The sequence below is a fragment of the Epinephelus lanceolatus genome, chromosome 23 (genome assembly GCF_041903045.1).
Source record: "Epinephelus lanceolatus isolate andai-2023 chromosome 23, ASM4190304v1, whole genome shotgun sequence".
In the NCBI taxonomy this organism is placed as follows: domain Eukaryota; kingdom Metazoa; phylum Chordata; class Actinopteri; order Perciformes; family Serranidae; genus Epinephelus; species Epinephelus lanceolatus.
In genome coordinates, this window is record NC_135756.1 from 31152810 (window position 1) to 31296988 (window position 144179).

At 41.5% G+C, this 144179-nt stretch overlaps 5 protein-coding genes and 2 non-coding genes across 16 annotated transcripts in view; 1 reads left to right on the forward strand and 6 right to left on the reverse strand.

The window, feature by feature from the left end:
• Window positions 1-8218, reverse strand: part of ldhba (lactate dehydrogenase Ba) — a 13024-nt gene extending 4806 nt beyond the window's left edge. Inside the window, exons 1-4 of the mRNA XM_033614991.2 lie at window positions 7976-8218; window positions 418-554; window positions 138-255; window positions 1-17 (exon numbers count right to left, since the gene is read on the reverse strand). The exon at window positions 1-17 is cut by the window's left edge and continues 157 nt beyond it. Coding sequence (XP_033470882.1) covers window positions 1-17; window positions 138-255; window positions 418-546 — 264 coding nt within the window. The 5' untranslated portion in view covers window positions 547-554; window positions 7976-8218. The remainder of the gene's footprint in view (window positions 18-137; window positions 256-417; window positions 555-7975) is intronic.
• A 22293-nt stretch (window positions 8219-30511) lies between these two features.
• slc25a3a (solute carrier family 25 member 3a) lies at window positions 30512-41141 on the reverse strand. Of its 4 annotated transcripts, none has more exons than XM_033614760.2 (8): window positions 41004-41141; window positions 40298-40469; window positions 37641-37762; window positions 36729-36908; window positions 35107-35288; window positions 33911-34083; window positions 33521-33631; window positions 30512-30990 (listed from the first exon to the last, which is right to left on the reverse strand). In XM_033614760.2, exons 2-8 carry the CDS (start codon window positions 40437-40439, stop codon window positions 30830-30832), a joined length of 1071 nt encoding a protein of 356 aa, XP_033470651.1. In that variant the 5' UTR covers window positions 40440-40469; window positions 41004-41141; the 3' UTR covers window positions 30512-30829. The 4 variants fall into 4 exon arrangements, with proteins under 4 accessions (XP_033470651.1, XP_033470652.1, XP_033470653.1 ...); XM_033614761.2 differs by lacking the exon at window positions 37641-37762 and adding an exon at window positions 38985-39106; XM_033614762.2 differs by having other exon boundaries at window positions 40298-40464; window positions 41004-41128.
• LOC117249657 (small nucleolar RNA SNORA53) lies at window positions 33255-33456 on the reverse strand. The gene has a single exon (XR_004501000.2). It is a non-coding gene; the product is annotated as a small nucleolar RNA SNORA53 (small nucleolar RNA).
• Window positions 34750-34951, reverse strand: LOC117249658 (small nucleolar RNA SNORA53). The gene has a single exon (XR_004501001.1). It is a non-coding gene; the product is annotated as a small nucleolar RNA SNORA53 (small nucleolar RNA).
• Window positions 41142-44753: 3612 nt separating the features above from the next.
• On the reverse strand, window positions 44754-78193 carry tmpoa (thymopoietin a). 2 transcript variants are annotated; one of them, XM_078165434.1, is made up of 12 exons: window positions 77600-78192; window positions 60760-60877; window positions 58358-58513; window positions 57615-57757; window positions 51766-51849; window positions 51213-51341; window positions 49374-49466; window positions 49036-49077; window positions 48692-48862; window positions 48268-48402; window positions 47912-48012; window positions 44754-45884 (listed from the first exon to the last, which is right to left on the reverse strand). In XM_078165434.1, the coding sequence occupies exons 1-12, from the start codon at window positions 77840-77842 to the stop codon at window positions 45464-45466; spliced, it is 1836 nt and encodes a 611-aa protein (XP_078021560.1). In that variant the 5' UTR covers window positions 77843-78192; the 3' UTR covers window positions 44754-45463. The 2 variants fall into 2 exon arrangements, with proteins under 2 accessions (XP_078021560.1, XP_033471274.1); XM_033615383.2 differs by lacking the exons at window positions 48268-48402; window positions 48692-48862; window positions 49036-49077; ... (1 more) ...; window positions 51213-51341; window positions 51766-51849 and having other exon boundaries at window positions 77600-78193.
• A 712-nt stretch (window positions 78194-78905) lies between these two features.
• strap (serine/threonine kinase receptor associated protein) lies at window positions 78906-96309 on the reverse strand. Of its 2 annotated transcripts, none has more exons than XM_078165436.1 (9): window positions 95830-96309; window positions 90452-90587; window positions 89251-89332; window positions 89068-89140; window positions 88711-88810; window positions 87015-87152; window positions 84360-84496; window positions 83885-84020; window positions 78906-79666 (listed from the first exon to the last, which is right to left on the reverse strand). In XM_078165436.1, the coding sequence occupies exons 1-9, from the start codon at window positions 95939-95941 to the stop codon at window positions 79642-79644; spliced, it is 939 nt and encodes a 312-aa protein (XP_078021562.1). In that variant the 5' UTR covers window positions 95942-96309; the 3' UTR covers window positions 78906-79641. The 2 variants fall into 2 exon arrangements, with proteins under 2 accessions (XP_078021562.1, XP_078021561.1); XM_078165435.1 differs by having other exon boundaries at window positions 83871-84020.
• Window positions 96310-98776: 2467 nt separating this feature from the next.
• The window catches only part of LOC117249323 (protein bicaudal D homolog 1-like), a 68025-nt gene continuing 22622 nt past the window's right edge, over window positions 98777-144179 (forward strand). The window contains exons 1-8 of one of the 5 annotated variants that reach the window (XM_033614899.2): window positions 98777-99450; window positions 133497-133709; window positions 133925-134080; window positions 136307-136611; window positions 137493-137667; window positions 141852-142367; window positions 142452-142630; window positions 144166-144179. The exon at window positions 144166-144179 is cut by the window's right edge and continues 377 nt beyond it. In XM_033614899.2, coding sequence (XP_033470790.2) covers window positions 99232-99450; window positions 133497-133709; window positions 133925-134080; window positions 136307-136611; window positions 137493-137667; window positions 141852-142367; window positions 142452-142630; window positions 144166-144179 — 1777 coding nt within the window. In that variant the 5' untranslated portion in view covers window positions 98777-99231. Of the gene's footprint in view, window positions 99466-133496; window positions 133710-133924; window positions 134081-136306; window positions 136612-137492; window positions 137668-141851; window positions 142368-142451; window positions 142631-144165 lie in introns of all 5 variants that reach the window. The other 4 variants (XM_033614900.2, XM_078165054.1, XM_078165052.1 and 1 more) reach the window with 4 other exon arrangements.

Here is a 144179-nt window from a genome sequence, read left to right on the forward strand (position 1 = left end):
GGCTGTCACTGCGTAGTCTAGAGGAAGAGGAGAGGAAGTGAAACAAGATCTGATGAGTGATGTCTGCTTTCTCGTTAGGGGAAGATGGGAAATCTCCCGCGCAGTGCAGCTGCAGCATGTGAACAGCAGATACAGACCTTTGTCGGCGACTATCTTGGAGGTCTTGAGGAAGAGGCTGCCGTGCTGCAGGTCCATCATCTCTCCCTTGAGGCGATCCTCCATCACATCTACCAGAGCCAGCTCATCGCACAGGTCCTGTAGAGGAGGAGGAGGAAGACAAGGAGAGGGTGTGACTTGACAAAATCAAAAAGGTTTTGACTCTTCTTGGACTTAACCACCAATGCTATTTCTATTGGTTCATTTCTATTTTGTATTTCTTGTGAGACGGCTCATTCTGAATGTGTTGCTGTGTCTTACCCGCAGCAGGATGCTGATGGCACAGGCCATGCCCACCTGGCCCACCCCGACCACTGTCACCTTGTTCCTGGGAGGCTCAGCGGGACTGCTGGCCAGAGGGCTGATCAGTTTCTGCAGCACTGAGGACATGATCACAGCTGCAAGGAGACACAGAGGAGACATGTCCTGGTGAGCAGCTCTCAGACAGGAAGCAAGAAAAAAAATCTGGGCTTCAATCCGTCTCAACTAGTCCGATCCGAAAAGCAGCCTGCAGACTACAGCAGCGGTTTGCCTAAATGGTTTAGTGTAGCAACACACAGGTCAGAGGTCACAGAGTCTCTCAGGGGGTTGCAATAAATAAGGAAGTGAGTCAGAATTCTGTTTTGATAAAGGGTAAACAGAAGGCTTGAGCGGTGTGAAGGTATACCAGGGTTTTCAGAAATCCTGATGCTATAATTTGTAACCCTTTTAATATAAAACTTGTCTTTCTAATAAACTGATACGGTGATACTGTATTGAGATGATGTATCGTAGTGCACTGCATACACCACCAGAGGTCAGTCTCTACAGGTGGCACAGGCACCTGAGCTGAGAAAGATGGTGACTGCCAGGGGTGGGGATAATGTTACAGGACTTGCAGTCCTGTAACATTATCCCCACCCCTGGCAGTCACCAAATGGCTACCAACAGCAGAGAGAGAGACTGCAGGAAAAACAGCATATTTTCACACCTAACTCTGTGAGTTAGGGTTTATTTCAACCAAACCAGAGCTGTTGATTGTTAGAACAGTGGAAAGACTAACTGAGATGATTTTGATGAGTTTCATTTTGATTTGTCTCATTTGAATGAAATGTTGAAATGAATTCAGAGGATGTAAGATTGTTGTTGGGTTTTTTTTGTCTGTTTAATAAAGAAAATAAATTTAAGAATATTACCTCTCGTGACATTTTGTGAGTTCATTTTAGTTTTTATTGGACTAAAAAAGCTGAGAGAGCTTGTGGAACATAGCAAACTCGTTACTTTAAAACTTTTCCCAGCCAAAGCAATGGGGAAGACAGATATCGTCAACAAATTGTCTAAAACTAAAAAGATCTAAATCTAAAATCTGGGAGATGTAAAACTAAAATGTATTGTTCTGTCTAATCTACAGTTCACAACCTAAAGATATTCATTTTACAGTGATATCACACAGAGATAAGCCTCATCAAATCATCCCCATGGAAATGCTGGAACCAGACAATGTTTGCTTGATAAATGTCTAAAGTAGCTCATCGGGTTTGTGTTGATTCATTTCCTGTCAACTAATCGATGAATTGATGAATCACTTTAGTGCTCAGTTTCTCCAAACAAATAGTTGGAGACTGCATACACAAACATGAATCAAAATGAACAAGCAGTAGCTTCAGTGATTATTTTCATCACCCATTAATCTACTGTTCATTTTTTCCCTTAATGTATTTGATTTACAACAGTATATAAAAGGAAAGCAAATACTCAGATTGGTAGATGTCACCACCATGTGTGGCAGTTCTGTTCAATGAATGACTTAAATATTAACTGATTATTAAAGTGTCATTGATTAATAGTTTGAAAACTAATGAACAGCAGTGGATTTTAAAAACAAAGTAGCTCCACAAATAAGGGAATTAGTCTCAACAGAGACTAGATAATGGCAAATAAAGTCTCCAACACAACCAATCCTGGTTTGTACGCTGCAGAATAACAAAACACAAGCAGTTATAACACGTAAAACCCACATGAAGGGTACGGTAACACTTACAGGAGGATTTGCGGATGGGCATCAGAAAGCGAGACATCGTGGCGAGTGCAGGAACCAAACCCAGAAATCAACAACTGATGACTGACTAAAAGCCAGTGTCCATTTTAAATAGTAAAGTCTTATCAGGATTGTCACTGTCATAATTTTCTTCACTTTCACTGACAGCATCATCACTGTACGGACATGAACACAAAGTTGTTCGAGCAACATGCTAATCTGAACATACATGATGTGTTTGTTACTGTGGCTGTTTTCATATCCATCTTGCACCACTGTATGTATGTATGACACTGACAGCAGTTATCATTTCTGATGCTGTCATCCTCTGATACACAACAGTTGACTCAGAGCTTGACACTTATCACAAGAAGATGGTGTCCTTCATGGATGCCTGATGTTCCAAGAGTGGCTCAACTGGGAACTGAAAAATGCTACCACTGTTTTTATTTGTGATCGTTGTAGAATGTCAGTATCTTATACTGATGAGTCATGTTTTCCTCTTGTTTGTTATTATGGGGAAATCTACTACATCTACCTGAAAAAGCAGGAGTGTATCTGACACCAAGAATTGTAAGGTCTGTCAAGTCAATGCCACATTCCTCTCACCAGCCCAGTCGCCAGAGGAAAACCCTGGCAGTGACACTTCTGACCTCCACACCCCTCACTGTTAATATTAAGCTCATCTTTACTTTGGTCAGATTTGGTCAAATTTGGATTGAAAAAAATTCTTTTGTCAAACATTGCCTTGGTGTGTTTCTGTTTTGTTGTGCCCATTTGAGCTGGGTCATAAAACCAACAAACAGCAAAACCAGTTGTGTTTTAGTGAATCATCGCTGTGTTTCCAGCTGCTTTTTAGACACCAAAGATGGCTGTTTTGTAGTGACCCATTACTGTTTTTCCTAGCGGGGATAGAGCCAAAAAAATGGTTGTTTTTTTACTGAGAAATCGCTGCGTTTCCAGCCAGGATTGTCACCCCCAAAACCAGGTATTTCAATCCAAAACATGATCTTTTCCAAACCATAACAGAGTGGTTTTTGTGCTTAAACAGAACCACGTGCAAACTACAGCGTTGTTGAAACATAAAGTTTCAATGTGTTCAATACATAATAATGTACATATGTAATATATTTGTGGTTTGCAGGGCCGACTGGGTTGTGTTCATGGTCCTCTCAGTTCTTAGTCCTGAGTCAGGTCAGGTACAAATGAGTACAGTTGGATCCTGTTGTATCAGCACATGTCTGAGATCTCTGTGTCAATATGTGTGATACCTACCTGAGTGGATTTAGTGGACTCTGTGCAGGAAAAATAATTCTTTCTCACTACATTTGGATATATTGGAGAAAAGTGAGTCATGCTAATGACTAGTTGCTGTGTGAGGACTGGGTGTAGCACTGTTCTGTAATACGGGCACCAGGAACAGTACTGAGATGTCCTGTTAGATAGACATGTTAGCTATCTGCATGAGCTAGCAGCTTCTAAGAGGGCCGTGAAACCCACACTTTTCTCATTTTTACAAGATTTAACTTGTATTTATGACATATTACAGCATGATTACAAGCAAGTTCACAGCCACAGTTTTGTTCACATTGTGGCATTTTTATTACTTTATCAAATTGTTAAATATATTGCAAAATAATACAGAAAAGGGTCTTGATACATGCTATGATTATGAGCAAGTTCTTAAATGTGTACAGCTGGCTGCAGCTGTAACAGCTGATTTGTGACGGTCTGGAAAAAAATGGTGTTGGTGTTTCCATGTGCCCCAGTATTTTCATGGCTTCATGCCGTTATTGCAAAAACACATGTAGTGTCTTTTCCTAACTTGTCTCTCTTTCATTTGTAGATGTCATTGAAGCTTCATCTAATGTTGATATTTGTGTGTTTGAAGTACTATTCATATTACTTTCTTAGTTAAAATGAATTATTCAAAGTGTTGATCACAGCATTTTGAGAACTCCTCCCTGGGGACTATGTTGACACATGTGCCCTAATCATTTCAACTGAAAAATACTTGAGTCAAATATGGCTGTCCTGACAAACAAACAAACAAACAAACAAAAAATAGAATAAAATAAGATGCAATGGGGCTCTCTGAAAGCCAACAATCCACTTCAGGGTCCCCCAGACTGACAAAGCACCACAGAGGTCTCTCAGTCCTCTATTCACCAACCTTACAACGACACTCAGGACAATGAATCAAATCTGGGTTACAGAATATCTTTGAATTCAGTGTATTCAAACTTAACAACAGAACAGCAGGTTTACGTCTGTGTGTTCCTGCACAGAAACATTTTCAACTTGAGTCACAAGTTCATTTTGTCCTTCAGTGTTGTACTTCCTCCTAGACAGCATTGCTCATGTGCTTTCTGTTGACAAGTTACAGTATCAACAGGGAAATGACCTCTCATAGTAACGGTCAAATAGACATTTCAATTACAAATTATAGGAAGCTCAGAGACTGAAAATGATTCCAGGAAAAGCACTAAAACAACCGATCAATTGAGTTGATCTTATTGTGCCTAACTCAGCAGCACTGTTCATTTATATATTATCATGCCATATATTATCAAGGTCAAATCAGCACTTCAAATGGCAGGATGAAAGTAGGTGCTGTTCACCAAAAGTGGGACACAGTGTACAACTGAAACCAGAGGCCGAATTATGTCTGTCATGAAATGGATGGTCATGCTGATCTGTTCTGTATGACATCAGTTGCACGTCTGTCCGTCCTGGAAGAGGGATCCCTCCTCAGTTGCTCTTCCTGAGGTTTCTACTGTTTTTTCCCCCGTTAAAGGGTTTTTTTTGGGGACTTTTTCCTTATCCGCTGTGAGGGTCCTAAGGAGAGAGGGATGTCGTATGCTGTACAGCCCTGTGAGGCAAATTGTGATTTGTGATATTGGGCTTTATAAATAAAATTGAATTGAAAATTGAATTGAATTGAATAAGAACAATATTTTATACAGCAGCAAACAGTGCCACAGTCTTTTTTCACCTACTTAGGTCAAATTTGCCCTCATGTCTGCCCTACATGAATATCAAAATATGTCATAAAACTAGTTCATAGAGGCCTTTAAATACAAAGCAGTCAGAAATTTCACACAGACACCTTTTTAAAAGAAGGTTACTTTGACATAAGGTGATATATGATGGTATGTTGGCACAGTTTGCACAAAAACAATGATGGTGCAATAAAGCAAAATGTGTCAAGTGAGGAGTGAAATTTATTTTTCTAAGTTAATATTTAACAAAGTATGCAACAATAAACTGTTATTTCTTTCTTAGAAAATAAAATATTAACCCCATTAAACCCTTTGGAGCTCAAGATTTAAAAATGTATCCCCTCTAGCAAGGTTTAAAATAGACACATCGAGCTTCACTCTAATAGATACTGTAAGTACTTTAAAGATTTTACACAGATTTTTGAAATTCTTTTTAGTTTTTAAGTTATTTTAAGGTTATTCTCATTTCCATACTCTCCCTTCATTCTTTTTGTAATTTGCTACAATGTAGGAGTGGGAATCACCAGAGGATCCACGATATGATATTATCACGATACTTAAGTGAAGATGCAATATTATTGCTATTTTAATTATGTTGCGATATGCTGTGTATTGTGATAAAATATACTGCAATTTATTTCCTTTTTTCCAATGGTAAATGATGTCCCCAAAGAGAAACTTTGTCAACATCTGTTATCTAATAAAATTCATCTCACTTCAGCCATTTTTTTTGCACTAGCAAAATGTATCTAGTGGACTGATAAAGCAATTGATTCTATTATTCTAGTAGGCTACCTAAAGTTTAATTTGTATTTGTCATAGTAATCATTTCTACAAAAACAAAATAAATACTTGGCACTGCGTGGTGATACGGTATTGCCACACAAAAATATCACAATATAATGCTGTATTGACACATTCCAACTTCCATGCCGTTTTATTTTTGTATAGCATTTTTGGAAACAACGAAAGGCCTTCTGAAAAAGAAAAAGTGCAGGCGACATAACTTTTTTTTGGTTGACCTGTTACGTCACAGACCAAACAATCGACAAGCAAGTTAGCTACACTTAGCTAGCGGCAAACTGGTACCATGGTGGACGACTTTACAGCTCTGTATATTTCGTCCGTCCAAAAATGCACAGCTCTGGATGTAGATTTTGTCATGTTGTCACTGACTTCTTCTATTTTGCATTTAATGCATTCAACTTCTGGTCAAAGCCTGGGGTGGAAACTGTGGAGCATGTGCAGAGCACCTCGGCCAGTTTGGGTCCGACTGACTGTATACATGTAGGAGTAATTCAGCTCCCAATGGCATTATCAGAGTGTTAGTCTGACTTTGAGAAATTCGATTTAGTACAATGTCAGTCAGACTAACATGTTTAAATGTATTTTAAAAGGTGGGTTTTAGTCTGACTAACACAATAAATTGATTTTCTCTAATGTCATGTAAACGTACTGACTGATCAGGACTTTCCCCTCTTTCAGTCACCTCTAGAAATATAATAGACTGAAGTCTTATTAATAAAATTGTGTTGAGAGGAAAATCATACTAGTTACTAAATATAACACATCACAATATACAATTAACTTAAGATGGAAAAATGGCACCCTTATATAAAGTAATATATTATGACAAAGAAAACTGAATAAACCACATGTTCAGGACACCCAGTGATCCCAGCAGACACCCCTGCAGGTCCCAGGGCCTCACTTTGGGAACTGATGACCTTATCTATCAGCATGCATGAAGAACAATGCCCTGAGCTCGTGCTGTCCTGTAATATTTAGCCTGCTGGCACACGCTGCCAACAAGTTATGATATCAGCTCATACCAAGGTCATATGGCTACTTGAAATAGGAGGTTGGGGAGGTGGTTTGTTTCCAGAAAGGGATGCGCCTCGTGGCTGTGTGTGGGGCTGTGCAGATATCTGCCACTTGTTCAGGAGACAATGGAGTTGCTGAAGCACACAATGCCTCATTTTAGCCTCCAAAAATCAACTCTGTAATGGGTTCAGTAGCCTCATGGCTTACAGGGCAGGTGTCCTACTAACACAGCCTGATGGAGATTTACTTTAATGAGGCGACAGGCTGCTTTTGTTCCTCTTTTTTTTTTATAGTGATTTCAATGGAATTGGGGTTATGTAACAGCCCGGCCTCGGCCCTGCCTGCCGTCGACCTCGATTTTGGTGACCATGAAGACAGACTGCGCAGGCAGAAAGATTTAGATGTGCAGTTAATATAAATACAGCGCTTAATGGCATCCGAACTCCGAGAAGCGTTCAAGTTCACTGCGAGTTCATTGGCGTGTGGTTTCCTGTCTGTGCGACAACAAGGCATGTCAGTACAAATATATAAGCGCTCTCACAGTCAAGTGCACCTCCGGAATAACGTTACAATCAAACATGATCGTAAATATAAATATGTCGATATTTATGTGATAGAATGTAAAATAATGGCCCGACATTTTTCTATTAACGAGCTACAGTAGCTGCACTTCCAGCACTTATTAACTCTTATGAAAGGCTGAAATTAAATTCGCACGTCATTAAAAATAATAATTCATAATCTTAGCTACCCGATGGCTGTTGACTTATCCAAAGTGACGCAAAACATTCATGAAACTTTCCTTTAATATAGTTTCAAGCATTTAAATGAGATTTAGTGCAACTTCGCATAAATTGAAAATGGATTCCTGCAGCGGGCATTTCAACTGAGAGCATCCATTGCTGCTGCTGCGCTCAGCACGCCTCTGTGTGCGCCAGCACCGAGAAATATGAAATATAATAAGCAGGATACTCACGGTTTTACAGACGTTTCTACAAGCTGATATCCGTTATCTGGTCCGGTGGAGGAGACGGTGGAGTCCGGCGGCTGGCACAGAGATGGGGAGAGTGTGGAGCTGAACGGGTTGCAGGAGGAAGAGGAGGAGGTGGTGGAGGAGGAGGAGGTGGAGGATGGATTGCCAATGTGACCAGGATGGCTTCACATGTGAGGAGGAGTGCAGGGCATGATGCCAGGCTGTCTGCGAGACATTTACATGTTTGCATCGGGAAATATGGTGGATGTAAAACGCACAACTATATTTCATGATCCCCCCCCTGTCTCTTTAAGATACATTTTTATTTTTTAAGTTTCCACTCCTCAGTCAGGCAGCAGCACGGACACCCACTCTGAGTGATGTAGGTTAATATAACCACACTCCCTGCTCACGTATAATTTCCCCTTCTGACTAAAGTCAGTGAGTTCAACCACCAGGGTATCTTACTCACACTTTCCCTTTCATTTCCTGAAGTGGGTGACACATTGCATTTTATTTCTATTTAACTGTAACCCAGCAGAGATTCCTAGCTCTGAATGCATTCTTTTACATAAAAGAGAGGTCATTTTAAAGTTAAAAAGTTTAAAATATAAACATCTCTTCATGAATGTGAGAGGAGAGGATGCAAAATGTGATTAAAGATGCTCCACAGTATATAGGACTGTTAAATTAAGGACAGATCCAATAATAACCTCTCCTGGGGGTTTCGGATTTTCTGACCCACACGTTCAGTCTTAGCTGCAGCAGCAGAGTTTCAAAAAAGACTAAAATAATATAAATAAAATATGTGCATAATAACCTAACCTATGAACATAGGCTATAGTTTTTATACATAGTTTGAGGAACTACTTTGCTTGAGTAGCGTATATTTGGCTGCAATACTTCTTTGTACTTTTGTGTATTTCAGAGAAAACATATTTCTTATTTTACTACATTTATATCAGCTAAAGTTACTTAACAGATTTTTTTTTTTCATATAACCTCAACTTTTAAATTACTCTGGAAAACCTGACAAGTTAACCTTACTAAAAAATGTAGGATCTAGGAAACCAGTAAATATAACTATAAGTCTTCAGTTATGTTTATTTTACATCCACCAGTAATTATTAAGTTTACTTAAATTAAGTATAGAACTACAGAACTCACGGATATCCTAACTTCACCACATGCAAAATCCTCTTGTCATGATTAAATTAAATCAGACCAACTTGATTTATTTAAGTTGCCAACACTTGAGAACAACTTGTCATTTTTTAAGTTGCAACAATTAAAGTACATACAAATAAATTGTCAGTACACCTAACATTAGATGTAAAGTAAACATAACTTAAAACAGATTATAAAACTTAACTTTGATAAGTTGTTGCAACTTGAAAATGACAAGAGAAATAAGTTGTTCTTCCTATGTTCTATCAACTTAATTAAACCAAGTTATTTTGACTTAATTTTCTCATGACAAAGGGGATTTTGCATGTGGTGGAGTTCAGATATCTCTAAGTTCGGTACCTCTCTACTAAATTTAAAGTAAAGTTATTATTAGATAGAAAGTAAACATAACATAATAATAATAACATTTTACCCTTTTGGAGTCAGTCATTTTCTTTGATTTTTGAAAGTAGATTTTAAAGTGAGGGTTCTCTGTTGTAGTTGAAACTACCCAGCAGAATGTTAAATGGTTCAATCTTTACCAGCTACAACATCAAATATTGCAATAACAGCATTATAACATACAATAATATAACACTGAGAGGGGCTATTGTATTAGCGTAATCACTACTTTACTTTACACTACCGACATTATTCGGTACCATTACAAAAGAAACACGTTGAATGCAGAACTGTATTACGTGTAGTATCTCTGCTTTCACGGAAGTAAAGGATGTGGTTATTTCCTACTCGTGACCAGACACAGCTTCATCAGCTCTTAAACACAACCCAGTCTTTTACCTTAAGTTATCTGAACTGAGATGGCATCCAGCCAATAAGTCTCTGTAAACTCCACAGGTGTGTTTACCTTATCTGGGTGGACCCGGACACAAGTGGACCTTGACCTGTAAATAAAGCATTCATAACACTCCAGGGTGAGACTTACTGTAGCAAATAAAATATTTAACTCAACTCAGTGGTGCACTTTGTCCAGTCTGCAGAACATGTGGTTAAAACTCTCAATATAATGTGACCGACATTTCATTATATGATAACATCAGGATTCTTTTACAACTTGTGACACTTCTTCAACACCATCTGCAGTGATGTCTGCAGCTTTCTTTACTCAGTCATAATTACCTGTGATATTGCATAACAAAATATCCATCAGTCACCTTTGGGCTTTGTGCCTGCTAACGAGGTCTGGAGGTCAGATGAGATTCATCTCAAGCGTTTTATGTCTTCAACGTTCACTGGGTCACAGAGAAGAAGAGAAAGTCTGTGAACAGAGATACAATATTCAACTCCACAGAGCCTCCTCTTTTCTTCTTCACTTCCTTTCTATGGCCTTTAACATCTTTTAACATTTACCTTCATTTTTTCACAAAGTGTTAAAGGGACAGTTCAATCCCAAATCAAAAATACATATCTCTACCCTGTAGTGCTATTTATCAGTCTAGATTGTTTTGGTGTAAGTTGCAGAGTGTTGGAGATATTGGCTGTAGAGATGCCTGCCTTCTCTGCAATATAATGGAACTTGATAGCACTCAACTTGTGGTGCTCAAAGGGCCAAAACTTTCTTCAAAAAATCAACAGCAAAGTCTCTTTCCAGAAATCATGACCCTGTTATTTAAGATAATCCACAGACCTTGTTGTGAGTAGTTTCACATAGGAACTATTTTCTTTCTACCAAATTGCACCCCCCAACCATACCACTATGCAGAGGGAAGCATCCATAAACATTAGTGGCACTGAACTTGTAGTTACCGAACTACACACACCAACCAAATCATCGCACAGAAGCTGAGCTAGCTAACGCTACAGCTTAGCTGAGGAGGATGCCATTAATGTTTATGGAGGCTTCCTTCTGCGCGGTGATAAGGTTGGTGGGCGTAGTTCAGTAAAAAGAAAATAGTTCCAAAAAGGAAACTGCTCCCAACAAGCTCTGTGGGTTGTCTTGAGTAACTGGGTCATGATTTCTGGAAAGAGACATTGCTGTTGAGTTTTTCAAATGTATTTTTTGGCACTTTGAGCACTCAGTGGAGCACCACCGAGTGCCATCTAGTTCCATTATATTGGAGAAAAGGCAGATATCTCTACAGCCAGTATCTCCAACACTTGACAACTCACACCAAAACTATCTAGACTGATAAACAGCGCTACAGGGGAGAGGAAAAATATTTGTTTTTAATTTTTGGGTGAACTGTCCCTTTAAATGTTTCACTTTCACACATTAAAAGCTAATTATAGGGCATTTATTCCATTTTGCAATGTGAACACATTGCACCTTGCTTCAACAGTAGCCAGTAGTGGCCCATATATCCATGTGAACATGCTGTTCTCTGCATCCCCCTGCTGTTGCTGCACATGTCACACATGATGATGATGATGGTGGTGATACAGGCTGCCACCCAATAGGACGCTGCGGTCATGCATCTCTCTCCTCCAACGGGGTCGGGGATGTAGATCCCTTAAAGGCGCCCACCCAGCTGCCTCAGGGCCATTGTGTGTGTGTGTGTGTGTGTGTGTGTGTGTGTGTGAGTGAGAGGGCTGGTAAGGCCATTGCGTGTAAAGAGAAAGGAGAGTGATGGAGGGATTAGATTGGCCAGTGTAGGAAGGCGGGGCTAACAGGCTGTTACATAACCAAAGCTGCCTCATTCTCTCTGTCTTTATCAGTGAGCCTCACGCTCTCCTAATCTCTGACATGCAAACACACTTAACGGTTCCACATATTTCTCACAATATTCCATATAAACAGCCCTCATGTTTGTCTCAGTGATGAGCAAACAGGCTCAAGGCTGTTGAGTTAAATTTGAGAGAGATACTGAAGCAGACAAAAAGGGTTGAGGCTGCAATCAAAGTGGATGCTAATATTATTTTTAAGTTCAAGTTCACACTATTTTAGTCAAAGTCAATTTCAAGTGACTTTATCTGCCATTTGCACAGGTAAAGGGTACGAGCACATTGGCATTTCAACAAAGAAAAGAGACGAGTACCAAAAGGGAGACAGGAATTTTATCAAAAAGAAGAAACACAGAAAACACAAGGTCATACACTAAAAATACATTAAATTAAAAATAAAAATACAAAAGTACAGTGCATTTCAAGCGAACTGTTGTGGTAGTTCAACCAATATAAGAATTCATTTTCACTAAATCTTAAGATGCTAAAATCATGTCTTAAAATGTCCATGCAGATGAGCACCACACTGTTTGATACATGGTGACACAGAAAAGGTTTGGCTCAGTAAAAACGTGAAATCATGATGCTTCTGATGCTTGATGATTAATTTGATCCTTTGTTCTTATCATTGATCTAAAGTTTTAGCAGTTTTCACTTGAAATTATTTCATCACCTTATGCCTGCCCTTACACCTGGCTCAGTCCAGCTTGTTGTATAATGACCGTTACATAAATAAACCTTGCTTCTGTGCAGCACCACTGTGCAGCTGCTCATGGCCTTGCAGCTGTGCTGTAGGTTGTGTCTCTTACAATGATTGTGAGGGCACACACTGCAGATTAAGAAAACACAACACAAGCATCCTCGCTGATCTGACACATGCACAGCATTCATAAAAAACCCACTGCAAACACAGAAAGCAGAAGTGCACCAATCACAGAAAATACAACCAACTGCAGAAATGCACTGCAAACAGAGAAAACACAACCAAATACATAAGTGCATCGATTACAGAAAATGCAACCAATTGCAGAAATGCACTCCAAACAGAGAAAACACAAGCAAATTCAGAAACACACTGCAAAAACACAACCAAATAGAGAAACAAGCTGGAACTACAGGAAACACAACCAAATACAAATAGTGCTCTAGATGCAGAAAACACTGCCAAATACAGAGACATGCAACATAAATGTGCTGCAATTAGCTGACACAACAATTGTAACTGTGATGCACATTGGTGAAATTCACCTAGCATAAGTGCTTTGCTTAGTATTAACCTGCTCATTTAAATAATCTGACAAAATACACACACTTAATTGTGAAACAGGCTAACATTATGTTAGCTGGCTATAATGTTGATAGGTATTTTCAGAACCTGTAATAGGGAACAACTGAGTTAAAATACCGTAAGTTTTGCTGTCATGGTAATAAAGAGAAATCTTTCACTTTACTCAGTTTGTTTATCAGTTAACTGCTGCCTGTTGTGTCATTACAGAAAGAGTCAGTATAAATTTGAACCATTAATTAAACACCTTGCAATTTATTTTCGTCCATGAACTTGGTGACAATTCCAAAAATTACAATAGTCAGCTAACATAACCTAGCCTATTTCACAATTTGTTTTGTGTATTTTGTCAGATTATTTGAATTGGAATTAAATTTGAATTATCTGAAACAGAAAACCACAAATTTATCGTTATAGGAGGAACTATTTCTTGACAAACATCAGTTTGTTCATCCACCTAGCACTGTTCAGTGTCCTCAGCACTGTGGTCAGTTGCCAGGTGTGGTTTGTGAGTATTTAAACATCTCACTGTCAGAAAGAAAGTAAATAGCATACTGGATAATACAATGTATTGATAGTATTCAGTTTGCAGAATGCTGTATATTATGTATTATTTAAACAGTAATTTCACATCAAAGTAGAAGTGACCTGTAAAAGCTTTGTTACTCTCTGATTTAGCTTTATTAGTAATGACGTTATTAAAAATACACATCTGAATATTATTCACTTATACCATGTTGTCTTTGTTTTGTTTGTGTGGCTTTGTTTTCATGCAAACAGCCTGGTGCAATAAGCATAGCAACCACATCCTGTGACCCAGTGGCATGCACAGACCTTTTGAAGGGCAGGGGCGAAAAGAAAAAAAAAGGGCACATACAGCACATTCTCGCCACTGAAGAGGGCACTAAGTTCCGCGTGTTTTCGAGGGCACTTTAGACATGTTTATATGTTATACAAATGGCACATTATATAGCCTTAAAACAGACTAACTAGACAGACTACTCAAGTTAGTTCAACATTGGACTGTGAAGAACACACAGAGACATGGATGTATGAAGGAAATAAATCCCTGTGCATTTTGGCTCCCAAGAGGGCATTTTAGCGTGCATTTTGGCTCCCAAGAGGGCACATTAGCGTGCATTTTGGCTCCCAGGAGGGCACTTTAGCGTGCATTTTGGCTCCCAAGAGGGCACATTAGCGTGCATTTTGGCTCCCAGGAGGGCACTTTAGCGTGCATTTTTGGCTCCCACGAGGGCACTTTAGTGTGCGTTTTGGCTCCCAAGAGGGCACTTTAGCGAGCGTTTTTCAACAATTGGGCAACTGCCCCCCCCCCCCGTGCACACCGCTGCTGTGACCTCCTCTGTGCACTTTACCAGCAAGGTCACCAGCAGTGTGAATGTACAAAGTGTGACTGCTGCGTATCAAAAACAAAATCACATACAGGTCAGGATTACACAGTGAGAGGTGAGCTGCTGTGTGTGCTGAGTTGTTGATTACAACAAGCTGTACTCAGTGCAGTTATTACTGTAAATATGGAAGTGAAATGGACTGTGTGTGTCAATGTTTACACACTACCGACACTGTGCAAGGTCAGCCTGCTGACCCAGAGGGGCCTCTGGCCAATCAGGATGCACGCAGCTCTCAGACAGAGGAAGCAGAAGAAAACCAATCCTAAAGCAGCATGCAGACAAAAGCACCAATTGTGTTTTTGTCAGTCAGGGATAAAGTTTGGCAGGCCGAGGGGCCAGGTGGAACAATTCCATCACTAGTTAAACAAAGTGACTTCCACAGCTGGAGCTTAGACTGTGAATTCACCTGTGGCTGCAGTGCTCATTTAAGTCAAGCTCACAATGCCATTTCGGGTTCATCAGCAGTCCAAAAAGAATCTGTATTAGCACTTGTGTTTTCTGTTGTGTCGTGTTTTCTTCTTTTAATTTCCACCACAAGCTGTAAAGAAACTTAAACATAGCATCTGTCACATCAGCCAACCAATTCTAAAGGGACATTTATTTTGAAAATTGAGTGTTGAGTTCACTGCTCATCACTTTCTCTGTCAGTTACTGGTACCTGAAAATCCTAATTTGGGCAAAAAGGACATACAATGATACACATGGCTGGATGAACCTGTTAGGGGGTCACAGGGCAAAAATGAGCTGCTAGGCCCCTGTTAACCCCTCATTCCTCCCACTCTCTACAGAGTGAACAGTGTTTCTGGGAGACCACCTGGCCCCAGAGTTATGCTGTTCTGTTAAACACATCTTTGAGTTGCCACACATGAGCACAATTCCAACATTATGACTGTCTGAAAACTACATTTTAAAACAGGGACGCTCATCAAGATAAGACCCCAATATCAAATGGTAAGGCTTGTAATTTGATATTGTGCTTTACAGGTGCATATTCCTGCAACACATGTTTGGTACTACTTGCAGAATGAAGGCAGATGCTATTAGCATCCAGGTGCCCATAGTCAACAATGCTATTTGAACCTGGGCTGTATGTAGCCAATGTGGCTGTTTACACCAGGGTGCATATTCCTGCGTGTCATAGCAACGTCGAAATATGACGTTGACACTAATGGGTCTATTCAGCTTAAGTTTATGTAGCCTACACAGTGTACATTTAGCAGCTTTATGCGTCCTAAAAACTGACTCTTTACACTACGTCATCTGGTTTTCTAGCCGTACATTTGTGAGTTTTTTTCTTGTACATTTACAATTTTAATCTGAGATAATTTCCAAGATTGGCTAGAACTAACTTTAACCATGACCCACCGCCCCAACCCTAACTTCTTCCGACCTCAGTGCATCGACGTGCTAAGTAGTCACAGCACAGAGTAATCCATGATAATGTGTTGTAGGAATGCATGTTAATAGCTGAATAGCTGCAATTTGACACCTCTCACCTGGATGCAAATAGACACTCCAATTTATAAATCCCGATGGATGGCTTAATTAATGGTCAATAAATCACTTAGTAATGGTTTATAGATCAGTAATAAGTAAGGATGCACAGTAATATCAGCATGTCATCGGTATCAGCCAATATGGGCTTTGAAATGAAATATTAGAAGTGGCCAACATACTTTTTCTTATTTTGCACAATGAATTGATGTTACATAAGCACTGTATTTCATGTCTCCATCTGCTGGTGGGCCATCACGATAAGAGCATGAATGCATAATATGATGTTAATGCCACTACAGAAGAGACTTGATGATCACTACAGTTAGGTGGGGAAAAAAATGGATATATTGATCGGTTATCGGCCAAATTAGTTATATATCGGCACATCAGGGGGAAAAATCCAATATCATGCATCCCTAGTAATAAGCCATTAATAAGACCTTTTCAGTTGCCAGGTTGTGGGGGAAAAAATCACCACTGTTTGTTCTTTCTCTTACATAATAATGCAGTTATACATGCTATTCATTCATTAATAAATGCTTTAAAAGTTAATAAATTGATTTTGGTCCAGATCATCTGCAATCCTTTTTTAGATGATACATGGTTATATGATGCAATAAGTCAAGGGGGATTTCCACAACCTGGCAACCCAAAAGTTTTTATTCTGGGTATATAATTGACCAATAAAAATTAGTAGATTGATCATTTGTTCACTTATAATAAACCTTTAATTACAACTTACGAACCCTTTATAAATGATACCTTATTAGAAAGCTGTACCTAATTGTTTTTTAAATAACAACAAACCTGATTCAGCATTCCTGGCTTTGTCTGGTATATATTTCAACCTTGTTGATGAAGTGGTGGGAAGATGAGGAAGAAGCAGCTGAGTTTGATAGGCTAAGCATGGTAGAAAACTATGACACATGAAGGTGTGTTGTCACAGTTTGATCATTAGAGTCCTTCACACTTGGTATGTTTTCTGTGAGGAGCCTGTGGGTTTCCGAAGGTACAAGATAAGATGAAGACCTTGTGGATGCTCCTGACCTCCATGAAAATGGTTTTGGTTACAATCTTTGTTTTGCCGAGAGGCTCTTTCTGCCTCCGTCTGAGTTGGAGGCTGAATTCCACAGTTTTGCATCTGATAACATTTGCTAAGAAGCCGAAGGCTGAATACCCCAACTGTTTGTAAAAACATTTGCTGTGATGCAGCTTTTAAACACTTTAGCATGGAGTAAACAAAAAAGACTTCTTAGGCAAGTTTTTGCAAGCTCTAATGCACCGTTTGTAAATATACCTATTAAAGTGTTAATGGAATTAATGTTATTAATGCCATAGGATTTGTGTATAACCCATGTAATCACGAACTAGTAATATGCATATAACCCACATATTTTGAGAAGGGTGTGATCTTATGATCAATTCACTGACAGGAGTAAAGAAAACTGTAGTATAAAGAGTGAAAGTCTGCAAAAAGAGGCAGTGTGGAGTGTTGGATGGGTCAAACAAACACAGGCCTTACCCCCAGGAGAGTGGTCCCATGTAAATTAAGTGAACTTTGAGTTATTTCAAGGTGTGGTGTCAGGTAATCTTAACTACATAACTTTACATTAAGTATACAACATGATTCTTCTCCTGAACCTAACCTAACTGGTAGGGGCACTAATTTGTTTAATATGATACTAACCGTTGTATGAGGATATGTTGTGTCAGTATAACATGATAACAAGTGAATAAGGATTCAAACTGCCAATGCGCTGAGCATGTATAATGTTACCTTATGTTTTTGGTATGACTGTATCCCTGCATACATGCTGATCCAAGATCTTCTCTGACGTCAGATTTGTGTTGTAATATATATTCAAGTAAGGATGACTGAGGCTCATTGAGTTTGTTCTGTTATTCATAACAGTGAATATTGATGTGGAAGTTAAAGTCTTCCACATCAGTGAGAAACCTGAAACATAAATTTTAATATCTCCTCAATCCAATAATGCATAAAACAATCACCACAACAGCATTTCAAAAAGTGAAATTACAACCATAGTTTTTGGTAGAAAGGTATTGTTTTAATTTGTAAAATGAAGTTGCTGTTCTTTATAACCCCACTAATCCATATTCTTTGCATTAACAGTGCATTGTTTGCTTGCAGCGGCAAAGCAAATTTGCATCTTTGCATTGCGTTGAGGTCAACTTTGGTGAACTTTGACCACAAAAGTCGTAGCCAACTAATAGCAGAGAAGAATGTGTGAAAGAGACACTGACTGTTGCCATGTCTAACCTGCCACTATTGTATGAAAAGAAAAATGAAAAATAGGTTTTGGATAAAAACAAGGATTCGTGTACCCGGCCCGGAGGGTTACCGGGGCCCCGCCCTAGAGCCAGGCCTGGGGTTGGGGCCCGTGGGCGAGCACCTGGTGGCCGGGCCTTCGCCCATGGGGTCCGGCCGGGCCCAGCCCGAACCGGCTACATGGGCTCGTCGCCCTGCAGGCCCACCACCCGCAGAGGGATCCAGAAGGGTTCGGTGCTATGCGGATTGGGCAGCAGACCAAGGCGGGGGCCTTGGCGGTCCGATCCTCAGCTACAGAAGTTGGCTCTTGGGACATGGAATGTCACCTCTCTAGCGGGGAAGGAGCGGAAACTTGTGGAAGAGGTTGAGCGCTACCGGCTAGATATAGTCGGCCTCACCTTGACACATAGTTCCGGCTCTGGAACCCAAGTCCTTGAGAGGGGTTGGACTCTCTCCTTCGCTGGAGTTGCTCCGGGTGAGAGGCGGAGGGCCAGGGTGGGCTTTCTGATAGCCCCCAGACTCTCTGCCTGTACGTTGGGGTTTACTCCGGTAGACGAAAGGGTTTCTTCCCTGCGCCTTCGGGTTGGGGAACGGGTCCTGACTGTTGTCTGCGCCTTTGCGCCAAACAACGGTTCAGAGTACCCGCCCTTTTTGGAGTCCCTGGGACGGGTGCTGGACAGTGCCCCGACCGGGGACTCCATTGTTCTGCTGGGGGACTTCAACGCTCACGTGGGCAATGACAGCGGGACCTGGAGGGGCGTGATTGGGAGGAACGGCCTGCCCGATCTGAACCCAAGTGGTGTTCAGTTATTGGACTTCTGTGCGGGTCGCAGTTTGGCCATAACTAACACCATGTTCAAACATAAGGATGTCCATCAGTGCACGTGGCACCAGGACAGCCTAGGTTGCAGGTCAATGATTGACTTTGTAGTCGTATCATTTGACCTGCGGCCATATGTTCTGGACACTCAGGTGAAGAGAGGAGTAGAGCTGTCAACTGATCACCACCTGGTGGTGAGTTGGATCAGATGGCAGGGGAAGACGCAGCGCAGACCTGGCAGGCCCAAACGAACAGTAAGGGTCTGCTGGGAACGCCTGGCGGAAGAACCTGTCCAGATGATCTTCAACTCCCACCTCCGGGAGAGCTTCGACCGCATCCCGAGGGCAGAGGGGGACATTGAGTCCGAATGGGCCTTGTTCCGCTCTGCCATTGTCGAGGCGGCAGTTGCGAGCTGTGGCCGCAAGGCCGCTGGGGCCAGTCGCGGTGGTAATCCCCGAACCCGCTGGTGGACACCAGAGGTGAGGGAAGCCGTCAGGCTGAAGAAGGAGGCCTACAGGGCATGGTTGGCCTGTGGGTCTCCGGAAGCAGCTGATGGGTACAGGCGGGCCAAGCGGAGCGCAGCGGCGGCAGTCGTGGAGGCAAAAACTTGGGCGTGGGAGGAGTTCGGTGAGGCCATGGAGGAAGACTATCGATCGGCTCCAAAGAGGTTCTGGCAAACCGTCTGGCGCCTCAGGGGGGGAAGGCGGCAACTTGCTCACACTGTTTACAGTGGGAGCTGCTGACGTCAACTGGGGACATTGTTGGGCGGTGGAAGGAATACTTTGAGGAGCTCCTCAATCCCACCAACACGTATTCCAGTGAGGAAACAGAGACAGGGGTCTCGGGGGCGAGTCGTCCAATTTCTGGGGCAGAAGTTGCCGAGGTAGTGAAACAACTCCAAGGCGGTGGAGCCCTGGGGGTGGTTGAGATTCGTCCTGGATATCTCAAGGCTCTAGATGTTGTAGGGCTGTCCTGGCTGACACGCCTCTGCAACATTGCGTGGACATCGGGGGCAGTGCCTCTGGAGTGGCAGACTGGGGTGGTGGTCTCCATTTTCAAGAAAGGGGACCAGAGGGTGTGTTCCAACTACAGGGGGATCACACTCCTCAGCCTACCCGGTAAGGTCTACTCCAGGGTGCTGGAGAAGAGGGTCCGGTCGATAGTTGAACCTCAGATTGGGGAGGAGCAATGTGGTTTTCGTCCCGGACACGGAACCGTGGACCAGCTCTTTACCCTCGCCAGGGTGCTGGAGGGGGCATGGGAGTTTGCCCAACCAGTCCACATGTGTTTTGTGGATTTGGAGAAGGCTTACGACCGTGTCCCCAGGGGCATCCTGTGGGGGGTGCTCCGGGAGTATGGGGTTGATGGCCCCTTGCTAAGGGCCATCCAGTCCCTGTACCGAACGAGTATGAGTCTGGTTCGCGTGGCTGGCAGTAAGTCGGACCTGTTCCCGGTGAGGGTTGGACTCCACCAGGGCTGCCCTTTGTCACCGGTTCTGTTCATAACTTTTATGGACAGAATTTCTAGGTGCAGCCGAGTGGTGGAGGGTGTCAGGTTCGGTGACGGGAGGATCTCGTCCCTGCTTTTTGCAGATGACGTGGTCTTCCTAGCTCCATCGAACAGTGACCTCCAGCTCTTGCTGGGACGGTTCGCAGCCGAGTGTGAAGTGGCTGGGATGAGAATCAGCACCTCCAAGTCTGAGGCCATGGTCCTCAGCCAGAAAAGGGTGGATTGCCCACTCCAGGTCGGGGGGGAGGTCCTTCCTCAGGTGGAGGAGTTTAAGTATCTCGGGATCTTGTTCACGAGTGAGGGTAGGATGGAGCGGGAGATTGACAGGCGGATTGGGGCGGCGTCAGCAGTGGTGCAGGCGCTTAACCGGTCCGTTGTGGTGAAGAGGGAGCTTAGCCAAAAAGCGAAGCTCTCGATTTACCGGTCGATCTACATTCCAACCCTCACCTATGGTCACGAGCTCTGGCTAGTGACCGAAAGAATGAGATCGCGAGTACAAGCGGTCGAAATGAGTTTCCTCCGCAGTGTGGCTGGGCTCAGCCTTAGGGATAGGGTGAGGAGCTTGGACATCCGGGAGGGACTCGGAGTAGAGCCGCTGCTCCTCCACATCGAGAAGAGCCAGTTGAGGTGGTTCGGGCATCCGGTAAGGACGGGCGTGTCCAACCGGGAGGAGACCTCGGGGCCGCCCCAAGACACGCTGGAGGGACTACATCACCCGGCTGGCCTGGGAACACCTCGGGGTTCCCGCGGAAGAGCTGACGGAAGTGGCTGGGGAGAGGACTGTCTGGGCTTCTTTGCTGAGGCTGCTGCCCCCGCGACCCGGACCCGGATAAGCGGAGGACGACAAGTACGAGTACGAGTACGAGTACAAACCACCTCACATGAGGGTGCCACCTGGCTGGCAGTGAGTCGGGAGACAGGCATGCAACATAAGAAAATGGAAAATGTACCAATAACACAATATTTTTCGGTATTTCTTAGCAAGCTAGCTTTCCGTTTGTGTCACATTAGGGACTGCCCACATTTAGCATGAACATCGCCTTTGAAGGTGATAGTCACTAGCCTAAATAGCTAATGTGTCATCACCCTTAAGCTGCAGGTGGTTCAGCTCACACCACTCAACAAACGAGTTCATTGCATCGCTATCCATAGCATCCTTCCGCTTGCACTTCTGCAGGTGGCAGGACCTGAAGTTGTATATGACATCCAAGGTTTAAAGGGTGAAAAGAAAAGGTGATAGGACCATCCCCTATGCATACTGTACACTATCTGCTCAGCAACAAGCAGCAGACAGACACAGTCGGAGAGTAGCTGCTGAACACAGTGAAACATTCAGCAGCTCAAGAGACAGATATTTCCCTCAGGAGTTGGTGGAGACCAAAAACAGAGCTAAAAGAGAAAGAATAGTGGACTTGCATTCATCAGGTGGATACAAGGTCTGATAACTTTAATAGATTTTAATATGATTTTCTGAAACCAGTGTCTAGGGGCAATAAGAAAAATCGCCGCTTGACAACACACACATATCTGACTTACTCAAATTGTAATAATGCAAAGAGTGATTATCAGTTGCAACAGTGGGGCTTGCTTTGTTTTCACCTTGTGAGTTTGTGCATGTGTGTATCATCATGGCAAAATGTGGCCCTTGTGACGCCTATTGTAGTGGGAACTCCCACAGAAGCAGTTTTAAGCCAGGTGTTTTTATGTCTGTCTGTCTGTCTGCCGACAGATTGTCATCTTCAATAGCATCACAACCGTGCAAGATGCAGTATCAAAATTGTAGAGGTGTGTAGGATCAAAATGAAAGCCGAGCTCAAAGATGGGTGGTTCAAGCAAGAGCACCGAAATTAGAGGGGTAAGAGATAGGAGAGGGGGCATTGCCCCCCCACATTATGGCCCTGGCCCTGCATTTTGGTAGGTTTGCTTATTTTAAGTCATGTATCACTGTATCACAGCTGATGGTCTCTAGTTTTCAAGTGTTTGCGACACTTAGAATGTTGTATTTATTATTTAATAGCCATTTCCAATGGGCATCACAAGACCGGCCACCATACCAACTGTCACTGCACAGCTCAAACCTATCCCTGCGCCCTCTGCTGCCAGCTGCAGTTATGTAACCAGTTCTTGTCATGTCACAGATGGTATCACGTTACATGACCTTCACACAGTACCTGACTACTGCTATTGTTTAATATATTTATCCAGGACTTACTGAAAAGCAGTATTAGTACTAAATGGATTACTTTGGTGAAATCAGTAAAATTAAAAACTACTAATCAGCTGACAGCTGGAACAACAGATATAAAACTGTTTGTAACCCAAGAAAAACAAATCATTATTTGATAATGATGTGAGATATGTCAGGGTTTACTAAAAATAAAGAATTTGGTCTATAAAATAACCATTATTATCACCATGCAAAAAAAACTGAATTGTTGACAGCTTTTGCAGCAGTACAGTTGACTGAACCTCTCACAATCAACAAACTCAGCAGTGCAACTGTGTAACAGAAGCCTTACATTTCATCCATTTTTATTCATAATGTTTTTGAGTGTTGCTGTCACTGCGGGTCAAAGGTGAGGTCATCAGCTTTTGTTACATAATGAGGCTACAATGAAGTCCTGTGAAACTGTGAATGTAATTCAGAGCTTTACACAAATGGACACACTGGTTACAAAGGTTCACATATCTTGGCTGTGAGAGAGCAGAAGCCCAGCTGTATCCAGTGACAGATGTTGTAACATGGATGTACAAGCTTGTCCTTCTCATGACCCTGCTCAGTCTGTAGTCCAGCTAAGTCTTCCAGTAAGTTTTCTCCCTGCTTGGAGAGACTTCCCAGGCCTGCTGTGGAGTGGATTCCGCCCACTGCAAATTCCTCACAGCAAGCTAAGCCAGGCCCCCATGTTCATGTGACCAGAAACACTGGCTGCTAGTTCAGAGTGACCTCCAAAACCACGCACAGAGCTGGAAGGACAATGGCTAGATGCACGAATGCACGGATGATTACGTTTGCACATGCGCCAGTGCTGTCTCCTCAGCCCCTGGTCCTTTTCTCCGTGGAACGGTGCAGTCAGTGTTGACTCTTCCCCTCCTTCCTGCAAGAGCCAAAAGCAACAGGCTGAGCTCCTACTCTCTCTGAGGCATTACGGTCTGTGCAAACATTTCCAAGGAATGCAAAATGAATGAAGGTCTAACAAATCCAGGAGGACAGTCAAGTAAAGATGGTGAACTTACTGAATGTATACACCACAAAATCAAACAGGTATCTCAAATCATTTGTTCCATCTGCCATTAGGTTTTTAAACAAACTGTAGGCAAGCTTGTTGGGAATGATACACTGGTTAAACTGTGATGACTGCATTTACTGTATTTATTGTATTATTTATATTGTTATGTAAGATTTATTGTGTTGTTGACATGCAAGATATGCTTGATGTTACTTCTGTTGGAAACCAAATTGCCCTTCGGGGACATTAAAGATTTTCAGATTTTCAAACATTAAGACCTGTTTGCTTCCTTGACCTGGCTGGATTATTGTTCACTGCATACCAACTGGATTTGGTAATTTCATTAATTTATTACACTCAGGTCAGGCCTGCAGTCCAAAGTCAACCCAAACACCCCAAAAAATGTGTGTTTCTGCATGTTGAGCGTAAAAAAAACCCCACTTGATTATAGTTAGTAAAAAATCATTTTCTGGCTGAAAAAGCACAAAACCATTAGAACTGCAGTGTCTGGTCACTTACTTACTTAAACTGTTGCAAAAGCAGTGATAGGTTGCTGAAAAACACTTACGTTTAACTGCACAAAAGCCCCTAGAAAAGCGGAAATGAGTCACCAAAAAAATCACCCATGTTCTACAGCACAAAATCCACTGGAATGTTTGCAGAAATGTACAATGCTAAAAGTTTCCTCTGGCGACTTGGCTGCTCATGTTAGTTGAAAAAATGCCAGTTCTGAACCCAAACCATTGTAGGGAGATCCAGGGTCATGCTCCTGACATTTTACAGACTGAACAATAAATCAAAAATAATGATAAAAAAAAATCAACAATAATAAAATAAGAATCTTTAGTTGCAGGCCTATCTTTTTCTCTTTTTTGGCTGTTGACTTGTACCAGGATCTAAAGTGCTTGTTGTTGCTGCCATGATGAGCCTATTCCTGGACATTTCTTTCTTCCTTGGACACCTCTCTCTCTTTCTCTCTGCTACTCTTACAGACAGCTGGTTCCACTGACCATTCATCAACACCTGCAGCACACATCAGTCACACCACACACACAGAGGTAGTAGTGAAGGTACAGATACAACAGCTTGCATCCTACAGAAAATGGGACACATTGTGACGCACTGCATTCAGTGAGTCACTGCTGTCACTGAGCCCAAAAACCACAAATCATGTTTATCTTTTTTCTTTACAGAAAAATTGGGCTACAAAAATATTCTCAAATTTACCAACAGCCATTAACGTGTATATATGTATATATATTCAGCACTGCGTTTTTTGGTACAGCTGTCATCTCCCACACGCCTGGCTCTGCGTCATACTCATCATCAAAAAAAGATAGATAGAGAATACTTTGGAAAATAGAGATTGTTGTTTTAGAGATAAATTATTCAGCCCCAGAAGCGAACAAAAATCCTGTTGAAAAAGCATTAACGCTGAAGGTTCATGGGGGTCGTGGTGGTGTCATATCTCACTCTGCCTTGGCACGGTGTGATGGAAACATAGTTTGTATTGGACCTGGTAATAAAGGCCGAAGCCTAACTGTCCCTGATGGAGCCCACAGCTGTTTCCATCAGCAGTCAGTCAGACATGCTGGAGATGGAGCCCTAAAATAGACCACAGAGGGGAAGTTGTGTGGAAGTCAGCTGCAAGAACAATGCTAAAGGCAGAATGGATCGCAAATATGGAACAAATAACTGGACTGCACATATTTACAGGTTATCACTAAATGTGGAAATTACTACTGTGATGAGACCCAAAAAGAGGAGATGTGCAAACCACAGCTCTGGGAAACCTTTTTATCCCTCATAGTGTCGATGTTTTATTCAATGAGACAGAAATGACATTATGATCTCACAAATAGGCAGCGCATAAATGGAATCCATTTCCCATAACCCCTTGCAACCTTGCCCTGTTAGGTGCAAACACGCACCGAGATGTATCCTCTTTCCAACAGGAGACAGCACTATGTACAAACTGCTCATTTTATAAACAAACAAATGGATTCTAATGACAGCGGTACATCCGCAGACTCTGTGTGTGTGTGTGTGTGTGTGTGTGTGTGTGTGTGTGTGTGTGTGTATGTGTGTGTGTGTGCTGTGACCCAGACCAGGCTACAGCACATAAACTGATGGAGATCTCAGTGTGCAGCAGCAGGTAAACCTGCTCACTTTCCTCTTTCCACATGTGACATTCACACACACTTTAGCTGCTTCTAACCCAGTTTGAAATGTGGTGCATGATTTTCACGATGCCCCTCTCCTAACCTAACTTTGACCAGGAGCTCTGTTAGCACCAGCATCACGTGGATGTGGTGGTATAACACAAAACACACTGGCAGGTACAGTGGATGCATGCAAATCAAAAATACTGACCGAAATTCAGCCAAAGCTACAGAGACCTGAAACAGACCCTTAAATAAGGGTTTGTTGGTGGTTTGACTTTTCATCATTTTGTACCTTCTTCTCTTTTCTTTCAAGAAAGACATGATCACTTTTTAAAAATTCTACACCTTAGATTTCAAAAACAGTTGGGTTATAAAATGTTGATAAAAACAGAAGGCAATGATTTGCCCATCCTTTTTGACCTATATTCAGTTATATATCCTATATTCATATCAAGGTATTTAATGGTCAAACTGATTAACTTCGTTGTTTTTGTCAATATAAAGTCATTCTAAATTTGACGCCTTCCAAAAAGTTTAGACAGGGGCAACAAAAGACTGTGAAAGTTGTGGAATGCACCTGCAACATTTCACAGGTAAACAGGTTTATCAGTAACAGATTAAAGTATCATGATTGGGTATGAAAGGGGCATCCTCAAAACAAGGTTCAGTTGTTCACAAGCAAGGAAGGCACGAGGCTAACCAAAATTGTGAACTGCATGGCAAAGTAGTCAAAAAACATTGCTCATAAAACAACTCACCAACATCCAGAGACACTGCTGACTTCTCTGGGAATGAGCTCATTTGAGATGTACTGACACAAAGCGGAAAAGTGCGCTGTGGTCTGATGAGTCCATCATGGACGTCCTGTCCTATGGGCTAAAAAGGAAAAGGACCATCCAGACTGTTACCAACACAAAGTTCAAAGTCAGCATCTGTGATTCTACGGAGGTGTTTTAGTGCCCAAGTTGCACATCTGTGAAGGCACCATGGAAGCTGATACAGGTTTTGGAGCAACATATGCTGCCATCTATCGCTGCTTATTCCAACAAGACAATGAGACACATTCTGCACGTGTTACAACAGTGTGGCTTTGTAGCAAAAGGGAATGCAGGTACTAGACTGGCCTGCCTGTAGTTCAGACCTGTCTCCCATTGAAAGTGTGAGGCACACTATGAAGTGCAAAATACGACAATGGAGACCCTGGAGTGTTGAGCAACTAAATTTGTACATTGAGCAAGAATGGCAAAGAATTTCTCTTTCAAAACTTCAGCAGTTAGTGTCCCCAGTTCCCAAACACTTACTGAGTGTTGTTAAAAGAAAAGGTGATGTAACACAGTAGTAAACATGTCCCTGTCCCAACTTTTTTGGATCCTGTTGCAGGCATTAAATTAAGTTTATCAGTTTTAATATTAATATTAAACTAGTCCATACCCACTGGTAGCTTTGTCACCTTCTGCCAATCCTCAATGCCTATGTGCAGTTTCACATAGATTGACCACGTCAGTGAGTAGAAAAACGTGGGACAGACAGAATGACTGACTGACAGTTTCCGTGATTATGTACAGCATACCATACCATGACTTAGTCATACCAAAAATTAGGGAAAGAAAACCAACATTCGGCCACAGGAGGAGCCACAGCGATTGGTAGCATTTTGGCCATTTTTAAGCATTTTTCTGTTGTTATAGCGCCACCCAGTTGCCAGTTAGAGTTACATTTCTCCAGTCACCTTGAGGCGTCCTGTTCTACATATCTACCAAGTTTAGTAAAAATCGATATGGAGGTTAGGCCTAGATAAGAAATTAGCTCTCTAGCGCCCCCATTTTATTTGATCAGGTCAATAATGGAGGGGTCCCCTCAGATTATGTGTGGTCATATGCCTACAAAGTTGCGTGGTGATCGCTGAAACCCTTGAGATGTTACACACCTTTATGTGATGAGCCACGCCCTCCGCAATATTCATTGCCTTATAGAAGCTCAGTTTTAGTAAGTTTTCCAACTTTTGCCAAGAGGGAACTTTAGATATTGGTCCCTAGATTATCGATTTTAAGTGTTTTTCAAAAAATTCAAAATGGCGGAAAATCTATATAACCGGAAGTTATGGGTTCTTGAGGCAAATTTGTTCCTCATGAGGAGAGGCATCTCTGTGCAAAGTTTCATGTCTCTATGACATACGAGGCATGAGATATGCCTATTCAAAGTTTGCCATTTCAATCGGTTGCTATAGCGCCCCCCTTTGGCCAGTTGATGTAATATTGCTTCATTCCCATCCTCCCATGACCCTCTACCACTGTGCCAAATTTCACATGGATTGACCAAGTCAGTGAAGAGAAAAACGTGGAACAGACACACCCACAGAGTTTTCATCATTATTATTATATAGTAAGATAAGATATAGTAAGATATCTTGTCATCGCTGTGTACTGAATATATGTCAAAAAGGATTTGCAAATTATTCCATTCTTCTTTATCTGTGTTTTTAACGGACTCAGAGGCTCATTCAGTGAGCGACTCAGGATGTCTCTGTGTTCTTCTGAACGACGAGCGTCTTCTGTTCCAGCAGCTGTCAGATTTTTAACGAAAACTTTTAGCCTCAGCTTCTGATTATGCCTCAAATGGCTTTTTATGGTGTTATTTGATGTATCATGCATTTGTATTTGTTGTGTACTGTGAATGTACTGTGTACACTGTTTGTTGTCTGCAGGAGTTGATTTTGGTGGCAGATGAGTTTCCTCACTGGGGATTAATAAAGCTTTTTAATGTAATCTTTAACAGCATCCCAACTTTTTAGGGATGAAAGTAAATGCAAGTAAATATTCTTACTGTTCTGGTGGATTATTTTTTACATTTTTGCTACTTAAAGAAAGGATCTGAATCCTACTTGTATCTCTGCTCAAGTCAGCTGAATAGTGGAGTTGCATGTCCACTGAACAGTAAACAGTGAGGTACGCACACGCTCTAGTGGTAGAAAATGAGAACAGCCTGTGAGAGCAAGAGCTACACTAGGATGGAAACCAGTTTAGCCCAGTACTGAACTAAATTATCATTTTAAGGCAGTGGTGCTTCACCAGAGAAACTGCATTTAAAATATTCCCACTAAAAGAAGCACAGCCTACACAGTTGTGAAAGTTTTCACCCATAACAACAAGATATGAATACTTAAAGACATTTTTGACGACCATTTTCAAACGCACTCTTGAGTTTTAGATTTTAGATGTGTTTACCACCGTTCCTGACAACACGTTTCTGTATGGCATGAAAATCAGACAGCAGACTCCTGACACCTGCTTCAACTGGTTGTCATCAGTCCTGGAACCCAGCCTGATTTGAAGAATCTGTGCTGCATCACCTCACAGCACACGTACAACTGTGTATTTTTATGAGTAGATGCCCCTTTTGTGTGTACACACATTCCTGCCAACAGTTTCAGAATGTTCCACTGATCAACTGGTGGCGGTATCATGCCAAGATAAGCTACAATGTGCCAGCACAGATAGGGAGAAAGAAGACTGCAGGCTACCAAAATAATAATGGAGTTTCAATACAGATACTTATTTCAGCTTTGCAAATGTTTTATAAGAAAGAAAATGCACTCAACATGTTTGTTAAGGATGCACACACTTTGTTTTAGAGAGTAATACTGACTGTAAAAGCGACAGGAGTGACTGATTGTTCATTCTGCTGTATCGTACAGCTCCATCAAGTCACACTGATTTTCCCTGTAAGGTACAGAAACAGCTCTGGGTGCCAACGATACAGAAGTCAGTGACTGTTATTCACAAATATTCTGTTTTTGTTCTTATTCCAAAAAAGACACTATTCTTAGAAAGCTGTTTAAATGGCTAATGAAATGTTATATTCCACTAATATTTCTGTTTATATGCAGATTAACCTGCTCTAAACATGTCATTTATCTCATAATATGGAGAAGTGGAACAGCTTTAGCTTGTGCAATTTTGAGTTGGGTGGTGGACTTATTGGACTGTGCAAACACAGCTTTCCTCTTTCATTCCTTCAACCACCTTCTTAAAGTAATTGTGACATTAGCGCAGATCCTAAAGTGCTTGTTTCTTTTTCTGATCAGTAACGTTGGCTTTTCTTTGGACGTGTCTCCACCCTTGCACTGCAAACTGTCGGCTAGATGGTTTGTGTGACACACAGAGCTGACCGTAAACAGAAAAGAGGGCTTGTGTCACAAACTGAGGTAAAAAACCCAACTGAGAAACATATTTCGAATGTGTTGTATACATGCCCAAAGAATTCTATCAAACCCTGAATATCACCATGTCCCTCGTCTTCACTGGAAAAAGGTACATTTGGAATATCCACATTCAGAATACTGCCATGTTCAGTGTATAAGTGGACTGTTGTTAAGTACAGAACAAAGATGCATGACCAGGATTCATCCAAGGCGTGTAATCTATTAAATTGATCAAATGCAATTAAATGTATAAACCAGTTATGTTAAAGAAAAGCAAAATGCAAATGTTTTCCAGGGAATTTAAATCTTTTATTAGAATGTCAACCTTATTCTAATGACAGGAATCAATAAAACCAGAAGGGCATTTCTACAGAGGAATATTTTCTGTCTGACTCATGGAAAGCCCAGAGCATCACATCCATCTTCTTTCCTTGCTTGTTTTTTCTGTTTTTAAATATACATGAGTAGCAGCAGCCCTGCACTCTGCAGAGCAGCAGGAGCTGAGGACATAAATATAGAAAACTGCTGTGTGCGCTGTAGAAGTTGGGGTTCAGATGTGTCGGCTGGAGGCTTCGGCTCAGTGGGGGGATGGAGGGAGGGGGAGGTTACTCTGTGAGACCGAGCTTCTTCTTCAGGGACTCTGGCATCTCGGGGGGAGGGGGGCGAGGCAGGCGGAAGTAGACCTTGACGGAGTCGTAGATGAACCACTGCAGGGCGGTCAGAGTACCGATCATGATGATACGGGCAACCAGACCCTTCCACACACCTGCGCAGGACACAAACACATCAGCTTCAGACTCACTGCTTCACCACTTAAGGATAATGTTATGAGGTTAATAAAACTTCTTTGAAATTAAAGACTCTGCATGTCATTCAACTTATTAAATGGAGGACACCTGACTGTGTGTCATCAATTAATTGACTTGTGGTAACAGTTTTCAGAGTTGGAGGAAAAAAGAAACAAAAAGAACCCCCTCAAGTTTCCTCACAACAGGGGTGAGAATATGGATCAATTTACAGAAAAACTAAAAACACGTCTATCTTGGTTAATATATTGAATTTAACAAAGGACAAACCAACATACTTCATATCAATGACAAAAACATTGTGAATCCAGCATCACACAGTGGTCCTGTGCACATGGCATGAAGGCAGTGCTGCCACAGTACAGTATAATCTGACAATTTACAAATCTATACATCAAGCCAGAGGCTGACACTTTCAGGAATCCTGTTGGTCATAGGATTTCCATGGAATGGGATTCAATTTCACCACTGATCACATGGCAGGACAGGAAAACAAGTCAATGGGAGCAGGCAAGATGGGATTCATAATAATACTGAGCTAGCAATGTGAAGCTAGCAACTATTAGTTGGTTTCCACAGAGCATAGCAAGTGTGAGCCCATGTTGTTTTAAATCAGATAATACCATGAGTGAGATGCTAATGTTGTAATAATGTGGTAATTCCCATAATGTGTCAGTATCAAGTGAATAAGCTCAGTGCTATTTATTTCCTACATGGTTGTAGCCGTTAGAATCAGAATAAGGTTAATTACCAAGCAGGGTTTCACGTATAAGTAATCTCTGCATGTTTAATGTTTTCATTGTATGTTAATTGTATGCAATAAACATACAATAAGTAATTAAATTAAAAAATTACAATACAAAAAACTACTTTAAGAATATTGTGACAAATATGTACTATAAAGCTGTTTAGGCCGTTAGGTTAATAGTTACTTCAGCATTAAACTACACTGTATAGTTTATGGAATATGCTAGACCTATATTTATGCACATGCAGTTCCAATATGAATAAACACTATTTTTTTGTTATCAAAAATCACAACATGGAAACTAGCTGGGATGGGGGATATTCTCCCGGGATTAGAGACGGGGCAGGAATTTTTCTTGGGAGTGGGATGGGACAGGAGTGAAAATTAGGGTGGAGATCACCACAACTTTTATGATACTCAAGATGCAATATTATTGCGATTTTAAACATTTTGCTATATGCTGCGTATTGTGATAACATACATTTTGATATACTGCAATTTATTACAATTTTATCAACTAAATTATGTCCTTAAAAAGGAAAACTTGGGCAACATCTGTTTTATCTGATAACTTCTCAATGCTTTCATCTCACTTCAGTCATATTTACTGCGGGAAAATGTATCTAAAGGACTGAAAATGCAATTGATTTGATTCTATTAGGCTTCCAAAGTAAAATTTGTATTCAACAAACTTTTTTTTTTAATGAAAACCATCAATACCTCACATCTGTGTAGCAACATAATACTGACATGCAAAGTATCCCAATACTCTGCTCTATCAGTTTTTCCCCCACTCCTAATGAGAATCCACTCCTGTGACACCCTCTTCATCACTACACAGCCCCACCTTCTAATATAAACTAACACAAGTTCTCTTATCATGGACTCAAATAATCAATGACAGCAATATCTATTATTTCATTACATTCATCCTTAGTTCAGTTTTTATGATGTATTGTGGCTGCTCATTAGTTACAACATGCTACAGTGTTTCCATTACAGTGACATCAACACAGCATTAGTTTGTCAGCTGCTCTTAGAGGCCGTTTACACGTGGCCGGCTATTTTCATAAACAGACATTTCAGCGTCTCCGTTTTCAAAAAGATCTTCGTTTACAATTACCCGTGTATATATACACACAAGAGCATGCCAAACCTGTAGGTGGCAGTGTAACGAGAAGCTCAAGCCTTCCATGTATCCATTGTCACCATAGCAACATAGGTTGCACTTTTGACACAGGCGCAAGTTCCGGCGCATACTGTGACGTCGGCTGCCTATAACTCCGTTTATCTCAGTTTACATGCAAACACGCAACCGGAATTTTCCAAAATCTCCACTCTGGCCGGAGTTTTTAGAAAGACTTGTTTTCAGAGGAGAAATCTCCGTTTGCGTGTAAACGAAGGGCACAAACGAAGGAAGATGTCTCCATTTATCAAAATCACCGTGTACGTGTAAACGGCCTCTTAGACCAGGAGCATGTCCGTCCCCCAGGCTTGCAGCAGTGGGATCTCCCTGTCTGTAGATGACAGGGTTGCCAGTGTTGCGGTGGGCTGGGGGACAGGTAGACTGTTCTCACACGCCAATGACTCAAGCACCTCCAACTGTACAGCCAGCAAGCTGCTGAGGGGCTGTGCTCAGAGCACAGCGCCCTCCAGAGGTGGATCTAAGGAGCGTGTTGATCAAAGCCTTATGCTGCACTATGCTGCTGCTTAAGTTACAGTAAACTGGTGTTGTTACAGACCTTTGGGTCCCAGCCTCTTGAGGACCTGGACAGCAGTGCTGCCACTCTCCTTGTTCAGCACAGACACCACAGAGTCAGCAGGGTGAGACACGATGGCACAGAACACACCAGCTGCACACAGAGCAAACAAAAAACACATCAGAGAACTGGAGTCTGCAGCTGTGCAACTCCCCTGTCAGTCATATTTAACACAGGTTTAATGATACACTATTGAAACTCATAACATTGCTTATGTGCTTACACAAGAAATATTTGAATATTGCTAGAAAATGTCAAATTTGTGATGATTTCATCACATCCTCATCATTACAGCATTATTAACTGATTACTTTTCTAGCTTTAATGAGCATCATGATTTGTAGTGACCTTGTCAGATGATCTGTTACTCACCAATGTAACCGGCCACAAAGGTGACCACCAGCTGCTCAGGTTTGCTGCACTCACTGCGGGGCTTGGGAACAATATACTTATAGAGCATCTCCACAGTGCGCTCAAAGCAGGCAAACTTCATCATGGTGTAGGGGATCTGCCTCATCCACAGGGGCACCACACCCTTATAGAAACTGGAGTGAAAGGAAGGAGGAGATGTGAGCTCACAAGGAGCATCAAGTGTCACATATCTACATATTCATGCATCACCATTCTCGTACAGATGTCAGAGATGTATGTAAAAAAAAAAAAATACGGAAACCATAGGTTCACTCGGAGTCTTTATATGGGCATGAGATTTTTGTCTTCCTTGTAGCCACCTCTATGGACCAGTCTTCCCAACTTTTTTCCAAAACTGCCTTCCTTTAGGGCAGTGGTTCTCAACCGACCCCCACGGGGTCCAGATTTCTCCTTCATCATTAGTTCAAGGTCCACACAGTTTAATACATTCAGTGTTGTACTTGTTTTTGGCGATATTGTTGATCAAGTTCATTGTCTGTCAAGTCGCTGTCCCTTAGTCACTCACTTTACAGCAGGAAACGGCACTTCAAAGTAAAAACTTTGTGCCAGAAATGTACTGTTCTTAAAAATAAAGTGTGCTTTTTTTCCAAACTTCCCACATTTGAAAGCCACTTGCAGTCCATTCTGAATGGACCCACATTTAATTTCAAAAGAATACATTATGTTTGTGTAAGTTACATTTTATTAGGAGATAAATTAAAACCAAACTTTGATAACCTGAACAATACCACCCAACCACCCACATTCTTCAATGCTTTTGTTTTATAAACTATGTGAACTGTGTCCGTCCCCCAGGCTTGCAGCAGTGGGATCTCCCTGTCTGTAGATGACAGGGTTGCCAGTGTTGCGGTGGGCTGAGGGACAGGTAGACTGTTCTCACACGCCAATGACTCAAGCACCTCCAACTGTACAGCCAGCAAGCTGCCGAGGGGCTGTGCTCAGAGCAAAGCGCCCTCCAGAGGTGGATCTAAGGAGCGTGTCGTCATCAGAAATCCATTTTCTATTCATCTATTTTTCAACTACTAATTCAACCATTCCTGTATCTGAATAACCCGGCAGCCACTCAAAATAACTTACCCACAGTGACTGATAGCAAAACAGAATGTTGAGGAATTGTAAGAAGGTATTAGACTTACGCCCAGAGTCCCTCCTCTGCAAACATTTTGGGGACACACTGTCTGAGGGTGTTGGCGTAGCCTGGCTGTGTCTGAATACGAACTTTGACAGCCTCCATGGGAGCCAGGGCAATGTCTGCGAAGAACTCTGCGCTGGCTGAGGCAGCCAGGTACAGCGATGTCCTCCACAGGTAGGTGTTCTCCTGTGGGGTGAAACCACACAACAAATGGTCAGACAGGTTAGGTGACAGACATATCACTCAGGTTCTTCCCTTTGTCACCCAGCAGCAGGTAAAAACAGTTTTTTTTTTTTTTTTTTAAAAAAGCAATACTTCTGGCATAATACAGCCTCCAGACAGTGTTATGACCATAACCTACATACAGCCTTCTGGCTCCATGCAGGTTATGGCCATACTAACAACCCCTCTCATTTACTATGATGACTTTTTCAGACACTGGCCTTAGTAGGTCAGCTTGTAACTCGTGCCCAGAATAGTTACGAGTCAACGTGAACTCAGAGCAACACTTTACCTTCAGCTCTTAAATGTTCCACTGTCTCTAAACAGTTGCAGTCTAGAGCCCTTATATTTCTTATCAATATAAGGAGCTGTATCTTATTTTAGTTAAGTTTATGGCAGTAAAGAAGTAATGAAAATTTCATGTTTTTTAGAGCCAGAAGTATAAATATGTTTCTTTACTTAAAATCACCAAAAGGAACACAAGTAGAAACGGTAAATTGCTTAGAGATATCAGTGAGAGTACCGATTGGTAAGTGTTAGCACCAATTAAAAAACAAATGTACTAGGAATGGGTCACGATTTTCGAAATTTCGAATAGTTGTTTTATTTTTGAAAAATCGATTTTTTAATGCGACTATTACTATTCGCCGTCTTATTTCCCCCCCTTTATTTGACATGCAATTCAGCTCCTAACTGCACGAGGGCAGTCTAGGATTGCTACAGCGGTGTGAGATGGGCTACCAGCTAGTTCGATTATTCGAAAAATTGTCGAATAGTTGCCACGATTTTCGAATAGTGTTTTTGCTTGTGTTGCCCATCCCTAAAATGTACCCATCTCTGAAACTGCAGTCTGGTGGAAACCGAATGTGATCCAACAGTTGAGCTGCTTAATGGCAAATCTAAACAACTGTAAAGGCTCTTGATTCTAACAGTTTCAAGTCATGTCGCAGTTTTTACCCTTCTTTTCACTCAAAGGATTTTAAACATCGGATGTCTAAATCCTAAACAAGCTGTGTTAATGTTAGTGGCAGCTTGGCTTGCAGTTCAAACTGGTTTGATATTACACCCAACACTGGACTGCAGAATTTTACTGCTAGGTGTCGCACTTGACTCTGCAGCAGCTCCTGAGTGGAACATAATGACAACTTGTCCTACATTGAGTATCAAGGATCACGTCACATCATGTAATGTGGGAGCTCTCTCTCCACATTGAATCCATTAAATATGTGCTTCCGTTACGTGATGTAGAGAAACCATGTACCTATCAGCTGCGCTCAAGATAAGACTGGAGACAGAAACCACATAAAAGATGGGCGAGTAGCTATCTAGCTGTTTTTGCACTGTTGTACATTTTAAATAGAAAATATAATATTTATTGGAAATGATGATGGTATCAGGACTCACCTCTCCCAGCAAGTCACTGTAGATGACCTTGAACACTTCGTAGAAGCCAAACTTGCACAGTCCCTGCATGGAGTAGCCGATGAAGGTGGGAGCCCAGCCCTTTGCCAGGCCTCTGACACCATCTTCCCTAACTGTCACTGCAAAGCCGTTGCCAATGCTCTTGTATTTATCAGGGTTTACCTGAGGAGGAGAATTAAAGCTGATGAAGAATGTCATTGAATTATTTGCAACTCTTGGATCTGGTGTCTGGGGCAGATACGTGTAGGTTTATAGGATGGCTAGTCATGAACATGTGCCAATACTTGAAAATATAGTGATTTTCTTGTTTGTGTTGCCAAGGATGCAGTTTCCCTAACTGTTAAATGTATTTGCCCTGTAAGTACTTCTTTCTAAACAGCAATTTAGACATTTGAAACTATATTAGCTGAACAGATTTATTAAAGTCATGGTGACTCGAAATTCCACCATTAAACTGGGTGCCACGCCGACAAAAGTGTGGTGTAAGAGTGATTTTTTTTGTGTAACATTTTCTTCCAGTGATTCTGTACTACTTGTTTTTAACTCACTGGGACAAAAGTCCAAAAGTTTCCAATTCAAACCATTTTATTGTTAAATAGGAACTATCTTCTAAACAACTAGGTTACTTTGTGATTTAAAATTGAAATTTAGAAAAACTTCTTAAGTAAAATTTTAAGTATGAATTAACAGTGCCATGAGGCTAGCAACACCAAAATACTGAATAGGGTTTCTCTTGCACAACAAATAGCAAGTTCACTGTTAATTATTTAAGTCATTTCAATGTTGTGCGCAACTACCATTATAGTGATGATCTTACATGACGCCATGGGGCTGAGATGTTGGAAGAGCTGCTGGCTACACGCTGCTACTGTGTGGTTCAGCTTACATACAAACCTGCAAGCGGCACTTGACAAGGTCGAGGGGCACCACTGCTGTGTGTGTGAGGCCGCAGCTCAGGATACCCCCAAAGCCACACAGGGCATAGTACTTTTGGGAGCCAAACTCACAGCTGAAATCTGTGGTAGAAGGGAGGGGACACACAACATACATGCAACATGCAGGGTCACATGCAACACAGGACAAAAATCAACACCAAAACAGAGTCACAAATGGGAGAGCTGTCACCACTGAAAGAAAACTGCCAAACTTTTTTTGAGGCCAGTTTTCTCATGTCCTAACTGGACTGTTTGAATTCAGTGCCAGGACTCTCCCATTACAGATGACTCTGCCACTAACATGCCACCATTTATGAGGATCACACACCAACCAATTTTACAAAGTGATTTCAGTATGAAAATTTCATGGACTTAGTGGTGTTTTGCAAGTTTGGCCATTTACTAGAAAAGCAGGCCACAAGTTCCTAGACTTGTTTCCTACCTTACATGCAGCCACATATTTCATTTCACCTCAGTAAACTATGCAACTTAGTTTACTTGAAACTTCACACAAATACCTAATCTATGTTTTTTTCACATTGTTAAGGCAACAATGGCTGCCTAAAGGAAGAAATCAGCACAAGTTCAAGGGACTGGTAGTAAATGGGCTAAAAATGCAAATCACCACTATGTTCCTACAAATATGTGATTTAAAAATTTATCAAGAAATAAACCTAAGGCTGAGATAAAAGATTACCAGCAATGAATGCATATTTAATTTTTTCCACACAAATAATATAATAGAAAATAAATATAAATATGAATAAATGTATTGAAGCAAATGTACTTTTACTTTTTACCAGACAATCATCCCTGACAGTACAAGGTTAATCAGTCAGTGTGTTAATGAATAATCAATGACTGTCTGATAACATCTGCATTAATTTGCGTCATATCTCATAGGTCACTTATACATTCAGACAATCCAGAAAGACACCTTGATGCTGTCAAGTAGCACCGTCAACATACAGTACATATTCTCCCTCAGGTCTGACACTCCTGACCTTCACCTACAAAAGTCCTCTACTGTGGAGTGAGTGGGGGCAGCGAGGTGGGTGGAAATCATTGAACACATAGGAACACTGGTGCAAAATCATGCAACCATGTTAGGATCACTCCCACACATTAGATTTATGGGAATCAATACACAATGACAAAAGAAACAACCTACATCTGGGCTGATGGTATTTCTCCCATGCAAATTGGTGCGTTTTCAAAGGAACACACAAAAAAGAAAAACCATTCATGGGTGGATGGGTCACGACGTTTAAAAAAACAAAGCATCGAGCCACAGAAGACAGACCTGCATTCTGCATTTGACCAGATCGAGGGGAACCACAGCTGTGTGTGTGGTGCCACAGCTCAGAATCCCACCAAAGCCACACAGGACGAAATACTTCTGAGAGCCGAACTCACAACTGTCTCCTTTTGAAGAAACACAGGTGAAACTTTAAGAGCAGGGCATCTTTAAGTTTAGAAAGGATGACACTTTCTTTGAGTCTTGAGATGTCTACCTGGCTAGAGTTAGAAACATGCTATCTGTGCCTTCAAACCAGCTAGATGTCTGACAAGCTACAAGCTGTACTAGGGAGGTAACTTATTATTTGACTTGCCCTTGTGTGACAGGTTTAAACCTGCCTAACAGCCACTGTTTAGTCTGAAAACAAAGCCATGTAAGCTCTTTAATATGCTCTCCAGTTTTGACAAATTTCATCCACTCCCAAGATGCAAACACAATTAAGATGCATCACTCTCTCGTGAGATAGCTGTGTTGTTACAATAAAGCCAAACTTATAAATGCACTGAACAAACACTAAAGAAAGGAAATGCATTATGAAATAAGTACTCTGACTTTGTTCCACAACCTGGTGTTTTCATGTGATAAATGCTTGACTGAAAGCAAAGCCCTGTGTATTCTGGGGCAGAGCAACATAATCTCTCTCTTTAAGAAATGGTTGGGCATAGACTGCCTTAATACCAGGAGGTCAAGAAGTTGCAGACTTGTGGCTGAAGCCTGTGGAGCATTGAAAACTTAACAGAACATTTGTGGGGCTCCTTGTTGGCTTTTGATACTTGACACATAGCAGCATAACTGTTGAATAATGAATTCAAGTGTTGAGATAGCGCTTTAACAAACTGTGATAAATATTTCAAGATGGGACATTATGTTCTGGTCAACCCCTGAGCAGCCAACAGTCAGGGGTCACTGCTATTTCTCTACTAGTCTGTAGTTCTGCATATTATTTCCTAGCAGTAATAAACAGTTTCACTCATCTTGCATCCACCGTTAGCAAGAAACTACGACATGTCAAGTACAGTTTGCTGCAGTGCAAACTCAAGATACCACTTTGTCCTTCCTTGTCCTCCACAGGCAGCTTGTATGCAGCAAAGGCCTAGCGGCTAACTGCCTCAGCAATCATATCCTTAATCATTTGTAGCCATTTAAAGATTTAAGGATAACACACAACTCGTACACTGGCTATTTTACATGACAATACACGTATTTTCACTGAATTACGCAATGAAGTTGGCCGCAACCCGGCGAATCTTGTCGGCTAAGCTAATGCAGCTAACGCTAGCCCTTTAGCCAGCCTACGGACTCTGCGCCAGGGTTACCTTCTGCGGTGGCGGCTGCTGCCAGTCTGCGAGTGCTCTGTCCATGAAGGCTCTGTTGGGGCTCTTCCACTTTCTGGAGGGAGAACAGGGGAGCGCTAAACGGGTTGGCCCGGGCCAGCTGCGTCAAAGAGGTCGGGTACATGGTGGTGTCCTGCCTGCTGGCGGAGCTGCGCTGCAATGAGCAACAAGTTAGCTGAGTGTTAGCTTGAGCTAAGCTGCCGATGTGACACACACACACACACACACACACACACACACACACACACACTGAAACCTGAACCAAAGGATGCCATGTCACGTGCCTGTTAGCTTAACGTCTGAATGACCGCCGACAGGAAATACTTAGCTAACTTATTGAATGAAAACACAGCTAACGCTAAGCTACACTAATAAGCACACAACGACTATGTAAACTCCCGGGCCGTGGTTGTAACACCCAGCTGGAACACTGTGTGCCCACACATTCATGTAACCGTATTCCCCTTGTCCTTTTCTAGCATAGCGGATGCTAAAATGCTATGCTACATTACGTGCTAAGCTAACTTGACCGCTCCACAAGGAGCACGGTCTCCTCTTAACAGAAGAGGTAAAAGTCGCATGAACAAAACCGCTAACAGAAGCCACGATTAAATTAACCATTTCCTCCATTAAGACGTGGTTGTGTTATATTTCATATGTAGTGTTTTAAATGAATAAGTGCACTCACTCTCTCAGTGTCTTAAGATGGCGACTCCGCTTAGCTGCAACCGGCTGCTCGGAGAGGCCGAATGACCTCGCGGTAAACCGATTTGTCCTTTCGTGACGTCACCGAGAAGCCTGGGTGGGTCCTTCAACCTCTCTGTCCTGTAGGAAAACGCCGCAGAGCTGTCAATCAACATCTCTGGTCCAATCACACATTAGATCTATGATTAAATTAAGGCGGTGCTTGTAGGAACTTGCAATGGAATCCTTTGAACAAAGGTTAAAGTGTGCACGTGTAGCAGTCAAAAAATAGGGGAGAGAGGTGTGTGTGACGGAGAATGACACCCAGATGACAAACCATGAGAGGAACACAAATTGGATTACCTGTTAGCAGCTGTCTCTATTCTTGTCCTCAGTAATAAGGCTGAGAGTGAAGCCCCCTCTAGAGGTGATCACTTAGTGACGTCACCGCACACCTAGTTACACGTGAGGTGTGGTTAGTAGCATGAGAATGTCCAAATCCCTGGAGCATCACCTTTCGAGGGGATTTCTTTTGAGAGTGCTTGCTTTTTTTCCTATGTGATGTCCAAATCCCTGCCAAGATTTCACGTATTTCTGGTAGATTTTGATTTGTACATAAATACTTTAAAACTAACATAAAATAAGAAAAGTGACTATACGCTGCAATACCTTAGTGACTTGTCATTAATTGATCTCGAGTAAAAGGGAATTTACTGTGCCTTATACCCTTTACTTCTCTTTTCTTTGTTTTGTTTTAATTTTAATTTTGCAATAATCCTGACAAGACTTGATGTACCCTACATTATATTGATGTAATTATGTATTCTATTACGTGCCAAATGTCTGCATGTGCCATACACGTTGTTTGTATGACCTGAAATTTGAAATTAAAAAAAAAGAAAAGAAAAAAGGTGTGGTTAGTAGCCTGTGAGGTGAAGGATGGGTAAATTTAGTGTCACAGCATGAATGGAGTGGAGCTCCCTCTTCTCTTCAAAGGAAATGTCATTATGTTGTTTGTCATTCAGAAACAAATAAAATTGCTGACGGTAGACAAAAGACTACCGTCAGCAATTTTATTTGCTGACTGTAGACACAGACGAAGTCTGGAAAATTGCCAAGTTTCACCTTTTCTTAAAACAGAGGTGAGACCAAGCCATTGTTTTGCAAGTTACAAGTAGGTCTCAAGTCTTTGCAAATAAGTCCCAAGTCCAGTACCAAGTCAAGTCTGACAAGTCCTAAGTCCTGAACTTTGAATTTCGAGTGCTGAACAAGTCATAATGTGCTCTTCACCGCATGTAATGCCATTATAACAAGAGTAATAATTTAATTTACAAAAATCAATTTACAAAAGCCTGAATGCTTTTTAAAATGTATGTTTTTTGATAAGAAGGTTGTTAAAGTTACTAAACTATGTATATATTAACATCGGCTTACTATTCTTTGTGCAACTTCAAATGTTGTACGAAGTTGGACGTTGCTGTGTCTGTCTGTAATTTTTGATCCACACTTTTGCATACTGCTATTTGTTTGTTCTTGATCACCATGTAGTTTTTATACGCAAACAAAATTATCTTTGGCGGGCCTATCACTTTTCCAACTGGTGTTAATGTTCCGTTAGTTCTTCGTGGTTCTCTCCTGTAAATCGATTGGATGTTGTGAGGTTGGCTCATACAAAGTGGATCTCGGGAATTAAATGTGGACTTCTTGGGAGTGATTAATGTTAACATTAGATGACAGGAAAATAGGGAAATGAATTAATTAATGGAACATTTTAAATAGCATACTTTTTAATCTTTGGCCTCAGAAGAGGGTATCAGGTGTTTTCAAGTCAATCAGCTCAAGTCCAAGTGAAGTCACAAGACATTGGTGTTAATTCCAAGTCAGGTTGCAAGTCTCTTTCAATTTTGTTGAGTCCAAAGTCATCAAATTTGTGACTCGAGTCTGACTTGAGTCCAAGTCATGTGACCTGAGTCCACACCCTTGTCTTAGGGTGTTTTCACACTTGGTTCTTTTCAAATGAACCAAACTCAGTCCTCTTTAAGTGGACCAAAAAGTGGACCGACAGAAAAGGGACTCAGTTCTTCTTGAGTTCACATTGTCAGTTCATATGAAAGAGGACTCAGATCTCTCTTTGGTCCACTTCAGCTCTGGTGGAGTCTCAGTCCTCTTTCTCACACTATAGCCTATAATATATATTGATGTTGCTTTGTTTTTACTTTGATGTGGCACTGCAGTGCAGTTATGTACTTAAAAATGGAGGAAAACCTTACCATTTCTGTGCATTGTGGACAGTTGCCGTTTGATGTTTTCCTCGTTCCATATCTGAAGGAGTGCAGTTGTTCCATCGTCAGACCAAAGTGCTCCTTGTCCACTGGTTGTGCTGTCGTTACCTGTGGCCGTTGTTCCGTTTTGTCTATTATGCGTCCCACTGAAATAGCGTATGATCTGTCTACGGCAAGCCTGGAGGGCTACAATACAATTACAAAAAGGCAAAGCGGACCCTGAGCGTTTTGTGTTCACAATGCACAGGTTAAGTGAACTGCACTGCCGACTTGAAGCGAACCGAAACCTGAGTCACAGGTCTGAGTCCGCTTAGAGGGCTGAAAAGGACCAAGTGTGAAAACACCCTTATAGCGTCATGTGGGCCTGACGAAGCCCATCTGGAGATTCAGAATAAACTCTCCGTAGATGGACGCCTCTTGGACTGGAACACACACCTTTGTCGTGGCTGTGTGCAAACGGTGGTCTTTCAATTACAGTTAACATTGACATTAGATAACAAACACTTTTCTTGATGATGACACATTAAAATCTATTTTGTATTGTTTACAGGACTACTGGTCATTTAACATGGGGAAAAGTCGTGGGATGTAAGGGGTGTATTGATCTCTTTTTTTCCCCCTTTAAGCAGTAAATTAAAGTCTGTGTAGGGCCCCTGAGGCTGGAATGAGCTGCTGGGCCCCCATTTATACCACATTCCTCTCCCTGTCTGTACACTATGTACAGTATGTCCTTGCTGGAACAGGAGTTAAACATACATTTACTGGAATATACCGTATATAACAGTTTTTGTGTAAAAGATAAAACAAATTGCAAAAGTCTGAGCTTCTGGTGAAGTCATTGTAACATGTATGACATTGTGACATTCTTCTTCTTCACTGAAGAAGAAGAATAAATAGCCCTTCTATAGGTTCTTGCCAGAGGACCTGATGACACTGGTTACCACTAGCTGGTACCAATACCAATCTACCTCAAGCACCTTCTCCAGTTCCCCACCAAAAAGATGATGTTCCATGTCCCTAAGGCCAGTCTATTATGCCAAGGGTCATCACACCGTCGCCTACATACCCGCTTTTGTCTGCATGTAGGTTTTTCAGGCTGTGTCTGGCTTAGCCCCAAAAGTCAAGACCTGTCCACCAAACACTCACAGCGAGCTCCCCTCCCAAGTCTGGCTCCAGGAGAGGGCCCCAGTTTTTCCTTTTTTCAGCAAAATGCTGCAGGGTCAGTGAATGGCTCTTAGCCCTGTCCGACCCCTGGCACCTCTTTGCCTTGAGAGTTCGTACCAGGAGCTATTGCCCCTGCCCCTGACCTACACCTTCCAGGGTCACACAAACCCCTTCTCCAATGCTTGGAGAATTCAGTTAAAATGTATCACTAAAAATGTATTTGTTGCTTTAAAATGTTCACATTTTTGTATTTTTTTTACAGTGCACACACACACATTTTTGTGAATAAAATGCTCTTACAGGCACAGTAACAACATAATATTTTATTGAGTGGATATTCAGTATTTGTGACAGTGAATACATAATAAAGTAGAATACATAGGGACATTCTGTTTATTAGAAGAGAACATTAAGAAAATATTGGTTTTGGGTTTAAGAATATTCAGAAATATTTGGATTATAATAACAAGCCTCCCTGTCTCATTAACAAAGATGGTCAAGTAAGGTACAAAACAAAAATACAGGTTCAAACTCCATCTTCAAGGCTGTTAATGACCAACAGAGACAGACACTAAGGCAAAGTGTGAAAAAAAATCGCAACCACACGCATTCAATACAAACATACGTACACACACGCACCAAGCAAACATGACATAAAAAAACATGGCAATAAAAAGTGAGTTCACATATTTCTATGAAAGCTACTGTGTGTGGCTGGCTTTGTCGTAACCTCACAGACCGACGGCACGGGAGGCACTGTCCTTTCACAACATGTCATGGAGATCACTGAAGTGTCAATGAAACGGCTAAGTTGCGTCTCTTAAGGTATTCACTGAAAACTGATTTAGAAATTGAAAGAAAAAGACAAAATCTTGAGGAAAAAAGGGCAAAGATGTCAGATGATTTCACAGCGCCCAGGAACAAAATGGCTACAATGCAGATTCACACTTGGAAAAAAAGAAAGAAAAAATAGAAGCAGGCAGGCTTCTGTTTCTCCCTCAGATTCTTCCTGTGCTCTCTATGCTGTGCTGCCACTGCTGGCCACTTCTGTGTCTGAGGTGCCAAAAGGGTTGATGGAGTTGGTCTCCATGGCTTGGTAAACCAGGAACAGGAATGCAGCCACAATGGCCAGCAGGAACAGCTTTATCCACAGAGACATGCCACGGGGCGCTGCTTTGGTCTGACCTGCAGGGGGAGCTGCAGACAGAAGCCTGGAGGAAGGGGAGGTGGCGGTGGTAGTGAAAGAGGAGGTGGAGGTAGAAGAGGCAGAGGGGGGCAGGCTGCTGACTCTGTTGACAATGCAGCTCTCTGTGTAGGTGGAGGAGGAGCTGGTTGTCTTGGTGGTTTTTGGAGAGAAGAGGAAGTTTTCGTTGTTCCACAGGTCACTGGACTTGATTGGACGCCGGGCAGCTCCTTTAATGGGTCGTCGACAGGTGGCGCTGCAAAAGACAAGGATTTCACAGTCATTGTTTCTGAGGGTGAGATGAACTGTTTTAGTATCTTAAAGCACAGCAAACAATCTTAAAGATACATTACAGATCCATCATTGTTTCTTAGTTCTTGCTCTCACTGACTTATTACCAGAGTTGGGTATAACGTGTTACTTTGTAACGCGTTAGAGTACTTTGATTACTTTTTGCAGTAATGAGTAACCTAACAAGTTAGTTTGTTGTTTGAGTAATCAAATACTTGAGTACATTTTCAAACAAGCCATCAGTTACTTCTGTTACTTTTAGAACGCTGGTCTTTCAGCTCCGAAACAGCAACGGCTGTTGTTTGGTTCTAATAACAGAGATAACGTTAAACCTATCAGTCTGAAAGAAGCCACGGAGCTTGTGGCTCTCTACATCGTAGAAGAAATGCTGCCATTGTCTATGGTGGAGTATAAAAAAAGGTGGAGTAGGACTTGCTGACAGACAGGTCAGACTCAGGACTTGCATTATGCCTGGTACACGCTACACGACTTTTCTGCCCGTTCTGAAAGTCACTATGTCACATTACATGATTGTGTCATTAAATCGGGCCGTGACACGGCTGACAGACGTGAAGCACTACATGACAGTACTCACCAGATAAAAAGTAGACACAGAGGGATTAATAAATAACGGACCGTCTATAATGTAGCCTGTTTCAAATGAAGCTGGGAGCCTCTGCAGTTGTGGTGAGTAAAAGCCCCGCCGCTATTTGTTAATGTTATTACTTTATGTCCGACCGTGAGGATGTACAGAAGACAGAGTAGTTGTGCACACATCCAATCCTGTTTTTGGTCAGGTGCTGGATAATAGGGGTCCATGCAGAAAGAAGAAGAAAATCTGCACACTGAATTAGAGCTCCCAGTTTACTTTATTGACTAAAATGCAATGTTTCGACCCAAATGGTCTTCCTCAGGCAACTTCAAAAGGCCAGATGTAACATTGTTTGCTAGCTTGATGCTAATGACAGTAACGTTAACTCAGCGGGTTGACAAAGTGCCTCTGCTGTTTCACACCATCATTTCCCCCTTTTACTCTGTGTGGTAACATCCCTAGAGGAAATATTAAAAATGCTGGGGTGTTGTTGTCATACAGTTGTCTACGGCAGCAGATCGTTCTGTGTTTCTACTGGTCAAAGTGACGGCTGTGATGGGAGAATTGGATCTCAGTGAAGGGCAAGTGGTCCATAACTTTGGTCATTAACTGCTTGAGTTACTTTTCTCAGGGAGTAACATTGGAAGTACTTTAAAAGTACTTGAGTTACTTTACTCAAGGAATAATGCAGTAAAGTAACTGGTTACTTTTTTTAAAGTAATGCAGTAAAGTACTTTGATTACTTTTAAAGTAACCCTTACTCAACTCTGCTTATTACACAAGAACTGTGGACATGAAGTCATATGGACTGACAGGTTTGCTCAGGTTTGATGACTGCTCTAACTGCCTCTGTGTACACCAAGCTCACGTGTGCGAGCTTGTGCACGAAAGCACGTGAACACAAATGAAGGAGGTACCCATGTCTCACGGTCCCGCGCAAGCGCACACATGTGAGCGCGGTCTATAGAGAGGCAGTTAGAGCTACAGGCTACAATGAGGCTAAAAACAGAGTTTAGATTACGTTTTTCCAAACAAATTTTTATGTCGGGGCTTCAGGACACTTGGATCACTACGGATGAGCAGTATGGAGATACTTTGTGGTTTCAATTATGTGTTTTTTGGGCGTTTTAATCTGGGGTGCCATCAGCCTGCATTAGGTGGAGTTTTGTTGCTAGCCCCTCTCCCCTGGGATCTCCTAAAGGGATGTGAGGACTCTAAAACTTCACCTGAGCCTCCCTCGGCATACGGGTGAGTAGATAATGGCTGAATTTTCATTTTTGGGTGCACTGTCCCTTTAACTTGAATAGGTTAAGATATCTGACTGCTGGTTGGACACATCACATTAGGGTGACTAATTTTTTTAGACAGGAAAAAAGCATTAATGACTATCAGTTACTTACGTGATTCCTGTTGGACTATTGATGTCATTGGGGAACAGCTCCTTCAGAATGTCAGTCTCCTCCACTTTGGGGGCTTGCTCACTGGCTGCAATTTTCTCAACCTGAAAGACAAAATGAGCACAGAGAGCATGATTTAAAGAGCTAACACAGATGCAAACGGAAAATCCTCCCAATTACTTCACACTGCAACCACCTGTAGGTGCATGTTTGGACCAGCAGAGGGCGCCCTGCTTGATATTAGACACCTCTCACCATGTGACCACTTCAAACAAAAGGCTGAGCCAACCACCATGTTGACTACTGAACCACCTTGTGAATGTGACACAGAACACAGTCCCTGCAGGGTAACAGTCTACCTGTCTCACTAACACATCCTTGGACAGCGTGGACGTGCAGTTGAGCGTCTTCAAAGGGCTGCATGTGGACAGGAAGCTGGTGATTTTCTGCTGCCTCCTTTCATGCAGCAGGACATCTGGAGGGACACACTCCTCCTGCTCACAAACAACGTGTGTGACTGTGTGTCAAGGTTGTTTAACCAGCTAACAGTTCAGCTGTCACACAACCGTTACTGCAAAGAGCCTCAACAGCTGCACACACAACTGAGAGATTGATCATTAACAACCCCATACTGGTACAGACTGAGAGTTTCAACTCTTTATGTTTAACCAGAGACAATGCACCATTCAGGTCCAAGTGTCAGAGAGAAGCACGAGTGACGGACAAGAAAAAAAGGGAAAAGTATGAAAAGCAGCCACCACATATGTATGAGAAGAGCTGTACCAGTGCTGCAGAGACACCACCGGGCTTAGATCCAAACTGGTCTGACCAGTGGCTCTCTTGTCTCTTAATGGGTGAGATGTTACTCATGGGGCTAAAGGTGACTGCATCGATTTTGGCGAGTTGAACCAAAGGGGAGGAAGGGCACGATGGCTTGGCAACTGGCCTTGGACTCTGTTTAGTACAAATGAAAGAGCCTGCCTGATGAACACAGACTAGATTATTACACATACATGCTCAGAAATGTACAAAAATGAGGGAAAGAAGAGGAACTTACCATTATACTAAACACACTAGATATAAATGATTTCAGTGATTAATTCTAGTGTTAAACAAATTCTACGCACCGCAGCTGCTGGACGTAAAGGTTTGATACTTGACTCAGGTTCCTGAGACACCAACACAAATACACAAGATCAGAAAGAATGAATCAGAATTCAGGCTGAAGCCTTACACTCTGTCTACATCACACACACACACACACAAACACACAAACACACAAACACACACACACACACACACACACACACACACACACACACACAGCCATGCTCACCACCCCACTCTGAGCTATTCCCGGAAATTCATCACCACTGTGCTGACTGATTAACTGTTACTCAAGTTTGCTGATATGATGCTGTGGACATGCCAAATGTCATTTTGTGTTAAACAGACAGGTGCTAACCTCTAGCAGAGCGGTGTTGAGCAGAGCGACTGGCTTGTGAGATGAATCCTTGCTGAGTTTAGGAAGACTCAGCTGTGGCTTTTCCTCTCGGAGCTACAAGTTTAAGACAGAAGGTGAGCAAGCAGACACTTTCTTCAAGGACTCTACAAACTGGCTCTCCAACTTCAATCTCCATACACACATGCATTTTAGCACTGCTGCGGAAATAATCTCCATCCATACTAAGAGGCCTGACAACGCATATCACATGAGTATTCAGGTACACTAGGCATGTGCGTGCAGGTATAAACAGGAAGCAGGTTGTCTTCTCTGTAGTTGGTTGCTTAGTTAAGGAAATACTAGGGATATGGTGAAAAAATAAGACCAGAGTTTGCTTTGTTTAGACACGATGAGGTGGAACGGTTACTGAAAGTAATGTAACTATAGGCCGATCAAGGTGGTGGAAAACAGATTGGACGTTGTGGCAAAGCAAATACGTAACATATCAGAGCGGTGCCTGCCAGCAGCATTATCCATTACCAGAGGAAGTCATGGCGATGGGAAAGTACTGTACTGCCAACACAGGAAGGATACAATCACATAAGATATGTACCCAAGCTATAGTCTCGTGTAGCCAGACCAATCCACACAGCACTGCGTCAGCACTTGAGAAAGGTCTACAATCGGCATATAGAAAAAAACCCTTTGCCTTGTCTTTATTTCTCTAAACCAATCACAATCATCCTGGGTGGCACTAAGCCCGGGATGCAGTAATAGTGCTCTTGTAAAATAGTGTCAGGAGGAAACGAACACAGTGACAGGGCTAAATTTTTAATGGGTTTCACAAAATTGAGGCGTTTGTGTATCGATGGGATACCAGCTTAGTGCTGGACTTTAGCTCTGCTGCCGTGTCAACTAATGCTAACTGTGCAGACTCTATGGGAGGAGAGCGGCTCTGGAGAGGGTGGCAACAGAAAGTTTGCTGATCTGGCGGGGAACTGAGATGGTTCGAGATCAGACCTCTGGTGCAAAAAGGATCATACTCGGGTATTGTCTGACTCGAGATGTGTCAGACACCAAAACATTGGGCATGAGAGCCAATGTTGTCAATGCACCTCAGAAAAGCCCAGACGGAGTCTGAGGTGTGTTGACAAGTTGTTTTATTCGTTGTAGATCTTAACAACAATTCACCGAAAGAACAAAGCGGGCATGCCGCACTGAACGATCCAAATCTTCGTCAAAACCTGCCGTTTTCAATGTGTAAGTTGGAGGTTGTTATTGTTTCCTGTAGCAAAGGAGATTTTGAAAATGGTAACACGCATTTTCTTATCTGTCCAGAATAAAAAAGCAAACTGGAAGTTTTCAAACTACAATGGGGTCACTGTGTTTTACAGTGGCTGTTCTAGGGGTTCCAAGTTACTGGAGTAGTGTGCATGCTAGGCAATAACGAAGCAACAGCAATGCATTTTAAAATGAAAATGTATTAGTGTGGATGTAGCCTGAGGCAGTCGTATCAGCAAATTAAACAAACCTGAGAACTTGCAATGACTATCACCAAGGATTGATACAGGAAAATAAACTGACAAAGCACTAAAAAGCCACAGAAGTTCCTGAAGGTTGTGCTAGTCCATCACCGTGGCAAAGAAGCAAGTGAAATGTAACCCACATGTGACCAACAGCCCGGTTGATTACACACATATTTGTCAACACATGGCTACCCCTAGGTGCAGTTTGAGACAAGATGTTTAAAGAAAAGCACCCATCTCTTCAACAGATCAGTAGATGGTGGAACAGAGCCATGAGTCTGTGCAGTTATCAGTGAGTAAACAAACAGCCACAGTGGCAAAGGCCCAGAGCTACCTGAGCAGGTCTGGATGAAGTAGAGGGAGGTTCAGCCCGAGCTGGACTGTCCAGTCTGTGATGAACCCTCCCTTTGGACTCCGACGAGACCTGATCTGTCAATACAGGCCTGAGATCCTCAGGCACTATCTGCTGGGACAGAAAACCAGAACTATGGACAGAGTATGGGAAGAACGGTGGACAGGAAGTGATAACTGTAGCAAGAGAGGACAAGTGAAACAGAGAGGAGGTGCAAAGCACAGAAAGATGAATAAGTACTTTTGTTGTTTGTAACTTAAGTGAATAAGTCAGTATGAAACACATTAGCCAATGAATCCTTGTCTTTTATAGTGCCATGATGAATACCGTTATCACATCTAGGCAGCAGTTATCAGATAACTGCGGCAGTTTTGTACTTTGACTCACGGCTAGAGGAGCTAAAATGAAGCCAGGTGTGAAGGTGCACAGGTGGACAAAGATTCCTGACCAGAGAAGTGGGTGTGGAACTGTACACCAGTGGGTTTTATTGGTTACAGCGTGAAAGGAGTGGAGTAAGGGGGGTTATAGTATTCACCATTCTATGGGACAACCTCCTGGATCTGCGCTTTACGTGCAGGGCAGGCTCTTCTTCATCTTCATCATCCATCAACTGGTCTCTCTGAACACATGGTATGCACATTCCAGCAGACAATAAGAATACCACTCTTTGACTTATAGCCCATATATCACAGTTCATGTTTGCTTCTCCTTCAGTCCAGTGACTCTTCAATGCATACCCATATGTACTGCACCTGATGCTTTTAACTTCTTTTTCTTCTTTTCTTTTTGCTTAGTTAAGCACAGGTTGATCAAAGTCTATATGGCGTGCAATATTAAAGGCGCTGTATGTAAGAGTGTGGCCAAAATGGTTACTGCACTCAAATTCAAAATACTGCCCCGAGTCGTGTCCGCCCCCCCTCCCCTACAGATTCGAGGTTGCTGGACAGCGGCACGCTGGAGACTGATTTGTTTGCCCACGGGCGGCTGCTGTGGCAGGGCCGCGTTCTTGATCTTCGGTTTTCCAGCAGACCGTTCGAGCAAGTCCGGCTTCTCTGCTGCTAACGCTGCTGTCGGGATACAGCTGAGGAGGAGCCGGCTGCTAATGCTATGTACCGGGACACTGCTAACGCTGCTGCTGGAATACAGCTGAGGAGGAGCCAGCTGCTAATGTTATGTACCGGGACACTGCTAATGCTGCTGCCGGGATACAGCTGAGGAGGAGCCGGCTGCTAATGCTATGTACCAGGACACTGCTAATGCTGCTTGCCGTGCTGCTGTAGCTCAGTTGTAACTGTAACTGATGCTGAGACTCTACTGACTGTGTGACTGGTAGATGGCGGTGGGTGGCGCAACAGGCCAAAACACAAATTCAAAACATAATAATGATTTGCGGACTGTAAAAATGTTTTTTAAATGCGAATATTCTGGCTGTACTATTGTTGTCGGTGAGATCAGTATGTTATATGAACATTATTCCTTAGTCTCTGTGACATATTAGGAGGATTTTACGACTATTTGCTTTAGATTTCTTACATATAGCTCCTTTAAGTGCTAATATTAAATATTAAAGTGCTGACATAAATAATCCCTGTGATGGCTCACCCTGCTCAGTTTCAGTAATCCAAAATGTTATATTTAATCATTGTGGTTAGAAACACCGGGAAGTTGGTGATAAATGAGGCTCCAACACTCTTCATAGGGTGAAAAAAATAACAGGGGCAGCCAAACATCTGAATGCAATCCAATCTGATGGCTCGGCAGCACATGCTGCCATGTGAGACTTGTGACAGTTTTAGTTGAGACATGGAGGTGCTGCTTTAATCCTGGTAAGGTGTGAGGTTCTATATGGTGGTGTTGTAGTGGATTACACAGCACTACAAGATAAACTTACTTCACTAACTGTGTTTTTGCACTGTGATGGGCTAATTCCCAACTCAGACACAAATTCATAGAGCCTGAAGTAAAGTGCTCCGACATGAAAACAGCTTACCTGGGGCTCTGTAAAACACCACAGAGTGCTGAAACAGTTCATTAACCAATTAGCTGATCAACAGGAAAACCAACATCAAGCCTGAAAGTCATTTATCAAGATTGATGATTTTGATTAATTTCACAGGGTTGAAAAGATTCAAGTGTAATTTCTAACAAGATGCTTTAGAGTGGAGTAATTTTTGTTTTCAAATTGCTCTCTCTGATTTATAAAACATAAAAAACAAGGCCAGGTCAAAACCTAGGATATGGTTGGACCACCTTACACTAAAGGGCTTTTACTATGAAACAGGAAGTGGTGGCTTTCACTCAGTCACTAATGTTCGCGTGTATATGGCTGTCTCTGCCAAAAACCTTCTGTAAATACCTATCAAAATAAAGAACATACATTGAGACACAGTCACATTGCAAAGGGAACTCCTTTTTGCTCGTTTTATTACCACCAGCCCCACTTCAGCCTCACTGGGTTATATACATCCCCATGTAACTGGTGGAAGGTGCACAGCCATTTGCCATTATAAGAGGCACGTTACCCTGATAATGATAGTCTGCAAAACGTCCTATTGCCGCTGATTAATCAGCAACCACTACTTTGGACTGTTGCTTGGACTAAACAAGCAATGTAGAGATTCCTCCTGCAGCTCTCATTACTGGATGATTGATTAATTATTGAAAAATACACGGATTAAATTAGGGTGAAAGTTGTTGTCCAAACTAAAGTTGCTTTGATCAAACCAAACTGGGTAATTGTGTATAACATTAAGGGCAAGTCAAGTCTATTTCTACAGCAGAAAAACTTGTCTCTTTACTATTTGTGCAACATATGCCAATCCCTGTCCTAGGAGTGATAAAGAAAAGCAGAAGCAACAGAGGAGGGGATCCCTTTTCCAGGACCGATAGACATCCCATAATTGAATGTAAAGTAGACAGAAGTACCAGGAGGACAATAAGAATTTAGAGGAACAGAAATACAGATTACAGCCAGTAACAGCAATGTACTGTAGCCACAATAGAAAAAAAGAACTGCAATATACAACAAAAAAATAAAAGATAAAAGAAGTAGCATCAAAAAAAGAATATACAACAGATGGCCTGTGTATAAGATAAATGCTGTTTAGGCTATGTACAACCAAAAAGTGTACCAAAACCTTCTGAAGTAACAACACTAGTCCTGATTAAGTACACAGACACACACACACACACACACACACACACACACACAGCTCCTCCTCCGCAGCTCATATCAGTTTATTGTTGGCAGCATTCCTGGAGGCCTGAGTTCAACAGGTGCACGTTCACAGTGAGAACAGCAGGAGGAGCTGCTCACAATCACATTCACAGTAACACTGCTCTATTACACACACGGGAGATGACTTCACATTGCTATTTCCTTAAAGGGGCTATTCAAACACTGGATCTGATAACACTTTGGACTATTTTGAATATCTACAGAACAAACAAAACTGGGAGAGGGCGAAGGTTTTATGATTACGGTGACTGTATATAGACCCAGACGTCGAGTAGCAGAAGCAAAGTCAGAGAGAACAAATGATGGTACTGAAGAGAAGAGTCAGTGTGTGAAGAGGTCTGAAGCATCCCGCGTGTGCATGGCAGCAGCTAATCCACATCATGTGCTTTGAGTCTGACATGCAGCGAGCAGCGCTGATACACTGAACCTACACACTCACGCTGAGCTGGGTGTGACTGCGCTCCAATAAAATGAAAAACTGCTTCCGTTGCCAAGGTTAGAGGAAACTGTATAATCAACCCCAGCTGCTGGGTGTCCCATCCTACCTGCTTAAAGGGAAACGTTGCTAGTTTTCAACCTGGGGCCTCATTACAGAGACTTTACAAGTCTGAAATCGTATCTTATTTCAGTTTCATGTGACATTTCGGTGAAATTTGTTCATGTTATCACAGCAATATAAAACAGATAGTAAAGAGGGAATTATATATGCAGTAAAAAGGCCCTTGAAGCAGTCTTTTTTTTTTAAATGTGTTTTTACGTGTAAGGTTACGTTAAAGGTTGTTTCATAAACTTCTATCATTGAATTTGTGCTGATTTAAAGGTAATGTAATGAAAGGGTTAATGACTTTAAAACAGTTCAGTTATTTTTTAATCTTGTACATTTCTGTTTCCCTGGCACAGAAGGAGTAATAAATAACGAAACAAAGTAAACAACAATATAAAAATATCGGTATCAGCTATCGGCCAGAATTGCAAAATTGGTGATCCCTAGTTAGAATGGCATAGACCCTTTCCTAAATTTAAAGTAACTGCCAAAAATGTGTCTGCATTAGGGTTGTCAAAAGTATCGATACTCAAACGCTGTATCCGGATACAATACTAATTTACAAAAGTATCGATACTAACAGTGCACGCCACCTCAGTGCCTGTCGGGTGCGCCCGACGGGTCCGGACACGCGCTGTGTAGGCAGCGTCTGGCAGGCACAGAGCCCTCGCTGCAACCCGGCAGCTGGTGTCACCAGCATCAAACTAAAATATAACTTCTAACGTTAATGTGGGAGCTAAGCAGAAAACTTTATCAGTCATGCCTGTCTGTAACATTAATAGACAATGTTAGTTTAACAGGACAACACAATTATGTGTGTCTGAAAAGTTATGTTAACTGTAAAGTCACAGAGTGAAGCTGTAAAAACGTTTGGTTTCTCCCGTAACCCCTGGTTCTCTGATCACATAGTGAGGTAGAAACAGGAGCATCCTGAGCCTAAACTACCAACTCTATTTGATCAGCAACGAAAATATGGTGCCAATTCACCAGAAGCACAGAAAATAAACAGGGCTGTTTCTGGTTGTTATTTATTTTGGGGGGATTTTTTGTTGTTATCATTGATGTTACTGTTCTGATCTTTATTTAAAAAATGACATGCCTCTTAATTTTTTGCTGCTGTATCGAAAATGGTATCGAGTATTGAATATTTTCCTGAGTATCGATATCGAGTTTGAAATTTTAGTATCGTGACAACCCTAGTCTGCATGGTGATGATGATGAAGATGGGTAACAACAGGAACACTGAAATACAATGATTGAGAGGATACTCAAACTGTGTGATGGAGTCTTTAAATTTAAATAAATAATTTAATGAAAAACAGTTGGTTCAATCAAATAATTGATGAGAACACTTACTAACAGGTGGGGTTTCCTCTCCTCCATCGACACAATTAGTGTCTTCGACCTCTCCTTGCTAAAACTGAACACCTGTCTTTTTTCTTCTATCATAACAAGCTAGTTAGTCACAAGTGAGAGCTGTTGATATTATAGCTTGTCCATCTTCAGATGCCTAGCGGTCCATTTTAATCATAGATACAGGTATGACAGGAGGAGTGCCGACTGAAGAATCCATGATGTAGGACACACACTCAGCACATCTCAGGGTTTCCACACATTCATTTGTGGCGTCCCGCAACGATTTCAATAGCTGCCGCCACATTTTGATTTTCTATTTTTGGAGCTGGACCGTTCATTAGGTACGCTGTTGAATTATATGTGCCGTTAGGTTATTAGTTACTCCATGGAAAGAGCAGTAGTCCACCAGGTGCAGTGAAAGTGAAACTTAACCTCAAGTGCACTGGGTCTAAAGTTTGCTTTCACTCACAAACGGCTGCTCCTCTCATCCATCGATCTGATCTGTTTCAGTCTGATCAGATTAACTGATCGGTTAACCACTGCGTGTCTCAGAACTCCACAAACTGCTGCTGAGGAAGAAGAGTTCTGCCTGCACTGGCTCAACCTCCCCACCCACCCACAATTTCGTGAAGATAATATACCAGATGCCAAAACTATCGCAGCAGACTGCGAGCAGGCCACAGAGCTTTGTGGTGCTTCTGCGTCCACTGTAAAACTGGCGTTAGATTAGCAGCTTTCACAACAACCTAAACAAACCAAACCAAACAGGGAAACACATCAGAGTTCACTTGAACCAAAACACGTTAGGTGTGAGGCGCACCCTTACTGTATGTATGTAGCAGCTCCTAATGAGTAACTTTAAGTAAACATGGTTAAGGAATTAGGTATTACAGAAAACTGTCAGAAGCTGGCAAATTACAAGTGGCTCCAAATGGAAACATTACAACTTGGCTTTCAAGCATGGGTTTCCAAACCTGTAATTTCACCAGGAAATATACAGCTCCTCTATCATTGTGGTTTATTGTTGCGCTGGAATGACACACTGTCAACACCCAAACTACTGCGATCAGACAGTGCGGCAGACACATCTGTATCGACACATTTACATCACATCAGCAGATTGACGTTATGATCACTATGACAACAGACAGACGATTATTGGAGAAACCAGGAACATCTCTATCAAGTGTCCTCCATTCAAAGGCGGTGCAAGGACAGTCCAGTTTGTTGGAAAGCTGGTTCTCACCGTTTGGTGCTGGCTGCTGCGGGTGCGGGTGGTGACGGGCGTCTTCCCTCTGCTCCTCACCGGTCTCTCCACCACTGGAGCTAGTTCAGGTTCTGGTTCAGGTTCTGCCACAGGTTCTGGTTCTTCTGGTGGGGCTGCCACTTCTGACAAAACACAGCACAGTCACACACTGTTACTTGAGGGACATGCAGGTGGGTTTAGTTATGAACAACAAATTGTTATTTTACATAGTTAAGGTTTTTATTGTCAGCTCCTCCTCGCCATTAGTTTCCATTCATTTCAGCACAGTGGAAATATCGGACTTGAAACTTTGAAATGCAAGTGGGGACTCTCACACGCTGCCTTGCCTTTGCATTTCTTTTTAATGCAAAAAGTACTTTGAAAAACTCCATGTTTGCTAGGTGTTAATAAGCGTAGTGTTGTGAGTTACCTATCTGGCCCTATTTAACTTAAAGTTGGGACATGAATCTGAAAATATACCATATGCTTTGGAAAGGTTTTGTCAGTGTAAATGTTTAACAACGTTAAGACAGCTAATCTTCCTAAATAACATAACACATACAATATATCATTGTGGTTATACATTACATGTATTATAATAAAGCACTTCAAAGTAAAAGTCTTTAGAAAGTGAATACCTACTGCACACATTTAAGATAATCACATTGCTAGTATACAAACCTTAACCCTACCATAGTGTCTGGCATACATAATCAGTATGAATGGTGTAACACCGTTCTTACCATCCTCCTTGTCACTGTACAGGTCTGATTCGGAGTTGCCGTTATGGTTGTGGTTGACTTGTATCTCAGTGAGAACCAGCTTTGGCTGAGGCAGCTGTGCAGGACCGTCATCCAGGAGCCTCTGCAGCTTCTTCTCATAGACCTTACGGGTGGACGCTGTGAGGATGAGGAGAGGGGAGACGTTCAGTTAAACCTGCACAAGATGACCTGACCTGTTAATTTCTCTGAGTCATTACACCGTATCAGTAGAGTACAGAGAGACTTTTGTGATGATTCCTATAATGACTGAAGACCAGAGAGAGGCCACAGCTGCCTCCGGACAGAGGACGAGCTTATTGCTGGTGTCTTTCACTTAGGTTAATTGCAGTATGATTATCAACATTACCATGATATTTACCATTATTAATGCTTTGTTTATATTTTCTTATTAGTGTTTCTGTGCCTTACACCTCATCTGCACTGGCCTTGCAAGAAAAGCAACACGTGATCATCAGCCCAACAGCTGCAGCCACACTTCTGCTTAGCCTCCTAGCCCAATACACAATCAGGCATACATTCAAGACTAGGGATAGACCGATATGGATTTTTTAGGGCCGATGCCGATACCGATTTTTTTCCATCACCCTTAGCCGATGACTGATTATGGACTGCCGATTTTCTTGAGCTGATATTTGGGGCCGATACTGCTTTTGCTCCCTCAATTTACATCAAAAAAATGACACAATGATAACAAATATTACAGGTCTCAAGTTTAAAATAAGAAACATTTATTGAACAGTAAAAAATACTAAAACAAGATGGAAAGTTGAGGTAGAACAGGTAGAATATTATTATTATTATTATTATTATTATACATTCAAATAAAAAAAAGAGTTCAGTGCTCTTAAATCTTCCAGTAATGTCTTTATAAAATAAACAAATATTTAAGCTGAAGCATAAATAAAACAACAACTACTGTACACAGTAGGATTCACTGCATGTGCGCTGCAGGGTCTTCTGGCAACACAGAGCTGCCCTTGGATGCCTGTCTGTAAATCATGCCAGGGAAAAATAAATCCGCGAACCCACGCGCGTATCGGCCGATGCCGATACAAGCCAAAAAACTCAAATATCGGCCCGATATATCGGCTGGCCGATGTATCGGTCTATCCTTACTCAAGACTACACACAGGCTGTTACAGGGCCAGCGTGGACAGCTGTATTATTTAAAATGGATGTCTGTTGTGTCTGACAGGTGGTTGAAAGTGCAGCTGCCATTTACAAAACCTGGAGTTCTCCTGCATAATCCTACACTGTCATAAAATTTGAACTCAAAAGAAGAATATATAACCCTAACAATAGAGAATACCAGATAAAACAAATTAACTGAATCTCGTTAGATATTCTAGATTGCCATTCAACATTGAGAGCAGTCATTAGTGTCATTATTAAACTTCTCTGATAAATTACTGGTGTGCACAACATCAATTTAGCACATCATTTCGAGGAGGCTTTCACATCAGGAACCTGGGCCCAGATCCAAGTACACTTGACCCCACGGTCCAGTTTGTTTGATTAGTGTGAACACATGTTGATGCGTGCCCGGGTCCACATGAAAAGGTGGTCCCGACTATACTTAATGTGCACTCAGTTAAGGTACATATCAGGTGTGAATAGCAAGGTAACGGCAACCTTGATCTTTGACCACCAAAATCTAATCAGTTCATTGTTGAGTCCAAGTAGACATTTGTGCCAAATTTGAAGAAATTCTCTCAAGGTGTTCTTGAGACATGTGTTCATAAGAATGACAGATGCAGGGTCACAGTGACCTTGACCTTTGACCACATAAAAGTAATCATTTCATCATTACAGTCCAAGTGGACGTTTTTGCCAAATTTGAGGAAATTCCCTCACACCCTTATTGCGATATCACATTCATAAGAATGAGACGGATGCAAGGTCACAGTGACCTTGACCTCTGACCACCAAATTCTAATCAGTTTATCGCTAAATCCAACATGGATATTTGAGCTGAATTGAGGAAATTCCATCCATAGTGTTCTTGAGATTTGACACCAAAATCTACTCCATACATTGTTGAGTCCAATAAAATTGATTGATTGATTGATGCCACAAACTGATGACCAAAAACTTTTTTACAATGCCTGCCTGTTTTTCATCTGTCTTGCTATGTTAAACTAATTGACCATGACATTCCAGAGTGATCACTTACAGAAAGGGTGAAACATGCTATTATCTAACATGTCAAAGCCTCTTGTGAATTCCACCAGTGTGTACCACCAACACACCAAATCCCTGTGTGTGTTAAGTGCAGTCATGTGTCTGTGTCCCGAGGGTAGATGTCACCTCAGTGTTTCACCTCACACGACCCTGCTGCTGGTTCTGCTAATGTGAGCACTCACCCACAATGGGCCCCACGTCCACTCCGTGCTTGAGCAGTTCGTCCTTCAGGCCCTCGTCGCTCAGCAGGGTCACATCCAGCTCGTCTGGCAGAACCTTGTCTGTTTTCCTGGTGGCTTTCTGTGAGAGGAGAACAGGCAGCCTGGTTGGTAACTGTACTCTTTACTCATCAGGGTCAGGTCTGGGACGGTCATGGATTTATTTGTGACCTAAGGCAATGTAATCATCAAGTAATGACAACAGTCAGATGCCAGACTGTTTTGTTTCTGGGTCTTACATTGCTGGCCAAAATAACACAATATTCACATTTTTTAAAGCACTGATTCTCACAAAAATAACTTTTTCTCATATCCTGAGGAAGTCCTATGAAAAATTCCTGCCCTTCTCTAAAGCATTTTGCATTTTCTGTGATGTTGGAATGATTGTATTTTCACTGATTGAGAATACTGAGACTATTGTGACAGTTCACACCCCAAAGTGCAGATGGTCTGTATCCTCCCCTGCCCACCTGTTCCCCTCCAAAATCCTCCTGTGAAATCATACCTTTAGCTGAGTTCATTCACTCAGAGCAAAGCTGTGTTTGTGGAGTTATCAGTTACAGACAGTTACAGAAACCTGTTCACCAGGTTGCTAATTATACACAACACTGCTATCAGTAATCATAAAGTGACACCGATTCAAAAACGTGCAGGAAATGAATGTGAGTGGATTCAGCTTTTTTTTAATCCACAACTGATGGCTTTAATGATGATGATCTCTGAACATATTCATACACAACACATGATGTGGAAGAGAAGCTTTTACTTGAGGAGTTTCCTTCAATTTCCTCAGATGAAGTGAAGCCAGAGAGACAAAAGGGAGGGAAAAAAAGCGGCACTCTCAGCCAACGCTGCAGGCGTTTCATGATAGTAAACAACGCGCTGGGTTAAAACCGCCCCTCACACTCACAGCCTACAGGAAATTACTCTAAAGCCAGCTGCATCTGAAATGAAGCCTTGTGTCTCCCCAGCTCACAGCCGAAGGAGATCCTGCCTCGGAGTAAAAGTAGGCATGCATAAACGTTTTTGTAAGAACACAATGTGAGCATACCCATTACACATGCTGTCATACAGGGTTAGGCACTAATATTTCTAAAGGGACGGTTCACCCCAAAATCAAAAAACTGGAAAGACGTAACAGCAACGTCTCCAACAGAATCTATATTATATATATATATATATATATATATATATATATATATATATATATACACACACCTCTGTACCTGACTCAGTCATGTCTGCAATAAAACACTCCAAAACGCACTAGAAAAACAGCAGCGCACACACAGCAGTACATTACGTGCTTAGATGTGTTGCATCCTTTCCACTTAAACTCCTGTCTCCATTCACTCCTACATGTTTGCTTCATTTAATTTTCTTACAAGTTTGTCTTCTGTGTCTCTGGTTACTGAGTAAGGATGGCGTTAGTAGTTTGAGTGGGCTTAAGGCCAAAACACACCGGCAGCGTCATATGATGGCGGCGTCATTGACGCGAGTCAAGTGCTGCTCCCAACACACACAAAAAGCGTTGCGCTGCGGGGCGTCAACCGGATTTCTATTGCACACTCCAGACCGCTAGGCTGGTAAGGACAAAATAGCGCTTTTTCAAGGGCGGTGACGCTGGAAAAATAGGACAATAGCGTGGGCTGCTTTCACACCTGTAGGGTGGTTCATTTGGTCCGCAGCAGAGGGAAAAAATTATTCATTGTTGCATTTAAGTTTTGGTTTGGTTCCCGTTCATACTGACTTTTTGCAAACAAACCAAGAGGACTAACCATGAAATTCTACTGACTGACAGGTAACTTACTGATTGGACAGTTTTCCTTTTCCAGCTGTCTCAGGTGAGTTGTTTGGTCCACATCAGGGTTTGACAGACAGCTTTCACACCAGCTCAAACGAACCGTACTAACGGTGTAAACGGACCTGAGATCGTTATAACTGAACCAAACACGTTAGGTGTCAAGTAACCTTAGTATACCCATATTTAAGTAGTCCCAATATATCAGTGGGTAAGAAGCAATGAGTAGGCCTACTGATTAATTGTTTTCACACAATCTTGAACTAAAAGGCATGAATGAATCGTAATGTTTGTGGAACTGTAACATTGCACTATGGGGATTTTTAAAATTTATCTAACCTTTTTATTGTCGCCAGGTGTCAGCTTCGAGGGGATCATGCATTTGGTCGTGTGTGTGCTTGTGTATGTGTGCATGTAAGTGTGTCTATCTGTCTGTCTGTCTGCAGCTTATCTGGCAAACTACTAGGGCTGCCCCCTGAAAGTTAGAGAGTCGAATTGTTAGTCAGAGACCCCTCAGTCAACGGAGATTGCTTTAAGTTGAGTGGTCGCTTTTTTTTTTTTTTAAGTAGTGTGCTGTTCAGTGTACTTCTGGGAACATTTTGGTCCCCAGGTTCTGCTGCAGAGTGAGTGCTTGACTTTCACAATATTCTTTGGTACAGTGGCACAGAGGGGGAGAGATTTCCCCCAAGTACTCCGAAATAACATCATCTTCTCTCTTCTGCTTATTTGCGTATAATTTTTGGCTCACAGCAACTAAATACAACACCGTCTCTGCTTTTTGTTTGATATCTAGTGTCGGCAAAAAATGTTGCATATTTTTGATCCACTGTTAGCCCCATAGGCTTGTTTACTATCTTACATGAATGCGGCTGTCACACTGAAAGACCTGCTGAACCCTTTCAAACTTTTAAACTTAATATATTCATATTAAATGGCCAAAGCTGATTTGACCAACATAAAGCCTCATTTACACCGCAAGCGATACGTTTGCGTAGCGCTCGCGAAGCGGTCCACAAGCGTAGCGGCAGCACACATGTATTCACACCAAAACCGAACAAACGCGTCGTGCAGCAGCCGCTGTTGTCCGGTCAACATACAAACCACAACCGAACAGCTGGTGGCGGTAGCACACCATGTTTACAAATTTCCAATAAACCCCAGTGAAGAAGAAGTGAGTTTGGACCCAAAGCCCAGGGTGGACAAGTTCGTGTGCCAGTGATTATTCCCAACGTTTGGAGAATTAATATTTAGCACTACAAATGGGTAAGTACATGAAACATGCGCCTGTCAGGTCACATGCAAACTGGTGTTTTTTGTTGAATACTGCGACCATCCCCTCGCGACTTGTGCAAAAAAAAAGAAGAAAAAAAAAATAAAAAATCGGCGTCTCTTCTATTTTCGAGCTTGCTTGCGAAAGCAGCGGACTTGAGCAGAGCACAGAATGGATGTGGTGTGAATGCTCTAACCTGTTTACATGCTTGCCGAAATGAAAACGCGAGTAAACAGCGACCGTTCATGAGCGCCAGGCCTGGAATTTCGATAAATAAACCCAATGTGTTTTAAATATAGAACAACCAGATTCATGTATTTATAAGCAAACAATCTTAAATATTAGGCCTAAATATTTTTTGAGTGTACATGATAAACTGATTCACTGAACAAGACTGGCTTACAATTATTTTTGATGTGTTGTTAGATAGCTAACAAACAAACAAACAAACTACAGCAGGGATATTCAATTAGGCTACTATTTCAACTGGGCCACATTTCAAAACCAGATCATGTCGATGTGCCACATTTTTAGCAGCGAGCAACTGATCCACTTTTTTTTGCATACATACATACATACATACATACACACACACACACACACACACACACAGGCATGGCCCTCCTTAACATGATGCAGAAACAGACTAAAAGAGAGCTATCAATGCACAGAAGCATAATAAGTGGCATTAACAGTATCTAACAACACACACTATCTCTCTACCAGCATCTCCATCTCTCCTCTCCTCCACACACACACATGCACACACCTCACCTCCTGATGCTTTCCTTATAGGTCAGTTACACAGGATATAGTTTTATACAGTCCATGGCAGCAACAGTCATGTTTACAACAACAAAGTCACTATTCAAAACCCAATAATATCTGACTGGAATATAAATATTCCTCCTGACATCACAATACTGAGTGACGAAAGTCACGTTATCTCAGCATGAAGACAAACATCAGTATCAGTCATTCATCCTGCTCTCTGTCCCTCCTCTACTGAAAACACTCACTGTCTGCAGGTCGGCTGCCTCAGGTACATCTTCAGATAAAGTGTTAGCCTACATACAGACAGCTTTCATTTTAGTTTGTCTTTAACCCTTTGCTGTTAGCACCGCGAGCGCAATGTGCTTGTGTCGACCGCGATCATAAACCATAATAGCGATGAATGAGAGACTGTGGACAGGGCAGATTGAAATATTCTACATGCTGATCACATGTATTGATAAAGTATTGGCTTGGCTGGCAGAGGTTTTATCGCACATACTCACAGTAACAAGTGTAGCGTAGTTAACTAGAGTAATCTTGAAGTTATACTCCCTTCATCTGCACCGCGGCCTCTCTGCTGTTGAGTTTTTGTGTCTGTGTGTGTGCGCGCGCTGTGAGGGGTGACATGCAGAGAGCAGGAGAGAGGCTGCAGAATGATGATACATGAAACCGAAACTTTAAAAAGTAACGCCGATACTGGTGGAGCTTACTGTTATTACGGTGTTGATTAAACTTGCCTTGGGTTGTTTAATACCGGGTCTCGGTACTGATCCCTGCCCGGGCGTTTGATGAAGTCTCCTGGTTGGCCAGTGATAGATTGGTGTCAAACTGTCGTTGCAGCCCGCCTGAGCGGTTCATGCCAGGCTGGAATCAAACACCCCACTGGTGATGTACGCATTATCTCATTTGATGTTGCCCAATGACTCCAGAATGTCATTGCATTATTTTTTTCTCAATAGGTGTCAAAGCCGTGTGGACAGGAAAGAGGCAGAGGAGAAAACCGCAAAATCACCTGGGGCAGTGCAGGCGGGGCATCAAAGCCACTGTGGCCTTAGGGCAGATATTTTTTTCAAGGGCACAGGGCCAAATTGGCAGGGCACGAGAGCCATGGCCCTCTTGGCCCTCGTGAAATTCCTGCCCTGGTGAGCGCTACGCAAACACACCGTTTGCGGTGTAAATGAGGCCTAACACTGAGGCGGGTACAGCCCTACAAACTACTGGGACAATCAGCCTAACATTTTATGTGCACATGTAAGACTGTATGCTCAAGGATTTCTTTTGGTTGTGGTGATTCGTAATTGTTGAAAAACCTGTTTAATGGACTGTTTTATACCATCATCAACTGCTGAATCTTCACTTCTCTTAAACAGCTGGTAGGGGCCAAAGTTGTCCAGAAATCGGCTGGCAAAAAATAACACCTACAGGGGATATCTGCTGGCCACTGAGCAATTTTTTTTGCGGCCACCGTTAATGTCGAACCCTGCCATGTTTTGAACCATTATATTTCATAAATAACTGAATTGTGCAAGAGAGAAGTCTAAAAATAATAAAACACCTCCCAGTGCTGCTCACAGCTGCTCAGAGAAAGCACCTTGTACAATCTAAAGTTGAAAAAGGTTCACCTTTATAAAAATGTCCTCTGCCAAGCAGGAGCAGCAACAAAAATGCTTGTTTGAATCCCCAAAGTTGCCAACACATTTACATTAATAACATTACATGAAAACTTGATCAGGATATAAACTATATTGTCATGCAGCAGTAATATAGTGGTGACTTGAGGACATAACCCATTTAGAGCCAAGTATGTACAGTACAGGCCAAAAGTTTGGACACACCTTCTCATTCAATGCGTTTTCTTTATTTTCATGACTATTTACATTGTAGATTCTCACTGAAGGCATCAAAACTATGAATGAACACATGTGGAGTTATGTACTTAACAAAAAAAGGTGAAATAACTGAAAACATGTTTTATATTCTAGTTTCTTCAAAATAGCCACCCTTTGCTCTGATTACTGCTTTGCACACTCTTGGCATTCTCTCCATGAGCTTCAAGAGGTAGTCACCTGAAATGGTTTTCCAACAGTCTTGAAGGAGTTCCCAGAGGTGTTTAGCACTTGTTGGCCCCTTTGCCTTCACTCTGCGGTCCAGCTCACCCCAAACCATCTCGACTGGGTTCAGGTCCGGTGACTGTGGAGGCCAGGTCATCTGCCGCAGCACTCCATCACTCTCCTTCTTGGTCCAATAGCCCTTACACAGCCTGGAGGTGTGTTTGGGGTCATTGTCCTGTTGAAAAATAAATGATCGTCCAACTAAACGCAAACCGGATGGGATGGCATGTCGCTGCAGGATGCTGTGGTAGCCATGCTGGTTCAGTGTGCCTTCAATTTTGAATAAATCCCCAACAGTGTCACCAGCAAAACACCCCCACACCATCACACCTCCTCCTCCATGCTTCACAGTGGGAACCAGGCATGTGGAATCCATCCGTTCACCTTTTCTGTGTCTCACAAAGACACGGCGGTTGGAACCAAAGATCTCAAATTTGGACTCATCAGACCAAAGCACAGATTTCCACTGGTCTAATGTCCATTCCTTGTGTTTCTTGGCCCAAACAAATCTCTTCTGCTTGTTGCCTCTCCTTAGCAGTGGTTTCCTAGCAGCTATTTGACCATGAAGGCCTGATTGGCGCAGTCTCCTCTTAACAGTTGTTCTAGAGATGGGTCTGCTGCTAGAACTCTGTGTGGCATTCATCTGGTCTCTGATCTGAGCTGCTGTTAACTTGCGATTTCTGAGGCTGGTGACTCGGATGAACTTATCCTCAGAAGCAGAAGTGACTCTTGGTCTTCCTTTCCTGGGTCGGTCCTCATGTGTGCCAGTTTCGTTGTAGCGCTTGATGGTTTTTGCGACTCCACTTGGGGACACATTTAAAGTTTTTGCAATTTTCCGGACTGACTGACCTTCATTTCTTAAAGTAATGATGGCCACTCGTTTTTCTTTAGTTAGCTGATTGGTTCTTGCCATAATATGAATTTTAACAGTTGTCCAATAGGGCTGTCGGCTGTGTATTAACCTGACTTCTGCACAACACAACTGATGGTCCCAACCCCATTGATAAAGCAAGAAATTCCACTAATGAACCCTGATAAGGCACACCTGTGAAGTGGAAACCATTTCAGGTGACTACCTCTTGAAGCTCATGGAGAGAATGCCAAGAGTGTGCAAAGCAGTAATCAGAGCAAAGGGTGGCTATTTTGAAGAAACTAGAATATAAAACATGTTTTCAGTTATTTCACCTTTTTTTGTTAAGTACATAACTCCACATGTGTTCATTCATAGTTTTGATGCCTTCAGTGAGAATCTACAATGTAAATAGTCATGAAAATAAAGAAAACGCATTGAATGAGAAGGTGTGTCCAAACTTTTGGCCTGTACTGTATACTTAAGTAAACATGCCTGAAAGCTTCAGACTCATTAGAGGAGAGCGACAAGCTGCCTTTTCATATCATGTGAACACACTGCAACATGTCTCACTTCTGTAAAAACCTACGCTAAAGTAAAAGCCATAATCCAGTCTCACTGCTGGAAAGCTTTTACTTTGAAACAGCCACAGGAAGTGTTCATCTCACACTAGTAGAATACCTCCCTCTTTTACTTAGGGTGCTGAAGCATTTTAACCCAGAAGCTGAAGATGGCAGGATGCCAAACACATCCACCAGTGTGGTTTTCCACTTTGTGGGCAGACTAAAGAATGTGATGTTTTCACTTCATTTCCTGCAGAATGTGGCCTCACAGTGACTTTTCCCTGTACCAGCTCTATAAGGACATTACATTCAGACTGTCACTGTACCGCCTGTGTTGTTGCTGACTGCAATAGTAGGTGAGCTGAGGTTACAAAATGATTTCTCACGAAAGGCGCACAGACAAAGCCATCTCGTCTACACATGCGGTTGTGAAAAATGATTCAAATCTTTACTGCATCTGTGTTTCTTTAAGAGCCAGAGATTATATTAGGTCCAGTGTGTAGGATTTAGGGGGATATACTGGCAGGAATGGAATATAAAATTCACTGCTATGTTTTCATGAGGGTATAATCACTGTACACTAAGCACTGTTGTGTTTTCATTACCTTAGACTAAGATGTTTAGCTACATATGGAGCAGGGCTTCTTTCTGCTGTGTTCCCCTGCCATGTTTCTACAGCAGGCCAGAATGGACAAACCAAACACTGGCTTTAGACAGGGCCACTCACGTCAGCCACCACATGTTCACCTCCACACTTTGCACATGAGAGAAGTTTCAATTTGGTTGCAATCTGTAACCTCACCACTGGATGCCACTGAATTCGACACAGTTGAAGTTGATCTGACCCCCCAACTCCCCCCAAAAAACCTCTGAACCAAAGGTCTACTTACTGTTGCCCTCGACTTCTCAACCCTACATCACAATCTCAGTAATAATCTATATACTGTCACATCCTGAGTTGAGAAGAATTATCACCAAAATAATCCACCCAGTATCTATATATATAGTATATAAATCAAATGTGATATATGACTGTGATTTGTAATAACTTAAATAAGCAACTGTATAAATCTAATAGTTCACATTTTAAGTAATATGCTTATTCTCTTTTCTTCTGAGAAGAGTTTGAAGTTTTCCTTTCACTGTCCTCTGGACAGTAAAACATCATTAACTTGTCACAGCAGACATTGCAATGTCAGATAATGGTTATGTCAGTAGTTATATCCTACAACTGGTGAATTTTGGTATGTTTTATGAACCTAAAAATTAAGTTATTATCTACCGGGAGTCCTCTGGGACCACCGTGATGTGCCACTGACACTGCCGCCTCTGCGCACCAAGCTTCAGAGAGCCAGGAATCAGAACAGGTGGGCGGGAGGGCGTGTCAGATCAGTGCAGAGCACCAGAACAAAAACACTGACACATTATGGACAGTATGATAACATGCAAAACACAAGTTTCACTCTTACTGGCTTCTGTGACATGAGAAATAATTTCAAAACAAGTCAGGTTACACAACGCCACAATTTCTTTGATTTCAACACAAATTTGTTGTTCACAACATAGCATTATCATGAAAAATAATAGGGTGCGTCTCCTGGATGCATCAACAATGAGTTCACTGCGTTCTTTGATATTTTAATACACCAGGGCTGAGACACGTACCGAGCAACACCACTGAGCAACAAATACTTATTGGACAGACCTTAACTCCTTTCCTTTAAAAAAGACACTTCAAAGTAAAAGTTAAGTGCCTTTAGCTACTTCCCACTGAAAACTAATTGGCAAGACTGACACCAGGCATTGTATAGCCCCTTTCACACTGCCTGTTTAAGACGGGAATGTCACGCCATTATGCTGCCTCACTGCTCAGCATAAAAGGTATGATTACGGAACAAGGGGACAGAGTTGGACAGAGTAGATGGAGGTATTAACGGCGCCGAAATGATGTCCGTATGAACAGGACAGCCAGCAGGATGGGATCACAGTAAGTGACTTCATAGCTGCCATCTAGCGTGATCTCAGTGTAAAAAGGGCTTTAGTCTGTGGAATGCATGCAAAGACCCTCTGCTGTTTGACTGAGCTCAGCTGATCAGGGTGGGTGGAGGTAGAGCAGCACCCTTTAAGCTAAACTAAACAACTCATTTTAATTCCTTGTCTGACCACAAAAGATTCACTCACTCAAAGTGACTGAAAGCTTCAAATCAACATCTGGACCTAAAGTGACTCTGTGCAGCTAATTCAGCTGGAGACAAAAATCAATGGAAAATGTGAGGAATGCAAAAACGATATGTTCAACTTCAGTGGCGAGGTGCTGCTGTGAGGTTCACAGCGTGCAAAAAATGTGAGAGACACAGACAGAGTTTGACATTACTCTGCGTCTGGCTCTCAGTGGCCCCTCGGCAGGGTTTCGTCTGGATGTGAGCCAGGCTGTTTCATAATAGCAGCAGGCCGAGCTGAAGAGAGCGGGAGCAGAGGAGGAGGGAACAAGGCGTCCGTGCTCCCTCCTCTGCAAACCACACCCTGGCCTTTAAAGGCATAACTAAACTCTGAGCTCACAGCTCCATTCGGCCTGAGCTCAGCGCTGTGGGGTAAACTCACTACAAACACTGTCAGACTTTCCTTTACAACTCCTCACAAAGACTGGATGGAGTAGTTAGAGGGCGAGACGTGCCAGGACCTGTGGCTGTGTGATGTAACCTGCTGCTTGGCTGAGTTACAATGGAGTATGTGTGGTTAGCCACAATTTACTCTGCTGAGATTAACAACAACTGTTTGAATTATTGGTGTCAAACATTCTTCAAACTTTACAGCTCATTCTTCAAAATCTCACCAACACAGGGTGGTACAAGGAGAGAAACTTCAAGCATGAAGACACAGAGCCTCTCTGAATTCACGTAACCATTTCAAAAATGTCAGGAATGAATTTTTTCACCTGCATGGTCGCCTGCAGCCTATAATCGAGCTCCACAAGATAAACATCAACACTACAACACTGCACTACCTCAGGAAACAAAGGACACGCTAATTACACACATACCGTGTCTTTCCACAGCCCTTGACTTTTTACTACATACACACGCACGCACGTGGTGACAGTCTGTGCACAAATTCCTCTTCCACAGTAAAGTATTTCCTCAATGAAGAGGCCATGCCCAATAAGATAACAGTACCAGCTGCTCCAAACCTTAAAGCTACACTGAGTACATTTTGTACAAAAGTGCACTCCTCTATCAGTATCACAGTCTTAAGCTAAATATGAAAAGAATCTCATCGCTCTAACATCAGACACTGTTTGTTTAGCTGTATCATTTCCACATACGCACCATAAACAACAAGCTCAATATCAGAACTTCAGAGGATAGTTCTTATAGAGGTTCACACAACAAACACCAGATATTCAATGAGTAGGGCTATTATTTAGGCTGTCATCTACTACTGTAAACTGATAATGAGACATGGTGCATCAGGGTCCAGTAACTTAGCAGCCCTGCTAAACAATTTCCTGAGGAAACACTGTAATGAGCATATGAACAGACAGAGAAAAGGTGCAGGAGTGGTCAGGAAACTTTTAGGTACACCTTGATACTTCTTTTTGCTGTAAAACTGGGTCATTGTAACAGCTTACTGGCAGATATTTTCCTTGTTTATTGCAATCAGCCTATAACTAATAGGGCTGCGGACCAGTTTTAGGGTATACCATGATACTAAAACTGATGATTATCATACCATGTACATTTGCTTATCTACAATACTGAGAAAAAGTAACTTTTTACACACACTTTTATTTAAAGAATGGTCTCAAATTTTAATCATAGCAATAAAACGTTTTTTTTTCCAGCCAAAAATATCCCCTCTGTTTTCAGTCCTTAAAGGATCATTTTGACTGATAATAATAACTCCGTATTACATTACATTATTGTTAATACGATGAAACTGCAATATTTTCTGAGACGGTTATTATACCATGAAAATCTCATGCTGTTGCAACCCTAGTTTATGGATACTTTGTTGAAAGCAGATCAAAGCACCACTGAGTTTCCAGAAGGTTGGGACACTCACACGACACAGATTTTTGAAAGAATAGTTAAAATCCAACATTGTATTTGTTGACCATGCGACTCCAACTAGAAACAAAACTTTGACATTAGAAGACATATCCAGAGGCCTGTACTACGAATGCAACCTACTCCAGAGCAAGGTAACTTCAGAGTATCCGATCACAACCTCTCAACGTCCCGACAAATGATCAATCACATCACTGGGGGGAATCTAAAAAAATCCTTACATGGATAAAAGCCCCAAGTGAAAGGTTAAAATATATATAGGTCAGTACAATCATTTTATCGTTGCAAGCTTTCTGTTTCCACTCCAATTTTAAGAGAGCTTCTAACAAACAAAGAGATCATTTACAACAATAAACACATGATGATGATTTTTAGCTGAATTTTATTGTATTATGTTTATTTTATCCACGCAGTATTAAACTGAGATTGTGTCTTATTTTCAGTCAGTGCATCTCAGAGGACACACAGGTCCAGACACAGGACACACCTGTGTGATGAACTGAATTAAAAATAATGTGTTTTATTCTAGAAATAATCCATATACTTTAAACTGGCTCCTGTTATTATAAATACAACATTTTTGTCAGAAAGATCTCATCAGTCACTAACTAGGCGTCTTTTCCACCCTTTACAGAAACAGACTGGTATCACTTTATTGTGTTTTATGTGACATATTCAGGCAAGTTTCTTCATCATCCAGCTCCATCAAAAAATACTCACTCTATACTTAATATATATTCTATGCTACCTACACGTGTTGATAGCCTTGGCTTATTTTTAATCTTCTCTGTTGTTAGATAACAGGCTTTAATTATCATTTCACTCTGATGGATATGACTTCTTGATGTCCCATTATGAGAACATTCTTGTGGTTAATTACTATCATCGTTTCATCTCCTATAATATAATGTGTTTTCTTCAAGGATCTGATAATGTCACTTCTAATTAACAGCTCCACCTCTTTCACATGAGCTCCTGACTGTATGGGAAACGCCTGAGTTGATTGAACTAGTTGATAATCAGCTTCCAGATACTGGTTATCCAGACGGCCAATGTTAGGATTAGTGCAGCCAGATAACCAAAAGATATCCTTGGTATGTTACCAAGTACACTACAGGCCTCTGATCACACCGTGTTAAAGTGATGTAAACCAACAGTAAACCTGGGTGGAGCTTCTGTTTAATCACCTTCAGGGTCAGTGCACCAACTCCCCGCATTCCTCCTCTTCACCTTTCACTTACCCCCCGTCATATCACATACTTATCAATACAGCGACTTAACCCTCTCTTATGAAACCACACACATATATCACTGCCTGACCAACTGGTGAGACTCATCTGGCCCCTTTCCCCATCAGCATACATTCATCTGAAAACTCACGAAAGATTGATTATCTTCACTGTCCACACCTCTCAGCACACAAAGAGCCACAGCTGCCCCCTTAACAAACAAGTCAGGTGACCTTTACCTGACTGCGTGGGCTCAGAAGACATTCACAACTGAAATGAGTTCAGAGGAGACAGTATTGCAAACCCTCTCAGGTGAAGAGAATATGCAACACCTGCACACATAGTCGTTTTTTTTTTTTCCAATTCAATGAAATGAGAAACATGCAGACCGTCACCTCCCACATGTCGTTTCTCGGTCACCTTTGTTTTGCTCAAAACCTTTCATTCAGTTGTGACTGCCCCCCCAGACAAGTTCAGACCAAACACACGCTGCTCCACACCTGTTAAGAGTCACAATCCAAATCAACTCTGGGCGTTTCTCACACACACACACAGAACAAGTAATACACATTTTACACAATTACTACAATGTAACGTTGAACAGGAATTCACAGTGCAAGCCAAGAAGCTCAAAAGTTGCAACAACGGATAAATGAAAGAATACAAAAACAAGTCAAAATAAAACAAAATGAAAAATATGAAATGCATTAAATAAACACACAATAAATAAATGGTTGGAATAACAGCTAATGAAAAAATACGGGGAAAAAAAGTACTTTTTTTTAAAAGAATCTAAATGAAAATTCCCACCTCTGGGTTGTATTCCTCCACCAACCAGTCAAACAACGGAGTTTACAAGTCTGTCAAGACTCATGTAGCCATAACAGCTGACAATGCCTCGAATATAAATGTTGCTGCAAAGAAGCTACAAATACTAAAATGTGGATGCTTTACACAAATATTCAGCCCAGCAGCACGGAAGATCTTTACAATTCACACAGTTTCAAACTGGGCACCCAAGATTAGTCTCACCAATTCAGTATCTGACCTGTCTGACATTTGATCACCAATTTCTTATCAGTTCATCCTCATGTACAGGTGGGTGTTTGTGCCTAATTTGAGGAAATTCCCTCAAGACCTTCTTGTGATATTGCACATGAGAACAGGATAGGAGGATGTAAAGATGGACAAACAATCGAAACACATAATGTATCCAGTCATGCTGGTGTAGAGGCTTAAATAACTAAAAATGAAACGCCAAAAGTAAAAATGACCAAAAATTATAAGTCTTAGATTTCTACAAATCCTTAGGAAATGGTGAAGATGAAACTACTCTAGTGTGTAAAAAAGTGCACATGTTTATGTTCACTTTTTGTCCAGCTGCCTCCCTCTGTTCTCAACTGACAGTTTTAATAATCATTTAAGTCATTTAAAATAGACAGAAGTAAGTCAGCAAGCAAAAATATAATTTCTTGTGTATTTCCTATGTGAAATTATGAGGACATTTTTTTCATCTGTTTTTGGCTGTCAGTCAAACAAACACAGGCCCACATGGAAGCTATGCCCACAGAATTCTGATGATTTCTCTGCTGATTTTCTTTCTGTCTTTCTACCTTTACTTATTTAAAAATAAAAAAAAAAAATTCTACAGACGTCGGGCGACAATTTAATGAAATAAACAGAATACACAAGTGGTAAAGAAAATAACAAATGCTGGCCCAGTGGATTCTGATTACATATCAAGATGATAAGAGGAAAAAGCAGATATTCCCCCCCCACGCAAATTTTTTTTCCCCAGAATTCCCCCCCCCCCCCCCACAGGATTACCGTTGAACACTGTACAAAATAATCTGCAGATTCTGTTTGGGTCTAAAAATCAATAGCACAAAATAAGCAAATAAAGCAATTTAATAGGCTTTTTGACCACTTACCATAATGTATAAAAAGGTTTATAGTCTATGGGGCAAAATATTTAATAATAAATGACGTTAGAAAATAATTTCTGTACCGTGCTGGGAATGGTTCACTTTAGTGTCCAAACAATTTATTACTTAAACTAAAGAGCCAAAATCCTCAATATTTCATCACCATGATGATCCACTGTTGCTTCTTGAATTTTTTAAAGAAGCAAAAATAACTCAAATAAACAAAAATTGTTATCAACTGCCATCGTAATGTTTCCTCCACAGTATAATCGTATTCTTCTGAAAGTCAACAGACATTAAGGCTCATGCTTCAGAGGAAATCTCCTGTTTGAAGGCTCTGAAGTATGCAGCCAGTGGCTGGAGGGAGATTATCATTATTAAAACAACAGAGGAATGCTGAGAAACTGAGACCGTACGCCCCCAATGCAAAAACTTGGAAGTTGAGACCGAAGCACTTCTACAAAAGAAACGTAATCCATTCAAACACAACAAATACCTATTAGCTTCCTTATCTATGCTGTAACAGTTTCTGGGTGTGATTTCATTTCATGTAACAACAGATAGAGCCATGTGTCCCCTCAAAATGCTCTCAGAATACACACTGATGAAATTAACATGTTAAAGAGACAATGATCAAGAGACCAAGGGAGACAAACCCCTCCTAGCACTGGGTTCACACTTCACACACAGCAAATGCTAACAATCTTTCAATCAGTGCAGAAATCTAAGGTGTCTGCAGTTTGTTGGTGCTAACAGTGAAGGCACAACACCCCCCCACTAACCCGCAAGTGAAAGCTGAAACGTGTGAATCTGGTTTGTGGGGCTGAGGTGATCAGGGTTTGGCCACAGATTCATTCATAGGATTTTTATTTAAAGGACCAGTGTGTAAGATTTAGGGGGATATACTAGCAGAAATAGAATACAATAAAATGAGTATGTTTTCTATATATTATAATGACCTACATATAAGAATTGTTGTGTTCTTCTTACCTTGGAATGAGTTGTTTATATCTACATAGAGAGCAGGTTTTCGTTTATGGAGAACACATATTGTATCACCACATTTCTACAGTAGCCCAGAACTGACAAACCAAACACTGGCTCCAAATAGTGTCATTTGGGTTTTTGTGTCAGCCATAAAGAAAAGCCCAACTGCAACGAGCTCCGCCAGAGTTACACTGGTTTGTAACGTGAAACTATTTTATTCAGTGTTTCTGTTGGTTTAAATTACCAGTGTGTTTATTGTGGGTAATTTGGCTCACAGTAAAAACCTCCTGAACATCTGCATTATCAGAAAAAAGGTGAGCACACATTAACTTATGGAGAGAAAAGGGGTGTTTGGTGAGTGTAGTTTGGCAGAAAGAAAATAGTTCCTACATGAGACTGCTCAGAACAAAGTCTGTGGATTATCCTGAGTAACACGGTCATGATTTCTGGACAGAGACATTGCTGTTGAGTTTTTCAAATTTGTTTTTTTTTTGCTGCTTTGAGCACCACAAGCTGAGTGCCATCTAGATCCATTATATTAGAGAGAAAGCAGACATCTCTACCGCCAATATGTCCAACACTCAGCAACTCACACCAAAGCTATCTCGACTAATAAACACCACTACAGGTAAGAGAGACAATTTGGATTTGGGAGTGAACTGTCCCTTTAATGATAATAGAATGCTCCCCCTTGAAAATTACTGACAGCCCAATTTCAAAATAATGTCTTTGAGAATAAAATGAATGGTGGAAAGTGAAAGCACATGCTTCTATCCTTGGCTGTGGCACAGAAAGCAACACGAGGACTTTTTTAGGGTGGGGACCCTAGGCAAAAAAAAAACATATGGATGAAGGGAGTCTGTGGTCGGAGCAGATGTTTGTGTATACTGATAAGAATAGTTGGTTCATTCATTGATTAGTTCAGATTTATAGCATGATGGTAAAGAAGTTTAAAGCATGTGCCAACTTCCGATGGGCATTTGTTATTTTTTGGACATGACTACAGCAGAGACGAGTTAGCAAAAAGTTGATGAATGAGTAGCTGTAGCCGTGATATGGTGTGTCTTTATATTTGGATACATGAAAGTGTAAAATACAGACGGATTACATGGAAAACTAATTTTGATTTAAGTTAGCGAAACTTGCACCACCGTACTTTCTGCTGCTATGTGACTTCGGCTCCTACAATTTTAATACCGTTAATTCAGACCGGATAAACAAACTCACCCTGCCAGAGGAGCGACTTCTGCTGGAGACGACGGGCGGCGGCAGCTCCTCGTCGCTGGAGAAGGCGTCCAGAGTCGTGGCCGTGACATGTTTCTTGTTGTGAACGGTCAGGTTCTGGAGATAAAGCTGCACATACACATCCTTGTTCGGGTTACCGCTCGGGAGCTCCACGTTGTGAGCCAGCAGCTCGCTCTTCAGCTTGTCCTTGGTGAGCACAGACGGGTCGTCCAGGTACTCCGGCATGTCGGCGTGCGGGTGGCGGGGCAGAGTTACCGTCGCCTGGGTCAGTTAGCTAGCTAACACCGAGGGGAAAAGTGGCAGAAACGGAAAGAAGGCTTGGACTGCGCGGAGCGGCTGACCAGCGCCTCTTACTGGAGTTAATTCACAAAGCAAATATCAGCTAAGAAGCTGAGCAGCATGAGTCAAAGGAACAAGGAGGTACGTAAAAAGAAAATATGGCTTATTGTCGTTGCTCTCGTTTCCTCCTCCACAGGAAAATGGAGAAATGAAAGCGGCTAGTGTCCACTGGCTGCGACTGCTCTGGATGAACTCTGCACCGGGCTGCTGCTACTCATGGGGGGACGACCCGGGCCGGAAGTGACTGCCGGTAGAAACGGGCTCCTATTGGTCAGAAGCTGCTAGAAAGACCTTCCTCATTGGTGGAACAAACGTGCAACTATTGAAAATGAACCGCACGTCATATGGTGGGAATTAAAAGCCATTTTTACAGGATTTTATAGAGTGTATACTTCTAGGGGTATTAATAGTTAAACTATATGTTTTATTATAAATTATTGGTGATAGTTACTATAATAATAATAATGATGATGCTGTAGAATGATGGAAGTACCATGATGCTATTTATAAATATGATTTTGATCTTTAATAAGAAATGCTCTGCTCAATAAATACAACTAAATAATGAGATATCTTTAAATCTCTGTAGAAGACATTTGTTTTCTGTTTCACTAACTAGAGCTAGGTCCTGTGTGTCGTTGTATTGTATGTTGTATGTTATGGTGATGGGATTTTTTTTGTGAGTATGCAGTATTGTGTCAGGATGAACAGCTGCTCCTTTGGCTACAGCTACTTGGGATCATAATAAATAAAATTAAATTTATCAGCACAAGACAGTATGGCATTATCATTCTAACTTTGTTTTTCCCTTTAGGCTAGTTTTGCGTATTGTGTAAGTGAATGAAAGCTTTTGTTTGCATTTATTTGCAATATAAGATAACCTTGTGACCTTATTAATCCTCACTTGGCACAGATGAAGCCAAAGAAAAGAATAAGACACTAAACACAGTTTGCTCCTTGTGCATTACTTACAAATAAAACAGCAATGCGTTTGTTTATTTCATCACTGGACACAAATGAAGACACAAACCAAAATGGAAAAAAAGACCAGTGACATTTCTTCCCTTTCCGCCTTGTCACAAAACAATATTTTCTTTCATTTTGACACCAAACTTTTTTATACTTAAACAGTACAACAGCAGAAGAAATTAAAACGCCTTAACTTTAGCACAAACTGTGCAACTAGCGATAGTATTCCCGTAACGATGAACTGAAAACAAAAGCATTGGTCCAGCTCATTGATGATCTTAATTTTGAAACCAAAACTGATCGTAGCATCATGTGATTTTAGGGGGGAAGTTAAAATAACTTAAGCAGACAGATGTAGGCTGATCAGAGAGAAAGCAGGCAGCAATGAGCTGATACTCACAGCTCTACTGCTTTACTCTGCAGCCCATACTGTCCATATGACTGCATGACATCAGTGTGTGTGTGTGTGTGCAAATGTGTGTGTATGTGCATGTCTGTGTAAGTGTGCACTGGGTTAGTCTGTGACAGACAGGGCAGTCATAATATTCACATCAGTCCCCTGATGGATGGAGATGCTCTGGACTCTGCTCCTTGCTGGGGCCAGATAGAACGCTGGAACACCCCTCCGCTCGTTTCCTTCTCTCTTCTCATCCTATTTCCAAACAGCGCTGCTTTCTCTTCAGGCTTTGATCTCAGGGGGCGCAGTGTACAGCTGCTCAGAGTTCTCTGCCCCCAGGTCCTCTGAAGAGTAATCAAAGACAGAAAAAGAGGGAGAATAAGAAGAAGCAAGATGGAAAAGGATGGAAAGAACAGAAAGTGTCACACACACAAAGCAGCCTGAAATAGCTGCTGATGGCAGGATTCCATCACAGTTTCCATGACATGTTTTAGGCAGAGGTTTCTGAGCCGACCTTTTAAAGCCTTACTGCTCACAATTTCTTCAGTTTTTTGGAACCAGAAAATCCAGAAGCATTAACATGTGGCAACAAACAAGGTTAAATGAAATAGCTTGAGAGATGTCAATTAAGCAGACGCATATACAGTGCTATATGGGTTTCTGTGTACATGTTCCACCACTCATGTAGTCAGCAGATGTAGGAGCATGGAGGTGCATACAGACTTCAGACATGAGCAGCTGGAAAAAATTACATCATGTGGGCCCTCTTGTGGGCACACAGAATAAGACTGGCTTTAAATAATGCACTGAGCTTACATGAGTTTATTCATAATGAGGAGTTCTACTCTACAAATTTATAACAGAGAGCCTGGAGACGTGGAGATTGAAAGACTCTGGTATTAAGCAAGCTGGGAGATTCCAACGAATGCCGTCCTTACCAAATGACTTTCCCAGCAATTTCACTACCTCCTTATACACAGACTGTTCAAGGTAGGAATATCCCTCCATAATTCTGCTTCGCCTTTCTTTACAAAACTACTACTATCAAAAAATGGACAGAAGGAAAGTTGGGTCGCCTTCAAGCCAGCAGCAGAAGTAGTAACAGCACCAAATCAACATCTGTGTAATACGGACAGCCTGCAGGATGGGAGCATGGTTGGAATGGTTGGGACATTTTGATGACATGTTGTGTGTGATCAACTGTTGGAGATTTAAAAAACAGCTAGTAGCTGACTCAAAGACGAAGAACAGCGGCTAAAAATGTCTGCAAATTGGGGAGTCAATGAGGTCCAGGAGCTCCTTACCTTCTGAGCAAAGAACAAGATCAGCAGCCATGCAACAGCGACGGTAAATGACTGCTTTTGCTATTGTTTAGAAAGCGCTGCCCGACGTCACTGTTATATGTCACACTCAGGCCTGGAATTTCGTCATTTTAGGGGCAAGGCCACTTGGCCTTTCGTGTTGTCAATTTTTTGAGGGCACAAAGGCCAAAGCCAGGGCAGCAAGGCCATGAAATAAAACAATGAATTTAAGGACTAAGGATGTATGACTATCTGTGAAATGAATAAATAAAACAAGCTCAAGTAATAATAATGAGTATAATAAGTAATAATGTGATTTATTTAATAGCACTAATAAACCCAATGTGTTTTAAATATAGAACAACCAGATTCATGTATTTATAAGCGAACAATATTAAATATTAGGCCTAAATATTTTTTGAGTGTACATGATAAACTAATTAATTCACTGAACAAGACTGACTTACAATTATTTTTGATGTGTTGTTAGATAGCTAACAAACAAACAAACTACAGCAGGGCTATTCAATTAGGCTACTATTTCAACTGGGCCACATTTCAAAACCAGATCATGTCGATGTGTCACATTTTTAGCAGCGAGCAACTGATCCACTTTTTTTGCATACATATATATACACACAGGCATGGCCCTCCTCAACATGATGCAGAAACAGACTAAAAGAGAGCTATCAATGCACAGAAGCATAATAAGTGGCATTAACAGTATCTAACAACACACACTATCTCTCTACCAGCATCTCCATCTCTCCTCTCCTCCACACACACACATGCACACACCTCACCTCCTGATGCTTTCCTTATAGGTCAGTTACACAGGATATAGTTTTATACAGTCCATGGCAGCAACAGTCATGTTTACAACAACAAAGTCACTATTCAAAACCCAATAATATCTGACTGGAATATAAATATTCCTCCTGACATCACAATACTGAGTGACGAAAGTCACGTTATCTCAGCATGAAGACAAACATCAGTATCAGTCATTCATCCTGCTCTCTGTCCCTCCTCTACTGAGAACACTCACTGTCTGCAGGTCGGCTGCCTCAGGTACATGTTCAGATAAAGTGTTAGCCTACATACAGACAGCTTTCATTTTAGTTTGTCTTTAACACTTTGCTGTTAGCACCGCGTGCGCGATGTGCTTGTGTCGACCGCGATCATAAACCATAATAGCGGTGAATGAGAGACTGTGGACAGAGCAGATTGAAATATTCTACATGCTGATCACATGTATTGATAAAGTATTGGCTTGGCTGGCAGAGGTTTTATCGCACTTACTCACAGTAACAAGTGTAGCGTAGTTAACTAGAGTAATCTTGAAGTTATATTCCCTTCATCTGCACCGCGGCCTCTCTGCTGTTGAGTTTTTGTGTCTGTGTGTGTGCGCGCGCTGTGAGGGGTGACATGCAGAGAGCAGGAGAGAGGCTGCAGAATGATGATACATGAAACCGAGACTTTAAAAAGTAACGCTGATAATAGCGGCGCTTACTATTATTACGGTGTTGATTAAACTTGCCTTGGGTTGTTTAATACCGGGTCTCGGTACCGATCCCGGGCGTTTGATGAAGTCTCCTGGTTGGCCAGTGATAGATTGGTGTCAAACTGTCGTTACAGCCCGTCTGAGCGGTTCATGCCAGGCTGGAATCAAACCCCCCACTGGTGATGTACGCATCATCTCATTTGATGTTGCCCAATGACTCCAGAATGTCATCGCATTATTTTTTTCTCAATAGACACAGGTGTCAAAGCCGTGTTGACAGGAAAGAGGCAGAGGAGAAAACCGCAAAATCACCTGGGACAGTGCAGGCGGGGCATCAAGGCCACGGGCAGATATTTTTTTCAAGGGCACAGGGCCAAGGCCCTTGTGGCCCTCGTGAAATTCTTGCCCTGGTCACACTAGAGGCTAATGCTGTTGTGTTACACATTACGCCTCATTTACATCCAAAATTATTCTGCCGTTGTTAAGTTTTGTATAAAATAGCAAAGCCAGCATAATGAAGGGTCTTCATTGTAGCCTTATCGCCTGATCTCTGTGTAAAAAATGGCTACTGTCCCAGACAATGTTATGTTACAATATTGGAATATATGTTGGAATAAAATCACGAGTTTTACCTCAGTTGGTGCACACTCCTGTGATCTTGATCAATTTGTGAAAGGTGGTCATAAAACTCAGTACAAGCTGTCCTAAGTCAGTCTATTACTAGTCTTGACATTCCGACAAAAATGTAAGGCACTGTTTATATGTCATATTTCTTGAAGGGAGTTTGGCTTAATATTTTCCACCAGGACCAGAATGGGAAATAATGTCAAAATAACGTCTCACAATCTTGCAAATAGTGAGCCGGCAAGATCCCCAGTCTTTGCAAAATCTTACAGTGTGTGACTAAACACTCAGATTGTCTTTAGATGTCAGAGGATGTCAGACTTTAGTCTTTTACAAGTAATTTCAAAGTCTTCTAGTGTATAGTAGGCATAAAATGCTATTATGGGAAATAATGAAAAAATAGGATGTAGCAAGTCAGGGTATCTTTGCTGGTTCAATTTGGGCCTTTCTTTTGCAGTCTCGTTGGTAACAAAGCATGGATGAGGAGAGACTCACTGAGTCTCATTCAGCTAAATGACCCATAATCCCATCATTATAAAGACAATGGCCAAAAAGACATTGCCTGGTGGCTCACAGCTCTGGAAATTGGCTCTTCAGGTGAGAAATCAACTTTAATTAGTGGCTCCCCACACATGTAGATCTTTCGGTAAAAGCAGTAATAACTTTGTGTGGTTGTCTGTTATCTAGTTGCAGCGTGACAAGTCCAGTGTGTGCTTGGGGGGGGGGGGGCCGCACCCATCACATGACGCGCTGCACCGCGGCACTGCCGGTGTGTTTTCAGCTTAAGTCAAGTCTCCCAACTTCATGAAGAAAAATACTAATTCTCTTGAGTACAACTGTAGTATCTCCTTGTCACCATGACAGACTGAGATCCTAACATCTTGTGAGAAACATCTGGCTTTGTATTTCCAGAGAAGAGGATGTCAGAGGACAACCGTTGTGTTTTTGAAGCCACCATTTTGTGGCAATTACAGGATCTACATTTACTGCCACTTTCACCCTGGCTTCAGCATTTAGCATTTGAGGAAGCTGTTTGCTAAAAAGTAAAGATGTTGTGCTCAGTGTCATACTGCTTGTCATAGATCAGACTGTATAAAGTGCTCAAACATGGAGAGTTACCAGGGAGGACACACTTCCACAGGCCGTAGGTCTTCCCCACAGCCGTCTGCCACAGTCGCAGCGTGCCGTCCTCAGAGCCACTGGCGTACAGCTCACCGTCCGGACTGAAGCGAACACAGTGCACTGGACCGAAGTGACCCTTATAGGACTCTGCAGACAGGAGGGACAGACACAGCATTAGATGGAAGCAGTAAACACGTGACTCTTTCTGGAAACTGCTTTATAGTTAGGTATGTGTTTTCCTTAGTTTTATATATTTTGTGTTTTATCCCTTAAACAAACTTTATGTTTTTGCATGATCAGTCTAAAATGTAACATGTAGGATTTTTAAGTTTTGGTAAATTATGTACTGAATAAGTCTGTTTTTTAAATAAATGACAATAAACTACATTCAACCTTACACACAGGAGTCATTACCTCAGCTTACAGTCTAACAGGAGTAGTACGCCTCTAAAACAATTCAGAGAAAATCTGATCTCTGCTGCTCACCCAGCTCTTCCTTGGTGCTGTAGTCAAACTTGTAGAGCTTGAAGTCCTCTCCACCGGCAACAAAGAAGTCCTTCTCTGGGTGGAGGGAGGCTGAGTTGATGGGAGCTGGGGCTTCTACGGTCTTGATCAGGTCCAGGCTGGAATACATATAAAAAAATCATTCTAATGTTATACTGACTTCTCACTGTGGAGAAGCTACATGTCTTGATTAGAAAATGATTCTCCACTGTATAAATAATCTATTTTAGGCTTTAATTACAGCCTACTGTGTGCTGCAACACTGACTTATGTCATTGGTCAAATAGTTAGTTATATAAAACAAAACTGGCAGTTATGCAAAGAAACTTCTCAAGTCTGAAATCATATCTTACTCCGTTTCAGATGACATTTAGGATTTTTGTTCTTCAAGAAACATTTTTTTTTTTAAAATCTGAATTGAAAAACAAAACAAACAAAAGACAAACAAAGCCTACCTTATCTTAGGATAGCAATTTAGCTATTACAAAACTGTCCCTAATGAGATTTTCGATGGAATGATAACCTTCTCAGAAAATATTGCTGTTTCAATAGTATTACAGAATTTATATTATTATCAATGTGAATGATCCTTAAAGGAATGAAAATGGAAGGGTTACTGTTGAAACTTCACACCATTTTGTTAATGAAGTATGTGTAAAAATTCTCCCCTTGGAAAATAACATAATATTGCGAAAATTAGGCCTATCCTGACCCAAAAAGATGCAGAAAAATTGGTCCACGCTTTTGTTACCTCTGGGCTGGATTACTGTAACTCCCTATTATCAGGTAGCTCTAGTAAGTCCTTAAAAACTCTTCAGCTAATTCAGAATGCAGCAGCATGTGTACTAACAGGAACTAAGAAACGAGATCATATTTCTCCTGTTTTAGCTTCTCTGCACTGGCTCCCTGTAAAATCCAGAATTGAATTTAAAATCCTACTGTTAACTTATAAAGCTCTAAATGGTCAAGCTCCGTCATATCTTAGAGAACATATTATCCCACCAGAACTCTGCACTCGGAGAATGCAGGGTTACTCGTGGTCCCTAAAGTCTCACTTCTTACCTGTGGAATCATCTTCCTGTTACGGTCCGGGAGGCAGACACCGTCTCCACATTTAAGACTAGACTTAAGACTTTCCTCTTTGATAAAGCTTATAGTTAGGGCTGGCTCAGGCTTGCCTTGTACCAGCCCCTAGTTAGGCTGACTTAGGCCTAGTCTGCCGGAGGACCCCCTATAATACACTGGGCACCTTCTCTCTCTCTTTCCTTCATGTCCTGTTACTGCATGTCACTAACTCGGCTTCTTCTCCGGAGCCTTTGTGCTCCACTGTCTCTCAGATTAACTCATATCACAGCGATGCCTGGATGGTGTGACGTGTGTGGTTGTGCTGTTGCTGTGGTCCTGCCAGATGCCTCCTGCTGCTTCTGTTATCATTACTTCATACTTCTACTGTTATTATACACATATGATTATTGTCATATATGTATACTATCAGATATTAATATTTACTTTCAACATTATTGCTTTCATTAATGTTGTTGTAAGCTATTACCGTTACTGTCTGTCCTGTCTCTCTCTCTGTCTCTCTTTCTGTCTCATTGTGTCATACAGATTACTGTTAATTTATTATGCTGATCTGTTCTGTACGACATCTATTGCACGTCTGTCCGTCCTGGAAGAGGGATCCCTCCTCAGTTGCTCTTCCTGAGGTTTCTACCGTTTTTTTCCCCGTTAAAGGTTTTTTTGGGGAATTTTTCCCTTATTCGCTGCGAGGGTCCTAAGGACAGAGGGATGTCGTATGCTGTAAAGCCCTGTGAGGCAATCTGTGATTTGTAATATTGGACTTATAAATAAAATTGATTGATTGATTGATTGATTGATTACAATGTTAGTGAGTGTTAGCAGGGAAAGGGGTCTATGTGGTCTTTGTGTTCTGGAATAAGGGGGTAAAAAAAAGAAAAAGAAAAGTTGGGCACTCTGCTGTGTTGATAAACATTCTGTCTCCAGCAGTGGAGAGCAGCCTCTCTGTTACAGCGTGAGTATGATTGAAACCCATCATTATCCAAAACACTGTATGAGAGCAGGGCTTGTGTGGTGGTTGGCTGGTATTCACTTGATACTTCAACCCGTCTTGCAAAGCAAATTATTACATTCTTACATCCAAAATGTCTCCAACACTTGCTTTCTCTTAAGATGAACTACAAAATAACTCAGGTGTATGTGCACTGAACTGTCCAGGTGCTCACACGGTTCAGCTGAGCATATTTTTTCCAGTAAATATTCTGGAAGAATGGCGATCCTTATACGAATCATTTATTCTCCCAAGCCGTATTTCCATGTAGTGGTAATGTTTATTTAAACATAGCTGGTCATTAAGAACAACTGTGGTCACTTTCAGTAGCCCAGACACTACCCATGTAAAATCTGCGTTCTGTTCATTCAGCCACACTTGGCTAAACTCACATTACCTGGCTGTAATAGTTGTTTGCTGACTGAAAAGTTCTTGTGAATGTTCTTATAAATCACAAAAATATATTATGCACAGAATCCCATTTGACATGTCAAATTTAATTCTATTCCCATCAGTGTGGACATGTTGTTTGTCTCTGAGATGTGTATGGTGAGAGTAAAGCGTACCTTAGAGCGTTGTAAAAAGCAATTGTCTTTCCATATGTGATCACAAGAATCTCTCCATCAGCCACGTACTCCATGCTGCTCACTGATGTGTCGAATGACAGCGTCTTCACCTCCTCCATGGAGCTCCTGTCCCACAGCCTGGACACACACAGACACACACAAAAATATAGGCTTTAACATTAAAAAGGTCTGTGGTAAGTTTGCTGGCAGAGAAGTGACTTGTCAGACAGATGACTGTCTCTGTGGCAGCAGAGTATAGACACTGTCATGATGATGAGTTGAGGTTTGAAGATGTGGGCACTGACGCTCAAACAAAGGTTGGAGCCTATACCAGCTGACACTGGGTGAGAAGTGGGGTACACCCTGGACAGGTCACCAGACTATCATGGGGCTAACACACAGAGACAGACAACACCTATGGCGAGTCACCAATTAACCTGAGTGTCTTTGGACTGTGGGAGGAGGCCGTGGCACACACCACACGAGGGGCTCCCCAACCCTGGGTTTGAACACCCCACCCTGGGCTTAGAACCAGGAACCCTAATGCTCTGAGGCGACAACGCTAACCACTGCACCACTGTGCTGCCTGTTATTGGAAAATATATATGAATCTTATTCATCTACCTTCAGTAACAGTACTAAAACAGATTGCACAAACTGAAGTGTACACTGTCTATAGCTCTACCACTATTATATAATTAGATAACTCAAAACGTCATTGTAAACCGCTCCTGCTCCAGCTTCTAGACCCTGGTCAAGATGTTGATGCTCACTTCAGGGTTAACCCACTCTAATTAACCTACCATTAATTGGGAGACAAGACACAGAAACTTTCCTTAGTCTTGAGGAGCTGCAGCATTAATTTATGGACAAACAGAAACCTGCACTGTACATTTAATAACACTTGACAACTTTATAGCCAATTTGCTCTCTGCTCAGATCACCAACACCTGTCTACTCTGAGCGCATCCACTTTCATGCTCGGTCACACAATCACTACACACATATTACGCCACTCTAACAACACCGTAATATGTTACTATGGGTTGTACTTAAATGCAGCCACTTGTCATTTTCACACAGCAGTACTATGGGCATCCAAGTTTGTGCGTGGCATTTTGCAAGGGTCTGGTAGATTATGTAGCATTAAAACAAGGTGTCTACAGGTATCAGAAACTTAAATCTAATGCTTTTGAAGACCTTTTCAAGATATTTTTTTTTACCAAAATTAAGACTGATATGTTAAGTACATGGTATGTATGAAGTACCATGCAGAGGTAGGTTTTATGCAGGAATATGGTTATTAGAGTGAGTTAGTTTGATCTAATTTTGCCAACAGGTATAAAGTATAAAGTAAACAGACAGTATTAGACTCAGCCATAGCTTTAAAGATTTGGAACTTCAGAAATGCCAACTTTCATGCAGAAGAGCTCGACTTATTTTGACAAAAAAAATTGAACAATGTATAAATGAAATTAGGTAAAATGTTTGTGGCAATTAAGACCTCAGACATTCACTATTTAATGATGTTTAAGGCCTAATAATAATAAACCTCAATTTAAGACATTTTAAGGACCTTCAGACACCATGTAAAAAAAATCCCAGCTTTTGCAGTCTGAACATTTCTTTTACATCAGCATACAAAGGTTTGAATTTGATGAATCATTCAGCCCATATGAGAAGCTACTTCACTGACCGTATGGTTTTGTCATCGGCAGCAGAGAGGATCAGCTTGTCGTTGTTACACCACAAGGCTTTTTTTATGGCTGAGGTGTGACCTGCAATCTCCTGAGGGGCTAGAGGACACAGAAAGGCAATCATCAGCAACTTTAGAAGATAGAAAATTAAACACAAATGTCAGGGTTCGACTGGCATAACTTTGCATCTTTTAAATGAGATCTGGCTCCTGTAGGGGGCAGGGTTCGAGGACAGAGGTACGAGATATTCTCAGTGTGATAACTGTCAGAAAATATTACAGAGCAGTGTTGCACCAACCAGAGCAAAATTAACAGCAAATGATGAAGACCTCCAAAAGTGAGGCATGTGTGCTTACCTGCTTCAGGGTTGCTGAGATCATAGATGCGCAGCAGCTTGTCATTTCCTCCAGTCAGCAGGTAGTTGCTGTCCTGAGAGGAGAGGCAGAGCATAATAAGAAGTGATACACCACAATCATACAGGATATGTTCAAAAATTATCAGATTGATTAACATATTATCTTGTGTGATGTTACACTGACCTGAGTAAAGGTGACAGTCTTGACGATGTGTTTGTGTGCCAGTGTGAGGACTTCGTCTCCACTCACTGCATCCCACACCTTTCTGAAAAGCACAGAGGACATCTTTTCATTGATAACAGTTCATGGAGCTTCAGTATTAATATTGCAGATAATGGTTTTGAAAGCAGGGCTGGTTCAGTGATTTAAAAACACAACTAAAGAAGATACCGATAAATAAAACAGAGATAGGAGGGTATCGGGTTATCCATGTCAGGATTTTACAGAAAAGATCACTCCACTTTCCCAAGGAGCTGATTTGTCACTACAAGGGCTGTTTAAGTGTTTTGATGCTCTTAAGTTATTCTCCTCCAGAGCATCTGTACAGCACAGGTTACCATGGTGATACACTCTAATTAACAGTGAACCAACTGTGATGCTAAAAAGTCAAACCCAAGAAGAGTTGGCTAACCCACTAATCTAGCTCTGTGATACGGCCCCCTGGAGACTCAGGACACATGCTTCCTTTTGTAAAACTCAGATTTATTGCTTTGCTGCAATCTGCAGTATTATTGGGGCGGCAGTAGCTCAGTCCATAGGGACTTGGGTTGGGAACCAGAGGGTCGCCTGTTCAAGTCCCCGTCCGGACCATAAAATGTGGAGCGTGGACTGGTAGCTGGAGAGGTGCCAGTTCACCTCCTGGGCACTGCTGAGATGCCCCTGAGCAAGGCATCGAACCCCCCAACTGCTCTGAGCGCCTGTCATGGGCAGTCCACTCTGACATCTCTCCACTTAGTGCATGTATAGGTCCAATTTGTGCATGTGTGTGTTCAGACCTGTGTGTAATTGACAACAGAGTGTAAAATTGAATTTCCCCTTGGGGATTAATAAAGTATATACAATTAAATTAAAATTAATATTAATTGATCAAATACACTTGTGTATAATCTGCATGACTAGAAGGACCACAGCATCATCAAATATCCTTCAAACTACAGTTTCTGGAGGGGTTTGGGTAGACAGATTGTTGACCACTTCACATTTAAACCAAGGCTTTAGAGTAACTCTTATCCTTACAGTTCAAAAAATCTCTCATTACATGAATGGATAAACAGTAAGAGAGAGATGTTTCAGAGATGACAAGATTATTTTAGACATCTTGTTCCCTGACACACAGCTACGCAGGTGTCTGTAGGCCCCATACTGAACAGGACTCCCTACTCACGCTGTGAAGTCAGCTGCGGCGGTGGCTGCCTTGGTGGCGTCTGTGTTCAGAGTGGCTCCCCAGACAGCGCCTTTGTGACCCAGAAACGTTCCTATCCAGTCCCCTGTGTCTCCCTGGCGCAACATGGGCTTGCCATCTGACAAAAGGAAAGAAGGGGGGGATACAAAGATTAACTGTGCATCTTAAGATGATGTTCCAGCACATGACAGCTATGACAAACCTTGTAGTTACTGCAGTCAACAGGTGTCTGTTAACAAGCCACAGACTGGCTCACTTTGATACTGTAACATGTGATTTAGCACTGTAATGGTGACTTCAAGGAAGCCAAACACTTCTGAGAACAAATTTTTAATTAGGGGGTTAAGTAAGAGCGGAACAAACCTGTTAAGATATAGTTGGTGGGTCAGCAACAGGGACAGTTCACCCCAAAACCAAATACATATTTTTCCTCTACCCTGTAGTGCTATTTATGAGTCTAGACTGTTTTGGTGTGAGTTGTTGAGGGTTTGAGTTATCAGCCATAGAGATGTCTGCTCTCTCTCCAGTATAATGGAACTAGAAGGCACTCAGCTTGTGGTGCTCAAAGTGCCAACAAAAACAACAAAAAACATTTGAAACCCTCAATAACAATGTCTTTTTCCAGAAATGATTTGTCGAGGTTGGTTCGGCTTAGGCATGAGGAGTGAGACTGGTTAGGTTTTGGTAGAAAATCAGGGTAAGCTAATCAGAGGCGGAGTAAGGCAGGTCGAGCTTACCCTAGAAAACAAGGAATTCACATCATGTCAGACTGATAGCAGATGAATTCCAAAATATGGCATCATCAGCCCCTGACCAGTGGCGTCAAAATACAAAGCAAAGATCCCACAGCTTCAAATGACTTTGGATTACACGTTTTTTTTCTAACTTGGGCTTTCTGATTATATTATTTCATTAAGATGTTCGTCTTTTCAGTCATGTGACGGTAAACAAATGGGAAAACTTAAGTCAACTGATAGTGGGCACAACAGGAAAACTCTAGATGTAAAGAAGTGCCTATAAAATTGTTGAAAGTTTCCATGTTTTTTGCAGATTAAGATTTCGGGAAAAATAGTGGATGACCTTATTTGTTAACTTTCCGAAGATCGGAGAATTGTAATGATATGTATATTTTTGAAAAAGATACCTGTGTCTTTGGGTGGGGTGGTCATTCATTGTGGGTCATATGTCTCCTGAATGACTGGTCATTCTGGTTAATCAAACCACATTCACTCTCTCATATAGGTTAACACTGGGTCTGGGCTAGTGATGGCAGTGCGACACTGAAGCTTCGATACGTGCTTCAAACCCTGGACTACAAACCACTGCTTCAAAACTTGCTTTGGTGCGGAAAAAAATCACGTGACATATGACGTCCGAAGCAGCAACTGCTTCGTTGCCTGAATAAATCACCTGACTGGTTTGCAGTCCAATCAGGTGATTCACTGGCACCGCCTTGTCTCGATTCTGACCGCTGACAGGTTGTGACAGTTTTGAATTTGAGCGCCACAACACTGTTAAAACTGCTCGAAACAATGCACAATTTGTTGGTTGTCGTAGTTGGTGTGTTATTGCTGTTGAGTTGTTGGTATTGCGTTTGTTTGTATTGGATCATTATGGAGCCAGCCAGGAAGAGAGGTCGTTCTGACATGTGGGAACACTTCAATCTGATCGCTCCTGATAAGGTAGGTGTGCTTTATGTTTAATATGTAACGTAGGAAAAGTAAAGTTATAATTTACAACAGTAGCTGTCAGTACGGTACTACTATAGCTACTGTATGCTGTATCTAAAGTCTATATTAAGTAACTTAGCATCACAGTAAAATGATGTATATGATTAGTGTAGCCATTAGGCTATAGCTTTATAGACTCAAATTGCATTTTTATTTACAAATGGCTTTCTCTACAGGTCCGGTGCTTGGTGTGTTCAACTGAACTGAAGTATCATGGGAATACTTCCTCCATGATTAGGCACTTCACTGCCAAGCATGGAGCTACTAACCAGGGGAACACAACTCAAGGTAGGCTATATTATATTATTATTAATTAGACACACTAACACAATATGATATGACTGTATTCCATGACTCATAGGCCTGCTTCATTTAAATGCAATTTCACATAAATCCTTATTTTCTTTTATTCATTTTCTTTTTATTTCTTTATGTCTTTATTTATTTGTCTTAGTGGACCGGAAGCGAGAGCTAGATGAGGCTCTTGTCAATATGGTGGTGAAAGATTCGCAGCCTTTTTCCATTGTGGATGACTGTGGCTTCAAGGAGTTTGTGGCATTGCTTGATCCCACATACACTCTTCCATCCAGTCGGGCTCTAAAGAACATGGTGGTCCAGAGATATGAGGAGGAAAAGACCAAGGCCAAGGCTGTCATGCAAAAGGTAGAGGCTGTGAGCCTGACTGCTGATATGTGGACCTCCATTAATATGGATGCATATCTAGCAGTGACCAGCCATTATGTGGATGACTCTGAAGCTGGCCACAGTGCTTTTGGGAGTGCTACCTTTCCCTGAAGCTCACACAGCTGCTAACATCACTGCTGCAATGAGGTCTCTCATGGAGGAATGGGGCATTGAAGGCAAAGTGACCTCAATTGTGACCGATGCAGGAGCTAATATGGTTGCCTCTGTCAGAATTCTAAATCTGAGACATGCAATTTGCTTTGCGCATGCACTAAATTTAGTGGTGAAGAAGTCACTTCATGCAACTCCTGGCCTAGAAGACCTACGCACAAGGGCACGAAAAGTGGTGAGTTTCTTAAAAACCAGCACAACAGCAAAAGAGAAGCTCAGAGAAGTGCAGGAGCAGATGAATCGTCCAGTGAAGAAGCTGATTCAGGAGGTGGACACACGCTGGAACAGCACCTTCCTCATGCTGCAACGCCTTTTTGAAGAGAGACAGTCAGTGGGGGCAGCTCTTGAGACGCTGAGAACAGACGTGAGACCTCTGTCCTCTGAGGACTATGAAACAGCTACTGCATGCCTGCAATTGCTTGCCCCCTTTTACCAGGCAACAGTAGAACTGTCAGAAGAGAAGAGAGTGTCAGGGTCAAAGGTCATCCCAATGATAAAAATGTTGATGTTGTATTTGTATGACACAATGGGAAAAATAAGCCACAACACCGCTAAAACACTGGGAGAGAACATGGCGTCATTGATGCAAAGCAAGTTCGACACGACGGAGACCCAAACTGTACTGACCATGTCAACACTGCTGGATCCAAGATTCAAGACCTTTGGTTTCTACAACCAAGTACAGGCACAGGCAGCAGTGAGATGACTGACAGCAGAATGCTCACAAATAATAAGACACACACCACCTGACACACAAACAGAACAACAGCCCTCCACATCAGCTCAACCAGCACTAGCAAATGTTGGAAATCCATCATCCACAGGTAATGTTATAAATATGAAGAGATTTAATGCAGGGCAAAATAAGTACTGATGAATACTGTCATGTTTGTTCTTCAGATATTAACCTTTGGGAAATGCTGGACAGAGATGCTTCTGAAGCAAGGAGGGGAAGGAATGCTACAGCAGATGCTACAGTGGAGGTGCAGCGGTACATGACCGATCCACCACTGGAAAGATCAGAAGACCCACTGGCTTACTGGATGAACCATCAAAATGTGTACCCTCATCTGTTTCAGCTCGCAAAACAATTTTTATGCACACCAGCATCATCTGTTCCTTGTGAGTGAGTATTCTCCAAATGTGGAGAAGTTGTGAGCAAAAAAAGAAACCGGCTCAATCCAAATACTGTGGAAAAAATAAATAAATAATAATGTAATAATAATAACAATAAAAATCTTTGAGTGTTCCCTATCACACATAATCACCCCCTGCCATAGTTACACAAGCACATTTTCACCCCCTGCCATAGTTACAAAAGCACACCCAACCTCTGCCATATTTTCCCAGCACTCTCTCCTCAATAACACAATACACACATTCATCAGTCTTTATTTGTAAATGGAACATATTCAGTCTGGTGTGTGTGCGCATCAATTTTCAAAGCAGACATTTAAATCCAAGGGTGATCAAAGCAAAGATGCTTCAGAACCCAAGTAAAGTAGTTTCCCCAACACTGCTCATTGAGGGGTGTGTGTGTGTGTGTGTGTGTGTGTGTGTGTGTAATTAAACGCCTCCTGTCCACCAACTAGCCTGCCTAATTTGACTGCAGCCTTGCACTTCGCCAGGAGAGGTCACTGTAACTGAAGCTTCGAGTAATGAACCCTTTTTCGAAACAATTGGCTCAAGTGGTTCAGTGCTTCACAAAAGCTTCATTTGCCCATCACTAGTCTGGGCAGTACATCAATATTATGTCCATACCCTGATAAGCTACTAGATAAAATCTTGGATATCAAAAAAGTATGGGGGTACTTTTACTAATAAAAGTGTTTTCTTTTCCCGGTGTTAAAGGCTGCATTACAATAAAGAGATGTAATTTACTTTACTTACCAGACTGCTCTAGCTGCTCCAGTATTAGTCTTTACTCATTTGGTCATTGACTCCACATTACTGGTGGTTATTTGTGAAAATCTCATTGTGTAAATATTTTGTGAAAGCACCAACAGTCAACCCTACAATATCGCTGCAATATCAATATCAAGACATTTAGTCAAAAATATAGTGGTACTTGATTTCCTCCATTACAGCTGGGCAATACATCGGTATTATATCGGTAACATGTGAGACTAGTGCAGTTGCAGCAATATACCGGTTTCAAGGTATACCAAGATATGAAAGTTGACATTTAACATACTGTGTACATCTATGATATTGAATGTAAGGCAACTAGACGGAGAATCTCACCTTTATTTAACTTATTTTCAAATGGGAGACTTCTTAGCACTTAATTAGAAAATGGTTTCAATTATAATAAAAAATCGTTATCCAACCAAAAATAACCCTATCATCTTCATTCCTTTGAGTGATTTGGACTGATAATAATAATTTTGTAATACCGTGATACGTTGCCATGGCGATGGTTTCCGAGACAGTTATTGTACCTGAAAATCTCATACCATTAACACCCTAATAGATACTAAAAAATGTTTTAGATTCTGGATATCGTAATATCATAAAAATTGTCTTTTCATGATTTTAAAAGCTTCATTACAATAAATCGTGACATTTGAGTTTCTCCACGTCACTCAGCCCTACAAAGGCGTGACGTGTGACAGTGATTGATTTCTGACTGTATGCCCCATGATGGAGAGTGAAGTTGCCATCATGTTGTATTAAACTATGTCTTGGAACCATTTCCAGTGTCTGGCATTTAACGTTAGGACCTTTTCCGACCCCTTAAATAAAACTTATCTGAAGGCTGTCTGTTAGTCTCACCCTTGCAGGCGCTGATGAGGAAGTAGCCATAGGGAGTGATTCCACTGAAGGCCAGGTCCACCACAGGCCGGGTGTGACCGGAGCAGGTGAGCGGAGTCTGTCTCATCGCCATGGTCCTCCAGCCGGGCAGGAGACTGTTCGCACTGAGGGAGGAGACGGTTCAACGCTAGCGGGCAGCTAGCTAGCTAGCTAATGGGGTAGGCTAGCGGGCTAAGAGACTGACAAAATAAGTTAGCTAGCTAGTAACGTTACTTTGATGATTTATTTCCGTTGGCCAGCAGTTGGCCGCTGGTTGGGCTATAAAGAGTGAGAATTAGTCGGAAGGTTGGTCGAACTAAACGTGGGGTCTCCCTCCCAGCGAAGGAATAGCTGTCGTGCTAATAGCTACAACATTGCAACTATCTAGCAACGTGCAACGCGGCGCAACTACCGCCGAGATGATATAGCCGGTATTCCGTCAGCCACAACAAAGATAACACTTCCGGTGTTATATTTTTCACAATAAAAGTGTCTCATAGTCAAACGACTACTGTTCGACTGAAAAATCACAGTTAAATTATAAATGAATGAATGAATGAATAATTGAATAGGATAAAACAATAATAATAATAATAATACCACCGTTTTTTTTAAATTATTCATTCTTCATAATAAAATATTATTTAAGCTAGCTTCTTTCCACAATTTGTGGGTCTTTTCCCCCAGTTTCACCTGTTTTTATTTCAAAATATAGATTTTCAAAGTCTGTTTTTTTTCCCCAAAATGCTGTTACTATTTTATAACTTTAAATTACTGACTTTATCAGTCAAATAAGTCAAACAGGCCAGAGACAGTTATGCCTTTGGCTGTTGTTTTGGTATGAATCGCAACTAGCTCATATATTTTTATTGCCTATATTTTGTCTGATGTCGTTATTTTGTTATATAATGCAACGCATATTATCAGACATGTCTTAGCACTTTGCAGCTTGTTAGTGATATATATAGTGGATAGTGTACAGTATTTTTCTTTAGTTCTTTTCCCCAAAATTCCAGGTGTTGTACGTTTTTCACACAGTGATGTAATTTATCCTTATGATATGAGCTTTAACGGTAAAAATGTAAAGCGATATCAATTCACCTTTTTTTAAATTAAACTTTTCTTACTTTTACTTTGAAGGCGCGACAACATCTTCTTCTTGTGTTGCATGGTAGCATTCACGCGTCTCCGGCGTACTGCTGCCCCCTGCAGGAATCGAGCACCTGTTCTTCACATTCTGGTCAATCACACACATTAAGTGTTTATATTTTTGTCAGGCTAGGATTACACAGTAATCCTGTTCTAGAATATTGTTTTGAAGAATAAAATAAAATATTACAGTGAAATGCATTGTTCTGCATGGATATAAAGGTTTATAACCTACTACTGTATGTGATAGTAGATTAAGATATCATCAAGGACAAAAAGGTAATGTCTAACTAAACATTGGTAACAAACACACACCCATTAATACCAGTGTCCTAGGATTGATGCAGAAATATTATATTTGGCAAGACAAACCTGTCTTTTTCTCTGTCTGAATGCAGGGTGCATATGGAATATTTCCTTATTTTCTATTTATCTAAAGGATTTTTCGTGATACAGTATATTTTGCCAAAAGTATACAGTGATGATATAATTTTTTTAGTATAATGTACATTTACATGTAAATATCAATGCAACTAGAAAGTATTATATTAATGTGATCACACAATATAAAGGCAACATATTATTGAGTAGAATGTGGTTACACTTATACAGATGTAGGCTACTTGCATGCACTAATAGCTCCCATGTCCCAGGAATAATATTTAAATATTTTATTATTAAGAATAAACATCCCTAGTCAGCCATCAGACTTATTTGTGTCTATGTTCTCTTTTTTGTGCTAATATAAAATTATACTGATTTCAATGCATAGGAACTTCTATTGTTTATCATATATCTCCAGACCAGAAAACATACACACACACACACACACACACACACACACGCACGCATACACACAACCAAACTGACGAATTACGCACCCTAAGGGCAGCATATAAAATGAAAATGGGTCCTAGAATTGACCCCTGTGGCACCCCATGGGTTAAAGGAGCACAGGTGGATGGATACCTTGTCCAGTGAAGTGCTATACCAGATATCCTAACCCATTTTCCTGATCAATCAGAATAGCATTATCAATTCTGTCAAAGACTGCAGACAAATATAAAGGCCCTGACACTCAAGCCAAGCCAACAGCTGGCTGTCATGAGCCCCTGTCACCTTTGTTGGTGAGGTGTGTCTCGCATCATTGCCCCTTGTTTGCCCCCATAAGCTTAGAAATACGTCTATAGTTTGTTGGTGTGCTAGGAAATGGGTGTGGTGCCTAGAAGGGGTGAAACTGCTGCCATTTTAAAGGGATCAGGAACATGGCATGACGAGAGTGATCGGTCCATTATAACGAGTAAGGATGTTCCAATAACGCTAATGGCTTCTTTAAGTAATCTGGGAGGAACAATGTCAAAGGGGCACTTGGAAGAGCGAGTGTGGGAAACGTTATTACATCCCTGAAAGAGATGGGAGAAGACTGGTAAAGTAGAAGGAGACAGGTATGAGACAGCTAAGTATAGGGGCTGGGGACAGCATAGATGCTCTTATTTTTTTTTAACAAAAGTGATAATAGTTTTTCACAATCCTGCAAAAAGGGAAGGAAATGCTGGAGTTATTTACAACCTGTGATCAACCTACTGTTTACATAACCTGAATGGACATTTCAAGTTTATTATCAGTGAATTAAACATTCAAACATATAAAAAAACCTAAAGAAAAATGTTGACGTATTTTATAATAGTAATACAAAAATAAAATGTTGCGTAAAACCAAAGAGAACACTTGTCTATGATGATCAGTCTGATCTCCAGAGGGCGCATACACCTCCTGATACTGTGTGTTTCATTATGTGAGGCAGAGCCGTATCCTTTCACTGAGGATCCAAACCCTGTGAGCCTACAGCAGGATGACGGAGAGCGGGGAGTGTGCCTTGCCTCACGGCTGCGGGCAGAGATGGCGCCCTGATGCCGGTGAATAAGCAGAAAAACAGAGCAGAGGGAGGGGAGAAGGATGCGGCCAGTTGGAGATGAAGAGCTGCATCATTTAGAGCATCGCATGGCAGAAGATGACTTTCTCTGGTGATGATGTCAACGCTTTTAGGACATTTACGGATGTTTATTTAATGCTAATATTTATTTATTTATTAGATGAGATTTGAAGCAGCGCTGTGATTTCCTCTGAGGGGAGGCGGTGGGGGTTTGTTGTCTACCTCAGCTGTTTCTCCCCCCGGCGGGGCTCTCTGCTCAGCCGACGCAGGGAGGAGAGGGCAGAGGGAGGGACAGGGGAGCGATGGCTGCCGGTGGAGCAGGATGCGGAGACACGGTGGAACAGTGCCGGGCCGAGGTGGAGCGCCTGACCCGGGAGCTGGCGGAGGCCAACCGCGAGAAGATCCGGGCGGCGGAGTGCGGGCTGGTGGTTCTGGAGGAGAACCACAGCCTGAAACAGCAGTACGCCGACCTGGAGGCCGAGCAGGAGACGTTGAGGCTGGAGCTGGAGCAGCTGCAGGAGGTGGGCACGGCAGCGGTATGGCTCGTTACACGGAGAAGTAAAACATTGTTAGTTAGGACCTAGAAGTAGCCTACTACATTTGTACTGTTCCAGGGCAGGTCACAAATCAGTTGTGATGTGTTCATAATACATGTGCATCAGTTGGTAGCCTATTGCTGACCCACGGCTGGGTGTGCTGCAGGCCTTATCCCACTCAGTGGGCCGTGGCTACCTGTAGTTACACCTGCTGAATAACACAAAGGCAGGCCCAGCTCATAACATGACTTTTCAAAATAATAGGCTGCTTCTATGGGAGTTCATTCCCGTGAGGAAAATAGCTGGTCTACAGAAAGCCACACTGTTGTAGTTACTCTGTTATTTTTCATGTTTTATTAGTCTACTTAGCCTCAAATTAACCTGTAGGGGAGGGTGGGGTCAGTTGGAACACTTCAGCCCCCTTTCCACCGAGCAGTTCTGTTCGGTTCAGTTCAGTTCAGTTCAGTGCACTTTTCCAATGCAAAAAGTTGTGGATGGTACTGATGTAACCATTTGGTACCCCTTCTGTTGCTGTACCTAGCACACAGATCTGGTACTAAAAGGTGGAGCTGTGAACACTGCAATCTGTTGATTGATCAGTAGTGGATGGTCACTCTGCTCAGGGCTGAGTTGTGGCTGGTTTTGAAGCTTATGCAACCACTGTTCATACCATGGAGAATTTAATTATAAGATGAAAAGATGTTAAGGTGGAAGGTTAACTTGTAATGTTACTCAATGCCGGAGGTGACGACGTGAATCAATCGACACACCTTAAATATTCCATATGACAACTTTGATCATTACTTAAGTTTTTACATGACATACACTTTTAGTAATGAGTGGATCTTTAAGCATTTATACATATTAATTTTGGCCTTGTGAACTGCATATATTCTAATCCTCACTTGGAGAAACAAATGGGTCGCTTAGTGTCGGGCTACGGCAACACTAAACCCCGGAGCTTGCCTGAGAAGGACTAAATGCACAAACCCCTATTTTCAAATATCCCATGTGCAGACTTCCCTCTGTGTCTCTGGTGATTAGAAATACAGTGACTGCCAGACAGAGCAGTGAGCGACAGCAACCCCGCCCACATTTAAGAGTATGGTTTGCAGTGGAAACACTAGGGTCTAGGAACCACGTCTATTGGGTACTTTTGGTTCCAAAGGTACCATACCAAAAGTGTTTGGTGGAAACGGGGCTTTACATATCAACACAAGATAACCCTCCATTACTATTTATGCCAGGTTCAGACTATGCAACATTTTTGTCTGTTCCAAAGATCACTTTGTCAGACTAGGCGACTGCAGAGTCATACAATCGTGCCGTGACCTGGCTGACCGACATGACAGACTACACATTGGTCAGCAGCCAATCATACCTGCGTGTCTTTCATGATGTGCATGATGCCATTGGGTTGTTTTTGTACTATTTTATCAGCATTACTATTATTTTAGTCACTGTGTCTGTTCAGCGTTCCGGAACTTTTACAGGGGCTAAAGAAGTCCCTGCCTCGGAGTAGTTACTCAGAAAGGCCCCAAAAAACTCCTGGCTGGGACTTGGGGATTACTTGGTGCTGATTGGATATACTCAAGACGGGATGTGACGTCAACAGAAAGCAGCAAAATAGCCAGCATTTTTAAAACTCAGCCGACGAGGGTTAGCTCGTTCATAGCTTCAGTAACTCATTAAATGGTCCGTGAAAAAAATATTTTTTCCAGCGGATATCTTAGTTACAACATGATTGAGCTAGCAAAGCAGTTTTGTGTTGCTATGTGTGGTATTTATTCAGTTTTGGGAAATCACGATGTCTAGAAAGCATCAGTGGCTGCAGCTGACAGGGACAGCTAACAGCAGCAGCAAAGCTAACATCAGAATGCCATCTGTTAAAAGAGGACGTTCCTGTAGTAGTTCCTGCTCCCCAGATAGTACCAGGAACTTCTTCAGTGGAAACGGGCCTTATAAAAGCCTTTTTAGAAAATGAAGGGATTCTCTCAACTGAAATTATAATTGGCTTTTAGTTTTAAATGGATACAGGAAGTGTTCAGTTTGAAATGATGGTATGATGCATTAACTTTACCAGGGTAAACAGGAAAGGATTAAAAGTAAAATAGAAAAATTCAGAGGGAATGAAAAATAAAGGCCCGTACCTAATGTAGTCTGTTTCAAGTGAAGCTGGTACCCTCTGCAGTTGTGGTTAGCCAGAACCCCTTGCTATTTTGCGGCAGCAGATTGCACAGTGTTCCTACTGGTCAAAGTGGCGGCTGTGATGGGAGAAGTCGTGAACAACATAAAGAAAATCAAACATGCTAGACTTTCTGTCGGGATGTCGTGAGGCGTCCCAGACATGGCGTCAGTTGTCGTTAACTATGACACACTACATTCTCTTTCATGTTCCAAGCTGACACCGTGTCGGGCTATAATCAGGCTGATATTGTGTAGTGTGAGCCTGGCATTACTTACAACAAACTACTAGAACAGTAATGGCAATAGTTTGATCTCTGAACAGATACAGGTGCCTGCTCACAGTTAATCCAAAGTTTTAAAGTTCAACCCAAACATGAAAGGCACAGTTTTGTAAAATTTACAAGGAATGCATTTACCCAAAATTCTATTTTTTTATTTACAGGGTTCCTTGCCCACACATTTCTTTGAAAATAAAACATTTGTAACATCATTATATTTTCATTAATTAGTGAGATAAGGGATTTGGCTTTCTGCCGTGTCTTCATTTCAGTGGCAACTATCAGCTCAATGTGGTTACCATTATGTTTTGAATTTGCTTCATTTTGCCAAAAGTTAAAAACCATTTGAGAGTAAAAAAAAGTTAAATATTTGAACTCTGTATATTCAGAATACTCTCGGGGCTTGAATGTAGGCCTTTATGAAGTTCATGCATTTTTATTATGCTCAGTCAGTGACTTCACAGTGGGTCTTCTTCAATTAAAAAAAGCATTTGTCTTGTTTTTTTCTTGTCATGGCACAACTGAAAGGCAACTGGCTTTTCGAATTTTACAAGTCTGGATTCCTTACCCATACTCTAATAACATTACCTACATAGGGGGTCACCTCAGCATGATTAGGGGCGAAGTTGTGGTTTGATGTGTTTTATTGCTGAAATGATTTGTTGAATAGTAAGTTGTTAAGTGACTTTAAGTAAAAAATAAATAGAAAAATAAATAAAAGCTAACTATAACTTTGACAGGAACATGAAAGTTCATCAGACACTGACTCTTGGTCATGTCATGAAGAGGGGCTATGTGTTAAATCTAGCTTTATAATCTTAATTGTTTGACTTTATGGTGCACCTATATGGTGCATATTCTAAAATATATTAGTTTAGTCGAAGTGTCACAAACTAACTGATACATAGCAAACCTGGGGCCACTAGCTTGGTTGCTTTTCAGCACAGTGGTAATTGGTTTGGGGAATTAAAAGCAAAATAAAATAGTATGAGTAGTCAGCCTGTTCTCATTAACAGGTATTCAAAGACTGATGCTTTGTCATGCCCCCTCAGCATGTGATATGGAAGCCAAAGGCACCCTTTAGCATGAGACACACCAGGCTTTAAACCAGGGGTTCCCAATTGGTCCAGCAACAGGGTTCAGATTTCTCCTTAGTCAAAAGCTCAAGGTCCACACAGTTTACATTCAGCATCATACTTGCATTTGGCCATGTCATCAAGCTAGTTTGCTGTCTCTGTCAAGTAGGTGTCAGTTAGTCACTCACTCTACAACTGAAAATATCACTTCAAAGTAAGAGCTCTGTGCCAGAAATTTGAAAATGAAAAGAAAATGTGTTTTTTTTTGTTTGTTTTTTTTACAAACTTTTGCAAGTCACTTGTGGTCCATTCAGAATGTGCCTGCAACCCACTTTTGGACAGCAACCCACCAGTTGGGTATCACTGGTTTAGACTAACTTCGATGTAAACCCATCTGCGACAATACTTGGAACTCAGAGCAACTGATGTACAAAAAGCAAAAAGTCGGGTCAAACTAAACAAGACTTTCATCCAGGAGACCACAGTTTGTGTCCTGTCACTGTGTAAACCAAAGTTCAATATTTTTTAAATGTGACATTACGTAATTACTGTACAGTCATCACTGTTACATCTTGTTATTGTTGTAACAAATGCACTTTTTTTAACCCAAAACATCTTTTTTCTAAACCTTACCAAGTAATTTTGTTGCTAAAATCTAACTGTGACCATTTCACAACATGAACCACATGTTACAATGTATTTCAGCTGTGCGTCACATGAAGATGCTAAAGGGTGTCCTTTCAATGACTATGAACCCAGAGATGCTAAAAGGTGTCCTTTGAATCACTATGAACCTAGAGACGCTAAAGGTTGTCCTTTGAATCACTATGAACCTAGAGATGCTAAAGGGTGTCCTTTGAATCACTATGAACCTAGAGATGCTAAAGGGTGTCCTTTGAATCACCATGAACCTAGAGACGCTAAAGGGTGTCCTTTGAATCACCATGAACCTAGAGTTGCTAAAGGGTGTCCTTTGAATCACTATGAACCTAGAGATGCTAAAGGGTGTCCTTTGAATCACTATGAACCTAGAGATGCTAAAGGGTGTCCTTTGAATCACCATGAACCTAGAGTTGCTAAAGGGTGTCCTTTGAATCACTATGAACCTAGAGACGCTAAAGGGTGTGCTTTGAATCACTGAACCTAGAGGTGCTAAAAGGTGTCCTTTGAATCCCTATAAATGTAGAGATGCTAAAGGGTGTGCTTTGAATCACTGCGAACCTAGAGGCGCTGAAGGGTGTGCTTTGAATCACTGTGAACCTGTTTATAGCTGGTATTAACATGCTTCTCATATGATCCGATCACAAGTGGACAGCTCTGGCCACATTCTTTTGTGAACACCAACGCCTAATCCTAAATAATAAAGGCTTCGAGTGTGCATATAGCACTGCAAACCTGCCGCTTATAAAACACACAACACATTCGGTCTTTGCAAATGGAAATGATTCACATGTTTATTTGTATATACAGCAGGAAAGTCAGCGACACATGCGGAGATGCATTCTAATGCCAGACATGAACAGACAGACATAGAGCTGTCCACTTGTGATCAGATCACACAATGTTAATACCAGGTATAAACAGACTCAGAGACATGGAGAGGCATGACAAAATGTTGGCATTTGACGACCTGGGGATGAGAACGGTTGCATTCGTTAGTCTGGAGTCAGTAAGGACTTTTAGCTCACCTTAGGGCCCTGCTCATCATTACACTTGTTTAAAGGAGCTTAACTGATTTTTCTTGCCACGTTAGGGCAGGCAGGCTGAGCATGACATAACACTGACTTATTGTTACCTTGTAAACTAGTCATAGCAAACATGTTTGCAAGCAATTGTGTATTTATACATTCCCCAGGCACAGAGCAACATAAGCATTTATTTGTGTCGAACCAGATGAATCTACACTCTTAAAATATATCTCTAGCTGCCAGGTGCTCCACTATGTTCACCAGCTAGTTTGTAACTGTGTCTGTCTGCTGTTTGGTGCTGAGCAGATCGTGTACTGTGGGTTTATATGGGCTTTTCCTCAAACAGCTGCTGCTGGAAACAGGTTTGATGAGAGTGGAGTTAAAGGTCCGGAACACCAAAACTATGAGGTGAAAGATGATAAAAAAGCTCATGATGGGAACTACAGAGTTGATGACAATTTTATGTGAGTTCATCATTTTGAAGAAGTACTTTTACATTACATATTACACATAGTCATGTGATCCATTGTTCATATAGAAATATTGATTAGTGCAATTTTAAACATCAACCACTCTCACAGAGACACATCAAACCGCAACACAGGCTGTTAGAATGGGAGAGGGGTCCATTAGAAGATTTTGCAACCAGCTGCGTGTTGTGTTTGGACAGTATTGTATGATGACACAGGTCGGTATCTGTTAAAGCTTTGGAAATCAGGAAACTCTTGATTCCTGACTGCTAGGCTGTGATCACAACCAGTCTTCCACCATGTGATCATTCATTCATATGCGGCATAAACACATAGCACAATATCTGATCCCGTTGTTCCAGAAGTTCTGCATAGTGTACTGTCACACCTCTGGCCTCAGGAGGTGATTTATCTCTACTTAGTCTGATAATCGATCTCAGCTAATTAGCTGCGCCAGCCTCACTTGTGATCACCTCATTTTTTCGGATCGATATGCATCAGAGAACAGCATCTTGCAGCATGTATGCATGTATGGAGACACTTATTCACCAGTTTGTTAGATATAATACAGACAGAGGTTGGACTTGGACGCTGACTGTGCAGTTACATCCTGAAGGTCACTGGTGTGTGTGTGTGTGTGTGTGTGTGTGTGTTGTGAAATTGGCTTCGAGGAAGCAGGCAGCAGTGCCAGTTCGTACATATGATGTATGGTAGTTTTATCTGTTATTGAAACAGTCAAGTCACCCATGGACACGTTGTTCTTGACAGCAGTGGACTGTGGGAGTAAACAGCAGCAGGGAAGTGAAGCTTGAACACACTCATTGTTGGAGGCTTCCCATTGCAATCATAGTGCTGCACCATTGACCACTGGCAGCTCCACAAATTCTCACTCCCAACTTGTCAAATACCATCACTTGGTCAGTGGCCCTAGATGTCAAATTATGCTGCTCTAGGTACCCCTTCAGAGACAGTTTTGGATACACAGGGACACCATGTCAAGTAACACTTAAATTAAATGCAGTATCTTTTTAAAATAAACTGTCCATTTTCAGTTTCTGTCCTTAAATGCATACAGTTTCTTTCAAAATAAACTCCAATGGTGTTTACTTTGTTGTTAGATTTACTTCATTAGGTTTAGGCAGCAAAAGCATGTGGTTAGATTAAGAACAAAACATAATGGTTTGGCTCAAAATAAGTACATTTGTTACTAACATAACTTAATGTCACGTGACATATTCCAGCATGTATGCTAGCATACCATAGCACGCTGTTAGTAGAATAACTCGGTTGACTTTTGATTTCACACATGACACAAACAGCGGCCTCCTGGGTGAAAGTCTGGAGTTTGTTTGACCCACCCATCCTATGTGGTCTTTCTCATTCTTTACACCACAACATTTGTAGTTATGGCCATCATTTAGGTAATAATAGCGTTGTACTCTTGAAGCACAGCAACATTGCTACAACAGTCTAAAGGGGCAGTAGGCCTAAAGGTTAGAAAAGTGTTTTTGTATGCTAGTCTATTCTTACCTGCAAACATAGTGATTGAAACAACCTGTCTAAGCAGGCAGTGTGTTACGAGCTGTAAATAATATTGTCATTCTTGATTTAGCTGTAGATTCTTTTTTAGATGAATTCACTTATAGTTAAGCCTGTGAAATGTCAAAAAAATGTGAAAAATGAACATTTCAATTTCCATGAGCTAAGGTACTTTCTTTACCCAACTGCCACCAGATATCAGTATGCTGTCAGAAAGATGCTAGTCTGAGTGGGCGGAAGTTCGCTGCATAGATCAGCCTCTCAGTGGGTGGAACGAGCCACCCACTGAAGTCCCGCCCTACCACCTCCGGCTGTGTAGCAGTTTTCAACCGTTTTCAACACGTCCTTTACTAACTTTTGCGGTGTTTGGTCTTGCGGGGATGTAGCCATTTTTCTGCCATGGTTCACATCCTGTAGGTGATATTTTTGTGGGCGTGTTACACCAAAACCTGTTTCCCCCCAGCAATATTTTTGCAAGCGCACTGTTGCTGTGGCACCGCCCAGAACGATTGTGATTGGTTGAAAGAAATACAAGCAGCCGGGGCGTTTTTTCCTCCAATCTTAAAGTGAGAGTCGGCCCAGCCAGACCTTTCTTTTCTTGAGAAAGGTCTGGTGAGCGAGACTAGAAAGATGCTGAACTCTTTCATTGGACAGACGTAAAATTTTGGTTGAAATGAAAATCAGGTTGATGATATTTTAAATGTTGTTCAAAAAAGACAAAAATGTCATGCTATGTGGATGTTAACATTATGACGTTTTGCAGGGGTTGGGTTTTGTTCTCCATACCGTATGACGAAATGTCATTATTCTACATCAAGATGGTGTTAGCATGAGACGTTTGTAAGACATTGGATTTGGGTTACTCAACAGCACAGTCTAAAACCAACAAAATATCGTCGTCATCTATTCTACATCAATTTGATGATGGCATTAGATGTTGTCCTGACATTGAGTTATTTACCCAACGTCACAACCTAGATTCAAATAAATTCAATTTTGTTTGAACAACAGTCCAAAAATCCAAAGATATTGTGTGCTGTGATTAAACAGAGAAACAACGCAAATTGTCATGGAGGAGCTGGAAACACAGTTTTTTTTTTTTTAATCCGTAAAAATAGGGTTTCCTGTCACTTGTCTGTTCAGGGTCAACAAAACACACAGTGGGCGAGCCTGTAAATACAAGCTCTGGCCTTGTTTTAAACTATTCAGGTGTTTTTCAGACGCATTTGTCGTTGTATCTTGGACTAGCATTTATAACAAACCAGAAATTACTTTAAAGGGAGGTGAGACTATCTTTTAATTCATCCCCAGTTTGTTACAGTCAAACCATTTATTTAAACCAAGTGGGCAGGACCATGCAGTTTTATAATGGCCACAATTTATTTAGCTAAAATTAACTTCAGCTGTATAGAAATCAATGGGGAAACTTCCAGCTACTCTCCAGAAATAAATAGTTGTTAATTATTTTCTACGGGACGTTACAGTGTTATTAGTAAATATTATGTTCTCTAATATGTGTCTTGGTTCCATTTTGGAAATTATATTATTATTTGATTATTGGGTAAGACTTGGATTTGGGGACAATATTGTTTAACTGAGAAGTTTTTTTAGGCTGTAACTCCATTTTCAATGCTGCCTGGTCATCACCTCAGCTACACCGTGTCCAGTGACCTCTAGTTTTAGCCACCACCCTGGTTCTCTAACATCATAAACATGTTGGTGCTTGGTGCTGCTCGTTCCTCATAAAGTCCCTCCTGAGTGAGATCCCAGTTCCATCCTTGACCATTTTCACCTTCTATAAACTCTCTCCCATGGGCTACATCTATCTGTACACACATCGCCCTTATCTATACTCCATTCCAGCCCCACCAACTCAGAGTCTCTCCTTTCATGTCATTCCAGCTCATTTCAGCTCACTGGACTGCTATTGATCCTCTCTGTCACGAGGCACACTGCTTGGGGAAAATGGTTACGCTGATGTGAGAGGTCTCATACAGCACTTATTATTCATTTTTTTTTCTCATTTTTAGTTTCTTCGAAAGTACAATGCCTCTGTGATTTAGCCATCAAAGAATTCTAAGTGACTCTTTGGTGTACTGATCTGCCACTGTGTCTAAAAACAGATTCTACTGATCCCCCATCTGCTATGTTATTATGCATTGAAAATGAATTAAAGAAATGGTAAATGATTAAAAAAATATATAGTTGTAAAAGCTAAAACTGAGCATCCTGTGTTTCCACATTGCCATCCTTATTGCAGCGTAAATACACTATAGATGTTACTACAGTGGTCAAGGTCATTTGCATACTACCTCGTGTAGAGGACACCTTCCCCCTGAGTACCCAAACTGCAGCCTCCTCAAAAGTGAAATTGTCAATATTGCACTTTTGATTTTTTTTCTATTAATGATGCTGGCCTGACTCATCAACCTGAGTTTTTTCTCTTACTTGTCTGTGATGGATAGACATTACATGCAATAGAAACTGCTAAAACTGTTAAAAGCAAGCCCTTATTCATTAAAACCATTGCTTTAATTGACTCAGAGTTATATAATGGGGGAATTAACACTGTAACCACTACATGTACTTTAAATGTATTCCCTTTATCTACCATCTACTGAATACCACTACGTGTTTGATTAAAAACTTTACAAGCCAAGAATAAAATGCAGAAAAATGTCCTTGCTGAAATTAATTCAGAATGCCAAAAGAAAACATTACAAATTGCTAATTTTCACTAAATACAAAGAACAGCGGAGACTGACGGGAATGTCATTACTTTGGCAGATATTTGGTCACACACTAAAGTTTTAGACACAGTAAAAATTTGACCCACTGATCAAAAGTTGGAAGGCCGCTATTACAGTTCACCCTGAATATCTCAACCAAATTTCATGACAGTAGCTGTTGAGACATTATACTCTAGGATCTCCAAAATAATTTAGGTTCATTCTCTGGGAGCAATGAATGTGTGCACCAATGTCTTTTACAATCCATCAAGTACATGTTGAGATACTAAACTTGATCATTAAAAACTAAATGGAAGGTCAAGGGGGCAGATAAATCAGTAGGATTCATCCTGTAGGATGAATGTCTATATCAAATTTGATTACAATCCATCCAAAAGCTGTTGAGAAATTTCACTCGAAACCAATACTGTAAACCTCAACATTACACTAGTTACAGGAAAAGTCAAGGGATCACCAACATCATTACAAGTAACCTTGAGTTTCTACCAACTTGTCATAAATTGATTGATTTAAATCAGGCATAAAGTCTGACCAACACTGCCACCCCCAGAGCCATGCTGCTAATGGCTAAAAATACATCTGTGTACACTGGCAGCTCAGTTGCCAGATGAAAATGTTGGCAAACCACAGACTCTTCACATTTATGACACCAAGGTGAGACGCCGGCCAAGCTGCAGACCACTGCAGATGACTGTTCAAGACCAACCAATAACAAAACTGATTTTATTCAGTCAGTCACTACTGCATTTTAGCAACATTTTAGCCAACAAATCAGTGTTTGTTAGTGACCTATTGCTGTGTTTCTACAGGGGAATAGCGCTATGAAAAGTAGTTGGTTTTTACCAAGGCATTGCTGGGATAGTGGCATGGAAAGCCAAAATATGATATTTTCTAAATGGTAATCAAGTGGTTTTGTGCCTAAATCTAACCATATAGGCTTATTACCACAGTATAGTTGAAATGTAAAGAAACATAAAGTTTCAATGCATCTGCAACATAATAATGTACAAATGTAACATATCAATGGTTTACAAAATTATGTACAATGACAATATTTATTCTGGCTATTGGGTTGACCATGGACAACTTCCTACAGTATAAAGTTTGATTCCTTTAACCATATATTATACATTTAGGTTCCAACTGTGAAAGAAATGAGCTCCTTATGAACATACTTGTGTTTTCTACAGAGGCAGCTTCCCTACTGGATGTACAGCAGTCACACCAGGTTATGTTATCTAACATAAAAGCAGCAGTCTGCTGCAGCTGCTGGTTCAGACAGAGTAGTTACCAGCACCTTTTATTTCATGAACAGTGGAGCAGACTCATCAGCTTCCTCTTTCTGAGCCTGTCTCTAAGCACAGCTGAATGTAAGGCCACAGAGTGCAAATCTCAAGTTATGTAAATAGTTTATTCTATAAATGATTCACCAAGTGTGTGCTTGACAGAAACATTACTATTCCATAGCCATGCAAATAACTCAAGCACTACTCACAATATAATTTACTGTCTTTGTGTCTATTGTGTTATTCACCTTGTGAAAAGAGCAATAGTCTCATAAGACTGTGCAGTCATTGTTTACGGTCTTATACTTAGACGATAGCTGAGCCTTTTTTTTAAAAACTCTTTACAATATCTTTCAGCATCAGAAACTTGAAGGAAAACACAAGCAAGGATTCAGTTGTAGCAGATTTGTCTGATAAACATTCATTCAGTGAACACTACCTCAGCAAAGTATTACAAAAATAGGTTTCAAGATTAGTAATGCTGCTTACACCAGATTGCTACTCTGCCTGTTATGTATCTTCAAAGTAACAATATCAGAGAGTTTTGCCTCTTTTCAGGTGGCAGGAGTGAAAATTAGTTCTCCTCAACATTTGTTGTGTTATGGTTTCAGAATGATGAAGACTGTTAGAGAACAATTTGAGACAAAATAGGATGTAGGTTCTACAGAAGGATTTTTTTTGTCTAATTTTCAGTGGATTTTAGATGAATTTAGGCCTAGTTCACACAGACATGGGTATTTTTAAAACTTCTAAGAAGAAACAGTCCACACAAGCACTACTATGAAAAAGAAATCTCTCTCCAAATAACAACACAAAACACAATTGAAGCGCTCTCAAGAGCATGCCACATAAACAGGAACTGGAACCCTAAAGCCACACAAAGAAACATGCAAGGATGTTGGCCAATCAGAAGCCTGAATGAAAGTTATTACCAAAAGACTACCTGGAGCAGTGACCTCTGTAGTGTGTTCTGACCAGACCACCAGGAGGTGCACCAGGCTTTGAAGCCAATTTTCGTAGTGGTCAAACAGTGGAATTATAATTTCAGAGCCTGTCATGTTATGCCATTGGGACCAGAAAGACTTTCCTATAGACTTACACTGTATAAGAGATGCCTGTAAACAAGTGGATCAATTTGTTGAGCATCACAGCCCCCAAAAAATGACTCCAGAGGAGTCTAGAGGAGCAGCAAGATGAATCACTTTATTCCAAAGCTAGCACAGCGCTAAACTGGGTGTACCGGGCTGAATGCTTTGGTGTGCCTCTTTTATAGGTCCAATGACATGGAAGCAGCGCTGATCGTCCAGGTAATTTTATAGGCAGCAGTTGAACTATTTTGGCTTCATGTGCCCCGAGCAAATTTAATAGAAATAAACTGAGTACTGCCTCCAACACAGTATCCAGGTCTCTATACATTCATGGTTCTGATGCCTCTGATCCTCAATATAATGAAAGAGTAACTGCACATCAGTGTGCAAACATATAAATAGTCCTGTTAGCAAGGTTAGAGATAACACTATTTTGGTCATGTTGGTAGTGCACGAAATGTTGACTCATTTACGATGTCAAAGAAAGGATATAATGCAACACCCTAAATAGTTCCTGAAAATCTTCACCCTGGTCAAAGTTTTACAAATTATCCACTGTCAGTGACCTAAAACACAGTTTGTGTGTGGACAAAAGGCCACAACACATAGAAGAAGCTATGTTTTCAAATATATTCACATACATGAGGACAAGGCATAAGTCCATAAATCTGTTTTCCTTCCATGAACTGGCAACGCTAGCTATCATTACTGCTTATTAGCTCAATTGGCCAAGCAGCTCAATCAGTGTCAATTAGTTCATTAGTCTTGTTGAAGACTGCCCATTGTTCCAATAGCTCGTTATTCCAAAACCTCAATAGTCAGAAAAATGTCCCATTGGCCTGAAAGCCCATTTATCTGACAGCCTGTCATCCTGCATACAAAGGCCAACTGCTCTGAAGGTCTATTGCTCAAAAAATACACAGACACAAACAGATCATCAGACCTTCCCAGGTATCAATTTTTTTTACTTCTATGGCGAAGACATGACCCGCCCTACTCTGCCTCTGATTGGCTAATACGCGTTGCCTTCATTGTTTGGGTTGATTAGGTTTAGTCATCAGGATTGAGATTGGTTAGGGATATCAGGGTAAGCCAAACACAGGCACAGTAGAGCGGGTCCTGCCTTCGCCATAGAAGTAAAAAAAATATTGCAGCAGGGTTGACTGATTACAGGCCTTGAATCTTTCTACCTACAGGGAGGGTTTGCATTTTCGGCGCAACTGACCTATAAAGCAACAGACATTTGTTTCAGGATAAGGGGCTGTCTGATGGGACATTTTTTAGACTATTGGTGTTTCAAAATAATGCGCTGTTGGAATAATGGCATTGTACTGTCTTGTTCTGGTTGTTGATAAAAGGTTGTCAACCTTTATTTTTCCCTGTAGTTTTCATTGAGGACATGAACACTGTGTTCCTGAAGTAAGAGCTATTTCCTTAATGTCAGTGGAGCGTTTGGGTGCATTCTGCTTTTATTTTCAGAAAAATCTGTGAAACAGACAGGTAGTTGTCTCACCTTATTAGCAAGATTTATAAGGCCAATTATGTCTGTTTGAAAGCACACTCTTTTGCAAAGCAGCCAAGAACGTTATATATTTTCCGTCATAGCCTTCATGTCACGTAGTTATTGTCATGTGCATTAGGTAACTGGGTGACATGGACTGGCTGGTTTGATATAATAATCGTGGGCTTCGCAGCAGGAGGAGGCCTCAGATGGCTCCATCAGCGGGCTGTAAAGAGCGAGCCACAGCTCGCTACTAATTAGCTCTACAGGAGTCCATCACATTGATATGTACAGTGAGCCTCATCTCCACTGTGTGCTGGTTTTAATCAGGCTCGTTGCCAGCTCAGGTGTCCTACAGAGAGGAGCTACAATCATGATTTACGGTAAATTGGTTAAAGCATCTTTTTTATTTTTTACACAAATAGATCCCACGTGGACTTTATTCCATCCTTTTAGATTCCTCCACAGTGTGCCCTAACAGTTGATATTAAGCGAGAACAAGTTTGTTCTTTCCTTATAGGGGTGTGCCATCCTGTTGTTGTAGCACCACTTGGTATCTGCTGTGTCACCACACATCCAGACAGACAGAGAGACAGAGAGATCAGCCCTGGCGTCACTGTCTTATTCTGTTCATGTACTTATGAAGACCAAATTCCCACACAGGTGTACAGTAAACTGTACAAATGAAGGGAAATCTTCCCAGATGGGAACTTTTTGTCTGTCATGAAAGGGAAACCAGTTGTTCATTGTCTTGTTTTTAATGAAATAATTTTCAACAGTACAGCGGATACCCATAATAATATCCAACACAGACATGTCAATAATACTTGTTAAATTAATTTACTCAAAGTGCTTTTAGCACTGCAATTTAAACGCACTATGCGTGATAGGGTGGAGGGTGGTGGTTATGGTGGTGATGAGATGAGATGAGATGAAGAGGGAGCTAAGGATCTGCATGTGAAGAGGAGTGGGCTTTTGATGAGCTTGTCCTAGGATCTGCATGAGGTGACTGGAGGTGAATTGGGTGGAGGAGGGTGTGACAATTCCACCTAAAATGACTGCTGACAACAGCAGAGAAGAGATTTAAAGTTTGGCAGTAGTAACATAAATGACTGAAAGAGATCGTGGCAAAGTTTGATTGGTTAACTAGAAGAGTGAACACCCATAATCACCCGACTAGAGGAAGCAGTGGAAGTGGGATAGAGAATTGTGAATGATTATAGCATAGAGAAAGTCTTCCCGATTGAACTTATGCTGAGCTTTATTTGCGGAGAGCAAATCTTCTATCAGGAATACAAAGTCTGTTTCACGCACTTAACAAATGAAGTTGTAGGCTATAGTTAACCCTAAAAAGAGTTCACATGGTATAATTATTATTTTGAAATTGTTTTATATTTTAACATTCACCATCTTGGATTTTTGGAGCTTTAAGTGATGATAAGTAACCATATTTGGATGAGAGGGCAGAGCTAACCCAAATGCTAGCTGCTAGCTTGGTTAGCGTGGTGGATTTACAGTCCTAAAAAAACAGGCTTAAAACCATCTAAACAAAATGTTCATACCAGAAAAGTGAACATCTGACTCCTTAGAGGGTCTTTTAGTTCAACCAAATTCCTAACAAAATGTTTTTAGATACAAAGTGTTACAATAAACTGGAAACACACTAAAAGAGTGACAGCTACGCTGATGCCTATAATCTGAATATGAGACTATGCAATGGTTTTTATCTAACACAAACTTGTCACTGTGGTGGCATCTTGCCAACAAACGGCACCCACCTGTCTCTCAAAGCAACCACACCCTTAATTATGGTGAAATTTAAGCCTTAAAATATAAACAGGTGAGTTATATGTTCACCCTCTGTACAGCTGTCATGACCAGAAATAAGCTATAGAGACCAAAAGCATTTTTTGTTACCAGGCAGTAAACATGTTTATTTCTGATGTAAAGTTGGGCATTTTAATGTTGGGGATTATGGGATTTGACTCTCTTTTGGAGCCAGCCTCAAGTGGCCATTAGAGGAACTACAGTTTTTGGCATTTCCACGTTGCCTTCGTTTTTCAGCTCTGGAGGTTGCTATTTGCTTGGTTAAATAAATATATACATAGTATGAATATAAAATAAAACAGACCTACATATGCTCATTCATTCATTCATTCGTTATCCATAACCGCTTATCCTTTTTCAGGGTTGCAGGGGGGCCGGAGCCTATCCCAGCTACTAGAGCTACTAGAGAAATAAAATAAGACAACGTAAAGATAAATGTAGATAAGAATAAAGGGAAGTGAAGTGTATACAATGGATGGTGCAAAGCATGAATGAAAATGTGGGCACCAGTTATTAAACCAGTTCAAGTGCGGATATTTGTTGTTCTGTTTTTCTTATGTAATGGTGACAGTAAGTCAGTAAGTTTATGGCCAAATGGCTCACAGAAAGGTAGTGTGTGGCTCCATTCTGAAACAGCGTTGCGAAGGGATGCATTGGTGGGTGTGATGAGTGGAGCGGTGATGAAAAATGCAACGAGTGCATCAGTGCATCCGTCGAGGCTAAAAACAGAATGAGACCGAGTGACCCCCAGAGACGCTCTGTTACTCCTCTGTGACGTCACACAGCCAGCGGGACACCTCCCTTCTCATGTTGTTGTCACCACGGATGCAGTGTGTTCAGGGATATTGCTCCTCTGTAGATACTGGGGAAGAAAAAATGCAGAGGGCTGCAAAAATTATTAACTGGAAAGTCATTCTGAGTCAAGTGAAATTAGGCCTCTGTGTCACAGATAGTCGATTCAACTGTAATTTCTTAGACTGTAGTTTGTAGTTGTGTTGTATTGGATTGTGTTGCATAAGATATAACAGATATTCTTCCTTTAATCTGTGTGCCTCGACAGACCCTGGATCTGTGGTGTCTTATGTATGTGACACAGCCACATGCTCTGAAGCACTTAGGGGCAGACTGGCTGTCTGAAAGATGCATGTCTGAAAAAGTGTGTTTCTCTCTCTCTCTCTCTCTCTCTCTCTCTCTCTCTCTCTCTCTCTCTCTCTCTCCCTCTCTAACACACACACACACACTTAAACAGAGCAGAGCGGGCTTGGTGAATTATTCATTTAGTATGACGTCATGGTGATTTGATAATGATTCCTGATAGGGATGTCAGTTTCTGTTAATATTTGCCTTCAACAGCTCAATACATATTCTGCTTAATTTTGAAGTAAAAAAACAAAACAAAACAAAAATGTATAATAAAATGAAATACCAGTGGCGCCAGGGCCAGACAGTAACACTTGCCCAGGATAAGTAAAGTGTGTGCTCGGGCAAGTGGAATGCCTCATGCAGCTGTCTTAGCAGGCAAGTAAAGAAAAATTAATGTGATGTTAATTATATGTTATATTTAAATACACTGCGGAACTGTGTGTGCCAGTCTGTCTCACCTAAAAGCGCTGAACAGGACTGATGAGAAAAATCTGACATAGTAGACAAAATAGAACTTAACTTTGGGATCTACAATGTCACATGTGACATAACCTTACTAATGTTTAATATCTATGTAAGGCTACATGCTTGAAACTGATGGGCTATCCCAAGGAGGGCTCTGCTGCGATCCTGTCCCATTCAGAAACTTTGTGATCTAGCCTTGAACTGCAGTAACTCTTAGGAGACATTCAGACATTCATTGTCTTTTGTGATGATTTATTCATTTTTGTCAGTGTTGGAAACAGTAAAGTTATGTAATTATTGCTATGAAGTTACAGAGATAGGTTTAGGAAAGTAAAGTTACTGTGGGTAGATTTAGGAAATGAAACATAGTGAGGACGTACATTAAAATGTCTCAGAGTTCACACAGTACTGAACACAAGTCTCCTGGGGAAAGTCCTTTATTTTGTGACCCTACCATGACTCCAACCTGCCCCCCAGATCAGCCTCCTTCTTTATTCCATAAGCTCATTGGTCATGTGATTGCAGTCTTTCAGAACATCCGTGTTATACACTAATTAAAGGCTCACTATATGGGATATATACAAATTTTGGTGCATTACTTTTTGTAGGAAAACATACAAATGGCGATTGAGAACAGCCTGACCATTGACATCCCTAATTCCTGACCACAGAGCTCCATGTTTTAGTGTTTCCTGTATAAGAATTTAGGCTTTTAAAGAAGAGGAAAGAAGCATTAAACACAAGATGAGCTAGAACGGACTGCAGAGTCAGTGTCTGAATAACAAGCCTCGAGATTTTGTAGACGACCAATGATTAGATGATGTGTTGGTGACTTCTCTGCCTCCCTGAGAAATGACATAGGATGTGCAATTGCAACACCTTTATTTGGAGCTGGGGATAGCTGCCGATAGCTACTGGGGAAAATAAAAGTGCTATCCTCTTCCTATTTTGGTTGTGCAATGGTTGACAGACTTCCCTTGTGCCGTTAATTCATTTCCCCGGCAGATCCTACCCAGCGGCTGACAGAATTTCACAGCGAAAGTGAGGCTTATAGGGAACCAATCTAACCACTGATGGTGTCATTCTGTAGACATTACATTGTGCAATCATCATTTACCTTAGAATAATAAGTTAAGGCAAAAATATGCCTAATTTACCTTTAATTGATTGTCAAAATATGTACTGATTAATATTCTGTGAATCAACTAAGTGATTAATAGACCAACTTTCAGAAAATCAAAATTGCATAACTCTGACATTAAAGTGGAAACTAGTAACTGTGATATGACTATATTATAGACGATATAGACTGATATTGTTCTTTTCATCTCACTTTTGGGAGAAAAAGTGAATAAGGTTATTTCCCAAAATGCTCAACTATTCCTTTAAAGCTGAGGTATGTGGATGCTAGACGTTGTGTTGTTTTCGATCACAAAGCACTTGGTTGCTTTTCCCTGTTGGTTTTTTGTCTTCAGTTTTGTTCTGGTGGATGAAAAGGTGGAGTCATCGGAAGGGCGTGGCTTTTTAAACAAAAGAGGGATGAAAATGTTGGATAGAAAAATAAAACAAAGGACCCCTCCCCCTCACCGTTTACTCCCTCCATCCCTCCTGCTCTCCCTTGCATGCTCTCTCATTCCTTTCTACCTTTCTTATTCCTGAATTTAACAGAAGGTGACGGGAGGAAAGGAGAGGTTGTTGGACAGCTGTGGACACTACACAGGAAGCTGATGAAAGAGTGATGATGGAGTTAGAGAGGAAGAGATGGATGGAGCGGTGTGTCTATCATTCGTTTTTTTCCCACTTTTCCCATTAGGATTACACAGTCTTTACTGGATATGAGACGAGTGTGGCCGTTCCCCACCCTCTGTCTTGCTCTTTCTCGCGCGCGCACACACACGTACACACACACACATACACACGCACTCACCCCGGCTGCAATGTCTTGAGAACAAAAGAGGTGGAGAGTGAACTGACAGAAGCCCATGAGGAATATTTGCTGTACCTGATTGTATTTCATTTCCTCTCCACTACACCATGACACTAGACATGTGTCAAGTTGGTCAAGTATAAGTATTTTTGAAGTGAACATCTGATTTATGGAAATTATGCTCTATATAGCACATTAAGTGAAGAAGTATTGTACAGCCTTCTTCCAGAATTCTTCACATTCTAAGATTTGTTTATATCAGTACATCTTTTTTCTGTTCTCCATAAAAGTCAATTTCAACTAGAACAACTATCTATCTGATAAAGCAATGGCCTTTTGGCTTTCACACATACAGGTACTCTATGTGAGATATAAAAATACATGGACACCACTTCTAATCAGTGATTTTAGCTGCCTCAGCCACCTCCATTGTTAACAGGTGCAGAGAAGCAGTGGCACAGTGGTAATTAGGAGGACTGGGAAAAATCTGCTACAGTTTTATGCTGGCATTGTGTTCAGCAATAATAACAATAAAACAATATTAAAGGTTCTGCGTGCGACATTTAGAGCATTAATATAACAGCAAACCCAGCGCTGCTGCTACATACACGTGCATCATGTTCTGTGCACAGGGCATCAAGTGCTGGAGTTGGTAAAAAAACTGCTAATGATCATAAATCATGGTCATAATGATGAGCTGTTTAAATTTAAGATAAAGCACAACTACAAAAAGCACTGTTAGAGCATTATGGGCAATCTGATATAATTGCTAGATATGTTAATTTTGCTTCAGGGACATGATGGGACTTCCCTGTCATTATTCTGTGGATTGCATGTGGAAAATTAGAATTTGGGCCAAAAGTTATATTACAATCCCAGAAAGCAAGCAAGGCTGAACTGAAGTTAAATGCTGTTTATCTGTCCTCTGCCCTAATCAGTAGCAGGGACAGTGGTTTGGGCAGGTGAAAAAGCAATTACGCTTAGGGCACCAAAATGGCTAGCCTTGAGCAAACAGCTATTTGTTATAAAAGATATAGTGGAGTAATGGCGCCGTTAGCAGAGAATGAAGTATCACTCCCTCTGTGGGTGTTGTATGAGCTTCTTTGTGGTTTGTTTTGTTAAGCTGGTCCGGACTTGTATGCATATGTGTATCCCACTGGCTAGCTCACTGCTGCCGCTTTTCACTGTGCTCATATTGCGATAACAGCTAATATCATGAAATCCTAGCGCCCCACCTTCCAGTTTCTCCCTGGACTAACACCATTAGCTCTGTCAGCACAATTGCCATTGTTTAGCATTGTTTATGGAGTTAGCACTGTTAGCCGCTAGCCAAGTCAATGTTGAGAACCATGTCCAGACAACTCATACACTCTAACATAACACATATATGTGTTACTTTTTAAATAGGCTAAAGGCTTTCTACTATTTTCATCATTAGTTTTCCAGCTCACCCCTCACACTGTATTAAATAAATTGATCAATTTATATGGCTTTGACAAAGATTTGCGACCGTAGCTGATTTAAGCCATTCTAGACAATAACCGCACCTGGTGAGATTTTCAAAGTCAGTCCCCATAGACCTCCAAGTTAAAATGCCCATCTTAACAGCAGAAATACACGTTTACAGCCTGGTACGGAAAAGATTTTTGGTCCATATTATTAATTAACCCCTGTTATGACAACGTTTTCTTTAAGGCTTAGGACTCTAGTTTCCCAGCGCAGTGCAGAGTGGCGCAGGGTGGCGAACCCCGCGCAGAGCTAGTTTTGAGCAGCACAACCCGAGGCACGCTCAGTTTGGTAGTTTGGCAGACCAAGGTGCGCTGAGATGGGTGTGGCGGCGCAGCAGAGGGAGGTGTCGACAGATCCAGCTTGGCGCAGTGACAGTTTCGTGCCAAAAGGCTTCGCCGAAGGTGCGCTAAAAGCTCGCCAGCTGAAACCAGGTCTACTGTCAGCGCAGGCGGAGCGCAGCTGGTGTAAGCCGAAGTTTGGCTGAGCGGCGGACAGTGCGCACACGTCACCAAAACCTCACAGGCAGGTTTCCAGAATGTCAGGCACATTAACGATGCAATAAATACCCCAAAAAACACTATTCAATGCAACTATCTGCAATCAGCACATAAATGTATCTCTGTATTGACTGTCCCGTCACATCTGATGTCAGATCAAAGGGGATTGGCACCATTTGGCACGTTTGGCACGCGTAATAATATAATAATAACTAATGAGTTCACATCCCTCTCAGCCAACCACAAACAGCCACAGCATCAGATAGGGAGTATATATTCAGCATCTGTCATCTTAGAAAAGTCAAAAGAAAAGAAACAGAGTGAGACTGCGAGAGAGAAAGAGAGAGCGTGTGCGCACGAGAGAAACGCAACATTGAGTTACAATTGTGGTGACCTCCTCCCAGGCTACCTTTGCATCATCAGCCCGTGGAGGTCTGCTCGCAGTTCCGTATATTTGGACACTGCGAGCTTGGACCTCCTTTCTTCCCGGGAGAAGTTTGGCCGTCTGACGCTGCTGCTCTCTTCTGCCATGGCGAATTGAGTAAACTCTCATTACACCTTCGCGCGGCGCATTTAAGGGCGAGGAGAGGGGCTCATTTGATTGGTGTGATGTGTGTAAAACCCTCTCCACGCCTTCTCTCCTCCCTCTTTCCGACTTGCGCAGATAGGAGGGACGGAGGTGGGAAAGAGGAGTAGCTGCGCCAGGCGCACGGTGTGCCAAACTTGCAAAATCCGCCTGGCCACACTCAGTTGGCGAAGTGCAGGTGCGCTGCGCCCCCGCCTAGCCCGGTCTGCGAAACTAGAGCCCTTAAAGTTACTCATAATTATGGGTGGGTACGGTTGCTACAGTCTATGAGTCAAATCCATCCCTTGCTCCCCCTCAGCTCTACCAAATATGGTCACTTCTGGCTCAAAATATCCAAAATGGTAACAGCAAAAATGTCAAACTCAAGGCTTAAAATAGGAGTCCACGAACCAATTGGTGAAGTCATGGTGGCTATGTCCAATATTTTTATATAGTCCAGAGCTTTTAGCCTAGCTGATTGCTGGAAATGCCTTTTCACCATGTGATTTTGTTGATCACTTGCAGCCACTACTAGCTGGTTAAGAGGAGTGAGGAGTCAGCAGTCATTCATGGTAAAACAGTCAAGAAAATAGAATCACTTCAACAACCAGAAGTCCTTTAGCATACAGTCATAAATGTGCACACAAAATATTATAATAACAAAATATAATAATAATAGGCTGGCTGGTCCAGTAGATGTGCAAAAATGTACAAACAAAATATTAAAATAACAAAATATGATAATAATAGGCTGCTTGGTCCAGTAGCACAGTAGCATGCAAGAATAGCTTTTGACAAACCAACCAAATGCATGATGCTCTCTAGGCTCACACCTAGCAGAGATAATAACCAGAAGAAGAACTGAGCAGTTTTAATGAGCAGACAAGGAAAATAGCCCTACCTACAGAAAATGCTACAGACCATTTAAAGGAAAGGATTGTCACAGTACAGAATACATCACACACATCAGCTCCTCCTGGGTCCATAACACTCTAGCTAAAAGTGCACGTGTCTAGTAGCTAGAATCTCATATTATGTCCTTCTCTCTATGTCTTTCTTCCTCTCCTTGGCTCTCCTTCCCTCCTCCTCTGCTGCTGTCTTTGTCTTTCTCCATCTCTTAGTACCAGATTAAAGAGGACATTGTTCTCATGGCTGCAGGGTTTATATTGATCCATGCGTCTTCGAGCTGTTCACACAGATAACAACTAATGTGGAGAGAGAAAGGACGGGAGGGAAAGATCCTCTCCTTTAGATGAAGGCCATAACTCTGATTATCTCCTTTAGGAGCTCACTAATCACACCACATAGGCTTTAGTTTCATCATTTTTAAAGGGAACAGCAACAAATTTTCACCTTAGAATTTTTGTGACACTCAAGTAACTAGGAGGTACAGTATATTTGTCAAATTTTTTAAATTTGTCATATTTGTCATTGTCTGTGCGTACCCTCTCAAAATAAGGATTCTTCCTGAAAGGCTGAGGTTTTACCCAGAACAATTTGCTTCTTTAAAAACGCTTTTCGGAACAAAGGTTTCTTTAAGAGTTCTTTGTAAAACTGAGGGTTCTAAGAACTCTTTTCATCTAAAAACCCCTTTTGGAAAAAAGAGTTTTTCAGTGATCATTGAAAGCATAGGTATTAAAAGATCCACACCCTCAACTATTCAAATTTGTAAACATTTGAATTAACATGTTTCAAATGGTATTTTTACATGTAGATGTATCTTGAATCCCCGTTCAGTTCATTTCACTTGTGTTCTGTCATAGTTAATATCTTTACTATCATTTCATGCCAAAAAAATGTGATGCAGTCGGCCAAAATTCCTCGTTTTTTACGGGTACGCGATACTTGGCATTTTGCGTTGGGTTTGAGTTTCAGTTCCCAACCCTACTGCCCCATTGAAATAGTAAAGGCTGCAATAGTAGTGATTTCATGAAATCTCCACCCCCTAAAAATGCGACTGTGAACCATGAGTGTTAGGGTTGTGCTTGACCACATCAGCCTTGGCCCAGTAAGAGCTTCATGAAGCTGAAGGCTGCTGGATGTGGTTCTCTTGGCTCCAGGCAGGGTAACCTGTTAAAACTAAAACCATGATTAGTTGGAGAGAGATCTATGGTTAATGTAGTCATTTACTATTTTAGAGCCCCCTGGGTGGATTCTAGAAGAAACACTTGGGATATCAAAAGTTCTTGGTAAAACCCCCTGAATGGGTTCTTGTTATCACCCTTATAAGGTGGAAAGGTTCTGGATAGAACCCTGAGATAAAGTTCTCCATAGAGCCTCTCATAAGGGGATCTGGGTGGAACCTTTCACAGATAGTTTTAGGTTCTAGGTAGAACCCTCTGAAATTGTTTTGGGTGTAACCCTTATAAAAGGTTCTACCAGGAACGAAAAAAGGGTTCTCCTGTTGGGACTAGCTGAAGAACCCTATATACGTAGTTCTAGTCAGCGCCTTTATTTCTTATATTACACTTATATAAAAGTATAATTTCAGTTGTCAATCTTTAAACAGATTTTGGAAGCAAAGTCTGGAGGCACTGAATATGTGGGAAGCCAACACAAGTCAATCCCTAGCTGTTATTTTGGATGCCTCTTTATAGGGACAACATCAGCACTCTTCAAGCAAATGCTTAATTATTGGCCCGGAGGCTGGTTCTGTCTCCACTGGGAGTCAGATAATTCAGACTTTTTTGAATGTTTGGCAGAAGAGTTCAGTTACAACAGATCTCATTTGCAATTCTGCAGTGAAATTACATTTTGTTCATTTTCTAACTTAAGATCACCAAAGTAGAACTTTTTAAACAAATGATTTTAGATAACAGCTGATGTAAACTTTGTCTAAACCAGTTTTTATCTGAAGCCAGTGATTGAGGTTCTGGGGTGCAGGTGCCATCAGATGCCAGGAAGAGGTTAGAAAGGTTAGGGAATGCTTGCTGTCTGCCTGCTTTTTAAATCAGACTCCCCGCAAGGAGGGAAAGGCTTTAAATAATCATGTGTGAATGTGTGTGTGTTTCTTTGCATCTATTGCACTAGCAATGGCAGTGAACTGACCTTGATTCATATTACTGGCAGCCCATCTGCGTTTACTCACCCAGCAGGGGTTGGATACACACACACACACACTGGCAGTGATATTTAGCATGCGGTGACTATCGATCTGACCAGACGTCATGGTGGGAGGTTCACTGAGAAATGACACAGCAGACTACAGGCCAAAACACCTGCACTCCTCTAACATATCAGTGTCAAGGTTTAGGCTCTGTTACTGTTGTCTGTGGTTCAAAGTAGGTACATAATGAGAGTCTGGAAGTGGACAGTTGCAGGCTTGCTGATCTGCAGCCTCCAGTGTTAGTATAGTTGCACTATCACAAGGTTTTAACGTCCCTTGAAATGTAAAAAGCCTTTCCTTGCAGTTAAGTGTGTCCCAGCTATTTTCATTTGCTATCATCATGTGATAAATGTACTCTCATATATATTTATATGAATTTCACTCACTTTATGTTCCTATAAATTTATCAAGGACATCTTTTCACTGTTATGGCAATGTCATGTTGTGTGTCAGAGCCTCACCTTTGTTTGCCACTCAGGTCTGTCTTCAGGGTGATGATATCATGTACCTTTAGGAGTAAAGTGTGAACAATGACAGAAAGAAGGAAACAAGTGGTTCTCATTCCAGGGTTGTCAAATACCAACACCTGTCCCCTGTGCATTTCATATTGATGTACAAAGCATCCTTTAATGCTTGAATGTGATGCAGCCCATTCTTATTCCCAAGTCATCAAATACATCAGCCACCGCCACAAAATGGCAACTTTCACGGCAAATCATATGGCAGAGAAAGGCACGTCAGTTTTTTAACACCACTCGACAGCGTTAGTTTGAAACGTGGCTGGTAACAAGGTAATATAAGGAGCTGGAAAGTCCGTATAGGGTGGGTGGAAGGGCAGGTGTAGGGGTCCAACAAACCCCAGACTAACACCCAAGAGGTCACTGTTTGCTTCTCATATGAATGATAACCCAAACCATGATGATTTTTTTTTCTAAACCCAACCACATGCTTTTGTTGCACAAGGGCATAAATATGAGCTGTTTTACCAATGTTTTAAGTTTATTTTGAAACTGCAGACTGAAGGCTATATGCATCTAACGAGAAGAAACTATACATTTCCTGTGAAAACGGAAGTGTATTTTGAAAAGACACAATGCATGCAGCAAGCATGAATTGACACAGCTTCCTGGAACATCAACAGCAGATGCAGGAGGATACCTAGCGCGTCACATGTAGATGTGAAAGTTCACTGACCAAGCGGCAATATTTGATGAGTTGGGAAGAGAACATGTTAGATGCACAGCTGTCTCCTGGCTGAAACAGATTGTTACACTGTCAAACAGTTGCAGTGAGGTTTAAGCTTCAAAACTTCTTGGTTAGGTTCTGAAAAAAACATCATAACTTTTGCTTTCACATGTGACGTACCTACTTAAGTTACAAAACACTATGTTACGTTATTCAGCAACGTTGAATTTTGGATTCACATGGGACACAAACTGTGGTCTCCTGGGTTAAAGTCCATATTTGTTTGACCCATTCACCACCCCTTCCTCCATATCTATGTGGCAACCTGGTCTCACTCCGAAGTCATCAAAACCTGTGCTTAGTCAGTGACTTCTGGCACAGACACAGATGAAAAAAGCCCAGCATGATATGTGGCCAGTTGCTTTTATCGTTAAACCATGCCCAGCAGCATCAGAGTGAAACGCAACAACAACGAAAATGAAGGCAGCCGAAGTCTGAGTAGGGCGGGTGCAAGGGGTGGTGGATCGGTCCCACAACTACCGACTTTCACCCGTGAGGCCCGTGTTCGCTTCATATAAGATTGTAAACCAGCCACATGCGTGTTGGCAAAACATAACCACGTGTATTTTTTAAATACACATAAAAAAAATAATAATCAGTTCACAGTTTATTTTGACAGAGACTATATGCAAAGTGTACATTTCCTGTGAAAATGGAAGTGTATTTTGAAAGAAAGTTTCTGACTTAAAGTCGATATGTGACAAGGTCGGAGTGAGAACATGTTGATTGCGGAGTTTCTCACTCTTTATACTGTGCCATTTGCTCTCTGCGTCAAATATTGCCACAAACAGGTTTACATTGGAATTAGTTGAAAGCTTGATGCAACTGATATATTATTTTTACACCAAAACTTGTGCGTACATGCAGGATTTTTAAATGTAGGAAAACCCGCTGAAAATAGGCATGACATTTTTATCATTGCCAGTTTATCAAAACTGTGTTCACGGCTCTGTAGTTGATGAGTATACCTTTCTGTTTTTGTTTTATACTGGTGCATGTTTGACATCACAAACATGCTGGAAAACAGGTTAGTAAACAGTAGAAAGCAGCATGGAGCCCAGTGACAATGTTACAGTGAGTCTCTCTTTCAAAGTCAATACAGACTAACTTGGAACCATGTGAAGCAGTGCTTTGATGGAGATGGATGGAACTGGTGGTAGCGCATTATTGCACCATTCCGGAAAATGGGCGAAAAGTAGCATGTTGACCACGGGGACATGTGTCCATCCCTGCCAGTTGGAGCCAACCAGATCTGGTGCTGATAAATACCTGTGAATACTGTAGAGTCAATGCTGATTGTAACCTTTCCCATTTAAAACAAAGTCAGATGTTAGCGGGTGTAAGTGTTTTTTTGTCCAGGGACTTTAGAGAGACGCCAAAGGCTGCTTTCAGTGTTGGTATCACACGCCAAGGGGGCATGACAAAGCAACAGTACATCACGACCTGGAAATGAAAAGGGGCTGAAGGAAATAGTCAGAGAGCAAGAATGTGAATGAGATCATCAGGATGATGGGGCTAGAAATACCAACTAATGATGCTGCCTTTGTCTGACTCTGGGTCAATCTGTGTGTCTGTGCTGCTGACTCAAATTAAATCAAATGAAGGGCTGCATGATGCTGCTTGGTGTCACACTGGTTTAGATATTTCTGCAAATGAACATCTTGTGAACCAAACAAGTAAAACATTTCTCCAGCAAATGTTCTTTCTCTTGAAAATCTGTCTCTCGAGCTTGCTATTATCTCGTTAAGATAAATGAATAATCCCTGGATGGTGTCTGTGAAAAAAGGACATTGTGGACCAGAAATCCTTGAGCTGATTTTGCAGCATCAACTGTTTGCAAGAGCAGGTACCACTTTTCCCACACAGTGAATACTCTGTTTTAAAACCCACACTTCCAGCTAGCCTTAGCTGCTGCACCATATACCCACTCTGATGTCTCTGCCACTCCCACAGCATTACTCAGCCAGGGACGGTTTTATGGGAAAATCTTCAGTCCAGCTGCATTAGTATGCTGGCGGAGCAACCGACCGAAGACACAGGGGAGACAGGCAGAGATAAATGAGAACAATAGATGGTGTGAAAGAGGGAGGTGAAATAGTGCAATAAAGGTTCGGGAGATGGAAAAATGAAAAGTGTTTTTGTGGGTGTTCTTATGTATGTGAATGAATATGATTAATCCTTTTTTATCACTCTCATCACTCATTCCAGTCCTGTGAGGCCAGTGTGTCCTGTTACAGTGGGCTAGTAGGACACTGTTCCGCTTCTCTGTCCCTGTCCTCTCTCTCTCTGTCCTTGTCTCTTTCAGTCTGAGACAGGATGATGTCACAGTTGGCAGTAAGTCACTGTGTCAGCTAAGTAGGACGCTTTTCTCCGAGCTGCAGTGGAAAGAAGTGGTAGATTAACATATCTCTTACCTCCAGCTTTTTATCAGCTGAGATAAACATGCTCATTTCACTCTTGACATGCAAGACCAGAAAGTAAAGGGGGAAATGCCCCTTTTGACAACCCCCAATCCAACAAGTTGTGCTCTTATGCTGAACTACAGCTGTTCCCCAGGTTGTACGTGTCTGTTTATGGTATTTTGAACTCAAAATTTTGACTGAAATATTGTTAAAAACAGCAGATTACTAAACTTTCCTTCAACCCCCTCCATATTGTCGTGACAGTCTCCACCCCCAGCTGACCAGTCAAGGTTCTTTTAGGCTTCATATGTAATAGAGAGGTGAACCCTCACCTCTCCAGTGTCTGCCATGGGAGCTTATTTACAAATACATCAAATGGAACACAGGCTAAAGTCTAACAAGAATCCTGTTTGATAACTGGGTTTAATTTACAGTCTCTGTAGCTGGCGTTCCTGTGGTGTCCTCTCCTCCACACTGATGTATGTCAGTCGTATTTCACTCTGATGGCATGTTGCAGCCTGAGGTTATTTTTGTGTGTATTGAATGGATGTTGTTATGGTGCCATATGTATTGTTGTGCTGTGTGCTGTGTCAAAGTAATGGCTTGTATGGCAGAGCCATGGCCATGAACAGATGGCTGCACTGCACAGGTCATACATATCTACCGACTCCTCTCCAGTGTATTAGCTGTGGAATGTTACAGAGGGAGTTCATGGGCAAATCAATATTTGTCCCTGTTATGTTGCACTACTGCTTCATTGCCTGCTGTGGGATAAAATGTTTCCAGTTGGATGCTCATGGTGCCTTCATGGATCTTTTTACAATCATAGCCGTGAGAAATGAAAAATATTTAATGGCAATGTAATATTATCCTGCTTCTTGTAATGTTTGAAACTGCAGTTCATCTTTGCATCACTTTTGAGGCGACACATTTTTGAACACAAAAATCTATGCGCTTTGTTCAGCTAACAGTATTCATATTCACATACTTAAAGTCACTATGTGGATAGTTTTTATGCAATTATAACATCTTTCAAGTTATTTTGATGGCATATGGTTTTGTTTGTAGGACATTTAGACAATGGTAGTTAAAATAAGTTATGGGCTATATAGTGTGATCAGCTTATTCATCTGTGTCCACACATCAGATCTGTAGGTGGTAGTAGTGACCTGCTGTCTGCCAAAGTGTCTTGTCTGATACTACTAACTGGGGCAGACAAGTCTGTTTAAATCCACCACATAGGGGCTTTAAACCTGCATTCATTTTTTGGGCAACTTGAGGGCAGCAAAATGAGCTGTAAACAGCAGTCATATATTGGCGGCATAGACTATATAAAGTCTATGCTGAGTCTATAAAATGTGATGTCACCCATTGGTTTGTGTACTTACGATTTGAAGCCTCAAAATTTGCATTTTGACCATCGCCATCTTGGATTTTTGGAGCCAGGCATTACCGTATTTGAATGAGAGGCTGGAGCTAACCCTAATGCTAGCTGCTAATTTGGTTAGCACGGTGCATTTACAGCTGTGGTTAACTATAGCCCCTTTTACACTGCCAGATTTTCAGCGTATGTTGGGCTGTTTAGCCGGCAAGTTGTGAGCATTTAGACACACAGAGCCGGATTGGCTGTTGATGACGCCGCATGTGTGACCCACTGGCGCTGGATAAACAGGAAACAGCTGATAGCAGGAATGAGCAGCTAGTGGCAAGAGGGAACGCAAATCTGAAAGACACTGTAAAGATGAGCAACTGGGGAGACAAGGCACTGCGCGTCCTCCTTGCCCTCGCAAACGAAGAGGCCATTAACCGTCAAATGACGGGAATGGTGAAGGATGGGCCCACTTATGAGAGACTCTAATCTCCATTGATTAGTGGACCGTTTACGCTTTTTTTTGTTTCTCTTCATCAAATGAACATACAGAGAACAAAGTACTAACAACTACTGACATTATACTTCAGACTTTCACTGCCAGTGTTTTTCAGTCAGCTTTTCACATAATATCTGCGCATAGCAACATAGGGGAAAGATGTCAGGTTATGATTTTTAAAAAGAGATGTCAGAAACAAACACGACTAATGAGTGTCACCAGCACATGGTTACACACCCATTCACCTTCAAACCTATCAGACGTCTTCCTGAACTTTGGCCTAAAACAGACTGAGTTGCATATGAACATAATTTGTAGGAGACTTCATTATGTTTGTGGGCGTAAAAGGTTTCAGTGGAGGCTCATTAATCTCTTAACTAAATACCGCCCAACATGTGTGCATGCATCACTGGCTCAGTGAGCACAGGGACAGAGAACAGTCCTGGGTGTCCAGGTCCCAGCTGACTGTGGTAAACTGTACTTACACTCTGCTCCCGTGGGGAAAAGCATGGTCCATTTTTGCCCATGCATAGTGATTCCTGGAGTCATGCCTATAAGCAAAATCACTCATTGACTGGACTTTTCTCCGAGCCGATACATAAGACGAGGAGTTTAAAGCAGAGAGAGAGAGACTTTCCCACCTACTCTTTCCCTCCTTCTCTCTACACTCTAAGCTCAGCCTAGCGTGGGCCCTCTTATTGATTTTTAGTTCAATACATTTCTCCCCTCGGTGTTCAGTGGAGCAGAGGATGGTCTGCTTGTGTGGAGCAGCTCGGCGATCATGAGGCCACTAACGCTGACTCACCACTCCTTTCATGTTGGACCTCAGCTTCACTGGCTTTCTCTTGTCACTCCTATAGAGCTGCATCTTCAGCTGTCACTAACACAGCCTGGTCTGACTGAAATACATGAGGTGACCACAAACACTGCATTGTGTGGTGGTGGCAAGCAAAGGTTGATATAGAGTTGTGCACAGGCTCTATACAGAGCCTATGTTGTAGTCTACACTAGTGGCTACGCCAATGTGAGCATTTATACTTGTATGGTGGTGGCACGTAAAGGCTGTTTTATTGCTGTTCACAGGCTCGACACAGAGCCTACATTGTAGTCTACACTAGTAGCTACGCTGATATGAGCATTTATACTTGTGTGGTAGTGCAGCTGCGTCGCTCTGCAGTTACACCTCACCAAAACATTTGTTGGTGGTGGGGTTTCTATGCCACTGTGTTGAGTTTCTGTGAGGTGCAGTAAAGCAGCTAACACAACTAAAACACGGAAAATATGCTACAGTACCTACATTAGCACCTTTAACTAGTGTGGACTTTAGCTTGCTAGCCATTAGCTAGCTAGGCAGTTGGGTTTACGTCGGTCTGTGGATCCAGAATGGAAACTCTACATCAGAAGAGGACAACACAGCAATGCAGGAGTCATTATTGGACATTGTAGGTTATTTTAGCATTGGCCTTTGAACTTAAAACTGTTTTTTTTTTCTGTAAAGGACCTTGTTAATAACTTTATTCATCCCCAAGGGGAAATTCAATTATCTGTCAGCTCATCTATTATATGTCAAAGAGTTATGAAGCCTGATGGCTGTTGGTATATAGAATCTTCTGTATCTCTCTGTCCTGCATTGAAGAGAGAGGAGCCACCCACCAGTTTTTTTTTTGGTCCATCAAGGTGTTGTGGAGTGGATGATCTGGGTTGTTCATGATGGCCTCGAACATCTTCAGTGTGCATCTCTCCACCACCTCCTCCAGTGTGTCCAACCTGACTCCAAACACAGAGCCAGATCTTTTGACTAGTTTGCCCAGCCGCCTTGCATCTTTGTGTCTGATGCTTCCTCCCCAGCAGACTTCAGCATAAAACAATACACTTGCCACCACAGACTGATAAAACATCTGCAGAATCTTACTACAGATGTCAAGAGATCTGAGCTTCCTCAAGAAAAAGCAGCTCTGCCCCTTTTTGTAGAGAGCGTCTATGTTTAGGGACCAGTCCAACTTATTATCCAGGTGCACCTAGATACTTATAGCTTGGCACCACCTCGATGTCCACCCCACAGGTATTCACTGGCTGAAGAGGGGGCTTGGACCTGCAGAAATCTATGATAATTTCCTTGGTTTTTGAGGTGTTTTGAGGAGGAGACAGTTCTTGTGACTCCAGTCACTGAAGGTTTTTATCAGGTCCCTATATTCAGACTCCTGCCCATTAGGCAACGGCCTCTGGATTTACCGTGGTCAGGACAGTGCAGTGTCGTTCTTTATTCTTTAGTAAGTAATACACTGAAATTTCAAACGTTTGGGTGTCAGGGTGTCCTCCCTGCTTGGCACTCAGCATCAGGGGTTGGAATTGGGGGTTAGATCACCACATGATTCCTGAGCACGGCACCGCCGCTGCTCACCGCTCCCTCAGGGGATGGGTCAAATGCGGAGAACAGATTTCACACACTCAGGTGTGTGACAATCAATGGAACTTTACTTTATGGTGAAAGTGACTATTATCTTCACACAAGGATATAGGCATTTCATGTTATATTGTCTTTTTGCACCAAAAAAATAGTAACTACATCATAAGCACTTAAGACATGTTATCTTTGGTTAATGGCCCTTTTATTGTTCTTTATGCATGCCATTTTTTCTGCTTTGTTGCTCAGGTGGATATTAACGCAGTGCGAGCCGACAGTGAAATAGGGGTGGACGATATGCCCCTAAAATAATATCACAATATTTCAGGGTATTTTTGCAATAATGAAATTATTGACTATATAACAAATGAGTAAAAAAATGTTTTATTATGAATTAAGAACATAGAATTGCAACAAAATAAGTGATGTAGTATTACCTGTCAGCGTAACAGTTTGCCCTCAAATATTCAGTAAAAAATAAACAAAATGATCTCTCATACATTCACATATTTATATTTTTTGTTGAGCCATGAGTCATGTAGTTTTACATTACCAAGTTTTATGACCAAATCATTTGATGACACTGACTCCCGTGTGCATACAGCGAGAGTGGGGAGGGAGAGATACTGCGCTGCTACCAGAGGACCTGCTGAATGAGTTCCTTCTGAGCGGTATGTCACTAAAAGAGTGTGAGAGTCTGGGGCTGTTCATAAAACATTCATGACACCACAGTTTATTCCACTGTACTGAAGCTGCTCCTCTTTTTGGAACCACTGTGGAGTCTGTAATAATTTTGCCTTCAGCCATGCTTGTTGTTGCAGTGTATAACAGTATGACGTCCATATGTCAACAAGCCAATGTATCACGAGTATCATGATATGAATTTTCTTATCATATTAAAAATTATACCAGTATTATTGTGAATAAGATGATATGGCACACCCCTACTGTGAAATGGTTACACACATTTATTTTCTGTCTGTTTATCCGTCTTTAATTTCTGTCATTTATATTCTTCATACATAGGCCTACTTTCAGATATGTTGTTCTGTTACTACTTTGGCCAATGCGGATATTTTATTTGAAAGGCGATATCGGCTGATTCCGATGACATGATGATAATACCATGCATCCCTAATAATAATAGAAATGATAAACAACCCATCTCATGTTTAAATGACACATCCTTTTCTCTCCTGCCATGTTCCAGGCATTTGGCCAGGCCTACTCCATCCAGCGTAAGGTGGCAGAAGATGGGGAGACCAACGAAGAAACGCTGCTGCAGGAGTCTGCTTCCAAAGAGGCCTACTACATGGGCCGCCTACTGGAGCTCCAGTCAGCACTGAAGCACAGCCGGGCCACCGCCTCCAGTGCTCAGGCTGACAGTGAACATCTGAGCACACTGCTGCAGGAGCTGAGGGAGGTACAGTAAAGCGTTCAGTGTTAGGATATCATACATTCTTGCTTGACAAGAGGTACTCAGTTTTAGGTGACCATATGGCTTTCTATGAAAGTATCTTATGTCCCAGAAATTAAACTTAATCCCAGCCACTTTCAGTCTGATTCCCATAATTTTCTTGGGTTATCTCCGTCATAAACAGCATGCAGCTTCAGCTCTGTTTACTTGAACTGTCTCAGCAGAGTAACGAGATGTTGGAGCTGCAGCGAAGCCGGATGCGAGAGGAGGTCAGAGAGTACAAGTTTCGAGAGACACGGCTGCTCCAGGACTACACCGAGCTGGAGGAGGAGAACATCTCACTTCAGAAACTGGTGTCGACTCTCAAACAGAATCAGGTACACAAAGATATCATGGCCATGCAATAGAGACTAAATCAGAAAAAAACAAGTTACTCAACAAAGACAAAGTTTTTTTTAACATGGACTTTTTCATTCTAACAATATCATATAGGTTTTAGTGTTTCCCCCACAAGATCTTTCTCCTCTCATCTACATTTTAAACAGGGGGAATCTGGGGACATGTTTTAAGCCTCTATGTGCCACTATGTATGTAAATGTTTTGCAGAATTTTTAAAGTGTTAATATGTGATTGGAGGTAGAGCGGGTCATCCACCAATCGGAAGATCAGTTGTTCAGTCCCCGGCTACTCCAGTCTGCATGTCGAAGTATCCTTGAGCAAGATACCAAATTGCTCCCGATGGCTGTTCCACCGGTGTGTGAGCGTGTTTAAAAACTGAGTAGCAGGTGGCACCTTGTATCGTAGCCTCGGCCACCAGTGTATGAATGTGTGTGTGTGAATGGGTGAATGTGACTCGTAGTGTAAAAGCGCTTTGAGTGGTCAGATGACTAGAAAGGTGCCACAGAAATGCAGGTCCATTTACCAAATGCAGGTCCATTATAGTCATAGCAAGAGGAGGTGGTGAGGGCGGAGTTGGTGAGGGGGAAATCAGCCCTTTCCCCCAGCCTGTAATGCAGGGAAAGTGTGTTTTTTTTAACTCCCGTAAGAGACACTATTACATTTACTACAGATATAAATGATTAGACTTACCTTAATTCCAATCGTTTTTTGAAACAGTTAAGAAGTGCTAACATCACAACATGTCATTAGCCTATGTATTGACAATGCGCTATAATGTCATAATGCAGGGACTGACACTGTCAAGAACCACACAGGTCTTTGGAGGCTCACAACTTTTATAGTCTAATACTTTTTTGATAAAGCATAATGTTTTTTGTTTTATCAGAAACAGTCCTGAAATTACCACCGCAAACACACCAGACTCCATTTAAATAAACAGTAATTTTAGTATGAATAGAGACAGTACATTTTCACATCTAACTGGGTGAATTAAGGTTTTTTTCAGACAAACCAGAGTTGGTGATTGCTGGAACATTGACAAGATGACCCACAACAGTTTGTCAGAGTTTTATTTTTATTATTTTTTATTATGTTAAAATTACAGTTTATTTAAATGGAGACTGGTGGGTTTGAAAATAGTGATTTTGGTAAAACAAAAAGGATTTCACTCTAACAAAAAAGTCTATCTCTGTAGGATCCTTTCCACTTATGTTGACAATTAGAACCTGTCACTGACAAAACCAAGCACTTTTAGTGGATATAAATTTTGTACTTCTGTATGTTATTTTAATGCCTGTTCATATATATATGTATATACCATCAACCTGCCAGGGACTGCAGATGAAAATTAGCCTGTATGGCTAAATCTTGCACATTTACGTGACTTAAGTGGTCATGTTAATTAATGTGTACTGTCCCTTCTTAAATAAAATAAACATAAACATAAACATGAATTGGCAGTGCGAAGTGCGAACATGCCTGGTTTACATTGTATGCTTACGTTGTCCGCTGCTCTCATTCAATACTGGACCAATTTCAAAATAAATATTTTCCCTATAGACACTAAAGCATGGAAAAATAGGGTCCAGGTAGAAAAATATACTTTAACGCTGGATTTTTAAGCTTATTTGATGTACAGAAAGCCATAAAGCAACTCTTTGGTACGGTAGAGATTGCTTTGTTTTCCCCCTCGATGTTTAAGGATGTGTAGGTGTTCCCATAAATGCTGACTATCTCTGACAGTGTTTACAGTCTCTGCTCTATGGAGAAATGTCTTTGTGAATGGGTCACTATTCTGTTTGTATCATGCAGGACATGATACACACTCCTATGTTGGTTTCAAGCTATGCTGCTGATCAACAGTTTGTGGCTGTGATCTGCAAAGAAATATACTGCAGTAATGCATCATCAGGAGCTAAGAAAAAGAAGACTGCAAGTTAATATTTGTGGAAAATTCTGCTTTGCAAATGTTTCATGAGATAGGATGTACATTCAGCACACATGACAGGCCTCAAGGATGTAAACACGACTTTGTTTACTGACAAGAAATCTCAACAGGGCACGCTTACTACCCACATAGTGACTTCAAGCTTTAAATGTAGATTAAGAATTTCCATCAGATTTGTGACACACTACATTGACAATCTTCTGATTTCTTCCCATTTTCTTCCCAATTAATTAATGTTGCTCCACCCCTGGTTTAGGTGGAGTATGAAGGCCTGAAGCATGAGATTAAGGTCCTGGAGGAGGAGACAGAGCTCCTCAACAGCCAGTTACAGGACGCGCTGCGTTTGAAGGACATCTCAGACACCCAGCTGGAGGAGGCGCTTGAGTCGCTGAAGAGCGAGCGTGAACAGAAGAACCACCTGCGCAGGGAGCTGGTCCACCACCTCAGCATGTGTGATGTGGCCTACACAGGCAGTGCCCACCTGACATTCACCTCCGCCCCACCCAGCGGCACCGCCACCCCCACAACTCTGCTTTCTCCACAGACAGATGAGCCAATGAGGTAGATATTACATACACACAAAACATATGTGGAAAGAGAATGTAATGTTTACATGTTTGTAGTTACAAGAGTATTCTTTTGTTTCTCCAAAAATGTCATAGGATGTATGGCCTGATGGATGGTTTGGCATAAATGCACCCACAAGGATATCTGCAGGTCCTTAAAAAGTCTTAAAAAGTTTTATATTTTAGGCCTTAAAAGTCATTCTTAGCCTCAAATATTTAATCTAATTTTGTCTCCTCCCAAAGGGACAAGGCTGGTAATATTCTGTATTTTTGCCATTGCTAACAGCAAACATGTCTGTGGCTCTCTCTTCACAATCAGCTCAAAAATATACAGTTTCATTTAAAAAAAAGTAATCAGTAATCAGGCTCAGTAATTTCCAAAAACAGCTGGGGACTGTGACACAGCTGTGTCATTTGCTGGGGACTATTTTCAGCAGTGGATTAATCCACAAAATTAGTGAGTATTTGTGGCAGCAGGACAGTGCATGTGGGATTGCAATAAACTACAGTGTGTGTTCATAGTAGTGAAGAAACATGTCACCCTGTGCAACAGTGTGTCTCACTCATGTGTTTTTTATTAGTTCTTGGACAGCAGTGGAGCTCTGTGGCACAGAGGGAGAAGATATATCAGGCTTTGATACACACATTACTTGTTATTGGATACATTCACTATCGGTTTGAGTCTGCACATTTATTGACAGTATGAAAAGATCTTTGATAAAGATATAATTCTATCACATGTTGGCCTGCAGACTTGTACTCTTTGTAGTCTGCTGCACTGGCTATAAACCATTCTAATTTTCCATACTTGACATTTAGGAAGCAAAGTAAGTCTCCTGGATTTTAAAGACGCTCTACTCTACTCTTTTCTGTAAGGTGTAACGGCCACCTCCAGGGTGGGACAGGAGCAGGGACAGCTGCAGGGTCGGTGCCCAGAGCTAACGGAGAGTGCCGAGGGCCGGGCCGGAAAGCTGAAGGGGCAGCAACAGCGGACCTTTTCAACGAGATGAACATGACAGAAATCCAGAAGCTCAAGCAGCAGCTGATGACGGTGAGTCTACTGCCTTATCACCCAAGTATTTACTTGGAGAGAGCCAGCATTAGGGATTTGGGAGCACGGGCACAGTATGAAAGTGTTAGATGGAGCAAACAACACACTGATGATGCACTGATTACTGAGTATTGAGTTTTAAAAAGTGATTTAAAAGTTAATTCTGCAAGTCTCAGGTCTTTAGACAAGGAGTTTCAGAGCAGAGGGGCCTAACTGCAAAAGCCCAGTCACCTTTAGTTTTGAGCTGGGCCTTCCCGAAGATCTGAGGCTGTGCTGTGGCTCATAAGGGAGCAACAAAACTATGAAGTCACAAAATAGTATGCATAGAGTGCTGCTTGGGTGTGAAAAAGGTGTCCCTCTGGTGCACTTCAGTTTGGGGATCCAACTATTTTAGAGGGAAGAGGATCATAATTTAAAAGCCTTTATTATCTCATGGCTATTCAGTCATAGTAGCAGTTAAAAACATGCCTACTTGTTTCAGCCATTAAGGACAGCCATTGGGCTGTTTCTCATCCACCAACCGCCCCTGGCAGTTCTTTTAGAAAGAAATTTGCCTTCAATTTAGCTAATGCTGTTTTGTTTTTGAAGAATGTTAAATTGGCATTTTCTAAATTGTCCTTGCAAAGTGCTGGTACCTATTGCATGGTTTGAGTCTGTAACATTTCTGACAATTGGACTAAGCTAAATGTGAATTAAACAACAGTGTGTTCAACATATACCCAGAACAAAAAGGGTTTTTTCTTATCACCAAAGCCACAGTTTCCATCGCCCATCTACAGAGTTTGATTCTGATTCTGTGCTGACCTGACTCAATATATAGAAAAGAACAGTTTTCAGAACACAAAGGCAAGACGTCACCCAATGTTTATCGATGCCTCAATTGAAAAAAGTCAAGTGGTGACTGGTCATCATTGAATAGTCAAGATGTTATGATATAAGAGCATATATAACCTTTTTGAGATTTGCATGAGAGAAGAAAGAGCTGATTTAGGAGATGCTCCTAAGATGGAGGAAACGTGATTTCATTATTCTTGTGACTTGTTTGTCAAATTAGAGGTCACTGTCAAAGACTCCACCCAGGTTTCTAGCTGCCAGTTTGATATTTGCTGACAAGGGGCCTGAGGCACTTCTCTATAGTGGGGATGGAGTGTGGAGGACCAAATACAATTATCGCTGATTTTTTTTTCCATTTAGCTGAAGAATTTTCTGGGACATGCAATGCTTGGTTTTAGAGAGACATGACTGTAAGCAGGGGGCCTGTTCACACCCCAGAAATTCTGTCTACTTTCAATGAAGCTCACTGATTAACATGTATCTCTAAGAGGTACTCTTCTGACAACAAATCATCAAATAAAACCTTACAAGGGCCTGCCCGGACAAAACCTTAGAAAAACATATGTGAAGGTTCATTATCTGTGATATTGTTATCAAATTTGAATTTGGACTATGTGAGGCTTTTTGATATGCCCCATCGTGTTTCCCACCAAATACCTCCTAGTTCTAGTCATCTGAAGCATCTTTATTCAGAAAATATTCAGGTGAAGATAAAAAAAACCATTTATTTCAGTGCATTGAAACTTGTACAACTCTATGACAGAAGCACTTACAGTGATTGTAAGTGACTGTACTGTATTTTAAGTGACTGTTGCCAGCTCAGTGTTACCTTTCAAATGAGACCATGCATGTACGTATACTAAAAATGGAACAAGAACAGTTTTCAGTCAACCTTAGGTAAGCCTTGGATAGGTGTTTTTTAGGTGAATTTTGCAGGATGTTGGTTTAACTCACAGACATGAGATTAATCTTAGTGTTCACAGCCCCAAAAAAAAAAAAAATGTATATTTCTGCAAACCATGGATACCTTACATTTGTATGTTATTAGGTAGCAGATACCTTTAAACTTAAACATTTCAACAACACAGTGGTAACATGGGGCTAGGTTTAGGCATAAAAACCCATTGGTTATGACTAGAAAAACAATATGTTTTGGCTTAAAATACCCTGTTGTGGGGGCACAGTCCCTGCAGGAAATGCAGCAATATCTCAGTAAAAAAACAATTGCTTGTGTGGCACTATTACAGTGGAAAAACAGTGATGAGTCCTTAAAACAGTCCACCATTCCCTCCGCTTCCTGGTGACAAAGTCAGGTCATATACTACATCACTTTAGATATGATATGTATGAAAACGTATGGATGTAACAAATCTGCGGTTTGCCGTTATGTACAGTGCCAACATTTTCCTCTGTTCTTCTTCAATTGTACCAGTGGTTAATTTGTGTCAATTTTGGTATTGATGTAAAAACATCTCACAGTTATTCATTTTCTGTGTCTGCTGGATTCATAATCCTGCAGCAGGCTCCTCTTTAAAAAACCAGGGCTTCTGAATCATTTACTGTAAAACCCTGCTGACATACAGTATTCCCATGGCGTAAAGCTCTCTGTCTCTCACTTTATCCCTTTGTCTCCTCCTCACACAAACACAGTCACACATTCAGTCTTGTTTTCGCTCCTAAAACCTTTCTCTCATATGTTTCCAAACTCTCAGCGCATTCTTCAAAGCATAGAACCAATTACTTGCATCAGATCATGATCAGATCACCACAAAGCTGTAAAATGTGTGTATACACACATCCATGTGTGTGTGCATCTGCTTCAGTTCCTGTCGGTGTAATCCCATCCATTCCTGTCTCCTGCTGCTTTGCTGATAGGTCGAGCTACAGGAAGAGTTTATTTATATCTCAGCTGACACACTACACTATCGACCACTCTCCGGTGGAGGGGTGGGTTTCATCTCTGCTCCTGCTGCTGTCAAGGCCGCTCTTTTAAAATGTTAATGAATCCACTTTTGTGCTACAGTATTGTTTTATTATACCCAATGGAACCTGAAGTATCTACTTTAATGAGGGAAAAACCCTATTTAAAAGACCTGGGACAGTTTTTGATGGTTTAGTGTATGTTAGGTAGTTAGGTCTGGTTGTGGAGGTGCTCTGTTTGTAAAGATGGTAAGAGATGTGATCGAGCCACATTCAACTCCCTTGCCAGCGCTGTGCCAAACACAGAGGTCTCTCTGAGAAGAATGAGGAAGCTGTGTTTCTTGACACAATTCTGAAGTATGTGTATGTAACTGTCTGAAGGTGCTCAAATTATGGACTCGGAGTAATTACAAAAATGCTTCTACCAGTACTACTGAGGGGTTGAGGAACAAGGGATGAAGGACTAAGGGGATGAAAAGTGAGGGTGAGGGATAAAGGAATAAGGGTAGAGAGATACTTGGATGAGGGTTAAGGGAAGAATGGTGAAGGATGCATTGATAAGCATTGAGGGATGAAGGGATAAAAGGATGAAGAGTGAGGGATGAATAGATGAGGGTTCAGGGACGAAGAGTGAGGATGAAGAATGAGCAATGAAGGCCAATGGATGAGGTGAGAAATTAGGGTCATGGGCGGATGGAGGGACAAATGTGATCAACATATTCTCATAGTTCAATTCATATGGTATCTCAAAGTTGCTCTGGTTAGGTTTGAGAAGAGAAACATGTACACATACCTTAAAATGACATCAAGTTCACAGTTAATGCAGGTACAAATCCTCAGAAGAGCTTTTGTTTTTCAGATACCCCTACCTGAGGTAGAACAATACACAAACATGTTTTTTCTTATTTTGATATGTGTATTTTTGTTGTTTGTCAGTCTCAAACAGTGGTCTGCAGCTGTCACATATTTCATTATCCCCTCCACCTCTCGCTTCAGCTCAAATACTATGTCAAATGTTGATATGATGTGTATGAAACATACAAATGCCACGTATTTGTGGTTTGTAGAAATGTATAATGCCAACATTTTCTTTCAACTGGGCTGCATTAGCAGAGATTTGATATAGTCCAGATTTCTCCTTTTGGTTACTGTGATGAATGGATTGGGGAAAGTTAATGGGGAGTTGGTGCACACTCTCTGTTATCTGAACCCTGCCTTTACCAAAAGCAGTTTTTAGAATATTCAAATGACAGTACAATAATTGAAGACAAAGCTGCAGAACGTGATATGGACCCCAGTGGATGCCAATTTCAGACTAACTCTAAATTTCATGTGTTAAATGATATGAGCCTGTACAAAAGTTCTGAAAATTTGTGGGCTCATACCATCAATGCTGTACCTCTCCCTAATCTTGCTGCTGCCCTCTTCAGGTTGAACGTGAGAAGGTCTCACTAATGACCAGTCTGCAGGAGTCTCAGACGCAGCTCCAGCACACCCAAGGGGCCTTGAACGAGCAGCATGAAAAAGTCCTCCGCCTTAGCCGGAGAGTCACCACCCTCCGCCGCCTGCATCGAAGGGCCCGCCTCAACCAGGAAGTCAATGTCAGTGCCACTTCTCAGCTCAATGCTGAGGCTGTGATGGAGCTGAACAAGGATGACAATGAGGCTGAAGATGAAGGAGATACTGATGAGGATAAAAGTGAGACAATGAACAAAAGTCAGGTATTTTCATACCAGACGCCAGGTCTGGAGATCCTGCAATGTAAGTACCGTGTGGCTGTGACAGAGGTGGTGGAGCTCAAAGCGGAGGTGAAAGTCCTCCGTGACAGACTGGCTCAGTGTGTAGAGGGAGCAGCGGAGGAGAGGCCAAGGCGAGGTGGTCAGCTCCAGAAAGTGGAGAGACAGGTGGCCTCACTGGAGAAGAGCTGCCGGGAGGGACGGGAGAAGGTAACTTCACTATCGTACTGACTGTGTCTGAATAGAAAGAGAAATAGTTACAGAGATAAAGGATTTTATCTCATCTTCTCTCAGATTTCCAGCCTGGAGTTGGAGTTGCAGGCTGCTCAGTTAGCAGCCAACGAGAGCCAGGGTGCGTTGACCGCAGCTCAGGATGAGTTGGTGACACTGAGCGAGGAGCTTGCCCAGCTCTACCACCACGTCTGCCTGTGCAACAATGAGACACCCAACCGTGTCATGCTGGACTACTACAGGTTTGACTGTTGTTTTATTAGTAGGATACAGGCAGCATCAAATGGTAGAGAAAGGTCTCTCAAAGTTATAGAGATTGAGGCAAAGTTTGTGGAGTCTGCATTAGAGGAAGGGCCACTTGAGAAATAATCTTTAATTCTTTATTTTTGGTTATGATAAAAATAAAGAATTAAATAATCTTTAATTCTTTATTTTTATCATAACCAAAAAATTAGGAATGGTCAGCTTTTCCAGGAACCTTTATTTTAAGTCAGGATGACACAAATTTGCCACTTGATTGGGTCTTATCAGTCACAGTATGTCAAGCCAAAACGTTATGGCTAGATCTACATACCATATTTGTGATTTCATCCTTCTCATGGGGTAACTCATTTCCCATTGCCATGGATCCTCTCCAGCCATGGATGATGCATTCGGTACTGTTCTGATATGTCGCCATATTTACTTTGCAAGAACTCCCAATCCATTTTCCTGCTACCTTGACTGCCGTATACTCATGTGTTACTTTCAGCAACAGCTCCACCTCTTCGTCAATCCAAGCAAAGAAATCTCTGGTCTTACTTTTCTTTATCTCCATTGTATTTTCCGTTACCAATCAACCAACCACAGCATAGTCACTCTGCTTCCTGTTTACATGGGCATGTGCATGCCCAGTGCACATGAATGGTCATGTGATATGAATTTTCAGGCGTGTTAGTATGGACCGAGATTAATCTTGTAACTGTGCTGAAACTCTCGTGTGTAAGGACATTGTTTTTTGTTTAAAAATGCTGTTTTAAAATGAAAACGTATTAGTGTGGATGTGGCCTATATATTTGGAGCTTACACACCAGATCTCAACTCCTTCACCCCTAGCTCCTTGTTGTCACAAAGCTTACAATTGTCTAGCTTGCTATTGTCTTTGCAGAGAGGGTTTTCCCCAAACCCTCTCTCTCAGCCTTCTCAATGAAGGATGCATCAGTTGGACTCAGGAGTGTTCCTTCCATTTCCCAATTATATCCTCATTCAGAGTCACCAGGTAGCCTCATCTGCTTAAAAAAATTCTCGCCTCCCCTCTCATGAGCACTGTTGAAAGTCTTGGCATCTTGAACTTTTTCTACATGTAAGTTTTTGCTTACACTAGTACAAAAGCTGCATTTAGGGCCTTCAGAGACTGATAGCTATGCCTAAAAGGCCTTCCTCTGAGGCTTGACAGCATCATCCACCACTTGTATCAGCAAGTTCTACCACACTAGCAAGGCATAGCTGAGAAGTTGCCTTGGTCATCCATATGGCAAAATTCTTAGTCTGGCTGTAGCCTGGTTCCTTATCTGGGTCCAGTTTGCCTTGGGAGCCATCATTTATTTCATTTTTAGAATACAAAGTTAGTGCATTTCCATCTGGTTGCTGCTGTGGTGGAATGAGTAGAGATGACTGTATTTGAGCAGAAAGAGGTAGGCTCAAACTCCTGAGTTGGTAAATATATGCTGCAGATATCCACCAATATAATAAAGGTTCTATAGGTTACAAAATCTAATCCACTTTGTCTTTCTTCCAGACAAGGCAGAGGGC

What these genes read in the sequence shown, in the direction of transcription:
- slc25a3a (XM_033614760.2), bottom strand. Translation starts at nt 40,439, where the DNA reads ATGTACCCGACCTCTTTGACGCAGCTGGCCCGGGCCAACCCGTTTAGC. An exon ending in AGCAGCCGCCACCGCAGAAG is followed by an intron (nt 37,763 to 40,297) that starts GTAACCCTGGCG and finishes CTTCTACCACAG; the next exon opens with ATTTCAGCTGTGAGTTTGGC. An exon ending in GCAGAGGAGGGACTCTGGGC is followed by an intron (nt 34,084 to 35,106) that starts GTAAGTCTAATA and finishes CTTTCACTCCAG; the next exon opens with TTTCTATAAGGGTGTGGTGC.
- strap (XM_078165435.1), bottom strand. Translation starts at nt 95,941, where the DNA reads ATGGCGATGAGACAGACTCCGCTCACCTGCTCCGGTCACACCCGGCCT. An exon ending in GCCGCAGCTGACTTCACAGC is followed by an intron (nt 89,333 to 90,451) that starts GTGAGTAGGGAG and finishes TGTGCTTTTCAG; the next exon opens with AAAGGTGTGGGATGCAGTGA. An exon ending in CAGCACCAAGGAAGAGCTGG is followed by an intron (nt 84,021 to 84,359) that starts GTGAGCAGCAGA and finishes TCCTGTCTGCAG; the next exon opens with AGTCCTATAAGGGTCACTTC.
- tmpoa (XM_078165434.1), bottom strand. Translation starts at nt 77,842, where the DNA reads ATGCCGGAGTACCTGGACGACCCGTCTGTGCTCACCAAGGACAAGCTG. An exon ending in GTACAGTGACAAGGAGGATG is followed by an intron (nt 57,758 to 58,357) that starts GTAAGAACGGTG and finishes GTGTTTTGTCAG; the next exon opens with AAGTGGCAGCCCCACCAGAA. An exon ending in CTTTACGTCCAGCAGCTGCG is followed by an intron (nt 48,863 to 49,035) that starts GTGCGTAGAATT and finishes TGTACTAAACAG; the next exon opens with AGTCCAAGGCCAGTTGCCAA.